Raw genomic sequence first — 144,179 nt, forward strand, 5'->3', positions numbered from 1 at the left:
CCAGTGTGTCTCCAGCTGTTGCATAACTACAATCCCCAGCATCCCCAGCCAATGTAGTATGCCTCCGGCTGTTGCATAACTACAAGACCCAGCATGCCCTTCCGCTGTCCGTACATGCTTGGGGTTGTAGCTTTTGCAACAGCTGAAGGCACACTGGTTGCAAAACACTGAGTTTGTTACCAAACTCAGTGTTTCACAACCTGTGTGTCTCCAGCTGTTGCAAAACTACAACTCCCAGCATGCACTGATAGACCGTACATGCTGGGAGTTGTAACTTTGCAACAGCTGGATGTTTCTCCCCCCCCCCCCCCCCCAATGTGAACGTACAGGGTACACTCACATGGGCGGAGGATTACAGTAAGTATCCGACTGCAAGTTTGAGCTGCGGCAAATTTTCTGCCGCTGCTCAAACTGCCAGCGAGAAACTACTGTGAACCCCCGCCCGTGCGACTGTACCCTAAAAACACTACACTACACTAACAAAAAATAAAATAAAAAGTAAAAAACACTACATATACACATACCCCCACACAGCCCCCCTCCCCTCCCCAATAAAATGAAAAACATCTGGTACGTCACTGTTTCCAAAACGGAGCCTCAAGCGGTTGCAAAACTACAACTCCCAGCATGCACTGATAGACCGTACATGCTGGGAGTTGTAGTTTTGCAACAGCTGGATGTCCCCCCCCAATGTGAACGTACAGGGTACACTCACATGGGCGGAGGATTACAGTAAGTATCCGGCTGCAAGTTTGAGCTGCGGCAAATTTTCTGCTGCAGCTCAAGCTGCCAGCGAGAAACTACTGTGAACCCCCCGCCCGTGCGACTGTACCCTAAAAACAGTACACTACACTAACACAAAATAAAATAAAAAGTAAAAAACACTACATATACACATACCCCTACACAGCCCCCCTCCCCAATAAAAATGACAAACGTCTGGTACGCCACTGTTTCCAGAATGGGGCCTCCAGCTGTTGCAAAACAACTACTCCCAGTATTGCCAGATAGCCACTGACTGTCTAGGCATGCTGGGAGTTTTACAACAGCTGGAGGCCCCCTGTTTGGGAATCACTGGCGTAGAATACCCCTATGTCCACCCCTATGCAAGTCCCTAATTTAGGCCTCAAATGCGCATGGCGCTCTCACTTTGGAGCCCTGTCGTATTTCAAGGCAACAGTTTAGGGCCACATATGGGGTATCGCCGTACTCGGGAGAAATTGGGCTTCAAATTTTGGGGGGTATTTTCTGCTATTACACTTTTTAAAAATGTAACATTTTTGGGAAAACAAGCATTTTAGGTAAAAAAAAATTTTTTTTTTTACATATACAAAAGTCATGAAACACCTGTGGGGTATTAAGGTTCACATTACCCCTTGTTACGTTCCCCGAGGGGTCTAGTTTCCAAAATGGTATGCCATGTGTTTTTTTTTTTTGCTGTTCTGGCACCATAGGGGCTTCCTAAATGCGGCATGCCCCCAGAGCAAAATTTGCTTTCAAAAAGCCAAATGTGACTCCTTCTCTTCTGAGACCTGTAGTGCGCCAGCAGAGCACTTTTCACCCCATATGGGGTGTTTTCTGAATCTGGAGAAATTGGGCTTCACATTTTGGAGGGTATTTTCTGCTATTACCCTTTTTAAAAATTTAAAAATTTAGGGAAACCAAGCATATTAGGTAAAAAAATATATATTTTTTTATACATATGCAAAAGTCGTGAAACACCTGTAGGATATCAAGGTTCACATTACCCCTTGTTACGTTCCCCGAGGGGTCTAGTTTCCAAAAGGGTATGCCATGTGTTTTTTTTTTGCTGTTCTGGCACCATAGGGGCTTCCTAAATGCGGCATGCCCCCAGACCAAAATTTGCTTTCAAAAAGCCAAATGTGACTCCTTCTCTTCTGAGACCTGTAGTGCGCCAGCAGAGCAATTTTCACCCCCATATGGGGTGTTTTCTGAATCGGGAGAAATTGGGTTTCAAATTTTGGGGGGTATTTTCTGCTATTACCCTTTTTAAAAATGTAAAATTTTTCGAAAACCAAGCATTTTAGGTAAAAAAAAAAATATTTTTTTTACATATGCAAAAGTCGTGAAACACCTGTAGGGTATTAAGGTTCACTTTACCGCTTGTTACGTTCCCTGAGGGGTCTAGTTTCCAAAATGGTATGCCATGTTTTTTTTTTGCTGTTCTGGCACCATAGGGGCTTCCTAAAGGTGACATGCCCCCCAAAAACCATTTGTCGCTCCTTCTCTTCTGAGCCCTCTACTGCGCCCACTGAACAATTAACATAGACATATGAGGTATGTGCTTACTCGAGAGAAATTGGGTTTCAAATACAAGTAAAAATTTTCTCCTTTTTACCCCTTGCAAAAATTCAAAAATTGGGTCTACAAGAACATGCGAGTGTAAAAAATGAAGATTTTGAATTTTCTCCTTCACTTTGCTGCTATTCCTGTGAAACACCTAAAGGGTTAATACACTTACTGAATGTCATTTTGAATACTTTGGGGGGTGTAGTTTTTATAATGGGGTCTTTTATGGGGTATTTCTAATATGAAGACTCTTCAAATCCACTTCAAACCTGAACTGGTCCATGAAAAATAGCAAGTTTGAAAATTTTGTGAAAAATTTCAAAATTGCTGCTGAACTTTGAAGCCCTCTGGTGTCTTCCAAAAGTAAAAACTCATAAATTTTATGATGCAAACATAAAGTAGACATATTGTAAATGTGAACCCAAAATTTTTCATCAAATTTGGGGATTTTTCACCAAGAAAGGATGCAAGTTACCATAAAATTTTACCACTAAGTTAAAGTACAATATGTCACGAAAAAACAATCTCGGAATCAGAATAATAACTAAAAGCATCCCAGAGTTATTAATGTTTAAAGTGACAGTGGTCAGAATTGTAAAAAATGCTCTGGTCCTTAAGGTGAAAAAGGGCTCGGTCCTTAAGGGGTTAAAAAAAGAGAGCTACGCTGGATACATACATTGAATTCTAAATGTAGAATTTGTAGTCACTACGAGTATCCTGTCTACATCAGGCTGAGCATTCTATTAATGTTAATACCTGTATCAATAACTGGTGATACACTATATATAAGCTTCTTTGCATGTAAATCGCATGCAGTATGGATTCCAGTGCCGCTCGGTTCCACCCCAAAGTGCAGCTAAGTACTGGCAATGGTACAGCTAGAGTATATGAGGTGCCAGAAACCAATATGGTGAATATGATTCTCTATTGCTTGCTCGCATGCGCATGACACTTTAGAGACCTGTTACTATGACGTTAGGGGATGCATGCTGGTGATAGGTCCTTTTCTCTGGTGAGTCATAGGCGCACATGCGCACTGACATCCAGAGCGGCGTGTAACACAGAGGACTAGAAGCGGCACCCTACGCCATTACAACACATTCTATCTTGCCTGGGAAATTACTGTAAGGTATGCTCCGCCTTCCTCCTTATTGTATATACAATTAACTATGTGACTTTCAGTGTAATGCACAGCAATATGTTACTATATTGAATTCACTAAGCACTTTATACACTGTCAATGTTCTGCCATACAGGTTATACACAGTTTACTTGATCATGCACTTTATTATGGAATATTTTTTTAAATAATTGTTTACACTCTACTTTCTTAATTGATTGATTATCAATTCATTTGTAATGTATAAATACTATGTCAGTGTCACCAATGTTAAGCTTGAGAAAGGCTGCAAGTGGGCAGCCGAAAAGTTGCTATGCCTTGGGCTAAATAAATCCACCATCTTTTCACTGCATTTGGAGTGCTGCAGAATTTTTTGCTTGGTATCTACAATTGACCCGTTACCTGGGACAACGACCTGCTGGCACCTGGCATCTTCTTTCTATTTTTGGGTTGAGCTGCTTCCATTTTCTTCTTAATAAAAAAAGAATATACCTGGGGAAGCTCAGCACAGTTTCCCTACTGAGTTGATCCAGAGGAAGGCAAAAAACCCTCATACTAGAGGTAAAAATTCCTTCCCGACTCCAAATATGGCAGTCAGAATAAATCTCTGGATCAACATTCTGTCCCTATAATTCTAGTATACATAACCAGCGATGTTATTATCCTCCAAAAATGCATCCAGCCCCATTTTGAACTCTTTTACAGAGTTCTCCATGACCACCTCCTCAGGCAGAGAATTTGACAGTGTTACTGCTCTTACAGTAAAGAACCCCCGTCTTTGCTGCTGTAGAAACCTTCTTTCCTCTAAAGGTAGAGGATGCCCCCTTGTTATAGATACAGTCCTGGGTATAAATAGATCATAGGAGAGATCTCTGTACGGTCCCCTGATATATTGATACATAGTTATTAGGTCTCCCCTTAGCCTTATTTTTTCTAAACTAAATAACCCTAATACTGATAATCTTTCTGGGTACTGTAGTCCTCCCATTCCCCGTATTACCCTGGTTGCCTGTCTTTGAACCCTCCCCAGCTTTACTATATCTTTCTTGTACACTGGTGCCCAGTACTGTACACAGTATTCTATGTGTGGTCTGACTAGTCATTTGTACAGTGGTAGAATTATTTCCTTGTCATGGGCATCTATGCCCCTATTGATGCACTCCATGATTTTATTTGCCTTGGCAGCAGCTGCCTGACACTGGTCACTACAGCTAAATTTACTGTTAACTAAGACACTTAAGTCCTTTTCCACGTCAGACATCCCAAGTGTTCTCCCATTTAATACATAATCCCAGCCCGGATTTTTCTTCCCCATGTGCATTACCTTACATTTATCAGTGTTGAACCTCATCTGCCACTTCCCAGCCCAAACCTCCAACCTATCCAGATCCATTTGTAACAGTTCACTGTCCTCTATTGTGTTCACCGCTTTACAGAGTTTAGTATCATCTGCAAAAATTGCTACTTTACTATTCAACCCCTCTTCAAGGTCATTAATGAATATATTAAACAGGACAGGACCCAAGACGGACCCTTGTGGTACCATACTAGTAACAGTCACCCAATCAGAATAAGTACCATTAATAACCACCCTCTGTTTCCTGTCATTGAGCCAGTTACTTTCTCACTTACACACATTCTCCCCCAGCCCAATCCTTCTCATTTTATGCATTAACCTTTTATGTGGCACCTTATAATCCAGCGATTGCCCCTGGTCCAGTCTGGAGCTCACCTCCTCATAAAAGCTGATCAGGTTAGATTGACAGGACCGATCCCTCATAAAACCATACTGATATGGAGTCATACATTTATTTTTATCAAGATACTCCAGAATTGCATCCCTTGGAAAACTGTCAAACTATTTACATACAACGGAGGTTAAATTAACAGGCCTATAATTCCCGGGGTCACCTTTTGACTCCATTTTAAATATTGGTGCCACATTTGCCATGCGCCTGTCCTGGGGAACAGTCACTGTCACTATAGAGTCCCTGAATATTAAATAGGGTCTGTCTATTAAATTACTTAATTCCTTTAGAACATGGGGGTGAATGCCATCTGGGCCTGGTGATTTGTCTATTTTGATTTTTTTTTAGGCGGCACCGTACTTCTTCCTGGGTTAGACAGGTGACCTGTACTGGGGAGTTTACCTTATCTCGCTGTATTTCACCTGGCATTTCATTTTCCTCGGTGAATACAGTGGAGAAGAATTTGTTTAATATATTTGCTTTTTCCTGATCCCCATTTATAATATCTTCCTCATAATTTTTTAAAGGGCCTACACTTTCATTTTTTTTACCTTTTTGCTATTTAAATAGTTAAAGAACATTTTGGGGTTCCATACGCTGCGCCAGGAGATTCAGAAAAGGTTATCAACTAAATATTTCCAACAGACACTTTCAGCTTGTTAACCAAAAACAAAAAAAAAATGCAAATTGACACCTACAATTATAAATGGCCATATTCAGCTACATGGTGTCTATAATGATCCTTCATTTATAGTGGAAAACTCATATCACAATATAACAACAAAAGAAAAAAGAGAGTTTACACAATGCCACTTAAATAAAATGTAACTTTTATTATAATCATGATAAAATGTGAACCAACTGTATACAAAGATTGAGGACCTCAGAGCTTAGGCCGAGCAACCATACAGGGAGCACAACACACCACAGATATTTGGGAGCACTACCAATCTCAGTAATGACTATTTATCATGTCTCTCCTATACATATAGGGTACCTTACCTATGCCTACTCAACATAAAGTGCAGACTGCTACCTAACATGAAGGTGTGTGGTATTCTATAATAAGAAGGTGCCTGACTGGACATAAGTCCTAGTCATAAAGTGCATGATACTGTGAACAATGTCGGTTAGAATTCGGTTAGAAGAAAACAGACATGGTGCACATCTACAATCTTGTATAATGATCTGATTGCTTCTCAGCATAATATCAAAAACTAACAGGTTGCTAGTATACATTTTTGATCAAAAAGTACAAGCCCACTTGCCATGTCAAGGCAACCTATTTAGAGTGGGTCCCTAACATAAAATGGCATAGCACCGGGTGGCGACCACCACCGCCGCGACACCAGTGCCCACGGGGGGAACGACCCACTGGCAGAGCAGCCCCAATGCCACTCAAACCAGTCCATGGGTCGGTGCGGTGTCCGTTGCTGCCGTGGCGCCGTGTCTGTGGGGAGGTGCTCCCCACAGACACCGCACAGCACCACACCAGTGTGAACAAGGTGCAATAGCTCACTTACCATGCTCTCCCAGTTAGACTGGGAGGCTGCTAGGAAAGAAATGGCCCATGTGTAGCTACCACTTATAACGCGAATATAGCACTATATATTCGTAATTTTTTTTCACAGTACACATCACAGTGATCATCCCTCTCTGCTTCCAGCTTGTGTGGTGTAAAGAAGGCTCTAATACTACTGTGTGAGACTGGTGTGCGAATTTTCGCATGTACGAACATTTGCATATGCCAATTTTTGCACATGCGAATTTTCGCTTATGCTAATTTTGTATATGCTAATTTTCGCATATGTTAATTTTCGCATACGCGAATGTTCGCATATGCGAAAATTAAACGAAAATATTACGAATATGCGAATATTCGCGAATATATGACGAATATTCGCCCATATATTCGCGAATATTCGCAAATTCGAATATGGCCTTTGCCGCTCAACACTATTCATAAGTTAAAATCTGAAGTACAGAGGATGTCAGGGGAGAACAAGTTATTAAATCAAAAAGTGACAGAATTCGAAGACCGCTCCAGACGGGGGAACCTTAGAATCTTGGGTTTCCCAGAGGGAGTGGAAAGTAAAGATGTGATAACTTTTATCCAAATATGGTTGATTGCGCAGTGTGGGGAGGAAAACCTCTCTAAACACTTTAGTGTGATACGTGCGCATAGAATTCCGTTCCAACCCCCGCCAGTAGGGGGTAGACCACGTACCATAATACTTAAACTCCTGAACTATAATGACCGTGACAACATCTTGAGAATAATGAGGAAAAAAAAGGAGATAGAGTACAATGGAAATAGAATTTTTTTTTTTTGTTTGAACATGTGCTGCACTCTTCCCCACCCCCTCAGCCCAACCCTATATTAGGCTGGGTTCACACTACGTTTTTGCCAATCTGTTTTCAATCCGTTTTTCTAAAGAAAACCGTATGGCAAAAAAACGGATGGAACAGTATGGAAAAAAGTAAACCGTATGCGTTTTTAAACAGTATACTGTTTTTAAAAGTGCGTACAGTTCCGTCAATTTTTATAGAAAAAAACCCCATACGTTTTTGAAAATTTTGTCCATTTTTAATGGGAGGGGTCTTGGGTGGGGACTTTAGGATTCAAATGCGCATGTGCAAAGTAAAAACGTATACGTTTTTCCCGTATGGAACCGTATACATAGGCGTTTCCCATTGACGTCCATGTTAAAAAAAACGTATGCGGTTGTAGTACGGTTTTTAAACCGGAGACAAAATAGTGGTTAACCACGGTTTTGACTCCGGTTTAAAAACCGTACTGCAACCGCATACATTTTTTTTTTTTATAACATGGACGTCAATGGGAAACGCACATATATACGGTTCCATACGGGAAAAACGTATACATTTTTACTTTGCACATGCGCATTTGAATCCTAAAGTCCCCACCCAAGACCCCTCCCATTAAAAATGGACAACATTTTGAAAAACGTATGGGTTTTTTTTCTATAAAAACTGACGGAACTGTACGCACTTTTAAAAACAGTATGCTGTTTAAAAACGCATACGGTTTACTTTTTTTTTTTTTTCCATACTGTTCCATCCGTTTTTTTGCCATACGGTTTTCTTTATAAAAACGGATTGAAAACAGTATGGCAAAAACGTAGTGTGAACCCAGCCTAAGTGGTAGTTAGCTACACATGGGCCATTTCTTTCCTAGCAGCCTCCCAGTCTAACTGGGAGAGCATGGTAAGTGAGCTATTGCACCTTGTTCACACTGGTGTGGTGCTGTGCGGCGTCCGTTGCTGCCGTGGCGCCGTGTCTGTGGGGAGGTGCGACCCATGGACTGGTTGGAGTGGCATTGTGGGTGCTCTATCAGTGGGTCGTTCCCCCCCGTAGGCATTGGTGTCGCGGCGGTGGTGATCGCCGCCCGGTGCTACGCCATTTTATGCTAGGGACGTTAGGGACCCACTCTAAATAGGTGGCCTTGACGTGGCGAGTGGGCTTGTACTTTTTGATCAAAAATGTATACTAACAACCTGTTAGTTTTTGATATTATGCTGAGAAGCAATCAGATCATTATACAAGATTGTAGATGTGCACCATGTCTGTTTTCCTCTAACCGAATTCACACTGTTTTCTTTCCCCTCCTTTTTTTTTTTTTGAACATGTGCTGCACTCTTCCCCACCCCCTCAGCCCAACCCTATATAAGTGGTAGTTAGCTACACATGGGCCATTTCCAGGGGCGGACGCAGACAGCAGAGGGCCCCTGTGCAAAGAATGTGCCTGGGCCCCCCCCCCCCAGCACTGTGCCCCCTCATGTACCTAGACCCCACCGGAGTGCCTCCACTTACCCCGCCCGTGTAGTGTCGCCGCTTGCTTTGTCCACCACAGGTGGATGGAACGGCTCCTGAGGTGGGCTCCGGGTGGCCCCTGTCCCTCTCAGTGTGCGGACCAGGCCCCATGAGTACTCCCCCGGGTCAGCCTGACCCGTATCTAGCTGGAAGGCAGAGGGCAGTGCTCCCCTTTACACTCGCACCCCTTGACTTAGCACGACACCCCTTGGCACCCCCTGGTTCCTTGGCTCCTTAGTAATAGAAGTGACTTACAGGCAAGGCCAGACTGGGACCAAAAATAGGCCCAGGCTTTTTAAAATAAACAGTCCATTTTTATGGTGGGGGTCTGACTCATGGGACCCCACCAATCACCTTGGTTCAAGTGGCTCCCGAGATGTTGGAAAGCTGCAGCTCCCATCATGTCTGAAGTGACTACAGCTGATGGGACAGTCAGGAGACTACACAATGATATCAGTGACTACAGCTCTGATGGGACAGTTAGGAAAATACACAATGATATCACTGACCTGAGTGACGTCTTCTCTGTTGTCTTTACTTTTCTTCTTCATCTGGTCCAGACACCAGGATTTCTTCCATCTTCTCTGCAGAGTCTGACACCTGGACATCATTGGTTCCTTAATTTGTCAGTAGATCCTCATCCTCTGTATGAAGACAATAATCATTATAACCTTGCAAAATACTGTACCCCCTGAATATAATACTGCCAACCACTGTACCCCCTGAATACTGCCAACCACTGTACCCCCTGAATACTGCCAACCACTGTACCCCTGAATATAATACTGCCAACCACTGTACCCCTGAATATAATACTGCCAACCACTGTACCCCTGAATATAATACTGCCAACCACTGTACCCCTGAATATAATACTGCCAACCACTGTACCCCTGAATATAATACTGCCAAATACTGTACCAACCACTGAATCATCCCATACACCCCACGCACTCCATTCTCAGTCTCCTCATCACCCCATATACCCCACGCACCCTATCCTCAGTCTCCTCATCACCCCATACACCCCACGCACCCCATCCTCAGTCTCCTCATCACCCCATGCACTCCATCCTCAGTCTCCTCATCACCCCATGCACTCCATCCTCAGTCTCCTCATCACCCCATGCACTCCATCCTCAGTCTCCTCATCACCCCATACACCCAATGCACTCCATCCTCAGTCTCCTCATCACCCCATACACCCCACGCACCCCATCCTCAGTCTCCTGATCACCCCATGCACTCCATCCTCAGTCTCCTCATCACCCCATGCACTCCATCCTCAGTCTCCTCATCACCCCATACACCCCATGCACTCCATCCTCAGTCTCCTCATCACCCCATACACCCCATGCACTCCATCCTCAGTCTCCTCATCACCCCATGCACTCCATCCTCAGTCTCCTCATCACCCCCATACACCCCATGCACTCCATCCTCAGTCTCCTCATCACCCCCATACACCCCACGCACTCCATCCTCAGTCTCCTCATCACCCCATATACCTTAAGCACCTCATCATTATTACATAGCTCACCCCCCCCCCCGGTCCTTCTCATCAGGGCTGCCGTCAGAAATTTTGGGGCCCCTTACACAGGTCAAGGTCCCCTTCAACCCCTCCCCGCCCCCAGGTAATTTTTAGATCGCATATACTTACCAATGCTGTGCCATAGCACAGAATTGATCAGTGTTATTGGCACTACCTTACTACAGGCTGTTGAAGCTTTCTGCACTAATGGAGCACAGATCAGACGAGCCGGAGGCAGATAGGTACCCTCCGCTGAGTTGATCGGGACACCACAATTTTGCTGTGGTCCTGATCAGCTCCTCTGGGCTATCTGGCAACCTATTTTCATACTTTTAGATGCTGCAATGAACTTTGATTGTGGCATCTAATGTGGTTAATGCTGGACATCACCCTGATTCGTGAACTCTGGCATTAGCCACCTGTCCCAGCTCTAACCAACCGGTTATGAAGCATAGAACTGGAGGGGGGCAGGACGTACATTTACACCCTGCAACCTTAAGGAAATACATATATACAGCCTCATATGCGTACACAGCCTCCATCGCAAGAATCCTTGTCAGTTATTTTATGTATTTGCATGTATTCAGAATTAGTAGTGTTAGTTTTGTAGTCACACTCATTATTAGTATATTATTGAGAGTTTTAGCACACTCCAAAACATCAATGTCAGCCACTATACACAAACACTGCCACTATATAGACACACACTGCCATCATACACACATATACAGCCACTATACACAAACACTGCCACTATATAGACACACACTGCCATCATACACACATATACAGCCACTATACACAAACACTATATAGACACACTGCCATCATACACACATATATAGCCACTATATACACATACACTGCCACTATATAGACACACACTGCCATCATACACACATATACAGCCACTATACACAAACACTATATAGACACACACTGCCATCATACACACATATACAGCCACTATACACAAACACTATATAGACACACTGCCATCATACACACATATATAGCCACTATATACACATACACTGCCACTATATAGACACACACTGCCATCATACACACATATACAGCCACTATATACACAAACACTGCCACTATATAGACACACACTGCCATCATACACACATATACAGCCACTATACACAAACACTATATAGACACACACTGCCATCATACACACATATATAGCCACTATATACACATACACTGCCACTATATAGACACACACTGCCATCATACACACATATACAGCCACTATATACACATACACTGCCACTATATAGACACACACTGCCATCATACACACATATACAGCCACTATACACAAACACTGCCACTATATAGACACACACTGCCATCATACACACATATACAGCCACTATACACAAACACTATATAGACACACACTGCCATCATACACACATATATAGCCACTATATACACATACACTGCCACTATATAGACACACACTGCCATCATACACACATGGTCATAAATAAATACACTGCCTCTATATACACACACTGCCCCTGTATACACACATGGCCATCATACACATACACAGCATCTATATACACATACACAGCTTCTATATAAACATACACAGCTTCTATATACACATACACAGCTGCTATATACACATACACAGCTGCTATATACACACACTGCCCCTGTATACACACATGGCCATCATACACATACACAGCTTCTATATACACATACACAGCTGCTTTATACACACACAGCCATCACACACACACACACACACACACACATCATACACTGCCCCCATACAAGTAAGTACCTGTGTGCAGTGTAGTCTGCTGCTCCGCTCCTCTATTGCAGGCAGTGGGCAGGAAGAGGAGGGACACGTGAGCTGACGTCACTGGCCAGCTGCTACTATCAGGCCCTGCTGGTACCTGAGAGCCGCGCACAGGCATGTCTCATACCAGCTGCAGCCCCTGACATTATAAAGTGACAGAGTGCTGCCCTCCAGACCGCGCTCCCTCTTGCTCCAGCCCCCGCTGGCCAGTCTGGGCAACAGACAGAGCAGGGCTGGAACATAAGAAAAAAGAATGTCATGTAGTCAGTCAGTGTACAGTAAGGCCGTCACTCACTGACTCGCAAGAAAGAGTGTTGGGGCCAGTCGGGCCTCCCTGATGGTCCGGGCCCCTTACTGGGGTACCAGTTGTACCCCCCTGATGACGGCCCTGCCTGTCCGTCTCGCCCGGCCGGTTTAAAGGTAAATTACTGCTGTCAGCGGCAGGTCCGGGACCTGTTGCTGCAGGGGCCCAGACTGTGAGGCCCAGGCTATGACCTGGGCTAATAGGGGGGCCCCCTAACACGCTGGGCCCCTGTGCAGCCGAACCGGCTGAACAAGTGATATGTCCGCCCCTGGCCATTTCTTTCCTAGCAGCCTCCCAGTCTAAATGGGAGAGCATGGTAAGTGAGCTATTGCACCTTGTTCACACTGGTGTGGTGCTGTGCGGCATCCGTTGCTGCCGTGGCGCCGTGTCTGTGGGGAGGTGCGACCCATGGACTGGTTTGAGTGGCATTGGGGCTGCTCTGCCAGTGGGTCGTTCCCCCCGTGGGCACTGGTGTCACGGCGGTGGTGGTCGCCGCCCGGTGCTACGCCATTTTATGCTAGGGACGTTAGGGACCCACTCTAAATAGGTGGCCTTGACGTGGGGAGTGGGCTTGTACTTTTTGATCAAAAATGTATGCTAACAACCTGTTAGTTTTTGATATTATGCTGAGAAGCAATCAGATCATTATACAAGATTGTAGATGTGCACCATGTCTGTTTTTCTACCCGAATTCACGGAAATAGAATTATGCTTTTCCCAGATTATGCAATTGAAACACAGAAGAAGAGATATACTTTCAGGGAAGTTAAAAAGAGACTTGCACATAATGGAATCAAGTTTGCTTTAATGTTCCCAGCCAGGCTGAAGGTTTTTTTACAACGATGAGACGTTCTTTGTCTCTAGCGCAGTAGAAGCGGTGGACTGGATGGACACACGGGGATTGAAAAATAGTGGTTAAGGTCCGGGGGGGATTGCGAGGGGGGGGGGACAATCACGTAAGGCTAGAGATTTGCCCGAGATGGCAGGTCACCGGGTTAGGGGGGGGGTCGGGGGAAGGATGGGGGGGGGGAGGTTTGGGGAACCCTGGGGAAGTTGTTTTTTTTCACCTTTTTATTTTTTTTTCTAAAAAAAAAAGGGATTTTTTTTTCTCAAATTTTTTTATTTTTTATTTTTTTCTCCTTTTCTCTTCCTTCTCACTACGGTGTCTATTGTGTTCAACTGGACTGTAAGAGAATGACCGCGGATGACTGTTAAGGCTGTAGTATGGAATGTACGAGGACTTGGGGATAAAATTAAAAGATCAGCGGTAATGGGAGTTATTATGAAGCACGCACCAGATATAGGTATATCGGGTTAGTTGAGACACATTTAACGAGAGAAACAGTAATGGTTTTGAATCGTAATGTTTGGGGACATTATTACCATTCTCTTCATACAGCATATTCACGGGGGGCTTTTGGTGTTAATCCGTAGAAACTTAAATTGGGAATTAATTAGAAAAAGGGTAGATGATGAGGGGAGGTTTGTTTTTTTATATGGGAGGTTAGAAAATTTAAGATGTGTATTAGCATTTGTATATATACCCCCGCCTTTCTCATCCGCGGTCCTTCTTAAATTATTTGATTTTTGTGTGAGTTGCGGAGAATGCCCTGTGTTTGCCATGGGGGATATGAACTGCGTCCTAGATGAGAGGTTAGATAGATGGAGGGCAAGCGGGAGTAAAGGAGAGGTGGGCTGCACCCCCCTGGCGAAAGTATGTTTCTTTCTGGGACTCAGCGATATTTGGAGGATTTACAACCCTCGAAAGAAAGAATATTCATGTTGGAACAAGACATGTCAGACTATGTCCAGAATAGATATATGTCTGGGAAATGACTCTAGTTTAAATAAGGTGATGAAAATACATTATTGGGTTAGATGTCTGTCGGACCACGCGACTCTAGAAGTACTGTTAAAAACAGAGGAAGAGGTAAGAGATGGGTTCAAGAAAATTAACCCTCACTGGTTAAATTTGATAGAGAATGCCACAACAGAAAAAACTTGAGGGAGTTTTTTGCAAACAACTGGGGCACAGCAAGTGACCTGGTTGTCTGGGAGACCTGTAAAGCTTACCTAAGAGGGGAAATAATAAGAGCAATAAAGTGGAAAAAAAAGAGTTTAAATCAAAAGAGGAGGGCTTAATAAGTAATCTTAGGGATACAGAGAAGGAATATACACAAAATTCATCAGAAGAGAGTAAGGAAAAATTAAATAAGCTACAAAATGAATTTAATGAATATATGTTGGAAAAGAGTAAAAATAAATAGATTTTTCAAGGCCAGCAAACATTTGTACAGACAGGGAAGCCTAACAAGTATTTAATGGCAATTGTCTCAAATCAACACACTAAGCAAATAATTTCTGGGATAAGGAATAAAGAAGGAGATTGGTGTATAGAAAAAAAGGAAATAATAAGGGAATTTAGAGAATATTATGAGTTATTATATAGATCTGAATATAATAAGGAAAGAAAGGAAACGCAAAATTATTTGGACCAAATGGAACTCCCTAGACTCCCCGAAATGGAAAAACAAACCTTAGATGCTCCATTAACTAGAATAGAACTGAATAAAGCTCTAGATCAGATTAGGGGTAATACAACACCTGAAAGCGATGGACTACCCTTTGAGGTATATAGAAGGTTTGGTGGAATTTTGATCCCGGCATTACATAGAGTGATTGAGACCAGCATGGTGACCGGGAAATTATCGGACACAATCCGGGAAGCGGTTATAATATTGATCCTGAAAGAGGAAAAAGATAAAGAGGATATGGGGTCGTATAGACCCATATCGTTAATAAATACGGATATCAAGATTTTCGCCAAAGCATTAGCCATTAGATTACAGAGTAATATCACAGAGTTAATTCAGGAAGATCAGTGCAGGTTTATCCCGGGAAGAATGGCCCGACACAATATATATAGAGTCCTTGCGAATATAGATATTGGAAAATTACAGGGCAGGGAATCCCACTCCAACCTGTCTTTAGATGCCAATAAGGCTTTTGACAGGGTGGAGTGAGAGTTCTTGTGGGCAGTATTAGAAAAATGCGGCTTTGGGAAAAAATATATAGACATGATCCGACTGTTATACTCCGAACCTAAGGCAAGAGTGTCGATCAATGGGAAATTGTCAGAGCAATTTTCGCTCTCAAGAGGCACCAGACAGGGATGCCCTCTCTCTCCCTTGCTGTTTGCTATGAGCATGGAACCTTTGGCTGTTAAGATCAGAGAGGAGAAGGAGATTGGCGGGTTTGGTGCAAGGGGGAGAGAGGACAAAATATCCTTAAACAGTCGGATCTGACCGGAGTGATGGAGATTATCAAGGAATATGGGAGTTTCTCAGGGTTGGAAATAAACTGGTCCAAATCAGTACTCCTTCCATTGGGGGAGAATAATATATTCATAGAAAACAAAATAAAAATATTAAAAGACGAGCACTTTAAATACTTAGGTATACAAATCCCAGGTAAATTAGAAGATCATTATAAATTAAACCTTGAACCCTTAATAAAGAACATGGAAAAGAAAATTAAAATATGGAGCGACTTCAAAATTTCTAAAGCAGGCGGAATGATATTAATTAAAACTATTATGTTGCCGAAAATATTATACGTATTTAGTGCTTCACCCATTTGGTTTGATGAAATTTTTTTTTAAAAGAATGCTGTCAATCTTCAATGCTTTGATATGGGGCCGAAGAAGGGTAAGGATTAAGATAGAATATTTATGTCTACCCAGAAGAGAAGGGGGAATGGCGTTTCCGGATGTGTAAAAGTATTTTTAGCCGCCCAATTATACTTTATTTGGGACTGGAGGAGATCTCGTATGATTGAGTATTTGATGGAATGATGTAGAGGATCATATGATGATATTTACCAGTTACTGGAGTCAGGGCAATTAGAAGTGAAAGGATGGAAAAACTGTATAACAATAGCTGCCTTGAAAAGAACGTGGAAAATGGTAAAAAGGGAGGTGGGAATAACTGGGATATTGGATATAGCCCTCATTTGCAATAATAAAAACACAGTAGAGGAAATAAATAGATTAGAATTTCGAACACTAGTACAATGGGGGGTGAATACAATAGGGGATATATATATATAAGGAAGGGAAGATTAAAACATGGGAAGAGTTAAAAAAGGGTAGAGAAGTTGGGGTTGGGACATGGTTTGAATATATGAGATTAAGAGGTATAGTAAAAGACACGGTAGATAAGGGGAAGAAAGTAGAAATAGTAAAAGGTAGTTTTTTTTATAAGATGGTGAATACAGAGATGGGGAAAAAAAAGAGTTGTCAAAGATATATAGAGCACTTAATACATTTTCTATATTAAAGAGAAATCATCACAGTAGAAAAATATGGCAAAAAGTATTGGGTGAGATAGAAGCACAGTGGGGAAAAATACACGAAATAATTTATTTTATTCCATGAAATGCGAATCATAGGCTGATACCCTTTAATATAGTTTATAGGCTGTACTATACACCTCTCTTTTTGTATAAAATAGGTAAAAAGAACTCGAGTGCCTGCTCAAAATGTGGGCAGGAAGAGGCAGGATTGTTGCATATGCTTTGGACATGTCCAGAAATAAAGAAATTTTGGGGAGAAGTTATACAATTAGTTGAGAAAATAAATGCGATCCTGGGAGGTGATATTGGGACAGAAATAAAAAGGGATTGGGGAAAAAAATTCAAAGGTCACTTTTTTATGCCAGATTAATTATAGTAAAACAGTGGATATCTGTAACAGGCCCGAGTGTGCATCAATGGAGGGAGGGGCTGAGGAGGGAATATAGAATTGAGATATAGAGAACTAAAAAGCTGAGCCGTGGGGTCCGATAAGACATTTTTGACCTTTTCCTTCTTCCTTTTTTATTTTTTTATTTTTATTTTATTTTTTCTCTTTTCTTCTTCTTCCTCTAGGGGGGATAGGGGGTGGGGGGATGGGTGGGAGGAGGGTAGAAAAAAAAAAGAAAAAAATTTGTATAACATATTGTATTATTCTTTTTTTTGTAATATGTGGTGGTAATAAAAAAAAAAAAAAAAAGAACATTTTGGGGTTAGTTTTACTCTCTTTTAGTCTATTTTTGTCGCTTTTATCAGTTTTTTTTTTAACATATTTTACATTTTTCTCTATAGCTTTTTAATGCTTCTTCACTGCCGTCCTGTTTTAGTAGTTTAAATGCTTTATTTTTGTCATTTATTGCCCCTTTTAATGTTCTTACTCATCCATATTGTTTTCTTTTATTTCTGACCCTTTTATTCCCATAAGGTATTTACATCTTACAGTGAGAATTTAAGATATTTTTAAAAGTCTCCCATTTAGTGTCAGTGTTCTTGTTTTTGAGGACATTATCCCATTTTATATTGTTAAGGGCTTCTCTGAGTTGACTGAACTTTGCCTTCCTAAAGTTCATTGTTTTTGTGGCCCCTCGAGAGATTCCCTTATTGAAAAACAAGTTATAGGGGGGTATTTATCAATTTTGCCTGTTGACAGTTTCTTTTTACCCTTTTTTTTTCACTTTGGTTTTCGTGGACATGCACCAAATTTATCATTTGGTGCAAGTTGTTAGTAATTTTGGCTCAAATGTTGAAATCAGCTGTTCACAGCACCTTTTACACAGAACTTACCACCACAGAGGACGCGTATTTTACCCTGTAGAGCAGCCATTTCGGAGTCACTCCTGCAGTATATCAGCAAGCGACATGAGTTATTTTCTTTTGTGGGGTTTATAGCCACCATGTGAAATGGATTTTATTTTCAACTTGAGTAGTTTTTTTTTTTTTTGTTTTGGTTACTTTAGTGCAGTGGTCTTCAACCTGCGAACCTCCAGATGTTGCAAAACTGCAATTCCCAGCATGCCCGGACAGCTGTTGGCTGTCCGGGCATGCTGGGAGTTGTAGTTTTGCAACATCTGGAGGTCCGCAGGTTGGAGACCACTCCTTTAGTGCTTACCTTTCCTGAACCTGTGTGGCCATGTCCAATGCTGGCTCAACGGAGGGTGAAGGTTCCTCAGGATAGTATTGAGCAGCCCTTTTTAATGTATTTTGACGCCTTTACATTTTCTTACATTGCTAAGTGTGTATTTCAAGTGCAAAATTTCTTGGCGGTGATTTGCGCCAAAAAAAACGGGATTTGCGCCAAAATTGTGCCAAAGATCGATTGGCGCAAATGATGAATTACTGATTAAAGTTGAAATCACACACAGGACCGTGTGATTTTGAGAAAGTTGTAAAAATGACAGTGGAGAAGATGCGCCAAACTTTGGCGCAAAAAGACACTGCGCCAAAGGATTGTGCCAAAGTTACGTTAAAAAAGACACATAAATCCTTTGATAAATACCCCCCATAATGTATCATATTATGATCACTATTTCCTAGGTGTCCTTCTACTTGCACATTCGTTTATCTATCAGGTCTGTTGGTTAATAATAAGTCTAGTAGGGCACCCCCTCTGGTCGGGCCCTGCACCATTTGGGACAGATAATTGTCTTTAGCTATAGTCAGAAACCTGTTTCCTTTATGAGATTCACAGGACTCAGTCTCACAGTTTATATCAGGATAGTTAAAGTCCCCCATTATTATCACCTCGTTCTGATTTGCTGCCTTGTTTATTTGCCTCAGTAATTGATCTTCTGCCTCTTCCATTATGTTTGTGGCTTAGAGCAAACCCCTAGCAGATTTTTTTTAATTTTGATCTCCATATATTTCTACCCATAATAACTCCACATTATCGTTTCCCTCCCCTATATCCTCCCACAGTGCGGCCTTCAGACTGGACTTTACATAAAGACAGACTCCTACCCCCTTTCCGTTTTATCCGATCCTTCCTGAATAGACTATAAGCCTGTATGTTGACCGCCCAGTCATAGCTATCGTCTAAGTTTCTGTTATACCCATGTCTATCTATGTCATAACCCTCCTCAGACATTTTCAGATCCAGTTTGTCAGTTTTATTGGTCAGACTTCTGGCATTAGTCAACATGCAATTAAATGGTGTATATTTTTTTCCTATGACGCCTATCCCTATTAACTATCCTAACCCCTCCTTCCGCTCCACCCCAGATACATTAATAAGTCCTCCCTCTTTATCTACACTATCTTCCCCCTCTATGTTGTAGGTTCCCTCCCCCCCAGTCCCTAGTTTAAACACTCCTTCACCCTTCTAGCCATGTTCTCCCCAAGCACAGCTGCACCCTTCCCATTGAGGTGCAGCCTGTCCCTACGGTACAGCTGGCATCCGACAGCGAAGTCGTCCCAGTTCTCCATGAACCCAAACCCCTCCTTCCTACACCAGCTTCAGAGCCACTTGTTTACCCCACTGATCTCCCGCTGCCTCTCTGGTGTGGCTCGTGGTACAGGTAATATTTCTGAAAATATTACCTTGGAGGTCCTTGCCTTAACCCCTTAAGGACCAGGGTTTTTTCAGTTTTTGCACTTTAGTTTTTTCCTCCTTAACTTAAAAAAATCATAACTCTCAATTTGGCACCTAAAAATCCATATGATGGCTTATTGTTTGCGCCACCAATTCTGCTTTGTAATGAGATCAGTCATTTTACCCAAAAATCTACGCGGAAACGGAAAAAAAAATAATTGTGAGACAAAATTAAAAAAGAAACACCATTTTGTAACTGGGGGCTTCTGTTTCTACGCAGTACATTTTCCGGTAAAAATGATACATTCCCTTTATTCTGTAGGTCCATACGATTAAAATGATACCCTACTTTTATAGGTTTCATTTTTTCGAACTTCTGAAAAAATTCATAACTACATGCAGGAAAAGTTATACGTTAAAAATTGTCATCTTCTGACCCCTATAAAAAAAAAATTTCTGCATATGGGTAAGTATGAGGGCTCATTTTATGCCCCGTGATCTGAAATTTTTAGCAGTGCCATTTTTGTATTGATTGGACTTGTTGATCGCTTTTTATTCATTTTTCATGATATAAAAAGTGACCAAAAATACACAATTTTAGACTTTGGAATTTTTTTGCGCGTACGCCATTGACCACGCGGTTTAATTAAACATTTATTTTTATATTTCAGACATTTCCACCTGTGGCGATACCATATATGTTTATTTTTCTTTTTATTTACACAGTTTTTTTTATGGGAAAAGGGGGGTGATTCAAACTTTAATAGGGGAGGTGTTAAATGATCTTTATTCACTTTTTCTTTCCACTTTTTTTTTTGCAATGTTATAGCTCCCATAGGGACCTATAACACTGCACACACTGATCTTTTACATTGATCACTGGTTTCTCATAGGAAACCAGTGATCAATGATTCTGCCGCTTGACTGCTCATGCCTGGATCTCAGGCACTGAGCTGTCATTCGGCGATCGGACACCAGATGGCAAGGTGTCCTACAGCTGTTCGGGACTTTGTTCAACTTTGAACGCCGCGTCTAAAGGGTTAATAGCACGTGCTGCGTGCTATTAGCCACAAGTCCCGGCCATTGTTAGAGGCCGGGCCTGACCCGCTATGATGCGGGGCCACGTCGTGGCCCCGCGTTATAGAAAGGGAAAGGACTCAGGACATACCAGTATGTCCTTGGTCCTTAAAGGGTTAAGCTTGCGGCCTAAGTCCCTGAAATCATTTTTAAGGACACTCCACCTATCTCTTACTTTGTTATTGGTGCCAATATGTACCATGACGGCTGGGTCCTCTCCATCCCCACTCAGCAACCTGTCAACCCGATCTGCGATGTGCTGAACTCGAGCTCCAGGAAGACAACACACTGTTCAGCGATCCCGGTCTTTGTGACAGATCTCCCTGTCTGTCCCCCAGATAATTAAGTCCCCCATTACCATTACCTGTCTGGCCTGCCCTGCACTCCTCCCTCCCTTCTTACTGGAGCAGACACCCCCCTGGCGGTTAGAGGTAGAGTCCTGCTACAGTACTGTCAGCCAATGAATGCAGGAGCCAGTCCCAATCCCACCCCCACACCCGGAAACAGACATGGACCTTGATCTTTAAGATCTCCCCTGTTCAGAGCCAAAAGCACATTTTAGTCCATTAGCTCCATTTTACTACCAACTTCCTGAGGAAACTAAAGTCTAGTGAGCCTAGATACTGGTAATGTCAGGCATACCTCCTTCATAGAAGCTACATTGTCAATAGTGCTGTCTGCATTATAGAAATGTCCCACTCTGAGGATATTGTTGCTTTTTTATTATTAAAGGGCTAATTTAAAATTAGAAAAATAAAGCTGGTTTCTTCAAAAAACACTAACACAAGAGAGAGAACCAGGCACAGTCTGAACCCTCGCTGATTGGAATTAAACCGGAGCAGCCACATACAACCTTCAGTGGTGCTACGCAATGTGCAACAGACTGGATATCAAAAACACAATAGAAACCAAGATTGGTGCTCTCACCATCCAGGTATGTAAAGGTGAAACTTAATTCTGATTGATAGCCATATACAGCTTCACAGGGTGCAGAGATAATGTGCCGGCAGGAGACAGCTACTGTTTCACACACAGCGGTGCATCATCAGGCCCCTTTTCTTCAGAAAACAACACAGCGCTTGTCCTCAGGTTGTTTGTGGTAGTGCAGCTCAGTTCTATTAAAGTGAATTGAGCTACGTTGTAATACCACACACAACCTAAGGACATGTATTGTTGTTGTTTTTGGAAGGAATTCACTCTGTTTATCTATTGCTGGACAACCCCTTTAAGAGGTTTAACAAAAAGAGAACTAAACAAAGGCCTTGCTTTAATTTCATTAGTCTCTTTAGTAGCCTCCGGTCAGTGCCATTCCTGGATATACTTACACACACACGTGCCAAATTACCAAAGGTTTATTTCTGTGAAAGCATATCTGCATAGGGAGTATTATTTCAAAGGACAGTGACTAGATTCTTCTTCTCCTGAAACAGGTTTTACTACCAAAGCTGTACTCTTTTAAGCTGCATTCGAGTATAAATGTTCTATTGGATTACATGAGTCAAAGTGTTACCGTCATAGAAATCTACTTTTGGCATGTTGCTCAGACATGTAAAAAATATTCGAATGCCCCCGGCTTATATCTCACTATTGCAGTGGGTCTCAGGAGTAAGCAACATGTCAAAAGTTCCTTTTAATGACAGTAACACTTTAAGCAAAGTTTAAGTTGTTTAATCGAACCCCGGCTACAAAGATTTCTTTCCTGGGCTTTTTTTGGGGTTCACAGAGCAACAATTTGTTGATACTACTCAGCTATGTGACAAATCAGGGGCTGATAAGAACTAGTATCCTAATCACTACCCTCTACAATTTCCGTAGCCACCACATACCCTTATGTGAATATACACTTAGACAAGTAACACACAAAGCAGATACCAAGCAGATTTTCTGCAACAGAAAATGAGCCGAACGCAGAAGTAGATTCAGCAGGAAGGGGAAATACTTCATACTTTCAGCTAGATCCAGTTCTGCCTTTGGTTTATTTACACTTAAGGTACATTCACAGGTAACATGTTTGTTGAAGATTTGATGCTGTGTTCAATTATTTAGTTACATTGAGTTTACAAAGCATCAAATCTGTAACAAACACAACACTTGTGTAAGAACCCTTGAAGAGATTTCTCGAGAACACTTTAATCCATTTTTTCTTTTTGACAACACCTCGCCATTTCAAATGTGACTGAAGCTGTCAGCTAGATCTAGTGCAACATTAAATCGTATTCAGATTCCTCGATTAAAAATGAATCCAAAATAGACCTGTTAGGATGCCCTTATGTTCTGGGAGCAGGTGGAAACATTGTGTGGAAATTAAATCCATTTCTAAATAACTGATGCCACCTTTATACAGATTTATTCTATCTATCGCTCTGCTATACTGAATAAGCTAGGGCATGTAGTGTAAAATAGATAAAAGCAGTATGGTTTCTCTTTTAGTGTGATAACTATAAGCAGGGAAGACTGGGTAAATTGCAGCAATGAACACGAAAGAACAAAGTCATCCTACTGAACACAATACACAAGAACTAAAGCTGTGCTGAAAAAAATGTTAAAAAATTAATAAAATAAAAACAACAAAAACAAAAACTAGCCCTGTGTGGATACAGGAATGTAATAAGAATGCTTGCAACAGATGAATGGTGTCAATGTGGTAGGGTAGGTGATGAAGTCTCTGGTCTGTCTATGGCAGACCTGGTGGACTTTGCTAACCCGTTCAGGAAGCAGGGCATATGGGTACACTTGCATCCTTGTAGTTAAGGACACATGGCATACCTGTATGCCCTGGTCCTGTTCCCGCTGTTTGAAGCATGCTCACAAGTTGAATGTCCTTCATACCCGGTGGGTCCTGACTGCAATCAGCAGATGGCATATATGTAAAAAAAATATTAAAGTCCAAAATTGTGCATTTTTGGTCACTTCATATATCACAATTTTTTTTATAAAAAGTGATCCAAAAGTCCCATCAGAACAACAATGGTACAAATAAGAACTGCAGACCATAGTGCAAAAAAATATGCTCTCATAAAGCCCTGTGTGCGGAAATTTAAAAAGTTGTAGGGTCAGAAGATGACAATTTTAAACATACTAATTTAGTTGCATGTAGTTATAATTTTTTTAAGTAGTAAAATAAAATAAAAACCTACATTTAATGGTATCCTTGTAATCGTATGGATCTACAGAATAAAGCTAAGGTGGAATCCGAAAACTGCACTGTGTAGAAACGGAAGCCCTCAAAAGTTACAAATTGGCTTTCTTTTTATTTATTTCACCCCACAAATAAGTTTTTTTTTTGGTTTGCCTCAGATGATATTATAAAATAAGTGATGTCATTATAAAGTACAATTGGAGATGCAAAACACAAGCCTTTATGTGAGTCTGCAGGTGCAAAATTTAAAGTGTTAAGATTTTTAGAGGGGGAGAAGGAAAAAAGGAGAGTGCAAAAACAAAAATTGGCTGGGTCCTTAAGGGTTTAACGCCACAATTGCCATGGTAAGCCAGTAATTGCATCACTATTGACTGCATCATCTAAGGGGTTAACTGGCTGGGATCAGAGGCTTCCCAAGTACACTGACAGACTGGATGACTGTTTGCATTGTGGATACATTGAGCAGTATTTCCACAAGTCCCAGCACAAATGTTATTGCGGCTGACTGCAGTGATGGGATAAAGGCAAGGTAAGTACACAACTTTATTATTTATAATCAGGGTGCATTCACACATGCATAATCCACTGTGAACATTTTGCTGTCATCAGTGAGTCCTTGTTGCGGTATGGGATGTATGTATTTAAACAAAGAGATTGCTCAGCACCTAAGGCTAGGATTCCACTTTTTTTTTTTACTGGCAGTTTTTGGATATCTGCCACTGCAGTTTTTCAGCCAAAGTCAGAAGTGTATTCAAAAGGAATAGGACATATAAAGAAAGGACTTACACTTCTCCTCCCTTATGGATCCACTTCTTACTTTGGCTCAAAAACTGCCAGAAAAAAAAAACAAGTGGAATCCTAGCCTTATGCTTCAAGGTATTTAGTTCACATGATGAGGCTGTAAGTGGAAGACATGTTTGAAAGAATTGATCCAATGATGTCTGTGTTTTTATTATCAATAGACACATTGGGGGAGGTTTATCTGATTGGTTGCTATGAGGAACTGCACCACTATTCCTCTACACAGGTTTTAATCAAAGGTTAATTTCTTCAACTTTGTTGAGTCTAAGTGTATGTTCACAATAGGGAATTTCCGTGCGTGGAATTTCATTGTGTGAACCTTGATATGAATGGAATGAGTGTAAATGGACTTTCCGCGGACACATTTACACTACAGAATTTCAGTGGATTAGATTTCCGCCACTGAAATTGACCTGCTGAAAGAATGAACATGTTAATTCTTACTGCAGAATAAACCGCAGACTGCTTTGCCGTTAATGACAACACACTTCTTTATGGATGCTAGCCCCTGGTGAGAGCACCCTTAATGTACTAACCAATTTTTGGTGTTTTTCCTTTCTTCTCCTTTCAGATACCTGTATGCAGAGGATTATGTCTGATTCATTGGACTACGTGGATGACCAGGATTTTCTTTTAAAAGAAGATGGTTAACGAGGGCTTATGGGAGAATATGTTACCATTAGCACTAAAAACAGCTTGTGCCAACTTTCAATTATTAACCCTGTACCCACCACCATAGTGGAATGTCAGTATCAAGAGGCCTGGAACATTAAAAAGGGGGCTCCTAGGCCTAGGCAGTAGCAGGCTTACATTATGTAGGCTGAGGAGGGCCAATAACAATGGTCTTTGCCCACTCTGGTAATATCAGGCAGTCGCTGCTTGTTTGGTATCTGTCTGAAAATGAAAATATGGGGAACCCCACACTTTTTTTTAAAATAAATAAATAACAAATTGTGAGGTTTCAAAAAGTTCAATATAATCAAAATAGAGAACCAATAAAAATTACAGATCATGGTGCAAAAAAATGTGCCAACCTTCTTCCTGTGGTCTATGCCTCTTCAGCCTTGAGTTGTCTAGGAATGATGGGAGTTTTAGTTTAGCCAAAGCTTAAGGAATGCTGTTGCTAAACAACTACCATCATTCCCAGACTGCCTTAGGCTGCCTGGGAATGATTAGGGTTGTAGTTTAGCAACAGCTGAAGGCTCACTGTTGCTAAACTACAACCCCAAACATTCCCAACACCCCACGGCTGTCTGGGAATGATTTGGGTTGCAGTTATGTGACAACGGAGGCTTGCCGTTTGCTAAACTACAACCCCCATCATTCCCAGATACCTCTAGGCTGTCTGGGAATGATCGGAGTAGTAGTTTAGAAAAGCTAGAGGCTCCCTGTTGCTAAACTAAAACCCCCATGTTTCCCAGAAAGTCTGTGAATTATGGGAGTTGTAGTTTCCAAACAACTGGAGGCTCGCTGTTGCTAAATTACAACCCTCATTGTTCCCAGACAGCCTTGGGCTGTGGGTTGTAGTTAAGCAGAAGCTGGTGGCTCCCTGTATGGGAAGACACTATCAGAAAGGATCTGTTCACATTATACATTTTAACGTACCTTTTTAAAACAAAAAGGCATGCTAAAAATGTACATACTTACCAACCAGACCCATACTTATCAACCTTATTCCTGGTTCCTGGTATTCTTCTGTAACTTCACCTCTAGTGACATCATCATAAGAGGCAGGGCTACAGAAGAAGATGGGATCTTCCTTCCTTCCTTGCTGGGCTAAGCTGTTCCCGTACCTGTCACCTGCAATCACAGCTCAGGCCCAATGTTGCCAGGTTTGCGCAAGCCGTGCCTGGCAATGTTTGAAAGTTCAGATCAAATCTGGGTTCAGGGGGCTCGGCTCCCTCAAACCTAGTATTGACCTACCTTCAAAATAAAGTCAGAATGTAATTTTTCTGTAGATTTTATGGTAAAATGAGTGATGTCATTACAAAGGAAAAATGGTCCAGCATTAAACAAGCCCTCATATGGCCATGCAAAAATTGAAAATGCAAAAAAACAAAAAAAAACAAATTTTTTTTTAAATAAAAGCACTTGAAGATACAGTGATATATATATATATATATATATATATATATACAGCAACAGGAGAATACAGCAGCACACTGCTAGCACAAAGATATAGATGAAACATGAGTATATAGATAAAACATGAGTATATAGATAGAACATGAAAAGCTATAGCTTTTCATGTTCTATCTATATACTCATGTTTTATCTATATACTCATGTTTCATCTATAACTTTGTGCTAGCAGTGTGCTGCTGTATTCTCCTGTTGCTGTATATTTAGCCCAGCAGCTTGCACCTGCAAGCCAGGTTTTTACAATAGTTTGGATCAATAGTGCTGGCCAATTTATCCTTTGGTTGTATTACACATACGGGGGAGTGGCTACCTCCATGTTGGCTCCTGCACCCCACCCACCTCTATTAGGTGTATATAAGGTGCCTTGGATGTTTCAGACCTTGCAATGCCTGTTGTACTGTTCACACAGAGGCATATACACAGTGTAGGGTCCGTCCCAGAATGAGGTCACCTTACCGTGGTGGGACGGTCCACGCTATTTGGCGCCAAATTTGCAAGCTAAGTACCTCATATTTTCATAGTTTCATATCTTCATTTATTGCATTACAGCTGTATAGCTTTTCATGTTCTATCTATATACTCATGTTTTATCTATATACTCATGTTTCATCTATATCTTTGTGCTAGCAGTGTGATGCTGTATTCTCCTGTTGCTGTATATTTAGCCCAGCAGCCTGCACCTGCAAGCCAGGTTTTTACAATAGTTTGGATCAATAGTGCTGGCCAATTTATCCTTTGGTTATATATATATATATATATATATATATATATATATATATATATATATTTATAGATCACCATGTCCTCAAGTGCTTAAATCATATACTTAATTTTTAGGGTGCTCTTACATAGTGCAGTTTTGAATCCAAAGCCAGGTGTGAATCACGATGAATTAGAGCTAATAAAGAACAGATGCTTCTTCTTTACATTATCATAATTCATTATGATCCACACATGTTTTTGACTAGCAGCAAAACTGCTCTGTGCAAGACCACTGGTGTGGATCATAATAAATAAGGTAATAATCAGAACAGATGACACTTCTTCTCTCTTTTGAATCCACTGGAATGGATTAAAGAAAGAAAAAAAGAGTATATATATATATATATATATATATATATATATATATATATAATCTGCCCAGTAAAACTTCAACAAAACTATCTGAAAACTGCACTGTGTAAGAGGTCCCTTAGAGTACTTCTACTGTGAATCTTTACTACATTGTATTCAGAATGAGAATTACCACCAAGGGATCAATAAGAGGTCATACATATTTTATGCGCCTGGATCATTCCTAGTAGCAATTAATATATAAAGGATAAGGAATAGAATGGGATTGGATTGTACAATTAGTTAAGGAATCGATCAATTCAAATTCATTACAAATGTTACTTTGCTTTGTCATAGGCACGATGCAAGGGCACCCTTTCCAAAATCATTAAAATGTGCAGTGCATTAGTGGCTCGCAATACCGTATTCCTCTCTGCCTTCTCCATGTCTGCCTTATTTATAAAGCTTTCAGTGCTCAGCTTGTTGCATGCTCTGAGCAGCGTCTGCTGAATTGCCATGCCTGCCACTGGCTGAACTATAACATTACTGGGACTGTTTGAACCAAGAAGAAGGCAGATTTTACTGTGGGACTGAAGGGACAAGATGATATTTGTTTCATCCTGATGGAAAAACATTGCATTGAAATGTACTTCCTAGATGACTACTGAATTACTGGAGTATATTAATAACCAGATCTACAATGAAGCTCAAGTTGAGTGTCTTGTCTTTCTTTGTTGCCTTTGTGGGTATTCTAAGCTTTATTTTTTTGGTGGTTGCTATTGGAACAGATTTTTGGTATATTATTGATGCTTCTAAATTGGAGATAAAGAACAACATATCAGAGACCATGAGTTCACACTCAGGACTGTGGCGGATGTGTAAATGTAAGTACCATCAATAATGTGTGAATATCTCTTTTACAAGATGTCACCCACTTCTATTGTTATTGTTTAATTTCTCTTCTTTCTTTTCCAGTTAAGGACAAATGCTCCCCTTTGATAAATCCTTTTTGGCATGGTAACTTAAACTTTACAGATCCACAAAAACAACTTTTAAGTGAGTTGATTTTTATTTTTTTTATATTTGTTATCTTTATGTATTTATAGAAAAAAGTGATTTTATTATTATTTTTTATTATTATTATTGTACTGAAGAAAGCACATTACCTCCTCAAATGGAATTGTAATAGCCAGCTTCTGCGGGAGTATTGTGCCATAATCATGGCCAATAAATTATGTGTAATAGCTATACTGAGAAGATACCATTTGCATTAATAAGATCAATTTATATTCAAAGTCTCTTATTTACATAGAGACTATGAGTGCTTATTTAAAGTTACAGTTCATTACTAGACATATTATTTTTAGCACTATGAATGTTTTGGAATTTTCATAGCAGTAATGATATTACATACATGTATAATGTTACATATAGTATTATAAAATCATTTCTTACAAATAATTTTTACAAATGTATTTATATTTTTGAATACAAAAAAAACTTAATTCAGTTTATTAACAGGTGGCTTTGCCAATTAATTAAAATAATTAGAGTTTTCATATAAATGTGTGTGAGGCCAAATTGTGTTATAGACATCTGAAAGAGGAAAGAGTTTATGTTCTTTGCTAGTGTTGTATCCCCACCTGCAGGTAGATGGTAGTTTTGCAAGGAAATATTTTCATTTAGCTTACATTATGATTAAAGCAAAAGTTCACTAAGGCTCAAAGAAAAACAGATTTGTAAATTACTTCTATTAATTTTTTTAAAATCCTTTCTGTACTTATTAGCAACTGTATACTAAAGAGGAAATTCTTTTCTTTTTGGATTTATTTTATGTCTGACCACAGTGCTTTCTGATGACACCTCTGTCCATGTCAGAAAGTGTCAAGAGCAGGAGAAAATCCCCTTAGCAAACCTATGCTGCTCTGGACAGTTCCTGACACGGACAGAGGTGTCAACAGAGAGCACTGTGGAAAAAAGAAATTCAAAAAAGAACAGAATTTTCTCTGTAGCATACAGCTGCTAAAAAGTACTGGAAGGGTAAAGATTTTTTAATAGAAGTAATTTACAAATCTTAAAGTTAGGTGCAGCTCACAACAGAAGGACCGAGGTATTTGTAAGCTATAGCCGGACCCCACCGGCAACCAAAATGACAATAAATTGCAAAAAAAAAAGCTTATACCTCTAGGGCCTCACCAAATGGTGCATAATGATGAGGGTGGAAATGAATTGAAATGTAACAGCGTTGATCCTAAAATAATTTTTAATTGATTATGAATATTAAAATGAATAACAGATTAACACATTAGACTGGCACTATCTAGTGATAATCCCACTGGGCCCTAGTGGGATATCAAATAAAAATTATTATGTAAAAAAGTAAAAAATGAATAGAATGATAATGTCCTGTATACTAGTGTTCCGTTATGTATGGAGAAAGGTCCATTGATTAACGAGCAAAAATAGAGTATAATAAAATCAATGAAAGTTCAGTTTATGCTTGTAACATAGAATCAATGTCCAGATGTATGATACAATTGTAGTTAGAGTATCTCTCACCACTGCTTCTGGCGGCTTGATGGATCTTTGACGTGGATCGCAGCCTTACACTCCTCTCATGCCCCGATGGTGGGAGAACGCTAGATTCGTCCGTTTCCCTAGCAGCCCCAATGGCAGGGGGGCGCAGTAGGAAGTTCCGTACCGCTGGCTCCCACGCCAGGGGAGCGTGAAGCAATGTTCACACCGGCTTCCCGGCTCACTGAAGATGGAACTGTTCTGACACTCCGGCAAGAGTGTCAGTCTGCACGGGAGCGGTGGTGGATCTGGAGGCAGAGATGCGTTCGGGAGCGGTAGATGGTCCCAGAATGGCGTCCCACGTGGAGGCTTATGCTGCGGGAGGTGTAGGCTGCGGAAGATGATTCAAGGTATGGCGGCGGCCAGGCAGGGCGGAATGTGGCTTAAATTAACTCTTCTGTTGCCAGGACCTATAAGTTAGCAAACGGACACTAGATACAAACTGTGTGAACAGTGGCAGACTCCTAAACGTGTTTCGGGGCACTGGGAACAGCAGTCCTCCGACCCCTTCCTCAGTAGAAATGTGTATATAATAAAATTTGGTAGTGACGCTGTTTTTATAATGAATTTACACCTGTTGGTGATAACTAACAGTTAAGAAACCACGGTCTGTGGATTGTGGTGGATTGTCTCATAGATCCACCAAAACAATGGAGCGGAGCAAACCGGATAGAACGTTGTTCACACCCGGCTTTGTCGGACGATTAGATCATTCATGCCACTTGTGGTTCAACAATATGGTAAAATCAATAAATATAATTGCTGCAAATGTTAAATAAATAAATAAGTACACCACAAGTAGCACAACAATTGTACTAAATGGACATATATAAAAGACATATGATCAGTATCACATGATTAAATGTAATGATTTTACATACATACTTACAGAAAGATATGAAAAGATAGTGATTGTAATGAAAAAGTGTATATATAAATAAGGAAAATGTTGGATACAAATGAATTATCAATACATATGAAAAAAACAAAATAAATATAGTAAATATTGACCGTAATAATGGAAATAAAAATGGAAATAAAATAGAATAAAACAAAAAAATTTAAATAAAAAAATATATAAAATGGAATAAAAAATACAAATAAAAATGGAAATAATAATGGTAATGGGAATAAAAATCTAAAAGGTTAATGTAAATAAAAAATGAAAATAAAAATGGAAATAATAATAATGAAAATTAAAATAAAAAAGGTTAATGTGAATAAACTAAGAAATGAAAATATATAAAAAATTATACAATATATACAATAACAAAATTTAATTAGGAACACGGAATATCTGGCACAATTGGATGAAGTTCCCATCAAACCACGGGCCGCCGACAAGAGTAAAAACATGGCGGCGGGCGGTGGTCGGAGGGGAACTACATCATAGAAAACCGCTCAAAACTGGAGTTCAAACCTTTTGGTTCCATTGATCCAAATTCGTACATCATTTTACTCTCGGAACAAAAAACCCACATCGGAACTCTCAGAAAACATTCATACAAACACACACAATCATCAAAAGAATTACAATAACCCAACCACCACTCTCACTTTGCACAAACAGAAACCCAGATACACTTCGCGTATATTACCCCGTACAGGGTCAAAAACCCATTCACCCTCCAAAAATTTGTACAATAAAATGACCTACAATACAAGAACCTACATTAACACCAGTAGAGGTACTTTAGACCACCGTGCCAGGACCTCCGATTCCAGAACCACCGGCACAGTTATTACTACTCCCAATAACATTGGCAACAATAATAACAACACCATTATCACCAATACCAATAGCCAACATCACATCGAAAAAAATCCAATATGTATGACCCTTAAAGGTAAGTCATACATTAATCCAAGTACGTCAAATTCGGACCCACACATTACCGAACTCACTCCATCAGAAGATCTCTTCCTACCGGAGGATAACCTTCCAGCTACACCAATCCAGACAAAGGTCCAGATCCTTGAGATCAGAAGCAACATTGATCGACTTCAGGAAGAACTAGGCCGAGGTCACCCTAGTGAATGCACGGTCACTACAGCTTTACAACTCTCACCATCTCCAACCAGAGAGAAAGCATTAGAAGACGATCTGTCGATCCTCACTACGCACGAGTTAACCCCCTCAAGATCAGATCCTGACATCAGTCTAGCAAACACACCAACTATTCTCACCTTAGTGGAAAACATCACCATTGTAGACAATTCCAGCCTTGGAATGGTAGCATCGGTTCCATTCCTAAAACCATGCGAGGCTTCAACATCACAAGGGTTTTTTTTAGGGACAACTATAAAACCCAAAACCAAACAAAAAACCATGGAACAGTTCTTCACACCGAAGAAACAAACAAAAAGAAAAAACACAGACGAGGAAAACGAGGAGGAAACAACAAAAGAAAGAAAAGAGAGAAAACTACAGTAACCCCTATTAAATCTGATGACTTCACCAACACAGGCATGAAGATCTTTAATCTATCCAATCATACACTGACGACATATGAGACTAGTCTCTTAAACAAGGGATTGTCCTTCTGTCCAGTCCATAAACCAGATGATTTCACCCTGTTTCTGGACCTCCATCACTTCACCCGCAAATTGACTCTACATAGACACTTTCAAATACAAGATCGTCTAAAAGAAACAATGGATAACACCTCCATACTTACTCCAGATACACATAAAAATCCCCCACCTGGCGTACATCCCGCCATAAAAAATAAATCTAAATTCTACCCAGTCTATAATCAGGGTCATCTGATCAAGACATTCCATGATTTAGTAGCCAATGACCTGAAAACTTTACCTATTAATCCACCGGACACCAAAGAAGGATTGCTTTCAAAAAAAGAAAGACAAGCCCTGAATACGCTGAAAAATAATCCTGAGATAGTAATAAGATCCGCAGACAAAGGTGGTAGCATTGTCGTGCAAAATTACGAAGACTACCACCAAGAAGCCATGAATATTCTGGGAGACCCCAATTATTATAGTAAAACCCAAGAAAACCCTCACCCAGCATTACAAAAGAAAATCATCAACATTGTAGAGGAGGCCTACAAGGAAGGGATCATCACAAAAGAAGAAAAAAAGTTTCTAATCATCACCAATCCTTCACAACCATATTATTATCACCTTCCAAAAATACATAAAAATTCCACTCATCCACCTGGACGTCCCATAATTTCAGGCATTAACAGCTCCACATCCAACATCTCACAGTTTTTGGACCTCATTTTACAAAAATATGTACAGTCACTACCCAGTTATCTCAAGAATTCTGATGATCTCATCCTAACACTACAAGATACTGAATGGAACAATGAATGTATGTTCATCACTATGGATGTTGCTGCTCTATACAGCAACATTCAACATCATATTGGTTTATCTTGCATCAATGATATATTCCAAGAAGATGCTTCAATACCAGAACCCCAAAAAAGGTTTCTGATAAACTGCTTGGAAATGATTCTAACAAATAATTTCTTTCACTATGACGGTGCCACCTATCACCAAATACGCGGTACTGCGATGGGGACCAGGGTGGCACCATCTTATGCCAATCTTGTGATGGGTAAATTCGAAGACCTCTTCATCACCTCACAAAAATTGTTCAAGGACTATGTCATCATATATAAGAGGTATATTGATGACCTTTTCTTAGTCTGGAAAGGACCGCAAGAATATATTCCTGAATTCTTGGAAAACATCAATAGCAATCCTTGGGGACTCACTCTCACTGCACAATCATCATCAGAAAAAATCGAATATCTGGATCTCATAATTTCACATGACCAATCCAGTATCCATACCGCTACATATTTTAAAAGAGTAGACGCCAATAGCTACCTCTCCTTCAATAGCGCTCATTTCAAAAAATGGAAGACAAATATTCCATTCAGCCAGTTCAAAAGGATCCGGAAAAATTGTACTCAAACACGTACATTCCACCAACAAGCATCACTTCTAAAAAAACGATTCCAAGCAAAAGGATATCCTAACAAATTGATCAAGGAGGCATTCAATAAGGCAAACCAACTATCCCAAGAGGAATGTCTAATTGCAAAAAATAAATCATCAGATACTGAAAAAGAACCAATTAGATTAAATTTTATCACCACATATAATCATGCACATGGTCATATCAAATCCATACTCAAGAGGCACTGGCATATCCTACAAACCGATCAGATTCTGAAAGAAACTATACCAATAGCACCGAATGTCACTTTTAGGAGAGCACCAACCTTGAAATCCATCTTAGCCCCAAGTAAATTAAGACAGCAAAACAAACGGAACAATAAGAACAAAGACCCAAGAAATGAATATGGGGTATATAGGTGTCACAAAAAACGGTGCCTGTGCTGCAACACCCTCAAAGCAGACATAAAAACACATACGAGCTTCACCTCCGGTGAAATATTCACCATAAAACACCGTTTGAATTGTTGTTCCAACTATGTAATCTATGTAATCGAATGCTGCTGTGGACAACAATATGTGGGCCGCACGACACAAGAATTACACCTTAGGTTAAATAACCATAGAACAAACATCAAGAAAGGATATACCCTACATAGTGTCTCCCGTCACTGTCGGGAAAAACACCCTCTGATCAAAAATCCGATCTGTATATATCCAATAGATCACATTGAAGATACTGTCCACAATAGATTCGAAGAACTATCCAAACGAGAGATGTTCTGGATATTCCGCCTTGGCACCTTAGTCCCAAGAGGTCTGAATGAAGCAGTGGAACTTATACGTTAACAACTTTAGGCTTATTCCACCCAATACATCCAACATCTACAGGGCCCACCACCATTATTTCCATAAATATATTTACATCAAATCACCACCCAAATGACGCATTTCAATTTGTGTCCTCTACATCATTACTTTTTTATACATACACCTCAATATTTTTATTATTGTTTTTATCAAGTATTATATGTCCAATTTTAGAGTGTACCTCTATAGGTCACTTCCACATGTGTATGCTTTTTATATATATATAATTGTTATACATGGTTTTATATATGTTTTTTTCCCCACCTATTTGTTTGTATCCATGTATTATTGATTATTCTGCCAACTGTGATATTATATGTTCACCACCCATGAGAAAGACAGTGGAATACTGTGATCTCAATATACTATACACATAATTATGAGATCTCACCACAGTGTGACAATCACTACCAATCATTTTTGCACCTACCCTACATCCATACACTCTCCACCAAAGGCATTTTTCCGCCTTGTACCTCCGTACCCATCTATAGACAGCCAAAAGCGCACGAACCAACAAATATCAACCACCAATTAATAAATTAATAGGCTGATACCAGCATTTTTCTGTATATCCAATATACATTTGTCAATAACCAAAAAACTTATCATGACATCACAACAAGCGACAATAAGTATACATATAAATATAAACAAAAACCCTTTTCATTAACACGATTATATCAGAATAGCAAGCTTAACCAGAAAGATTATTATCATAATGTACATATCGTCTCATACGATAGACACAATTTCATAGTATGCAGCAGCATAACTTATAGTGTAAAAGAAATAAAATAATCTTTTTTACACACTAATACACTAGTAATCACCTGGTATCTTCATCAATTACAATTGATATACGAGATGCATTACACAGAAACATAATATATGGAATATTCAACTCACAATATTATATTGTATTATATTCCAATATATTAGCAAAATATTTCCTAGTATTCCCGCAGTCTACTGACATTTTTTCCTCAAGCGAACCAAATCGCAGTTTCCCACTTACCAACACATTGAGAACATCCTCTAAGCCGAACATGATACACCCAGCAGCTCTCTCTACATCCAACCACAAAGTTACACTAGGTACATTGTATACAAACAGCACATTTTATGAATGAACACTCCCGTTCTCAGCCGGCACGTCACATCCGGCACCCAGGTGACGCACCACACCTGTCACAAACTCCCGCACTTTTTGAAGTACACACTGTATATAAAGACTGTCTGTACCCCTGTTATCTATGACCTGATGAAGCAAGGGACCCCTTGCGAAACGCGTCGTCTGAATAAAGCTTTTAAAACTTTCAAATCGTTCCCGTATCTTCCTCCTTCCTCAACCCCCACCTGGGTTGGGAGCTGAACCATCTACGGATCCGGAGGCGCCCCAGAGAAGCATCGCCGTTTTTTCACCAGGACTGGTTAAGCACCTTGCCGAGGTCACCCAGTATCCACACCACTATCCGCCAGACCGACACCACGGAGTATCGGGATAGATGCTTGGCAGCCCAGAGGAGAACGTCTAGAGTGCATGCACTCAGAAAGCCCACATCAGTGTTGTGCCTGAGCTTGCACAACACTAGAAGGTGAGTGTGGTAACACACACTTTAATTTGGCTCCACTATTCCTGTATACGCTAATTTTCAACCTTCGCGATTACCACCATTTACGGCACTTAGATAGCGCCCCCTTTGTTTCCTTTCTTTTTTCCTTTTCTGCACATACTCTCGGACCTAGACATTTTAATCATATAACTACCCCCCATCCAATCTGGTTTGATTATTTGGAGTCCTATGAATTTTAAATTTGATGGATCTCTGTTGTGGGTTATTGAAAAATGTGTTGATAATGGATGTTTTAAATCTCCTTTTTTTATATTATTAATGTGTTCAGCTATTCTTAATTTCAATGTTCTTTTTGTCCTCCCCAAATATTGTTTTTTACAGTCACATTCAAATTTTTCATTTTCACAAGTGGTAATAGGAGAAAAAGCCTCCCAAAATTTGTAACACCATTTCTTCTTAGTATGTAAATACCCCATATGTCGATGTAAAGGGTTCTGCAGGAGAACTACAATGCTCAGAAGAGAAGGAGTGCCATTGAGCTTTTGGGGAAAAAATTTTTGGGAATGGAAGTCGGGGGCCATGTGCGTTTACAAAGCCTGCATGGTGCCAGAACAGTGGACCCCCCACATGTGACCCCATTTTGGAAACTACACCCCTCACAGAATTTAATATGGGGTGCAGTGAGCATTTACACTAACTGGCGTTCGACAGATCTTTGGAACAATGGGCTGTGCAAACGAAAAATTTTATTTTTCATTTTCACGGACCACTGTTCCAAAAATCTGTCAGATACCTGTGGGGTGTAAATGCTCACTGCACCCCTTATTAGATTACGTGAGGGGTGTAGTTTCCAAAATGGGGTCACATGTGGGGGGGGGGTCCACTGTTCAGGCACCATGGGGGCTTTGTAAACACACATGGCCTTCAATTCCATGCTCATCCTCTCTCCAAAAGCCCAGTGGAGCTTCTTCTCTTCTTAGCATTATAGTTCACCCGCAGAGCACTTTATATCCACATATGGGGTATTTCCATACTCAGGAGAAATGGTGCTACAGATTTTGGGGGGGCTTTTTTCTTATTTTCCCTTGTGAAACCAGCACTGTAGTGAAAATTAATTTTTCTGTGACAAAAAGGCAGAAAGACCTGGCACAGCAAACTAATGGCTCTCCGTACTGTGACAAGGTGATGGGACCTATCCGTTCCCGACTGGTGGAGTGTGGTGCTAAACGTGTATGGAAAATAAGCACATTCGTATGTAGCAACAAGAGAAGTACCACGTAGCGACTCACCACTTCTGTAGAAACTTGTTTAATTGAGCTGGTAATCGTACAGCTGGCACATAACAACGGGAACGGGTGTGCAGGGAGGGCTAGACGTGGCGGGGGGAGCTCGAGACGATGGATCCTATTTCGCGTCCAGTGACACTTCTTCCGGTCCTAGTGAGCACAGGTGAGTCCGTAACTTATGCATCCCGCCCCTCTCTGGGGTGGAGCTAATAGGTACGAACAGACAATGTGAACATAGACATATACATCAGTGTAACACCAATTACAATGTGATCACCCAGTTGAAAAATATATCATTCAGACCTGTCACAGGTAAGGGGACAGATCATGTCGATCACTCAGACCCAATGCGCCTAATGCATTGAGTCGGCTTATCCAATCGATTTCTTTCCTCATAAGGATATTGTTGCGATCTATCCCCTGTCCCTGTATTAATACCCTTTCGATACCTGCAAACTTTATTGTATTAAGATCATTTTTATTGACGTCTCTCATATGTAAGATGAATTTGGGGGCACCTTTTCCAGTTTTTAGACTATATAAATGTTCTCTGATTCGTTGATTTAGTTGTCTTTTAGTTTTTCCTATGTAGTAGAAACCGCAAGTACACATGAGGCAGTAAACCACATGTGTACTGCGGCATGAAATAAACTGTTGTACGGTAATTTTAACTCCCCCTAGTGAAAATTCCCGTTGTCCTAGATTGTATTTGCAAAAACTACAATTTTTACATAAAAAATTACCAATAGGAGACTTTTTGTCTAACCATGTTGTGGCGTCTTGTTTATTTTGTCTAGCGGCTAATTTTTTGATGTATCCTCCTATTGTTGTATTACGTTTGTAGGTTACAATGGGGCGATTTTTTGCTATTTTTTCTAGGTCGGGATCAGCTTCGAGTATATACCAATTTTTTTTAATGGCTTGACTAATAAGACTATTCATGGGTGAGTTATGAAATGCAAAGACAAACCGCTGCATCTTATTTTCTTGCTTCTTTTTCCTCTTAATTTCTTGTCTATTTTTACTCTCCACCTTTTCATAGGCTCTCTCTATAATTTGTGCCGGATAGTTACGTTCTGTTAACCTTTGTTTTAACTCTTCTGCCTGTAACTGATATCCTGTTTCTTCTGAATTAATTCTCTTAAGTCGCATAAACTAACTGTATGGGATGCTGTTATGGACGTGTTTGGGATGGGAACTATTGTAGTGTAGTAGTGAGTTCTGCATAATGTCCTTCCGATACCCTGTAGTTTTTATTCGGTTGTCCTCTATCCAAATTTTAACATCCAGAAAATCTAATGATTCACCTCCGAACTGGTACGTAAAATACATATTTTGTTGGTTCTGTTCGTTCATATATTTGACGAATTCTTGGAAGGTTGTTTCATCTCCATCCCATACTATATTCTGGAGATATATGGATTGGACGTGAAAAATACCATTTGGTACCATTAGAGAACCAAATGGTATTTTCCACGTCCAATCCATATATCTCCAGAGTTAAAAAATATCTTCCCTATGTGGATGATATCTTCATAGTATGGGATGGAGATGAAACAACCTTCCAAGAATTCATCAAATATATGAACGAACAGAACCAACAAAATATGTATTTTACGTACCAGTTCAGAGGTGAATCATTAGATTTTCTGGATGTTAAAATTTGGATAGAGGACAACCGAATAAAAACTACAGGGTATCGGAAGGACATTATGCAGAACTCACTACTACACTACAATAGTTCCCATCCCAAACACATCCATAACAGCATCCCAAACAGTCAGTTTATGCGACTTAAGAGAATTAATTCAGAAGAAACAGGACATCAGTTACAGGCAGAAGAGTTAAAACAAAGGTTAACAGAACGTATCTATCCGGCACAAATTATAGAGAGAGCCTATGAAAAGGTGGAGAGTAAAAATAGACAAGAAATTAAGAGGAAAAAGAAGCAAGAAAATAAGATGCAGCGGTTTGTCTTTGCATTTCATAACTCACCCATGAATAGTCTTATTAGTCAAGCCATTAAAAAAAATTGGTATATACTCGAAGATGATCCCGACCTAGAAAAAATAGCAAAAAATCGCCCCATTGTAACCTACAAACGTAATACAACAATAGGAGGATACATCAAAAAATTAGCCGCTAGACAAAATAAACAAGACGCCACAACATGGTTACACAAAACGGCTCCTAATGGTAATTTTTCATGTAAAAATTGTAGTTTTTGCAAAAACAATCTAGGACAACGGGAATTTTCACTAGGGGGAGTTAAAATTACCGTACAACAGTTTATTTCATGCCGCAGTACACATGTGATTTACTGCCTCATGTGTACTTGCGGTTTCTACTACATAGGAAAAACTAAAAGACAACTAAATCAACGAATCAGAGAACATCTATATAGTCTGAAAACTGGAAAAGGTGCCCCCAAATTCATCTTACATATGAGAGACATCCATAAAAATGATCTTAATACAATAAAGTTTGCAGGTATCGAAAGGGTATTAATACAGGGACAGGGGATAGATCGCAACAATATCCTTATGAGGAAAGAAATCGATTGGATAAGCCGACTCAATGCATTAGGCGCATTGGGTCTGAATGATCGATATGATCTGTCCCCTTACCTGTGACAGGTCTGAATGATATATTTTTTAACTGGGTGATCACATTGTAATTGGTATTACACTGATGTATATGTCTATGTTCACATTGTCTGTTCGTACCTATTAACTCCACCCCAGAGAGGGGCGGGATGCATAAGTTACGGACTCACCTGGGCTCACTAGGACCGGAAGAAGCGTCACTGGATGCGAAATAGGATCCATAGTCTCGAGCTCCCCCCCCGCCACGTCTAGCCCTCCCTGCACACCCGTTCCCATTGTTATGTGCCAGCTGTACGATTACCAGCACAATTAAACAAGTTTCTACAGAAGTGGTGAGTCGCTACGTGGTACTTCTCTTGTTGCTACATACGAAAATTAATTTGTCATTTTCACATCCAACTTTAACGAAAATTTGTCAAACACCTGTGGAGTGTTATGGCTCACTATACCCACTGTTATATTCCGTGAGGGGTGCAGTTTCCAAAATGGGGTCACATGTGTGTATTTACTTTTTTGCATTTATGTCAGAATCGCTGTAAAATCAGCCACCTCTGTGCAAATCACCAATTTAGGACTCAAATGTATATAGTGCGCTCTTACTACTGAGCCCTGTTGTGCAACCGCAGAGCATTTTATGTCCACACATGAGGTATTTCTGTACTCAGGAGAAATTGCGTTACAAATTTTGGTGGTCTTTTTTCCCTTTTTTCTTTTTGAAAAGTATTGGGCAACACCAGCATGTTAGCGTAAAAAATTTAAAAAAATTTACAATAACATGTTGGTGTAGACCCCAACTTAGGGGTAAAAGGAGAAAAAGACCTCCAAAATTTGTTAGGCAATTTCTCCTGATTACGGAGATACCCCATATGTGACCTAAACTGCTGCCTTGAAATATGACAGGGATCCGAAGTGAGAAAGCACTATGCGCATATGAGGCCTTAATTAGGGATTTGCATAGGGACGGACCCGGATGCAAGCATTACACTTGCCTCCGATACCAAAAATACCCTATGACAGTGTTTCCCAGTACGTGTAACTGTGTAAGGGTGTGCTTGCCGCATGTCAAACTTGAAGCAGGAAACTCACTGTAAACCTGTACATTCACATGGGGGGGGGGGGGGCAAACCTCCAGCTGTTGCAAAACTACAACTCTCAGCATGCCCTTTGGCTGTCCATGCATGCTGGGAGTTGTAGTTATGCAACAGCTGAAGGCACACTGGTTAAAAAACAGTGAGAGTTTGTAACTTAACTCAGTGTTTCCCAACCAGTGTGCCTCCAGCTGTTGCAAAACTACAACTCCCAGCATGTACGGTCTGTCAGAGCATGCTGGAAGTTGTAGTTTTGCAACAGCTGGAGACACACTGGTTGCGAAACACTGAGTTAGGCAACACACTCTCAGTGTTTCACAACCAGTGTGCCTTCAGCTGTCTCAAAACTACAACTCTCAGCATGCACTGACGGCGAAGGGCATGCTGGCAGTTGTAGTTATGCAACAGCTTTAGGCACACTAAGCAACAGCAGGAGGTGAACAGGTCTCAGCTCCTGCTGTATCCTGCTGCCTCCGCTGCTCCTGCCATCGTCGCTCCATCGTCGGCCTGAAGGGACCCCGCCGACCTCTGCTGAGGTAAACAAGGCCCCAATCGCCGCCCCAATCAATGGTGATCACTGCCCAGCAGGACAGTGATTGGTCGATCGCTCTGACCGACTGATCATGTGATCGTGTGGTGGCACCCGTGCCACCTCACTCCTGCTAGTAAAGGGTGATAGATGCCATCTTGGATAGCACCTATCACCCTTTTTTTCCGGGTCACCGGAGACCCGATTGATCTGGAATTGCCGCTAATCACTGGTCTGAATTGACCTCAGGACTCCCCCAGGGCTTTGCACGAGATGCCAGCTGAACGATTTCAGCAGGCATCCTGGTCCGGACCCCGCTCGATTAGCGGCAGGGACCGGAAAGCCGCAGGACGTATTGCATCCCCAAGAGGTTATATATGTAATACTGATGCACGAGCAATAGCTGTTACCCAGCCTATGGCTGACTAGCTGCCCCCCTGGAAGATTGTCCGTGTACCGATGAAATAAAATATCCGTGACACTGGTTCCCTTCATTTCTACCTGTTCGTTATATTTATATATATACATATATATATATATATATATATATATGTAATACTACTAACAATAATAATAATTATTATTATTATTAGAGATGAGCGAATTTTTGAAAAAATTGATTCGGCCGATTCGCCAAATTGTCCAACAAAATGTGTTTAGGTCTGAATTTATTTGTGGTGAATTCCTATTAAAAATGTCTATTTCTGGCCTACTGAGAGCCTCAATATGGGTGTAGAACACTTTGCCTAGCTGTAACACACATAGGGTGTGTGCTAGGATTGTGAAATAATACTGTTATTCAGTATGACATGCAGATCAGAGGCGTCGCTATTAGAATCACTGTTGCAGAGTGGCGCAATGACAGAGCCTGAAGGTGGCATCAGTATGAATAGACCATAAAGTGGCTGAATGACACAGCGTGGGGGTGGCAGCAGCATGAGTAGTCCATATAGTGGCAAAATGACACAGCCTGGAGTTGGTGGCAGCATGAGGAAAACATATAGTTGCTGAATGACACAGCCTGGAGTTGGCAGCAGCATATAGAGGCTGAAGGACACAACCTGGAGTTTGCGGCAGTGTGAGGAGATCATTTAGTGGCTGAATGACACAGTCTGGAGATGGCGGAAGCATGAGAAGACCATATAGTGGCTGAATGACACAGCCTGGAGTTGGCGACATCATAAGGAGACTATATAGGGGCTGAATGACACAGCGTGGAGGTAGCAGCAGAAAGAGGAGGCCATACAGTGCCTGAAAGACACAGCATGGAGGTGGCAGCAGCATGAGTAGTCCATATAGTGGCTGAATGACACAGCCTGGAGTTGTCAGCAGCATATAGGGACTGAATGACACAGCCTGGAGTTGGCCACATCATAAGGAGACTATATAGGGCCTGAATGACACAGTATGGAGGTGGGGCAGCTTGAGGAGACCATATAGTGGCTGAATGACACAGCGTGGAGGTGGCTGAAGCATGAAGAGACCATATAGTGGCTGAATGATACAGCCTGGAGTTGGTGGCAGCTTAGTGGCTGAATGACATGGCCTGGTGTTGGCGGCAGCATGAGGAGACCATATAGGGGCTTAATGACACAACCTGGAGTTGGCGGCAGCATAAGGAGACCATATAGTGACTGAATGACACAGCCTGGAGGTGGCAGCAGCAAGAGGAGAACATATAGTGGCAGTATGTGACAGCTTGGAGCTGGCATCAGCATGAGGAGAACATATGGTGTCAGAATAAGAGAGCCTGGAGCTGGCATCAGCATGAGGAGAACATATGGTGGCAGAATGAGACAGTCTGGAGGTGGCATCAGCACGAGGAGAACATATGGTGGCAGAATGAGACAGACTGGAGGTGGCAGCAGCATAAGGAGTCCTGAAAGTGACTCGGTGAAAGAGTGGTGAGGTGGGTAGCAATACCAGTACCAGGTGATGAAGGTGGGTGAACAAAGAAGAACTTGTTATCAGATATGTGGTATCAGGTGGGTGGCAGGATCAGAATAGTAGATGAGGCAGTTACGCAGAAGAAAACAGTCTCTTTTGTAAAAGTTTTAGTAAGCACAAGTAAGTGTTGAGGATATGCATTACGAAAAACTTAACTTTTAATAATATTCTAGGATAAAATATATGTACACAATTCTTTTTAAATCAAGCAAAAGGAAAGGTGTGCAAAAAACACCATGTGCTACCTACCCCACCAAGTATTGATGTAATGCAAAGACTTCTAAAAGGTGGAAGGAAACAACGTATGATCCATTGTAATCCCCTGTAATGCCCTACTCTCGCATTATTAATTCCCTTCTTTGCAAATGTATCTTGCCCTAAAAAGGGCGGCCCCACACAGAAATCTCTCCCTATGAAATAGGGATTGGTTCCTATGTGGGGCCACGCTTTTTAAGACGAGTAACACTTTCCTCGAAAAGGTGGAAGGGAACAACGTATTGTCCATTGTAGCAGGTGGGGGTAAAAACTTCCCCTGTAAGGCCCTACTATCGCCCTATTAATTCCCTTCTTGGCAAGTCTTACTCACCCTAAAAAGGGCGGCCCAGACAGGAAACTCTCTCTATTTCCACCTAAAAACGAAATGGCATTGTTTGTAGGTGAAAATAGGGAGAGGTTCCTGTCTGGGGCTGCCCTTTTTAGGGCGAGTTACACTCGCCAAGAAGGGAATTCATACAAGAGTAGGGCCTTACAGGGGAAGATTTTAACCCCACCGATTACGATGGACCATACGTTGTCCCCTTCCACCTTTTAGAGGTCTTTGAATCACCTCAATACTTGGTGGTGTAGGTGGCACGTGGTGTTTTTGGCACACCTTTCCTTTTGTTTGATTTAAAAAAAATGTGGGTACATACATTTTATCCTAAGAACATCACTAAAAGTTAGCTTTTACGTAATGCATATCCTCAATACTTACTTGCGGTCTGATGCGGAGGTATGTTTGTAACTGGGGAGCAACGCCTTAAATATGTTTAGCACTATCCTTAATTGTGAAGTGTTGGTGTGCCACCATGGTCAGTCTACTGTGATGCATCAGACATTGGTGAATGGAAATCCTGTCTTTCGACATTTTTCATTCTCCTTGGGGTTACTATGGCCCCGCCGCACTAAACACCCACCCTGATGGCACACTACTGGCAAATCAAGTTTGGCTGATCAGAAGTCCTGCCGATCTTCAAGATGTGTTGGCATGGTCATGTCAAGGTATGCCACCCCCTGCTGGTTCAGGTCCTGCTCCAGATCGACCTGCTGCTTATGAGTTGCTTCACTATGTGGGTGAAGAAAGCTACTCATCAATGACTGTAGACTCAGGCTGCTGCTGATGGAGCTGGTACTGCTCCTTCCACCCCACCCCTTCCTAGCAGCCATGGCAGTGGAAGGTGAGGGCAGAGGGCCCCCCGAGTTAGACCTGCGAGAGTATGGACGATCGCGCCAATAGGCATTGGCTAACTGACTATGTAGGATGTCTCTGTAGTAGGTCAGTTTGTTCTCCCTCTCAGTGGGTGTAAAAAAGGCCCTCATTTTGTGCCAGTAGCGAGGGTCCAATAAGGTGGAGATCCAGAAGTCATCCCGCTGCCGAATGGTGACAATTCGGCGGTCACTACGCAAGCAAATGAGCATGCATCGTACCATTTGTGTAAGTGACTAGGAGGACTCCCTGCCTCCATCTCCACTGCATACTGCCATGGTGTGTCTGGGTCCTCTGTCTCGACTTTCTCATAACCCTCTAGCTCCTCTGGCTGCTTCTGATCCTCCTCTCCTGTCAGATGACTAGATAAACCACTCATTGCGCGATACCTAAACTGTGCTCCACTGTGCCCCTCCCCCTCATCCTCCTACTCCAGTTCAGACCCCATAGAACTCATGTGGCAGTGAGATGTAGGCGTCACGTCTCCAGTGCCCTGACCAGCCATCGTTACCAACACGTGTTGTAGTAGAGGAAGCAGTGGAATGACATTGTTCATTCCATAATCTTGGTGACTGACTAAAAGGTGGCTTCCTCAAAAGGCCTGAGCAAACGGCAGGTGTCACATATGAGCTGCCACTGGTTGACATTGAAGTTACACAGGGGAGTACCACTATCCGCTTGGATTATCAAGAAATCGGTGAAGACTTTTCTCTGTTCGTATAGTCGGTCCAACATATGGAGGGTGGAATTCCAATGCATGGAAACGTCGCAAATCAGAATATGTTGGGGGATACCGTTCTGACGCTGCAGTTCAAAGAGGGTGTGTTTTGCAGTGTACGAGTAGCTGAAGTGCATGCAAAGTTTCCTTTCCATTGTTAGGAGGCCTTGCAGATGGGGGGAAAATTCAGGGATCACTCGACAACCAGATTGAACACGTGTGCCATGCAGGGCGGATGGCTCAGGTTTCCTTGTCGCAGCTCAGACAAGATGTTCTTCCCATTGTCAGTCACCATGGTTCCCATTTCCAGTTTTAGTGGAGTAAGCCATGATTTGATTTCTTTTAGCAGTTGCTCCCCTGTGTGTCTCCGTTTGCAAAGGCAAACTATGTGAAGAACAGCGTGACTTCGCCGTGCCTTGCACACATGGTATGCTTTAGAGGCACTGAGACTTGTCCCTACAGTGGAGGCTGAGGACACGGTGGAGGATGAGGAGGTAGCGTTTCACACTGTCACAGGACCAACGGCCTGAGAGCATGAAAACGGAAGTGGCGGGACCTGTCCAAGTTGCTGTTGTGCCTGTGCAGGAACCACATTCACCCAGGGGGCCGTAAAGCACATGTAATGTCCCTGACTGTAGTTACAGCTCCACACGTCGGCACTGCCGTGCACTTTGGTACGCACCGACAAGCTCAAGGACTGGCCCACCTTCTCTTCCAAAAAATTGTGCAGGGCTGGTACTGCCTTCTTTGCAAAGAAATGAGGGCTTGGGACTCTCCACCTTGGCTCGGCACAAGCCATCAGTTCTCTGAAAGGTGTAGAGTCTACCTCTTGAAAAGGGAGGGGCTGCAGCACCAGAATCTTGGACAGGAGCACATTCAGCTTCTGCACTGTTGGATGAGTGGGCACATGTTGTTGTCTCTTGGACATGGCTTTGCACAAATTTTTTTTGGTTTTGGCAGTGCATACAAAACAGCAATTTAAGATTAAAAACTTGCATTTTTTTCCTTGCATTTTTAGAAGCACTCCTAAGAGTTGCAGAACATACCCACGTAATATCTGTTTTTGACTAAATTTACATAAAGGGTTAGGGCCCTTCCCAGGGGGTGATTGTATCTGTGAAATATAGTAACATTAATGGAAATTAATATTTATCTAATTGCTTGTTGGTGCCATATTTCCATGTGTAAACAAACATTGGCTTGAGTAGCAATGCTAGAACAAAAATGTGCTGAGCTGCAGCATGCATGCCTTCTCCCTTCCCAACCCCTTCCTTCTTTGCTTCCAGCATTAAGCCCCGAATATCAATTATGCAGAGATGACAAGACATGCTCCAACAGCTTAGTCCAGTCTCTGCAACTCTTTATCATGGAAGGAAAACATAATTTTATAGTTTTGCAAACAACTCAGATCAGCTATCTGTCTATATCTGAAGCTCTGAGCATGACATAGAGCTGTCAGATTCCCATTAACCTTATTATGTCCAAATGTCAAACATGTACAGAGCTTTGACCAAAATCAACTACTGCTAGTGACTAGTATCATAACAGCCAGTGCAATATTTTTAATTTATTTGGGACATTAAATGGGACCATTTCGAAATATAACTTGCCCCTTAATAAACAAGCTATTATATTGTGATTGGTAGTAAAAAGAAAAGAGGTGGGGGTTGGGGGAAAAAAGGAGAACACCCTGTTATCAAAATCCTCTGTGTCAGAAAGGAGTTACATTTTATTTTGAATACATAGGACTTGTTTGATACATTTTTATTCCACTTTTTTTTAGTGAGGTGACCAAAAACTTCAATACTTGTATTTCTTTGTCTTTAGAACATTAACCATGTAGTATACATATTATTTTAGTGTTTTTTTTTATTTTTAGAATTTTCAAAAACTGTATGTAAGTTATATAAGTTTGTAAGAGGCAATTCTTACTATTATATTGCAGGGAGTGATTTTACGATGTACGCATCACCACTCACAGTACTGTATAGGAGCAGAGAACAGCTGTTCTCCCTGCTCCCATACTCCAGAGCGGTACAGTGGAGCACTTCCACTGCAGGCCGTGGGCAATGACGTCATCTCCTCACGCGCGGCTTGCTGAAGAAGTCCTATACCAGAGTCCGGACCTTAGGGAGGAAGAGGAGCGGAAGGAAAGTAAGTTACACTTTTATTGTTTTTTGGTGATGGTGGTGGTGGTTGGGTAGTGGCATGGCTTAGAGATCATAGAAAAAATAACAAATTATATTGTTAAAATTTCAGGGGGGGGGGGGTGCCATTAAAATGTATCCTTTATTGGTATGCATTAAAATACACCAAAATTTTTTGTGCATAAATTATACCGCCACCTCAAATAATCAAAGGGTGTGTAGGATACCACCAAACAATTACCACAGTTTTGTGGATTTACCAAATACTTAGTATTATTTACTCTTATGCCTGGGTCAAACCCAACGCGTTTCTGCACCAATATAAGGGCGTCCTCAGGAGTATTACCCAGAGAATATCAGATAGTTGTATTATAATAAATTGCAAAACAAAATGGGTGGTGGCATGGCTTACTAATGGGAGGAAGGGGGCTACAATACCTATGTAACTACTGGGGGTCTGCAATACCTATGTAACTAATGGGGGGCCTTCAATACCTACCTAACTAACGGGGAGGGGGGCTGCAATACCTACCTACCGACCTAATGGGGGCTGCAATATCTACCTACCTAATGGGAGGCTGCAATACCTACCTAACTAATGGGGGCTACAATACCTACCTAACTAATGGGGGGCTGCAATACTTACCTTACTAATGGGGGGCTGCAATACCTACCTTACTAATGGGGGGCTGCAATACCTACCTAACTACTGAGGGGCTAGAATAACTATCTAAGTACTGCAAGCTTCCCTATCTACCAGGGGATTACCTGCCCATCTGCCTGAAGTATTTCCTACCTACCTACTGTGGTCGTCCACCAAATTGGGGGAAGGGCTCTAAAATATCCTTTGCCTGTGTCGATGAAAATCCCTGCATGGGCCCTGTATTTACATACATAAGTATTTATCCCCTTAAGGACTCAGGGTTTTTCCGTTTTTGCACTTTCGTTTTTTCCTCCTTACCTTTTAAAAATCATAACCCTTTCAATTTTCCACCTAAAAATCCATATTATGGCTTATTTTTTGCATCGCCAATTCTACTTTGCAGTGACATTAGTCATTTTACCCAAAAATGCACGGCAAAACGGAAAAAAAAATCATTGTGCGACAAAATCGAAAAAAAAGCGCCATTTTGTAACTTTTGGGGGCTTCCGTTTCTACGCAGTGCATATTTCGATACAAATTACACCTTATCATTATTCTGTAAGTCCATATGGTTAAAATGATACCCTACTTATATAGGTTTGATTTTGTCGCACTTCTGGAAAAAATCATAACTACATGCAGGAAAATTTATATGTTTAAAAATGTCATCTTCTGACTCCTATAACTTTTTATTTTTCCACGTACAGGGCAGTATGAGGACTAATTTTTTGCGCCGTGATCTGAAGTTTTTATCGGTATGATGTTTGTTTTGATCAGACTTTTTGATCACTTTTTATTCATTTTTTTAATGGTATAAAAAGTGACCAAAATACGCTTTTTTGGACTTTGGAAATTTTTTGCGCGTACGCCATTGACCGTGCAGTTTAATTAATGATATATTTTTATATTTCGGACATTTACGCACGCAGCGATACCACATATGTTTATTTATTTATTTTTTTACACAGTTTTATTTTTTTATGGGAAAAGGGGGGTGATTCAAACTTTTATTAGGGAAGGGGTTAAATGACCTTTATTAACACTTTTTTTTTACTTTTTTTTTGCAGTGTTATAGGTCCCATAGGGACCTATAACACTGCACACACTGATCTCCTATGCTGATCACTGATGTGTATTAACACGCCTGTGATCAGCATTATCGGCGCTTGACTGCTCCTGCCTGGATCTCAGGCACAGAGCAGTCATTCGTCGATCGGACACCGAGGAGGCAGGTAAGGGCCCTCCCGTTGTCCGATCAGCTGTTCGGGACGCCGCGATTTCACTTCAGTTTTACTTTAGAAGCGGCGGTCAGCTTTGACCGCCGCTTCTAAAGGGTTAATACCGCACATCGCCGCGATTGGCGATGTGTGGTATTAGCCGCGGGTCCCGGCCGTTGATGAGCACCGGGACCGACGCGATATGATGCAGAATCTCGTCGCGATCCCGCGTCATATCGCGGGAGCCGGCGCAGGACGTAAATATACGTCCTGCGTCGTTAAGGGGTTATAAATATATATATGTGTATATATATATGTATATATATATATATATATGTATATATATACACACGTACAGTGCCTTGCAAAAGTATTCACCCACCATGACTTTTTTTGGGGGTTTTGGTATATTACAGCCTTAAATTTAATGTTTTGTTAATCTGAATTTCATGTGATGGATCCGATCATAATAGTCTAAGTTAATGAAGTGAAATGAGAAAAATATATAAATATAACTATTGTTTAGAAATAGAAAACAGAAAATTGACATGTACGTATGTATTAACCCCTTTGTTAGGAAGCCCATAAAAAGCTCTGGTGCAACCAATTACCTTCAAATAATTAGTGAAATGATGTCCACCTGTGTGCAATCTAAGTGTAACATGATCTGTCATTACATATACACACCTTTTTTGAAAGGCCCCAGAGGTTGCAACACCTAAGCAAGAGGCATCAGTAACCAAACACTGCCATGAAGACCAAGGAACTCTCCAAACAAGTAAGGGACAATTTTGTTGAGAAGTACAAGTCAGTGTTAGGTTATAAAAAAAATATCCAAATCTTTGATGATCCCCAAGAGCACCATCAAATCTATCATAGCCAAATAGAAAGGACATAGCACAACAGCAAACCTGTCAAGAGATGGCCGCCCACCAAAACTCATGGACTGGGCAAGGAAGGCATTAATCAGAGAGGCAGCACAGAGACCTAAGGTAACCCTGTAGGTGCTGCAGAGTTCCACAGCAGAGACTGCAGTATCTGTACATAGGATGACAATAAGCCATACGCCCAATAGAGTTGGGCTTTATGGTAGAGTGGCCAGAAGAAAGCCATTACTTTCAGCTAAAAACAAAAAGGCACATTGTGAGTTAGCGAAAAAGCATGTGGGAGACTCCCAAAATGTATGGAGGAAGGTGCTCTGGTCTGGTCAGCCATCAAAGAAAACATTATGTCTGGAGCAAACCACACACATCACATTACCCAAAGAACACCATCCAATGAAACATGGTGGTGGCGGTATCATGCTGTGGGGATGTTTTTCAGCAGCCGTGACTGGGAAACTGGTCAGAGTTGAGGGAAAGATGGATGGTGCTAAATACAGGGATATTCTTGAGCAAAACCAGCACCACTCTGTGCCTGATTTGATGCTAGGATGGAGGTTCATCTTTCAGCAGGGCAATGACCCCAAACACACTGCTAAAGCAACACTTGAGTGGTTTAACCCCTTAAGGACCGTTTTACCGTTTTTACATTTAAATTTTTTCCTCATCACCTTCTAAAAATCATAACGCTTTCAATTTTGCACCTAAAATTCCATATTATGGCTTACCAATTCTACTTTGCAGTGACATTAGTAATTTTACCAAAATATCCACGGCAAAGCGAATTTTTTTTTATTGTGCAACAAAATTGAAGAAAAAATGCCAACTTTTGGGGCTTCTATTTCTACGCAGTGCATTTTTCGGTAAAAATTACATCTTATCTTTATTCTGTAAGTCCATATGGTTAAAATGATACCCTACTTATATAGGTTTAGATTTTGTATTACTTCTAAAAAAAAAAAATCATAACTACATGCAGAAAAATTTATAGTTTAAAATTCTCATTTTCTGACCCCTATAACTTTTTTATTTTTCCACGTACGGGCCGGTATATTTGCGCCATCATCTGAAGTTTTTATCGGTACCATTTTTATATTGATCAGACTTTTTGATCACTTTTTATTCCTTTTTTCATGATATAAAAAGTGACCAAAAATACGCTATTTTGAACTCTGGAATTTTTTTGCACGTATACAATTGACCATGCAGTTTAATTATCGATATATTTTTATAGTTCGGACACACGCAGCGATACCACATATGTTTCATTTTATTTACACAGTTTTTTTTAAATGGGAAAAGGGGGGTGATTTTTACTTTTCTTAGGGAAGGTGTTAAATGATCTTTATTAACTTATTTTTTTACACTTTTTATTAGCAGTGTTATAGCCCCCCCCTGGTGGCTATTTCACTGCACATACCGATCTCATACACAGATCATTGCTGTGTAAAGATCAGTGTAATTGGCGGTCGATTGCTCAAGCCTGGATTTCAGGATTGGAGCAATCAATCGCCAATCAGACTTGATGGAGGCAGGTGAGGGGACCTCCGATCGCGTTCTAGCTGATCGGGACATCGCAATTTCACCACAAGGGTCCTGATCAGCCAGACTGAGCTGCCGGGAAGCTTTTACTTGAATTTTAGATGTGGTGATAAACTTTGAATGCCGCATCTAAAGGGTTAATAGCGCACGGCACAACGATCGGTGCCACACGCTATTAGCCTAGGGTGCCGGCTGTCATTAGTCGCTGGGACCGACCCAGAATGATGCAGGGTCACAGCGTGACCACGGGTTTTATACCAGGAGCAGGCACAGGGCATACAGGTACGCCCTGCGTCCTTAACCCCTTAACGACGCAGGACGTATATTTACGTCCTGCGCCGGCTCCCGCGATATGAAGCGGGATCGCGCCGCGATCCCGCATCATATCGCGTCGGTCCCGGCGGTAATCAACGGCCGGGACCCGCGGCTAATACCACACATCGCCGATCGCGGCGATGTGCGGTATTAACCCTTTAGAAGCGGCGGTCAAAGCTGACCGCCGCTTCTAAAGTGAAAGTGAAAGTGACCCGGCTGCTCAGTCGGGCTGTTCGGGACCGCCGCGGTGAAATCGCGGCGTCCCGAACAGCTGATCGGACACCGGGAGGGCTCTTACCTGCCTCCCCGGTGTCCGATCGACGAATGACTGCTCCGTGCCTGAGATCCAGGCAGGAGCAGTCAAGCGCCGATAATGCTGATCACAGGCGTGTTAATGCACGCCAGTGATCAGCATTAGAGATCAGTGTGTGCAGTGTTATAGGTCCCTATGGGACCTATAACACTGCAAAAAAAATGTAAAAAAAAAGTGTTAATACAGGTCATTTAACCCCTTCCCTAATAAAAGTTTGAATCACCCCCCTTTTCCCATAAAAAAAATAAAACAGTGTAAAAAAAATAAAAAATAAACATATGTGGTATCGCCGCGTGCGTAAATGTCCGAACTATAAAAATATATCATTAATTAAGCCGTACGGTCAATGGCGTACGCGCAAAAAAATTCCAAAGTCCAAAAAAGCGTATTTTGGTCACTTTTTATATCATTAAAAAATGAATAAAAAGTGATCAAAAAGTCCGATCAAAACAAAAATCATACCGATAAAAACTTCAGATCACGGCGCAAAAAATGAGTCCTCATACCACCCCATACGTGGAAAAATAAAAAAGTTATAGGGGTCAGAAGATGACATTTTTAAACGTATAAATTTTCCTGCATGTAGTTATGATTTTTTCCAGAAGTGCGACAAAATCAAACCTATATAAGTAGGGTATCATTTTAACCATATGGACCTACAGAATAATGATAAGGTGTAATTTTTACCGAAATATGCACTGCGTAGAAACGAAAGCCCCCAAAACTTACAAAATGGCGTTTTTTTTTCGATTTTGTCGCACAATGATTTTTTTTTCCGTTTCACCGTGTATTTTTGGGTAAAATGACTAATGTCACTGCAAAGTAGAATTGGCGACGCAAAAAATAAGCCATAATATGGATTTTTAGGTGGAAAATTGAAAGGGTTATGATTTTTAAAAGGTAAGGAGGAAAAAACGAAAGTGCAAAAACGGAAAAACCCTGAGTCCTTAAGGGGTTAAGAGGTTTAGGGGAAACATGTAAATGTGTTGGAATGGCCTCGTCAAAGCCCGGATCTCCTGTGGAAAACTTTTTTTTTTTTTTTTAAATCAACTGGTGCCAGAAAGTTAAACAGATTTGCAAATCACTTCTATTAAAAAATCTAAATCCTTCCAGTACTTTTTAGGGGCTGTATACTAAAGAGAAATCCAAAAAAGAAATACATTTCCTCTGATGTCATGACCACAGTGCTCTCTGCTGACCTCTGCTGACCTCTGCTGTCCATTTTAGGATCTGTGCAGAGCAGAAGAAAATCCCCATAGCAAACATATGCTGCTCTGGACAGATCCTAAAATGGACAGCAGAGGTCAGCAGAGAGCACTGTGATCATGACATCAGAGGAAATGTATTTCTTTTTTGGATTTCTCTTTAGTATACAACCCCTAAAAAATACTGGAAGGATTAATATTTTTTAATAGAAGTGATTTACAAATCTGGTTTCAGAAGGGTGGAGCCAGCACTGATAAAAAGTATCCTTTAATATAATCCAGGTTAAAATCCTATGATAGGCAAACAATGAAACACAAGGACAATAGTGCAAGACTGCATAGCTGACACATTTCAGGCCACAAGGACTTTAGTCATGCCATGTGGCCTGAAACGCTGGCCGTGCACCTGTGGGATCAGGTGAGCTGAAACAAACCCTTCCTCTACTTTGATTTACAAATCTGTTTAACTTTCTGGCACCAGTTGATTTAAAAAAAAAAAGTTCTCCACGGGAGTACCCCTTTAAAGATTGCTGTTCACAAGCGCAGACCATTCAACTTGAAGGAGCAGGAGCAGTTTTGCAAGGAGAAATGGGCAAAAATCCCAGTGGTAAGATGTGGCAAGCTCATAGAGGGAGATTTATTAAAACCTGTGCAGAGGAAAGGGTGCCCAGTTCCCCATAGCAACCGATCAGATCCCTTCTTATATTTTTGACAAGGCCTCTGCAAAATGAAAGAAGCGATCTGATTGGTTGCTATGGACAACTAGGTAACTTTTCCTGTCAACAGGTTTTGATAAATCTCCCCAATAGAGACTTATCCAAAGCGACTTGGAGCTGTGATTGCCGCAAAAGGTGGCTCTAAAAAGTATTGACTTTAGGGGGGTGAATAGTTATGCACATTCACTTTTTCTGTTATTTTGTCCTATTTGTTGTTTCCTTCAAAATAATAAAAAACAAATAAAAAATAAAAAACATCTTCAAAGTTGTGGGTATGTTCTGTAAATTAAATTATCTAAATCCTCAAACAATCCATGTTAATTCCAGGTTGTGAGGCACCAAAATAAAAAAAAGTCAAGGGGGTGAATACTTTTGCAAGGCACTGTATGTACAGCACTAAGTGTGCATGAGCATTATATATACTATCAAGAGAGCAATAGAGTAGGTATGTATTCCAAAATTATTCCATATATAGGAAAATGATTAAATTATGACTTTTGGAATACGGTAAAGTAAAAACAAAGCAATGTCATGAATGCTTAATCTTACATAGAAAAGCAGAAGCATATAACCATATTTGTATGACTAAGGGCGTTCTGTTACACGCCTGAAACGCGTAACCCTGTATTTACCGTTCCTGTTTTTATCCATTTAATAAATCTGGGATCCGCTATACCTCGCTGGCATTTCTTCCTTGTTTCTGCATTCGGTGCTGCCATACACCTGCCGTGCGTTGGTTTTGGGAGGATGGTCCGGTGGTAGCTGATCAGCTCGCACTTTACCCATATTTTTATTTGGTCTCCTTTGGGTCATGCTTTTTCTAGAAGCTGGAGCTGCTCTAATAACTGATAACATCATTCATGATCTGTTTTACACATGAATTGCCTTTAAATGGTTTGCTCTGGATTCATTCATCTGTCATGTTTTATTATTGTAATTTTTCCTTTTTTGTTGTTTTTATTTATCATATTCATCTTTACAGAGGGATATTGTTCTACTGTAGCTGTATTTTTTAAAATGATTAGCAGTATTAATAAATAACAAATTTTTTCTTTCTCTCTTGAGTGTAAAGTAAAGAAAAATGTTATTACACAAGTAAGCAGTAAATGAACATTTGTTTTATTGTGCACTGTCATTTAAAACAAGTTGTGAAACAATTAGAGACAGTGAAATAAATGCACTAATTTACTTTAAAATTTAGAATTTATATGACATAAAGCGCGTGGCCCCGAGTTGTCTCCCTTCCTCCTAAATTGTCGATCACTTTTCGTCGCTAAGCTTACCATGTCTCTGGTCATGGTTTTTCTTAGATAAAATGCAGGAAGTGCGGACGGGACAAAGTGAGCTGTGTATACGCTACCCATTGTCGGAGAGCGTTGAGTGAGATCCAGTTGCCCAGCACAGCTCATTGTCAGACAGTGACATATCATACTAGCACTTTGCCTGCAAGAGTAAGCACAGTACGGCTATGTTCACACGGCAGACTTTCCGTGCGGAATTGCGCACAAAGATTTCGCAGCAGCAGAATGCCAATTTTTTCAATAGGATTCTGCTGCGCTGTTCACTTTCAAATTCTGGTGTCCGCAGAAAGAATAGACATGTCCATTCTTTCTGAGGACTCTGCATGGAAATGCGTTACTGTCTATGAGATGGCACATTTCCTAGTGGTCCTCTGCTGTTAGGGGAATGTCCACATGGAGATTTTCAGTGCAGACATTCCCCCGTGTGAACATAGCCTAAGGGGAAAAGCCCCCACATGTTATAAGGGGACAAGCATCATGCTTACATAGGAAACTGAGAACACTTTGTTCCGTTGGAAGGTTCGAACAGAGAGGTAAAAATGAGTTTTCTTAAGGGAGCACACAGCTACAATAGGTTAAAACCGCGGACATCAATAGTAAATTAATAAAACGGCTTTAGTGACATATAGACGAGGCGTTTTGAGAGCGCAGCTCTCTTTATCAAGTCATGTAACAGTATACAGGTATCCATGCTTTATAAATGCTTGATATAATAAAAAGAAAAACCGGGAGTTGCCTGATGTAGTGATGCAATATCCTATTCACATTGATTGAGGAGCAGGTGATCAGATAGAGTTCTGTAAAACGTAACCTTTAATATATCACAATAAAAGATTAAAGAAAAGGTGATGTATTAAAGGAGTACTCCGGTGCACACTTTTTTCATGTTATCCCGTCCGGGCTGCAAAATAAAAGAAAACACACTTTATCTTACCTGCCAACGAGCCCCCGGAGCTCCGGTACAGGTGTTCGGTCCCCGGGCTGTATTCTTCTTACTTCCGGTTAGCCCGGCACATCACACGGAGCTTCAGCCTATCACTGGCCGAGGCGGGACATCGCTGCGGCAGGTGATAGGCTGAAGCTCCGTGTGACGTGCCGGGCTAACCGGAAGTAAGAAGAATACAGCCCGGGGACCGAACACCTGTACCGGAGCTCCGGGGGCTCTCGAGATAACATGAAAAAAGTGTGCACCGGAGTACTCCTTTAAGGTGAATTGTATAAGAAAGCTCTATTTCATGGTGCCATTTATTCTGGCACTGTTCAATTCTGATACTATTTACACTAATAGTTTCATATTTTTATTTAGCATATGACTGACATGTTTTTTATTTTTCAATATGAGCATCATATGGCACGAAACAGCTCTATGATTTTCCTTGCAGGTCCAATTACTGAATGGGTCCTCCTTCTTTCTTTTTACTGCTGGATAGCCAGGACCTGGCATTGTATTATGGGACCACCATTGATAGCTTTGCAATTGCTGTGTTTTTTTCCCTTACTGGGTCCACATGCATCATAAAGCTTTAAACTGAGCAATATGTATATTATGTTGCAGTCTATCTAGGGACGATTTTTCCTCACAGGTCCCTTTGAGTACTGACCAATTGTGTACTGTTTTACAAGCTTATTATTTTTTGGTCTGTATTGTTTAATATTGCAAACCTCCCTGATGACACCACCCCTTACTGGGTGGTAGAAATGCGTCAGCGGTTTATTCTGTGAATCTGGATGTGCAAGCTACATGGATATACGTTGGAGCTGATACATAACACCACGCTTACGGTTACAGATAGAGTTCTGGGTACATTTCTTAAAATTATATATATGAGAATTGTCACTGGAAATAACAATTGGGCAACATATCAAAACCTGGAGCATAGATATAATTTATATTTGACATAAAATACTTACATTTTTAAAAAATACTAAGAGAAATATCTATAAGTATAAGTTCCAGCACTAAATGGATAACAAGAAGTGCTGGTGGTGCAGTAAGTAAAGTGCTTAAATGTATGCCACTACCTACCTGAAGGTTGGGAGTTTCAGCTGGACCAGTGCTTTACCAACTTTTCAGTTTTTAATATGGTGGAATAAAGAGACCCTTTAAAAAAAAAAAAAAAAAAAGAAAAAGATATGGTTTAAATTTGTGTATTCCATTGTTTGATTAAAATTGGCTTAAACCAACTCATTTAACCAACATTTAACCATTTAACTAATTTAACCATTCCAATTTAACCAACTCATGTGTTGGTTGATGCATTTATGGAATAATTGATACAATTTGAACCAATTATGTTTTGTAAAGCACATTTGTCCATCTAACTAAGGGTAATCTGGAAATTGGAATCAATAGAAAGGTTGTGGTAAGGTGGAATTAATTGATTTGGTTTTCTTTTTTTTCTCTTTAATTTTACTTAATATGCCAGGGGTATTGTGTATCCCTTACTGGGGGTTGATAGGGATAACAGGTCTCAGTGGGATGCAAGTGTTGGTTGGTTATGTGTGTATGTGAGATATAGATAAGAGAAAGGGGAGGGGCCTAAATAGGGCAGGATTATTAGGAAGGGGGAGGGGGAGGGGGAACGGGAGATTAGTGAGGGGACTTGGAGGGAACATGATTGGAACAGGTGGACCTGTTGAGGAGGTTCATTCAGGGGATATTGGATTATGGAATATTACCATAGATTGGTAGATTGAAGGGCCACTCTGCTCCCCAGTGTCCGGAACACCGAGCCACCGAATGCCGCATGCGGGCCCCCATGCCCACACCCTCCCCCCTGTGATGCCCCGGCCGAATGAAAGTCCACGGGAAGAGGGAAGGGGGCTGTCACGCCCCCTCCCATAGACCCGCACCGAGGAGGCAGGATGCAACGCCACATGACGAGGCATGATGCCACGAGGGGGTGGGTGCGAACACAGAAGCCCGCACACAGTGCCCAGGAACTCAATGCCCCAGATGCCGGGGAGGGGAGCAACCCCCCAAGGATTTTGGATATATATTGTTGAATCATCTAATAACTCAAAGCATTTCGTTGAGACCTCTTAGTTGTAGCGAGCCTAGTTTATATATCCAATGCATCTTTTTTTTTATTTAGAGTTTGTATCCTGTTTGGCGGGTCTTCTGGAATTTGCTCTATAGGGTAGTTGTGAATGGGCATGGGCAAATTAGGGTGTTCAGCTTGACAATGTTTGGAGAGGCTATGCAGTTGGAACCCTTTGCAAATGTTAGCTCTATGTTGATTTAGCCTCAAATGGAGGGGCTGGGTGGTTTGACCCAAGTATTGTTTGTGGCATACACATTCTATAACATAGACTACAAAGCTTGAGTTACAGTTGAGATGTGACTTGATGGCGAACGTCTCTCCCGTTTGATTACTTTTGAATGTGTTTTTTTTTGTTATCAATACACGCATAGCATAAACATCTGGATTTGCCACATTTGTAGCCCTTCGGAAGTAGGTGCCCTTCGGAAGATAACTCCTGGATTATTTTTCAAATGTTGTTGTAGAATTGGGTCTTCTTGAAGGATGTGCCAATGTTTTCTGAGAATTTCTTTTATGCTGTTGTGGGCTGTATTTTAGGTAGTAATTAAGTTTGGGGTGGATGTGTATTCTGTTATTTCTCCTTAGGTTTCCGAGTCTGTAGATGTGGATGGGAGGCAATCCTCTTGGGTGATGTCTTTGGTCTTATTATATGCCTCCTTTAGTAGGCACGCTGGGTACCCTTTGTCAATAAACCTTTTCTGTAGAGATTTTGCCTACTGTTTAAAGATATGATCCCGAGTGAAGTTTTTCCGGACCTGTTTATACTGACCAAAAGGTACATTGGTCCGCCACTTCTTTAAGTGGCCACTAGAAAAAGACAAGTAGCTATTCGAATCAACACTTTTAAAATAGGTAGATGTAATAATTTCATCTTGCTCATGAGTAATTTCAAGATCCAGGCAATTCGATCCGATCTTTAGACCAATTGGCTGTAAGGGATAGTCCCCAATTGTTGTCGTTGATGTTCTGACAAATTCCTCAATCAGTGCTGTAGGTCCGTCCCATAGAATAAAGAGGTAATCTATCTACTTCTTATAAATTTTCACATGTGTGGAAAATAAATTTTTGGACCGGATACATTTGTCCTCAAATTCTCCCATTACTATATTTGCATACGATGGGGCCACTCAAGTGAATGGCAACTGGGCTAGCAGGTGCACACGGCTGCAGAGAAGCCACATGAAAAAAAAAATCAGAAACCTGTAAACATGATATTCATGACCTCGGGATAAAGCCAGCAGCATTTTCTTAGTTCATGATGACAGGTATACTTTTTTTTTTCTTGAACAGTTGACAATTCATAATATTCAGCTTACCAGTCCCCTGCCACTTCTGTGCTGACACTTCCCTGTTCCCTTGTCTGTGTCTGTTCACCCAGCTTCAGCAATATCGTGGTGGCAACCAATCATTGGAACCACCGGTGACCTGACTGGTGTTGACAGCCAATGATTTGTTGCTTCAACCACATGTGGATACAACACATCATTGGTAAAGCCTAGTAAGTAAAGTCTGGCAGGGGCCAGCAAAGCCTTGGCATGGGAGGAGCAAAGGAATTGGAAAGGTTGGTATTTTATCATTTTATAACATTCTGGGGAAAAGTCATATTACCAACATGTTGCATGGAACTTTTTTTTTAACGCCACCAGCATCTGCTTTAGATGGATTTAGAAGTTGAGATCCTCCACCATGTAAAAAAGTAAAATTGGTGAGGTAGAAACATGATTTGCCAAACACAACAAGGGGAACAGCATACAAATCTCAAGTAGCAGGACATTCTCAGCCCTGTCCTGCTGTGTCACGTGTGCCCACTATTTGTTTCAGTACTGCAATAAAACAATTTCATTTGCTATTTCTTTATTGAAGTCCCTAATGAAACATTAAAAAACACAAACAATTGCTACAAATAGGACATTTTGTAACAGTAATTTGCAATTTAAAAATGACAATGTGATTTGGATTTATTACATTTACTACACTGTAACATTAGAACCACTCCCCCCACCCCCCCATTAATGTACCCTATGGCTCCTATACCCAGCCTCATTGGCTAATAACAAACACTGAGCCCTACTGGAAAAAAACAGAGAACAAGAACTCATTCATCAAAACGCATGCCACATTCCACATATGTAGTAAACACAAACACTATAACAATTCAGACTCTTTATTACAGTGTTTGGAAGGCTAAAACTAAACAGCAGATGCCGTATCATTGATGTTTTATCTGGCTTTGGAAGTATTAAAGCTATTTGTTTAAAGATTAAGCTTATGGTGTTTCTATAGTAATACAATATTATGCTTCTGTTAAATTCACCCAGTGAAGGGACAGGCTTAAAGAGAAGGTGTTATCAGAAAATGACCTTTGTTTGAATCAAGTTTGGACGATAAACATATTTTGTAAGAATTTTTTGTAATATATTTTCTACTGTTTTATTACATGAAAAATAATCCTGAAATCTTGCAGTATTCATTATGGCCACCAAGCCAAAAACTAAACTGTGACTTCCTGTTCTGTCTGTAGTGATAAGTAGAGATGAGCGAACTTTTGAAAAATTTGATTTGGCCGATTTTCTTTTAAAAACGTCTATTTCTGGAATACTGAGAGCCTCAATAGGGGTGTAAAACACTTTGCCTTGTCCTAACATCCATAGGGAGTGTGCTGTGTTAGTGAAATAATAGTGTTATTCGGTATCACATGCAGATTGTCAAAATTGAAGACTATAAAGAGATTTGTTAATGTAATTTTAATTTAATTTAATTTGAATTTATTTAAATTTTTTAAATACTGGTTCTGGTGAGCATCAAGCTGGCGGTCCTCCACCAGGCGAGATACCACCTGTTCCGGCCCCTGCCTCTCAGCACCCCCCTGACTATGAAAGTGTGAATGTTTAATTTAATCCGTTATGGTTCATTGTTATCGCTCCCAGATGTTTAATTGGATTCTTGTGTTAATTCCACAGGTGATATGATGTTGAAGATCACAGGGCCTCAGTCTTGAAAAGATTACATTGATTTCTTTAAATTTAAATTTAAGATTTATATTTGATCCCAAGTTTCAAGTCCCAGTGTTTACTTTGAACTAATACTGTATGACCACAAAACCCAATATAACAAGGAGTCACATGGAGGCACAATGCCTAGAGGTGGCAGCACCATGAGGAGCCCATTATCTGTCAGAATGAAACAGCCTGGAATTGGCGGCAGAACAAGGAGACCATATAGTGGCAGAACGACCCAGTCTGGAGGTGGCAACAGCCGGACAAGACCATAGGGCCTCACAATAGAGAAGATTAAAGATATTTTTGAAAACTTAAATTAAAGATTTATGGAAGCTAGAGCAACCATAAAATATTTTTAGGTAATGTCACAGGCCCAGCAGCATCAGTAAACCATAGTTTGGCTGAATAGCACAGCTTGGAGCTGTCGGCAGCATGAGTAGACAATAGGGCTTCACAATCCCTAAGATTAAAAGATGAATTTTAAAATTGAAATTGAAGATTTTTCGTAGCTAGTGCTACCATAACGTATAGGTAATGTAACAGGCCCTGCAGCATCAGTAAACCATATAGTGGCTATATGGCACAGACTGGAGCTGGCAGAAGCATGAGTAGACAATAGGATTTCACAATCCCTTAGATTAACAGATGAATGTTAAAATTTAAATTGAATATTTTTCATAGCTAGTGCTACCATAACATATATTTTAGGTAATGTACCAGGCCCTACAGCATCAGTAAACCATAAAGTGGCTGAATGGCACAGCCTGGAGTGGGCAGCAGCATGAGTAGACAATAGGGCTTCACAATCCCTAAGATTAAAAGATGAATTTCTAAATAAAAATTGATGATTTATGGTAGCTAGTGCTACCATAATTTTTTTTAGTTAATAGCCCAGACATGAAGGTGGCTGAAGCAGGAGGAGACCATATAGTGGCTGTATGGCACAACCTGGAGTTGGCTGAAGCATGAGGAGACCATATAGTGGCTGAATGTCACAACCTGGAGGTGGATGAAGCATGAGGAGACCATATAGTGGCTGAATGTCATAGCCTGGAATTGGCTGAAGCATGAGGAGACCACATAATGGCTGAATGGCACAACCTGGAGGTAGCTGAAGCACGAGGAGACAATATAGTGGCTGAATTGCACAGCCTGGAGTTGGCTGAAGCATGAGAAGAGACCATAAAGTGGCTGAATGCCACAGCCTGGAGGTAGCTGAAGCACGAGGAGACCATATAGTGGCTTAATGGGACAGCCTGGAATTGGCTGAAGCATGAGAAGAGACCATAAAGTGGCTGAATGCCACAGCCTGGAGGTAGCTGAAGCATGAGGAGACAATAGTGGCTGAATGGCACAGCCTGAAGGTGGCTGAAGCATGAGAAGATCATGTATTGGCTGAATGGCACAGCCTGGTATTGAATGAAGCATGAATAGACCATATAGTGGCTGAAAGCCAAAGCCAGGAGGTGGCTGAAGCATCAGGAGACCATATAGTGGATGAATGGCACAGCCTGGAATTGGCTGAAGCATGAGGAGACCACATAGTGGCTGAATGCCACACCCTGGAGGTGGCTGAAGCATGAGGAGACCATATAGTGGCAGAAAAGCACAACCTGGAATTAACTGAAGCATGAGGAGACCATATAGTGGCTGAAAGGCACAGCCTGGAATTAGCTAAAGCATGAGGAGACCATATAGTGGCTGAATGCCACAGCCTGGGGGTGGCTGAATGCCACAGCCTGGGGGTGGCTGAATTATAAGGAGACCAAATAGTAGCTGAATGCCAAAGCCTGGAGGTGGCTGAAGCATAAGGAGACCATATAGTGTCTGAATGACACAGCCTGGAATTGGATGAAGCATGAGGAGACCATATACTGGCTGAATGGCACAGCCTGGAGTTGGCTGAAGCATGAGGAGACAATATAGTGGCTGAATGGCACAGCATCGAATTGGATGAAGCATGAGAAGACCATATGGTGGCTGAATTCCACAGCCTGGAGGTGGCTGAAGCATGAGGAGTCCATATAGTGTCTGAATGCCACAGCCTGGAGGTGACTGAAGCTTGAGGAGACCATATAGTGGCTGAATGGCACAGCCTGGAGTTGGCTGAAGCATGAGGAGACTATAGTGGCATAATGGCACAGCCTGGCATTGACTGAAGCATAAGGAGGCCATATAGTGTCTGAATGGCACAGCCTTGAATTGGCTGAAGCATGAGACCATATACTGGCTGAATGGCACAGCCTGGGATTGACTGAAGCATAAGGAGGCCATATAGTGTCTGGATGGCACAGCCTGGAATTGGCTGAAGCATGAGGAGACATATAGTGGCTGAATGCCATAGCCTGGAATTGGCTGAAGCATGAGGAGACCACATAGTGGCTGAATGCCATACCCTGGAGGTGGCTGAAGGTTGAGGAGACCATATAGTGGCTGAATGCCACAGCCTGGAGGTGGCTGAATCATGAGGAGGCCAAATAGTGGCTGATTGCCATAGCCTGGAGGTGACTGAAGCTTGAGGAGACCATATAGTGGCTGACTGGCACAGCATGGAGTTGGCTGAAGCATGAGGAGGCCATATAGTGGCTGAATGGCACAGCCTGGCATTTACTGAAGCATGAGGAGGCAATATAGTGTCTGGATGAAACAGCCTGGAATTGGCTGAAGCATGAGGAGACCACATAGTGGCTGAATGCCATACCCTGGAGGTGGCTGAAGGTTGAGGAGACCATATAGTGGCTGAATGCCACAGCCTGGAGGTGGCTGAATCATGAGGAGACCAAATAGTGGCTGAATGCCAAAGCCTGGAGGTGGCTGAGGCATGAGGAGATCATAAAGTGTCTGAATGGCACAGCCTGGAATTGGCTGAAGCATGAGGAGACCATATAGTGGCTGAATGGCACAGCCTGGAGGTGGCTAAAGCATGAGGAGGCCATACAATGCCTTAATGCCATAGCCTGGAATTGGCTGAAGCATGAGGAGACCATATAGAGGCTGAATGGCACAGCCCGGTATTGGCTGAAGCATGAGGAGACCATATAGTGTTTTAATAGCACAGCCTGGAATTGGCTGAAGCATGAGGAGACATATAGTGGCTGAATGCCATAGCCTGGAATTGGCTGAAGCACGAGGAGACCACATAGTGGCTGAATGCCATACCCTGGAGGTGGCTGAAGGTTGAGGAGACCATATAGTGGCTGAACGGCACAGCCTGGCATTGGCTGAAGCATGTAGAGATCATATAGTGGCTGAATGCCACAGCCTGGAGATGGCTGAAGTATGAGGAGACCACATAGTGGCTGAATGGCACAGCCTGGAGTTGGCTGAAGCATGAGGAGGCCATATAATGCCTTAATGCCACAGCCTGGAATTGGCTGAAGCATTAGGAGACCATATAATGGCTGAATGCCACAGGCTGGAGGTGGCTAAAGCATGATGAGACCATATAGTGGCTGAATGGCACAGCCCGGAATTGACTGAAGCATGAGGAGACCATATATAGTGGCTGATTGGCACAGCCTGGAATTGGCTGATGCATGAGGAGACCATATGGTGGCTGAATGGCACAGCCTGGAGGTGGCTGAAGCATGAGGAGACCATATAGTGGCTGAACGGCACAGCCTGGAATTGAATGAAGCACGAGGAGGTCATATAGTGTCTGAATGGCACAGCCTTGAATTGTCTGAAGCATGAGACCATATACTGGCTGAATGACACAGTCTGGAGTTGACTGAAGCATGAGGAGGCCATATAGTGTCTGAATGGCACAGCCGGGAATTGGCTGAAGCACGAGGAGACATATAGTGGCTGAATGCCATAGCCTGGAATTGGCTGAAGCATGAGGAGACCATATAGTGGCTGAATGGCACAGCCTGGTATTGGCTGAAGCATGAGGAGACCATATAGTGTTTTAATAGCACAGCCTGGAATTGGCTGAAGCATGAGGAGACATATAGTGGCTGAATGCCATAGCCTGGAATTGGCCGAAGCATGAGGAGACCACATAGTGGCTGAATGCCATACCCTGGAGGTGTCTGAAGGTTGAGGAGACCATATAGTGGCTGAACGGCACAGCCTGGAATTGGCTGAAGCATGAAGAGACCATATAGTGGCTGAATGCCGCAGCCTGGAGGTGACTGACGCATGAGGAAACCATATAGTGGCTGAATGCCACAGCCTGGAGATGGCTGAAGCATGAGGAGACCATATAGTGGCTGAATGCCATACCCTGGAGGTGTCTGAAGGTTGAGGAGACCATATAGTGGCTGAACGGCACAGCCTGGAATTGGCTGAAGCATGAAGAGACCATATAGTGGCTGAATGCCGCAGCCTGGAGGTGACTGACGCATGAGGAAACCATATAGTGGCTGAATGCCACAGCCTGGAGATGGCTGAAGCATGAGGAGACCATATAGTGACTGAATGGCACAGCCTGGAGTTGGCTGAAGCATGAGGAGGCCATATAATGCCTTAATGCCACAGCCTGGAATTGGCTGAAGCATTAGGAGACCATATAGTGGCTGAATGCCACAGCCTGGAGGTGGCTGAAGCATGATGAGACCATATAGTGGCTGAATGGCACAGCCTGGAATTGGCTGATGCATGAGGAGACCATATGGTGGCTGAATGCCACAGCCTGGAGGTGGCTGAAGCATGAGGAGACCATATTGTGGCTGAATGGCACAGCCTGGAGGTGGCTGAAGCATGAGGAGACCATATAGTGGCTGAACGTCACAGCCTGGAATTGAATGAAGCACGAGGAGGTCATATAGTGTCTGAATGGCACAGCCTTGAATTGTCTGAAGCATGAGACCATATACTGGCTGAATGACACAGTCTGGAGTTGGCTGAAGCATGAGGAGGCCATATAGTGTCTGAATGGCACAGCCTGGAATTGGCTGAAGCACGAGGAGACATATAGTGGCTGAATGCCATAGCCTGGAATTGGCTGAAGCATGAGGAGACCACATAGTGGCTGAATGGCACAGCCTGGTATTGGCTGAAGCATGAGGAGACCATATAGTGTTTTAATAGCACAGCCTGGAATTGGCTGAAGCATGAGGAGACATATAGTGGCTGAATGCCATAGCCTGGAATTGGCCGAAGCATGAGGAGACCACATAGTGGCTGAATGCCATACCCTGGAGGTGTCTGAAGGTTGAGGAGACCATATAGTTGCTGAACGGCACAGCTTGGAATTGGCTGAAGCATGAAGAGACCATATAGGGGCTGAATGCCACAGCCTGGAGGTGACTGACGCATGAGGAAACCATATAGTGGCTTAATGCCACAGCCTGGAGATGGCTGAAGCATGAGGAGACCATATAGTGACTGAATGGCACAGCCTGGAGTTGGCTGAAGCATGAGGAGGCCATATAATGCCTTAATGCCACAGCCTGGAATTGGCTGAAGCATTAGGAGACCATATAGTGGCTGAATGCCACAGCCTGGAGGTGGCTGAAGCATGATGAGACCATATAGTGGCTGAATGGCACAGCCTGGAATTGGCTGATGCATGAGGAGACCATATGGTGGCTGAATGCCACAGCCTGGAGGTGACTGAAGCATGAGGAGACCATATAGTGGCTGAATGGCACAGCCTGGAATTCACTGAAGCACGAGGAGGCCATATAGTGGCTGAACGGTACAGCTTGGAATTGGCTGAAGCATGAAGAGACCATATAGTGGCTGAATGCCACAGCCTGGAGGTCACTGATGCATGAGGAAACCATATAGTGGCTAAATGCCACAGCCTGGAGATGGCTGAAGCGTGAGGAGACCATATAGTGGCTGAATGGCACAGCCTGGAGTTTGCTGAAGCATGAGGAGATCATATATTGGCTGAATGCCATAGCATGGAGGTGCAATCAGCAGCATCAGGAGTCCTGAAAGTGACCCAGTCACAGAGGGAGGCAATACAAATACCTGGTGACGAAGGTGAGTGAAAAAAGGTCTGATACAGAGAAATGTTTGTAACTGGGGATCAGTGCCTTAGACACTATCTCTTTGACACTATTCATATTTGTGAAGTGTTGGAGTGGCACCATGGTCAATCTACTCTGATGCATCATGCATTGGTGGGTGGAAATCCTGGGTGATCCATGCCTTATTCATCTTCACAAAGGTCAGTCTCTCCACATCTTTTTGTGGACAGACGAGTTTTTCTTGGAGTGACTATGGCCCCCGCCTCACTAAACACCTGCTCTGATGGCACACTGCAGGCCAGGCAGGACAGCTTTTCCAGGGCAAACTCTGCTAGTTGAGGCCACAATTCAAGTTTGGCTTCCCAGAACTCCAGCGGATTTTCAAGGTGTGTTGGCATTGTCATGTCAAGGTATCCCACCACCTGCTGGTTCTGGTCCTGCTCCAGGTCTACCTGCTGCTGATGAGTTGCTTCACTATGTGGGTGAAGAAATGTTCTCATCAGCGACTGTAAACTCAGGCTGTTGCTGATGGAGCTGGTACTGCTCCTGCCACCCCACCACTCCCTAGCAGCCATGGCAGTGGAAGGTGAGCTCAGAGGGCCCCCCAGTCAGACCTGTGACAGGATGGACGATGGCGCCAGAAGTCATCGGCCAACTGACTTCGCAGGATGTCTCTGTAGTAGGTCAGTTTGTCTTCCCTCTCAGTGGGTGTAAAAAAGGCCCCCATTTTGTGCCGGTAGCGAGGGTCCAATCAGGTGAAGAGCCAGAAGTCTTCCCGCTGCTGAATGGCGACAATTTGATGGTCACTACGCAAGCAAGTGAGCATGCATCATGCCATTTATGCAAGTGACTAGGAGGCACTCCCTCCCTCCATCTCCACTCAATACTGCCACGGTGTGTCTGGGTCCTCTGTCTCTCCTTCCTCATAACCCTCTAACTCCTCTGGCTGCTCCTGCTCCTCCTCTCCTGTCAGATGACTAGAAAACCGCCCATTTGGCGAAACCTAAACTGTGCTCCACTGTGCCCCTCCACTCCCCCTCCAGTTCAGCCCCCATAGGGTGCCACGAGATGTAGACGCCACATCTCCAATGCCCTGACCAGCCATAATTTCCAACACTTGTTCTAGGAAATGAAGCAGTGGAATGAAGTTGTTCATCCCATAATCCTGACGACCTACTGATAATGTGGCTTTCTCAAAAGGCTCGAGTAAATGGCAGGTGTCACATATGAGATGCCACTGGTTCACATTGAAGTTACACAGGGGAGCACCCCTATCCGCTTGGATCATTAAGTAATCGGTGATGGCTTTTTTCTGTCCTTATAGTCAGTCCAACATATGAATGGTGGAATTCCAATGTCTGGCAACGTCACAAATCAGACTATGTTGGGGGATGCCGTTCTCATGCCGCAGCACAAGGAGGGTGTGCTTTGCGGTGTACGAGTGGCTGAAGTGCATGCAACGTTTCCTTCCCATTGTTAGGATGTCTTGCAACTGGGGGGAACACTTCAGGAACTGCTTGACAACCAGAGTGAACACCAGGGCGCATGGCTCAGCCTTCTCTGTTGCAGCGCAGGCAAGATGTTGGACACGGTGGAGGATGAGGAGGCAGAGTTGCACACTGTTACAGGACCAATGGCCTGAGAGCGTGGAGGAGGAAGCAGCATGACCTGTCCAAGTTGGTGTTGTGGCTGTGCAGGAACCACATTCACCCAGTGAGCCGTAAAGGACATTTATTGTCCCTGACCATAGTTACAGCTCCAGACATCGGCGCTGCCGTTCACTTTGGTACACATCCATAGGCTCAAGGACTGGCCCACCTTCTCTTCCACAAAATTGTGCAGGGCTGGAACTGCCTTCTTTGCAAATAAATGACGGATTTGCACTTTCCACCTCGGCTCGGCACAATCCATCAGTTCTCTGGAAAGTGCAGAGTCCCTGGCCGCTTTAAGGTGGCGCAACATATTTTCAAGCAGGGCCGTGGTGCCAACATTGGGACCCTGGCCATGCTTCACCTTCTGCCAGAATATCTTGCATGTGGCTAAGTTAACCTCCTCCGGAAGCTTGATGAAAAACTGCCACACCGCCGAGTAGCTGATTTTCCCACCAACATTCAGCACTAATTGACTGCTACTGGCTCCGTCTCCAGGTACCCCTGTTCCACTACCTCCTGGGAAGGTAGGCTGCCGCGAAGCAGGTGGTCTGCCCTGGGCATATTTGGCTCCAGAATTTCCACTTCTGCCACCATGCTGACTGCCATCCATGCTACCACCTTGCTGGCTCAGCGGCTGCCTCACGGGCAACCTGCAATGCTCTTCTCCTGATGATGATAAAGCCCCTTCTGCACCCGGGTCCCAATTGCGATCGGCTTCATCTTCATCAACAAGTGTCTGCACGTCATTGATGTCCTCCTCAGGTTCCTTAATAGTGTCTGCTTCAGGACCTGAATGCTGGCAACACCGCCTCCCACATCACTCTCCTCATCACTACTTGCCCGCCTAGCAAGTAGTGTCTCCTTCACTTCTTGGCTGGGCAGCAGCTGCTGACTGTACTGTATTAGATCGTCCTCACTGAATAGTGGAGCTGAAGCCACAGCATAAGATACTTCTTTTGGGGAGGGAACAGCATAGGACAGAGGCAAGGAGAGGATAGGGACTGCTCCCGGGCCATGCCAACTGTGGGTTGTGTCTGAGGAACCCACCGACTGTTGACTGGGGGTATCAGATGTCCCTTGTGATGAAATGGATGACCGTTTTAACCAATCAATGACGGCAGATGGGTTGCTGGTCGAGACACGACCGCTCGCTGATATCGGGAGCTCAGGCCTCTCGCTTTGACTCCTGCTGCCACTCGCCCCTAGTCTGCTTCGAACACTGCCTGCGCCTGATTAATTTTTCCTCTGCCACTCCACTCTGAGCAGGTCCTGGAACTTCTCTGCCTGACATACTTAGTTCGTATATGAGGAAAGTACAATACGCTTCACTACTCTTAAAACAGTATTTGTCTTAAACACCAGCCGGGGATTACTTTTGCCTGGACTTTCACAGTATGAAGGCCCTTGACAGATTAACAAGTACAACATTTTTACACTACTTAGATATACATATGTGGTATGCACTGATGAGGGCAGAAAAATGCGCTACATTACGCTTTTTAAAAAAAAAAGGATTGGAGTAAAACACCAGCCGGTGATTACTTTTATCTGGACTTTCATAGTATGTAGGCCCTTGACAGATTAACAGGTACAAAATAGTACACTACTTAGATGTACGTATGTGGTATGCTTTTATGAGGGCAGAAAAATGCGCTACAGTACGCTTAAAAAAAACACCAGCAGTACACAGTCCCTTGATAAAGCTGGGTCTTTCCAGCGAAACGTCGGGGGGATGCTAGGGAGCAACAAATTTTAATAAGCAATAATAGGAATTGGTAGATAAAATAGAGGAGGTTATATGTTATGTGGACGGTTAAAATTGGAGTCTCAGGACCCAGAATAATGGAATAAAAGAGTCCCTAACATAGAAGCCTGAGTTGAAATAGAATTAGTGGAACCATTATTGGACCAATCCAATTCCTATATATTGTGTTTTTAAACACCATCTTTTGTATTATTTTTACACTATAATTTGATTTGAACAAATAATAAATAAAAGTGAAGTTTTAAAAGGGTGACCCTAGTTGGGGGTCTTAGTCCCGGATGGGTTTTCGACCCTGAAGGGAATTGGAATTTATAAATTAAATACCCTTGGTACCCTATGGGGGACTTTTGTGTATATGTGAAATGTATGAGGCAACACACAGCTATCTGCCCCTCTCTGTAATACAATGCTGTAGAAAGTGACTGGGATGGTAATGCATGCAGTAAAAGTCTTTTCTGTGCAAAAACGCACTGCTCTCTGTCCAACAGAATGCTGATGTGACTAGGAGGTGAAATGCTACTGGAAAAAGCTTTTCTGTGTGACACACACACACAGGACGTCTGTCCTATCTCTCTGCAGTGAAAGGATGAAGTGACGATCCCGAATATAGCTGCATGTGATTCAGGGTCATCCCGCCTACCCGCCTTCCCGCCTTGCCTTCCTGCCTTCCCAGAATTCTTTGCCCCATGTCCTCACATGTGGATCCACCATTTTAGATGCCCTGGAGCCTGGACCACACTAAATGGAGTTTAATGAAGCAATTCATGTTGGGATGTCATCTGTACAGCATTACAGTGAAAGGTGACACCATTAGATAGAAAAGACAAACAGTGATATGTCATTTTTCTTCCTTCATTAAAATTTGAAAAATAATGGAAGTCCCATTGGACCCCATTCAAAGTGAATGGGACCTGTTGAGTTCCGTTGATGTCAGTTATGACACCCTAAGTCCAGCACCATTATTCAGCTTTTTCAGCTGTTGAAACGGAGCTCCACAACGCTGATGTGAATCCAACCTAAACTAAATTAAAGGGGTACTCCGGTGAAAAACTTTTTTTTTTTTATATCAACTGGTGCCAGAAGGTTAAACAGATTTGTAAATTACTTCTATTTAAAAATCTTAACCCTTCCACTACTTATCAGCTGCTGTATATTACAGAGGAATATACATGTCCATATCAGGAACTGTCCAGAGCAGGAGCAAATCCCCATAGCAAACCTATCCTGCTCTGGATATTTCCTGACATGGACAGAGGTGTCAGCAGAGAGCACTGTGGTCAGACAGAAAAGAAATTTAAAAAGAAAAGAACTTCCTTTGGAGCATACAGCAGCTGATAAGTACTGAAAGGATTAAGATTTTTAAATAGAAGTAATTTATAAATCTGTTTAACAATCTGGCACCAGTTCATTTAACATTCACCAGTTCATTTAACATAACAAAAAATAGTTTTTCACCGGAGTACCCCTTTAATTTAGTTTAGGCTGGATTCACATCAGCATTGTGGAACTCTGTTACAACAGCTGAAAAAGCTGAATAATGGTGCTGGGACTGATGGTGTCATAACTGACATCAACAGAACTTAACAGGTCCTATTCATTTTGAATGGGGTCTAATGGGACTTCCATTATTTCTCAAATTTTAACGGAGAAAGAAAAATGAAATGCATGTTTTTTTTTTAATCCTCTAAAGTCACCTCATTTTACCAGAGCCAGCGAATGGAGCTCTATAACTAAACTCCAAACGCTAATGTTAACATAGCCTTAGTAGTAGGACTTAGTAATAGGAAAAGAAGAATGAAGGTTCTGTGGTTGTATTGGCTCTTTAAGTATCATGTATTGTCAAGGTCTGCTTCTCATCTAAGCCAATTACATTTTTTCAACATAGCTTTAGTTGGAGCCCATGCCATGTTTTATTATGGGCCACACTGAACAATAGCTATAGCTCTATTTTTTTTTAGGTTTTTCAAATCTGCAAGTTCTGTGCTTTGGTCAGACTCTCTGCGATTAGACATTTATTCACAAATTGTATGTGTGTGTGTGGGGGGGATTATGGGAAGGGTTCTGCTGGGGAGGGATTTTATGAATATCTCACATATCCATAAAATGACCTTTTTTATGTGAAGGGAAACACAGAGAATAGAGGATGAGCACAGGTGTTAGTCTGGAATGTTAGAAGTTTGGGAGATAAATTCAAAAGGTTTTCATTACATTACAAATGTTAAAAAGACACCAGGTATGAATTTTAGCTAAAATCTGTAGGGATATAGGTTCGATTGATAATTGGAGATCTCGCAAAGAAGATAAAATCAGATACTTGGCAAGGTGCATTGTAGACCACTCCCCTTTATATATGTCTATAGCATCAAGTTAAAGTAAGATTAGCAACTATATCAGGATAAACCCTCACTGGATCAATAAAAAGGCAGAAATAGTTTTACATGTAGAATCATTTTTTGAGGCCATTTGGAGCTACGGTCAGACATGGGATTCTGCCAAAGCTTTTTCAAGGGAAATGAGGTTGGCTATATTTAAAAAAAAATAAAATAAAATTTAAACAAATGAAAAAAAAAAAGGGAATTCTGACAAAATGAAAATTACCTAGCAAGTGCTATCTATAATGAAGTCTGAAAATAAATACAAAACAGATCCATCAAGTGAGAATAAAGAAAAGTGATGAAGGCATCTTAAGAGGCATTGAGTTTGAAAAAAATGCAGCATAAGATTATTTTAAGAATAACACAGCACATGTATAGGATGGACTGTAATTTAAAATCTATAGAAAATATATAGAGGTTGTTCTTCTATGGTGTTTGAACACTCTGTGCATTCTTTAATGATGGAAGCCAGCATCAAAGTGATCTTCAAGGTAGAGAAATATCAGCTTTTGGTGGAATCGTATAGGCCTGTATCATTACTTTTTACTGGCTAAGATGTTGCCCAATAAATTAATAGAGATAATTCCATCACAGATAAACAAAGACCAGAATGATTTTCTACTAAATAGGATGCCAAAACATAATCTTCAAAGGTTAACTAACATCCAGATCGGGCTTAGTGATGGCTCTTGCTCCATCCTCTCTTTAGATGCAGCAAAAGCATTTGATATGGTGGAATGGGAGTTCTTGCACAAAGTAATGAGAACATAAGGTTTTAGGAAAATTAATTTTCCCAGGATGCTGATAGAAAGCATACAGTTGAATACTTTGACACTAACATGTGTCATCTCTCCCCTCTGCTGAATGCATTAGTAATAGAGCCATTGACCAACCATTGATCCTAGTGAGAGAAATTTCACTGGGGATTTGAAGCAGGAGAACGGACCAGATATTGCTTCATGTCGATGATGTGTTGTTATTTAAGGCCAATCTATCTGTGTCGCTGGCCAAAGTGATGGAGATAATTTGTAAATTTGGGTTGTTTTTGGGATTGGTGATAAATTGGACAAAATTGGTTTTGTTACCCCTGGGTAAAAGAGACAATATTCACCCGCTAAGTCTAAGGATAATTGAATTAGGGAGGAAGTTTTAAGTATTTAGGGATAAACGTGTCTAGTAGTTTATCAAAATTTCCCAAGTTAAATTCAAACCCTGTTATAAATGAAATTGCAAGGAAAGCAAGGATCAGGAATGATCTATTCATAACTCATCAAAAGTGGATACAATTGTGTTAAGTCAGAGTTCTTCCTAAACTTTTGTATTTGTGTATTTGTATTTGCATCCCTATTATGGTTTGAGGGGGGCCTTTTCAAGAAAATGATATTGACACTGAATTTAAAAAAAAAGTAAAATGAAAGTGCATTATTTATGTTTACCTAGGGCAAGTGGGGGCCAGATGTTAGAAAGTATTGTTTAGCTTCTCAGTTAGGCTGGGTCCACACTACGTTTTGTCCCATACGGGAGCGCATACGGCAGGGGCGAGCTAAAAGCTCGCGCTCCCGTATGTGACCGTATGCGCTCCCATATGCCATTCACTTCAATGAGCCGACCGGAGTGAAACGTTCGGTCCGGTCGGCTCATTTTTGCGCCGTATGCGCTTTTACAACCGGACCTAAAACTGTGGTCAACCACGGTTTTAGGTCCGGTTGTAAAAGCGCATACGGCGCAAAAATGAGCCGACCGGACCGAACGTTTCACTCCGGTCGGCTCATTGAAGTGAATGGCATACGGGAGCGCATACGGTCACATACGGGAGCGCGAGCTTTTAGCTCGCCCCTGCCGTATGCGCTCCCGTATGGGACAAAACGTAGTGTGGACCCAGCCTTATACTACTTGGCAAATTGGTGTAAATTTAAATGCTCTCTATATTTATTTGAGAACTGTGAGGGAGGTTATAATAATCTTTTACCTGTTGGAATCTAACCAGTTGGGCAGAAATATAAACTTGAGAGGGATGTTAAAGAAACAGCTAAAAATCTTTAGTATTTTGAATATTACACCGTTATGTTATAATAGGAATTTGAATGAGATTAATAAATTTGGCTGCCTAAAGGAATTAGAATTTAATATGTTCAGGATGTGGTTGGGGAAGATTAAATAGAATAAGATTGAACTCAAAAATAAATTTAATTTGAAGGAGTAACTTTGATCTGAATATATGAGATTAAGATAAGCAGTTAACAAAACTGTTAATAAAAATATATTCAATCTTTTCAAAGGAGATGAGATATTTACAAATTAGTTGACAATAATATTGAAAAGAAAGTGCTATGCTTTATATATATACCAGGTACCAGGTGCTGCCTTGTTTTCCCTACCTTATTCTTGTGGGGGAGGAAAAGCAACAAAGGATGAAGCTTTTGTCCTCATATCATATCCCTAAATCCTGAGCCCATATCCCCTCCTCATATCCCGACCCAAATCCCCTATCATATTCCAGCCTCATATCCTGTCCTCATATTTTGTTCTCATATCTCAACCCATGTCTCGTCCCCATATCCCGTCCCTATTTCCTGTCCTCATATCCCGTCCCTAGATCCCAACCTCATATCCCGTTCTCATATCCCATTCTCATATTCTGTCCCTATATCCCAACCTTATATCCCGACCTCATATTCGGTTCCCATATCCTGTCCCCATATCTTGTCCCCATAACTCGTCACCATATTCCGACCTCATATCCCATCCTCATATCCCGTCCTCATATCCTGTCCTCATATGCCCTCCTCATATCTCGTCCTCATATCTCATCCTCATATCCCGTCCTCAAATCCTGACCTTATATCCCGACCTCATATCCCCTCCTCATATCTCGTCCTCATATCCCGTCCCCATAGCTAATCCTCATTTCTAATCCTCATATCCCATCCTCAGGTGGGGCTGCGTTGTGGTAAAGATACTGTAAGATGAAAATAAAAGTGGTATGGCTTAAAAGGTGGGTGTGTCTTTGTGATTGGAAGTTATGCAGTAACATATATTTCCCATAGAGTTGTATGGGACTTTAAATAAAAACAGAAGTGCAAAATAGATCAGCTTACCAACTCTTCATTAGCTGCATGCATCAGACTAATAAGTCCTGGAGCATGGATGAAGGGAACCGCTACTCCCCGATGGCAATAGAGACATAAAGGAGGAAAAATCCAGCTCCCGGTGAAAAGAATCCATAAAACTTAACATTTACTTTATACTCTATTTATATTCTGGGTATATATACCTTTATCATTGTGATACGGTCTTAAGAGATATTTTATGCTGCACTTTGTCATATACATATAGCCTGGTAATGTGGCGTACATAGCTCTAGCAACATTTGTACGTTTGGGTCATATCTGGCCTAGGAACGGGTTAATTTACCCTTGCAAGGTACAATCATTTCTCAACAGTTCGGCCTTCACCTGGCAGGTTCCTGGTCCGCTACGTCAAATCCCGTTTCATTGGGGCAGAGAGTTTGACTCGCGGTGGGCTCGGGCTCTGCTCCAGTGGATATTTAAACCCCCGTGTGACATGGTGTCATTGCCATGACTAAGAGCGACTGCTCGAAACTCATTGGCATTTCACTCCCTATTTTAGAGTGACATGTCCCTTGCCACCTCGGTTGCACCCTTTTTTTTTTATTTTAATGTGCACTATTAAATGTTACGTTTTATGGATTTTTTTTCACCGGGAGCTGGATTTTTCCTCTTCCTTTATATGTCTATTTTAAATAAAACCCTGACTCTCGCAAATGGGGGTGGGTAAGGGTTAAATTACCTATCCTATGTTTGTTGTTGACATATAAGTAACATGTGTACCAAGTTTCATGTTAATATCTTTAGCGGTTTGGAAGTAATGCTGGAAGACACACACACACACATTGAGTTTTACATATATAGATTCTAGGGTCCTCAGTACCAAGAACACAGAAATTAGGTTTAAAGTGTACTAGAAATCCTTTCAGGGGGAGGGGGCATTTTCCTCCTTGTGGTGGTGGGAGGTGATTGGTGTGTCTGCTCTTACAGCCTTGTCCATGAGTTATCTCTTGTCCATGACTCATGGACAAGCTCATGCTGCTGCAGGACTGGCTAGTGTCCCAGTAGGTATAAGGACCCCTAGTGGTGGAATTTTCAGGAGCTGTGTTCTTTATTAGATATTCAAAAAACAGTGTAAACAACCATATTACAAAAGTTCTTTAATGTTCATCAGTAACAAATTATAATTTTTTTTTTTTTGATCTGACAGTGGTAATTTAAGAGCTGTGTTTTTAGAGGGAGAAGGCAGGTGAGATAAAACACAATGGGAGATGACTCTCAGCAAAATACTTTTAGAGGAATTATGTGTATGTATGTATATATATATATATATATATATATATATATATATGCACATATATGTGTGTGAAATTGATCAGAACCGAAAATATGGACCTAATGATAAAATATTCTGAAAAGGATGACATTGACATTAAAGTTAACTTGTCAGCATGAAGACAGGTATGTAAATGAGTACATGGCATGGCTTAATAGGGCTAGTCCTCATGATACTAGGCATAGCTTTTTAATACACACACATATATATATATATATATATATATATATATATATATATATATATGTTTGTTTGTCCAACCTATATCCTCTTTATCTATTGGCTTTCAAACAAGATAGGTGGGTGCATACAGGCCAGTTAGCGGTAATAAAGAGGACATGGGCTGGATTTATCAGGGTCATTGCCATGTTATGAAATGCCCCCTGGACATTTATACCTCATTTGCATATTGCCTATAAGGGTTATAGCTCATGGATGGAGATGACTAATAAAATATATGCATGGAATCATGGCAACTGGCCCTATCTAGCCATGAGCTTATTTACACCCCTTGAGGTCCACTTTAAGCTTCTTTGTTGTCCACATGAACATTTTATAGATACAAAAAGAAAATAATGGAATAGAAAGAATAGTACTAAAAGAAGTTTGTTGCTTTTCATGAGTCATATGGGTAGAATCTAAATAAGTAAGTAATATAATTACCCACATAATACACTACATGATGTTAAAACACTAATTCATAATGTAATGCATATATTAAGCATTTCCATTTTGTTATTGCTAATGTAATTATTCGGGCCCAGCTTTATGTAAATGAAAAGCTAATTTAATGCTGTAATTATGTGTTTCATGTTAACATCTTGAACTAGAAATCATTATTTGCCAGTAATAAACAATATTTATTGCAGGTATGCATGGGACACTTGTCATATTATTACCCCTTAGCCTGATCCTGATGATATTTGGAGGAATGACTGGGTTTGTTAGTATACTTGCAAGAGCATACTTACTTCTACTCCTCACAGGGATGCTGTTTCTTTTTGGAGGTAAAGTATAAATTCAATCTCAAATTAATATATAACAACCGTTATTCACTGCACACATGCATTTCATGCCATACCTTTATTCTGGTCTCATTTGTTTATATAGGGGTATCATAAATATTGCAAGACCAGGGCCAGATTAAGGCTGCCTGGAAGACAGAGCACTTCATTATGATGCCCCCCCCCCCTCGACAGTTCCCCCACATTAGGTGCAATATAGTTCCCCTGCATTAGGTTGGCAGTATAGTTCTCCGCTTTAGGTTGGCAGTATAGTTCCCCGCATTAGGTTGGCAGTATAGTTCCCCGCATTAGGTTGGCAGTATAGTTCCCCGCGTTAGGTTGGCAGTATAGTTCCTCCGCATTAGGTTGGCAGTATAGTTCCCCTGCATTAGGTTGGCAGTATTGTTCTCCGGCATTAGGTTGGCAGTATAGTTCCCCCCGCATTAGGTTGTAATTCCCCCACATTAGGTTGGCAGTATAAGTCCCGGCACATTAGGTTGGCAGTACAATGACCCCCCGACCTACGATGACCCCAACATGCGATAATTTCAACATGCGATGGCCTCTCAGAGGCCATCGCATGTTGAAGGCAGCATCAACATACAATGCTTTTGTATTTCGGGCCATTGCATAATCGGCTATCTGGCAGTGCAGACTGCTTCAGCTGCCGCCGGATAGCCGTTTACGGTGCCCCCTGTGCTCCGGTGAAGGTCTCCTACCTGTCCTCGGGGCTCCGGACCGTCCTCTTCGGGATTCCCTGCTTCGCCGGCGCTCTACATTGTCGTCATCACGTGCGACGTGAGAGCAACGATCCCGGGGAAGCAGAGACGTCCGGAGCATCGGGGACACCACGGGGACGCGGTGGCAACGATGGAGGGCGACATCCAGGGCAGTGGTGACGAGCGGTGATGGGTCCGGAGTGGTGGGGACAGGTGAGTACAACTTCCTATACTTTACATTGCACGGATCCCTCAACATACTATGGTTTCAACAAACGATGGTTCATTTGGAACGGATTACCATAGGATGTTGAGGGACCACTGTGTAAGTCCCCACACATTAGGTTGGCAGTATAAGTCCCCGCACATTAGGTTGGCAGTACAGTTCCCCCACATTATGTTGGCAGTACAGTTCCCCCACATTAGGTGCAGCATAGTTTCCCCACATTAGGTGCAGAATAGTTCCCCCACATTAGGTACAGTATAGTTCCCCCACATTAGGTGCAGTATAGTTACCCACATTAGGTGCAGTACAATTCCCCCACATTAGGTGCAGTATAGTTACCCCACAAACATACCGCCATCAGCCATATACAGTGTATGTCTGGAGGCTGTATGCCTGTTTACTGCCCCACTTTAATGTTCCGACCACCACTCCACCGGTCCGGAGACCCCGGGGACCGGGCTCACGATCTACTGCTTTGGCCTATGGGCCATAGCAGTAGATCTCGGGACCGGAGGAGCGGAAGTCGGAACACTGAAGATAACGTGCCACTGGTCACTTACCATGCGCGTGCGTCTTCCTCGATGCTCCGCTCTGCTCTTCTATGGGCGCATGCATGGGACGTCAGTGACGTCCCTGCGTGCGCTACCTCCTGGCAGCCCCTGCATTTTTAAAGTTAACACGGGGGCCGCCGCAGAGAAGTAACCGCCGGGACATCCTTGTGTCCTGAAATGATTTTTATAGACACAGGCATGTCCCGAATGCGACGGGGGCCCCCTGCGGGCATGGGGCCCGAAGCAGGCACTACATGAGTGCCAATGATGATCAGGCCCTGTGCAAGACCCTCTTAGGCCCTTTTCAGCAAACCTCTATGCTAAATGTATACAATAGACCCATGCTTAATGCTTTTGCACAGACCTATCAAGTGACCTATCAATATAATAAAATTAAATGAAAAACGAAAACCAAAACATAATCAATAGTTTGCTGTTAATATGGTTCTAACATTTGAAGCTGAAAATAAAAAAAAACAAAGAAAAAAAAAACTTTACTGAATAAAAAATAAATAATAACCTGCCAGAATTACTATTTCATGTTTTATAAAGCATCATATGCTCCTTTTAAAGTAACACTGAGTTAAATGAAAAAAGTAAAATGGGAAAGAAAGGATGGAATAATCTTTATGGATTTCTAAGAAAAATTCTAAATCTTCATTTTTTACATCTGTATGTTCTTGTAGACCCAGTTCTCTTGAGTAAGGACATATCTCATATGTGTATGTGAAGGGTCACATGTGGGTATTTATTCTTTTGAGTTTATGTCAGAACCACTGTAAAATCAGCCACACCTATGCAAAGCACCAATTTAGGCCTCAAATGTAGATGTGCACTCTCACTCCTGAGCCTTGTTGTGTGTCCGCAGAGCACTTTGCGCCCACATATGGGGTATTTCCGTACTCAGGAGAAATTTGCGTTACAAATTTTGGGGGTCTTTTTTTTCCTTTTACCTCTTGTGAAAATAAAAAGTATGGTGCAACATCAGCATGTTAGTGTAAAATGTATTTTTTTACACTAATAGGCTGGTGTAGACCCCAACTTTTCCTTTTCATAAGGGGTAAAAGGAGAAAACGCCCCCGAAAATTTGTAACGCAATTGCTCCCAGAAATACTCCATATGTGGCCCTAAACTGTTTCCTTGAAATACATCAGGGCTCCGAAGTGAGGGAGCGCCATGCGCATTTGGGACTAAGTTTGGGATTGCATAGGGGTGGGCATAGGGGTATTCTACACAAGTGATTCCCAAACAGGGTGACTCCAGCTTTTGCTAAACTCCCAGCGTGCCTGGACAGTTAGTGGCTGTCCGGAAATGCTGGGAGTTGTTGTTTTGCAACAGCTGGAGGCTCCGTTTTGGAAACACTGCCGTACGATATGTTTTTTAATTAGGGGGGACAGTGTAAGGGGGTGTATATGTAGTGTTTTACCCTTTAACAGACCGTGCATGCTGGGAGTTGTAGTTTTGCAACAGCTGCATGCACTCTGGTTGGAAAACCTTCAGTAAGGTTCTGTAACCTGACTCAGTATTTCCCAACCAGCTGTTGCAAAACTACACTTCCCAGCTTGTACTGATCGGCGAAGGGCATGCTGGGAGATGTAGTTATACAACAGCTGGAGGTATGCAACTACAACTCCCAGCATGGCGTGACAGACGTTTGCTGTTCGTGCATGCTGGTAGTTGTAGTTTTGCAATATTTAGAGGGCCACAGTGATCTTCAAACGGTAGCCCTCCAGATGTTGCTAGGCAACAACTCACTGGCTTCCGTAGTCAGCAGGATCGCCGCACCAGGGAGAGGATCGTCGCCCGCCACCACCGATCGCCGCTGGTAAGGGACCTCCACCACCACTGCCGGTTACACCACAGTTCCCCCGTTCTGCCCTGACTACAGTGGGGGGCAGAACGGGGGAACCGAACTTTAACCCCCCACCCCCGATCTGCTATTGGTCGGTCGCTTCTGACCTACCAATAGCAGGGATGGGAGGGTTGGCACCCCTTCCACCTCACTCCTATCCCTTCAGGGGGATCAGGGTTTTTGGACACACCCGATCCCCCTTATTTTCCGGGTCACCCGTATGACACGGTGATCTCAGGACCCCCCTCGGCGATGTCTCGGGATGCCTGCTGAATGATTTCAGTTGGCATCACGGTCAGGTCCCCAACCGGCTAACGGCGGGGAACGGAATTCCCACAGGCGTATCTGTACGTCCTTAAGGAGTCAGGATGCAGGGCATATGCATATTCCATGCGTCCTGAAGAGGTTAATCTATAATGGGTGCAGAGGAAGTATGTACACCCAATCTCCGGAGCCTAGAAGTCACCGTTATGATAAGTGGCAGATGGTAGGTGGGAGTCCTGTTACCGATTTTTTATATGGGGTGGTCTACAAATGTAATATTATTCTTTTGATTTAAAACATAGTCACTCATATAAGAAGGAGTGGGGAACAGGGACAGTGATTATTGGGGACCTCAGTTGTTATGAATTATTTGGTGACTTTATTAACTTAGTAAGATCTCAGTATATTTTAGGATTGTCACGATGCCGGCTGGCAGGAGGTGGATCCTCTGTGCCAGAGAGGGATTGGCGTGGACCGTGCTAGTGGACCGGTTCTAAGTCACTACTGGTTTTCACCAGAGCCCGCCGCAAAGCGGGATGGTCTTGCTGCGGCGGTAGTGACCAGGTCGTATCCACTAGCAACGGCTCAACCTCTCTGGCTGCTGAAGATAGGCGCGGTACAAGGGAGTAGACAGAAGCAAGGTCGGACATAGCAGAAGGTCGGGGCAGGCAGCAAGGATCGTAGTCAGGGGCAACGGCAGGAGGTCTGGAACACAGGCTAGGAACACACAAGGAAACGCTTTCACTGGCACAATGGCAACAAGATCCGGCGAGGGAGTGCAGGGGAAGTGAGGTATAAATAGGGAGTGCACAGGTGAACACACTAATTAGAACCACTGCGCCAATCAGCGGCGCAGTGGCCCTTTAAATCGCAGAGACCCGGCGCGCGCGCGCCCTAGGGAGCGGGGCCGCGCGCGCCGGGACAGGACCGACGGAGAGCGAGTCAGGTACGGGAGCCGGGGTGCGCATCGCGAGCGGGCGCCACCCGCATCGCGAATCGCATCCCGGCTGGAGGCGGTATCGCAGCGCACCGGGTCAGAGGATCTGACCGGAGCGCTGCAGTAGCGAGAGTGTAGCGAGCGCTCCGGGGAGGAGCGGGGACCCGGAGCGCTCGGCGTAACAGTACCCCCCCCTTGGGTCTCCCCCTCTTCTTAGAGCCTGAGAACCTGAGGAGCAGACTTTTGTCTAGGATATTGTCCTCAGGTTCCCAGGATCTCTCTTCAGGACCACAACCCTCCCAATCGACTAAAAAAAAAGTTTTCCCTCTGACCTTCTTGGAGGCCAGTATCTCCTTTACGGAGAAGATGTCCGAGGAGCCGGAAACAGGAGTGGGAGAAACAAGTTTGGGAGAGAAACGGTTGATGATGAGTGGTTTAAGAAGAGAAACGTGAAAGGCATTAGGAATACGAAGAGAAGGAGGAAGAAGAAGTTTGTAAGAGACAGGATTAATCTGGCACAAAATTTTGAAAGGACCAAGATAGCGTGGTCCCAATTTGTAGCTAGGGACACGGAAGCGGACATATTTAGCGGAGAGCCATACCTTGTCTCCAGGAGAAAAAATGGGGGGAGCTCTTCTTTTTTTATTAGCAAACTTCTTCATGCGTGATGAAGCCTGTAAGAGAGAATTTTGGGTCTCTTTCCATATGGTGGAAAGATCACGAGATATTTCATCCACAGCGGGCAAACCAGAGGGCAAGGGAGTAGGGAGGGGGGGAAGAGGGTGACGGCCGTACACCACGAAAAATGGGGATTTGGAGGAAGATTCAGAGATTCTGAAGTTATACGAGAATTCGGCCCATGGTAGAAGATCTGCCCAGTCATCCTGGCGGGAGGAAACAAAATGCCGTAAATAATCACCCAAGACCTGGTTAATTCTTTCTACTTGCCCATTGGATTGAGGATGATATGCAGAAGAAAAGTTTAATTTAATCTTGAGTTGTTTACAGAGAGCCCTCCAGAATTTTGACACGAATTGGACGCCTCTATCCGAGACGATCTGCGTGGGCAACCCGTGAAGACGAAAAATGTGTACAAAAAATAGTTTTGCCAACTGAGGCGCTGAAGGAAGACCAGGAAGAGGGATGAAATGTGCCATTTTGGAGAATCGATCAACGACCACCCAAACAACAGTGTTGCCACGGGATGGGGGTAAGTCTGTAATAAAGTCCATACCAATCAGAGACCAAGGCTGTTCGGGGACAGGCAGAGGATGAAGAAGACCAGCGGGCTTCTGGCGAGGAGTCTTATCCCGGGCACAGACAGTGCAGGCTCGCACAAAATCCACGACATCCGTCTCCAGAGTCGGCCACCAATAGAAACGAGAGATGAGTTGCACGGATTTCTTGATGCCCGCATGACCTGCGAGATGGGAGGAGTGACCCCATTTGAGGATTCCGAGGCGTTGGCGTGGAGAGACGAAGGTCTTCCCTGGAGGAGTTTGCCTGATGGAGGCTGGAGAAGTGGAGATCAGGCAGTCAGGAGGAATGATGTGTTGCGGAGAGAGCTCTACTTCCGAGGCATCCGAGGAACGAGAGAGAGCATCGGCCCTAATGTTCTTATCGGCAGGCCGAAAGTGAATTTCAAAATTAAATCGGGCAAAGAACAGAGACCACCTGGCCTGGCGAGGATTCAGCCGTTGGGCAGACTGGAGATAGGAGAGGTTCTTGTGATCGGTGTAAATAATAACTGGAAATCTTGATCCCTCCAGCAGATGCCTCCATTCCTCAAGTGCTAATTTAATGGCTAGAAGCTCTCGATCCCCGATGGAGTAGTTCCTCTCCGCCGGAGAGAAGGTCCTAGAAAAAAAACCCACAAGTAACAGCATGCCCGGAAGAATTTTTTTGTAGAAGGACCGCTCCAGCTCCTACTGAGGAGGCATCAACCTCCAATAGGAAGGGTTTAGATGGGTCAGGTCTGGAGAGCACGGGAGCCGAAGAAAAGGCAGACTTGAGCTGTTTAAAGGCGTCTTCCGCTTGAGGAGGCCATGACTTAGGATTGGCATTCTTTTTGGTTAAAGCCACGATAGGAGCCACAATGGTAGAAAAATGTGGAATAAATTGTCTGTAATAATTGGCGAACCCCAAAAAACGTTGGATAGCACGGAGTCCGGAGGGGCGTGGCCAATCTAAGACGGCAGAGAGTTTGTCTGGATCCATTTGTAGTCCCTGGCCAGAGACCAAGTATCCTAGGAAGAGAAGAGATTGGCATTCAAACAGACCTTTCTCCATCTTGGCATAAAGTTGATTGTCACGAAGTCTCTGAAGAACCATACGGACATGCTGGCGGTGTTCTTCTAGATTGGCAGAAAAAATCAGGATATCGTCCAGATATACAACAACACAGGAGTATAAGAGGTCACGAAAAATTTCATTAACAAAGTCTTGGAAGACGGCAGGGGCGTTGCACAGGCCAAAGGGCATGACCAGATACTCAAAGTGTCCATCTCTAGTGTTAAATGCCGTTTTCCATTCATCCCCCTCTCTGATGCGGATGAGATTATAAGCACCTCTTAAGTCCAGTTTGGTAAAGATGTGGGCACCTTGGAGGCGATCAAAGAGTTCAGAGATGAGAGGTAGGGGGTAGCGGTTCTTTACCGTGATTTTATTAAGACCGCGGTAGTCAATGCAAGGACGTAGGGAGCCATCTTTTTTGGACACAAAGAAAAATCCGGCTCCGGCAGGAGAGGAGGATTTGCGGATAAAGCCCTTTTTTAAATTTTCCTGGATGTACTCAGACATAGCAAGAGTCTCTGGGGCAGAGAGAGGATAAATTCTGCCCCGGGGTGGAGTAGTGCCCGGGAGGAGGTCAATAGGACAGTCATAAGGCCTGTGAGGAGGTAGAGTCTCAGCTTGTTTTTTGCAAAAAACATCCGCAAAGTCCATATAGGCCTTAGGGAGACCGGTTACAGGGGGAACCACAGAGTCACGGCAAGGGGTACTGGGAGCCGGTTTTAGGCAGTCCTTGAAACAAGAGGGGCCCCAACTCTTTATCTCTCCAGTGGACCAATCCAGGGTTGGGGAATGGTGTTGAAGCCAGGGTAGTCCAAGGAGAATTTCGGAAGTGCAATTGGGGAGGACCAAAAACTCAATTTTCTCGTGATGAGGTCCGATGCACATTAGGAGGGGCTCCGTGCGGAGACGTATGGTACAGTCCAATCTTTCATTGTTAACACAATTGATGTAGAGGGGTCTGGCGAGACTGGTCACCGGGATGTTGAACCTGTTGATGAGAGAGGCCAGAATAAAATTTCCTGCAGATCCGGAATCCAAGAAGGCCATAGTAGAGAAGGAGAAGGTAGAGGTAGATATCCGCACAGGCACAGTAAGACGTGGAGAAGCAGAGTTGACATCAAGGACTGTCTCACCTTTGTGCGGAGTCAGCGTACGTCTTTCCAGGCGGGGAGGACGGATAGGACAATCCTTCAGGAAGTGTTCGGTACCGGCACAGTACAGGCAGAGATTCTCCATGCGGCGTCGTGTCCTCTCTTGAGGTGTCAGGCGAGACCGGTCGACCTGCATAGCCTCCACGGCGGGAGGCACAGGAACGGATTGCAGGGGACCAGAGGAGAGAGGAGCCGGGGAGAGAAACGCCTCGTGCGAACAAAGTCCATATCCTGGCGGAGCTCCTGACGCCTTTCGGAAAAACGCATGTCAATGCGAGTGGCTAGATGAATGAGTTCATGTAGGTTAGCAGGGATTTCTCGTGCGGCCAGAACATCTTTAATGTTGCTGGATAGGCCTTTTTTAAAGGTCGCGCAGAGGGCCTCATTATTCCAGGATAGTTCTGAAGCAAGAGTACGGAATTGTACGGCGTACTCGCCAACGGAAGAATTACCCTGGACCAGGTTCAACAGGGCAGTCTCAGCAGAAGAGGCTCGGGCAGGTTCCTCAAAGACACTTCGAATTTCTGAGAAGAAGGAGTGTACAGAGGCAGTGACGGGGTCATTGCAGTCCCAGAGCGGTGTGGCCCATGACAGAGCTTTTCCAGACAGAAGGCTGACTACGAAAGCCACCTTAGACCTTTCAGTAGGAAACTGGTCCGACATCATCTCCAAGTGCAGGGAACATTGGGAAAGAAAGCCACGGCAAAATTTAGAGTCCCCATCAAATTTATCCGGCAAGGATAGTCGTAGGCCTGGAGCGGCCACTCGCTGCGGAGGAGGTGCAGGAGCTGGCGGAGGAGATGATTGCTGAAGCTGTGGTAGTAGCTGCTGTAGCATCACGGTCAGTTGAGACAGCTGGTGGCCTTGTTGCGCTATCTGTTGTGACTGCTGGGCGACCACCGTGGTGAGGTCGGCGACAACTGGCAGAGGAACTTCAGCGGGATCCATGGCCGGATCTACTGTCACGATGCCGGCTGGCAGGAGGTGGATCCTCTGTGCCAGAGAGGGATTGGCGTGGACCGTGCTAGTGGACCGGTTCTAAGTCACTACTGGTTTTCACCAGAGCCCGCCGCAAAGCGGGATGGTCTTGCTGCGGCGGTAGTGACCAGGTCGTATCCACTAGCAACGGCTCAACCTCTCTGGCTGCTGAAGATAGGCGCGGTACAAGGGAGTAGACAGAAGCAAGGTCGGACGTAGCAGAAGGTCGGGGCAGGCAGCAAGGATCGTAGTCAGGGGCAACGGCAGGAGGTCTGGAACACAGGCTAGGAACACACAAGGAAACGCTTTCACTGGCACAATGGCAACAAGATCCGGCGAGGGAGTGCAGGGGAAGTGAGGTATAAATAGGGAGTGCACAGGTGAACACACTAATTAGAACCACTGCGCCAATCAGCGGCGCAGTGGGCCTTTAAATCGCAGAGACCCGGCGCGCGCGCGCCCTAGGGAGCGGGGCCACGAGCGCCGGGACAGGACCGACGGAGAGCGAGTCAGGTACGGGAGCCGGGGTGCGCATCGCGAGCGGGCGCCACCCGCATCGCGAATCGCATCCCGGCTGGAGGCGGTATCGCAGCGCACCGGGTCAGAGGATCTGACCGGAGCGCTGCAGTAGCGAGAGTGTAGCGAGCGCTCCGGGGAGGAGCGGGGACCCGGAGCGCTCGGCGTAACAAGGATGTGAGTAAAACAGTAGGATATGAAGATTAAAGCCCCAGGTAGTGGAGAGGTACAACTGGGGAGTATATATTGACAAGAATAATTTAACTCGTTCATCAGTAAAATCAGTGAGGTGGTGGTGTTGGGGCATTTTTATTATGGGGATTATGTCTACTAAAGCACAACTCTAATCACATTGGTGAATGATGCAATACTCACTTGAGAAATCTCTATGCATTTCGAACCCTCCGGTTCACTGTGATTTTCTATTGTTTGTGAGGGGATGAAAGAAGGTGAGGTAAAAAGAAGTGCTGGGCTGATGAATACAAAAGACTCATAACCGTGTCTTTGCTACATCCTTTCTTCTCAGCTAATATCTAAATGGCACAATGTTATTTTATGGAATTTAGTATAATTGCTAGAACTATCAAGATAATGTGCTACCTTTAAATAGGGCACCATGTTTTAATAACAGGCTAAATTATTTATCATATTCTAATCTTGGTGTGTGTCTTTTCATACATTTCCACATATTTGAAAGAATGCAGCTCGTTTTCTATCCCTACAATAGATAGATGGACATTCATAGCATTAGCACATCTCAAGAAAGAAAGCTCCAAGAATTACATGTAATTCAATGCACTCAGAGTGCAAAATAACCCATGTATTTTATTGTATGGATGCATCATACCTATGCTTTTAGAAATGTCTGAACACAGAGGGCAGATATAAATCCCTTGATATCCTCTGAGGGTCTTCTGATATAAAGCACATCCATAATCCAAGTGGCGTAGAGTATTTTTAACCTTGAAGTGAATCCATTATGTGAGAAACATCTGTCTTCAACATGAGAATTTACAGTAACAAAAATGCCTTTGAGTGTAATAATTCACTTTGACCTTATCCTGTTAGGGTCCAGACCAATATATAGTTAGAACATATCCTTCACTTTAGTTAGCTTTAGGCTAAAATACTAGCTGATTCATAGAATGTGTTCTGATTTTACATTGCATACTATTAAGTACAGTATATTAGTTTAATACATTAATAAATATGTAGGTGCTGTTATTTGACTTATTTAAAGTTTTTGTAATGCAGTATGATGTTACTGTATATAGAAGCCACTTTACTTACTCCTATGTGAAACAGAACTGTAAGGCTAGGACTCCACTGAGATTTTTGCCCTGCGATTTTTGTGGCATAAAAACGCCAGAAAAACTGCCACAGTTTTCCCTGCGTTTTTGCGTTTTTTCTGGCGTTTTTTCTTGCGTTTTTACCTTTGTGTGGAATTTGCAGTTTTTGGCCCCTTGCAGTTTTGGCGTTTTTTTTTACAAGATAGTTGGGTACCAAAAAATAAAATAAAGGATGCAGTAGGGATGTCAAAATGTATTGAACTAAATGTTTATTTTTTTTAAATAAAATTTTTATACATTTCTTTATAAAGTGTGTGTGGTGTGTTGAACTTTTTTTTCTCTTTTTTTCAAAATTTTTTATGTAGTACTACTACACCCAGCATGGAACACACTGTTCCATGCTGGGAGTAGTAGTACCTGTACTATAGACATATCGCCCCGGGTGTCAGTCTGACACCCGATGCGATTATGCGATCGTCCATTATATAGCAGAGATGGAGCGGCTCTATACAGCGCTCACACCTCTGCTCTATACTCTGAGTGATGTTATATTCACATTATTCATTCATATTTTCCACCCAGAGCTGTTATTGGCCGTATGGTTGCAGCCAATCACATCTCTGAGGGAAACATCAATGAGTGAGTGGCCGGCCCGGAGCATAGTGCAGAGCAGGGATGTGAGCGATGTATACAGCCGCTCTGCATCTCTGCTATAGACAGGACGATCACAGTCGGTGTCAGTAGTGATACCCGCTGTGATCTGTCACTTACTGCAGGTACTCCTACTCCCAACATGGAGCACACTCTGCTCCATACTGGGAGCTGTAGTACCTGCATTAATAGACAGATCGCAGCGAGTGTAACTTCTGACACCCGCTGCGATCTGTCTATTAATGCAGGTATTACAGCTCCCAGCATGGAGCAGAGTGTGCTCCATGTTGGGAGTAGTAGTACTTGTAGTTGAGGAAAGATCACTGCGGGTCTCACTCCTGACACCCGCTGTGATCCTCTGGTATAATGTATAGATGCAGCGGCCGGCGCTTTCCTATGGTCCCCTGCATTCCGTATATATACACATTCCGATTTCTCACAGAGAACTGTGATTGGCTGGAACCATCTGGCCAATCACAGCTCTCTGCGGGAAATATGAATATGTGTATATATACAGCAGTGCAGGAGACCATAGAAGAGCGATCGCCACATCTATACATTATACAATTGCAATGGGTGATCTGTCAATTAGTACAGGTCCTACTACTCCCATAATGGAACAGTGTGTTCCATGCTGGGAGTAGTAGTACTACCTAAAAAATGTAAAAAATAAAAAGTGAAAAAAACACACACACTACATTTTTATTATTGTCGGCTACATTTTTAGTGCTTAACCCGCTCACATAAATTGATCCCTGTTTAAAAATTAATAAACATTTCATAATAAAAAAGATAAATTTCAATAGATACAATTTTTTCCATCACTACTGTATCTTTTTTATTAATTTTTTTATGGTACCCTACAAATTTTTAATTAAAAAGGTGTCTCCATAATTTTTTGGGATCGCTAACAAAGAATAAAAACCGTCTGCAAAAACCCCAAATTTAAAACCAACATGGCGATTTTCTTGACGTTTTTGCTCTCCCATAGACTTCTATGGGAGGAAAACACCACGATTTCAGGGCAAAAAACGCCAAACTAGGTTTTGTCGGGCGATTTGAAAATCCAGCCTCTGAGCCCAAAATTGATGAAAAACGCAAAAAGGAGTAAAAAAACTCCAAACTGAAAAACGCCAAGTGAATCTCGCATTTTACAGTTTACTATTGACTTGCAGATAACATCTGGCCGCGGCGTTTTTCCACTGAAAAACCGCCGTGCGGGAAAATTGGCGTTTTTGCAAAAAAAAAAAACCTCTGTGGAATTCCAGCCTAAGGGTGAAGTCACTTGTGTGGCTCCACCTCAGCCCTTCTCTAAACCTCATCTATCATCCAAACTTAGTCATTAGTAGAATCCTGGTGCAATACTAATCTATATTATGGGAAAGGAATTGGCAAGGGGGATAGACCCCTTGTGCTACCAAACAAATTTAGCTTTGGCCCAAATGTAGGAGCGGTATGTGAGTAATTTTTAGGTTATTTTCCCAAGAGCTAACTGGCATTGTTAGCGACTGGCTCAGGGGACCAGAAGATAGTGACACAAGGCTCCAAGAGTTCAGTCAAAGCCAGGTCTGGGTCCAGACGTGGTTATGGGTGGGCAGCAAGTCAGGAACAGGCAGAAGGGTTGTAGCAGGAAGCACAGATTTAGGGTCACACAGAGGAGAGTCAATACAGTCAGAAGAGTGAGCCACAGATTAACTAGAATACTGTTCAGACCCAGGTAAGTGGGTAAAGCAGCCTTAAATATGTAGCTCTGGGAAGAAAAAGGTGGAAACAGATTATGGGTGACAGTTTAAGTGACAGGGAGAGTTTAATTGCACACCCTAGGGGCCAGACCAGAAACTTCAGGAGAAGAAGCATGGTGGCGGCCCCTATTTTAGAGAATGAGAGGTCTGTTTGCTCCTCCCTGTGCAGGATATTAACTGCTGAATTACACATATCCATTAATTGCATATAAGAAAAGCCTCCTGGTAATAACCACTAGTGATGAGCGGCATAGGCCATATTCGAATTCGTGATATTTTGTGAAAATATGGACGAATATTTGTCATATATTCGCGAAATTCGCATACGCGCATATTCACGAATATTGAGCCCTCCCTTCATTAATGGTATAGGGAGCTATGACTAGTGCATTAACTCTGTGATTTTTTTGCACATAGAAACCAAGAAGCTTGTTGTGGTCTATGGGGATCTCATGACATGTAAAACAGTAAGATAAGCAGAACCATCTCGGCAGCACAGTGGAATGGGAGACCACCACTGGTTTGAGTCCCGGGGTGGGACACAGTGTTGTGCTTAACCTTTACTTTCCTGGAAAAGTTTCTGAGTTGCCCATAGCAACCAATCAGATTGCTTCCTTAATTTTTCAGAGGCCTTTTCAAAAATGAAAGAAGAGATCTGATTGGTTGCTATGTGCAACTCAGAAACTTTTCCTCTGGACAGGTTTTGATAAATCTCCCTCTATGGGGGAGATTCATCAAAACCAGTGTAGAGGATGAGTTGTGCAGTTGCCCATAGCAACCAATCAGATTGCTTCTTTCATTTTTGAAAAGTCCTCTGAAAAATGAAGGAAGCAATCTGATTGGTTGCTATAGGCAACTCAGCAGCTTTTCCAGGAAAGTAAAGTTTAACCACAACACTGTAATGCTCTGTCCCACCCCAGGACTCAAACCAGTAGTGATCTCCCATTCCACTGTGCTGCCAAGACAGTCCTGCTTAAATTACTGTTTTATATGCTGGGAGATCCCCATAGACCACAATAAGCCTATTGTTTTCAAAGGGCAAAAAATCACAGAGTTAATGCACTAGTCAATGTTCCCTATACCATTAAAGAAGGGAGGGCTCAATATTCACGAATATGCGCATATGCAATTAAATTTTCGCCTATGCACAAAAAAAACTAATATTCGTAATTACAAATATATAGTGCTATATTTGCAAGATTCGCGAATATGCAATATTCGCAATTAAAATTTGAATTGCGAATATTTGCGAGCAACACTAATAACCACAAGGTAAGATTTTGCAAGTAGTAAGTTTCCCATAGTAAGTAATAGTAAAGATTTCATAGCTTTACTAGTAATACGTTTCAGCATCCATGCTGTTGATTCTGCAGTTGGTTGCACATTTTTTGTCTGCACCTAAATGTCGATCTTGACTGTATTGTCAATATTTCCATTGAACTGTGTGCATTTTTCAAGCAGACACAGAAACAGCAAATTAAACTAATGTACAAATTCCATATAAATAAACCTTAATAAACCCTACATGCTAAATAGCAACAATTGGCAAGTATTAAAAAACAAACAAAAAATACAGTTTAACAGCAGCATTTTAGAAGCAGTTACTCACATGTGGTCAACACAACTGCAATGCAACTTGATCATGTGGCTTCACACAAAGGTAGCTTTAAAGGGGGAACTCGGTGGAAAACAAATTTTTTTAAATCAACTGGTACCAGAAAGTTAAACAAATTCAGGAGCCATATTAGGCTGAGTTCACATATGTTCGGCATACGGCATAGGTGAACTCAGCCCTAATCTAGACACAACTGATTCCACAACTGATGACAAGTTTTCATCAGTTGTCTTGCATGTGGCATCCATTATTTCTGCACAGCGGACAGGGGAACGGAGCAAGCTGCGTTCCCCTTTCCAGTGTCCTCTGTCGTGTCCAACCATCCGGCATTAAAATTGAGATGTTTGATGATTGTGATCTGTCCCATTCAAATTAATGGGATCCGAGGGAAACTATGCAGGATTCCTAATATATGTGAACCCAGCCTTATAGGTCTATGCTTAATGTACATTAGATTTTACAGATGCTCATGAAAAAATATGGTATGCTGCAATGCAAAATATGTTACAAAAGAATCTTCTAAATAATTAAAGATGGTGGTGTCTTAATGCTACCAAAGAGTCCTTAAAGTCTGTAAATTGAATGTACAGGTACCGTGTGTACCTCTAATATATCAGCTTTTCACTTATGCTATATACATTTATCACTGCCCAGTTAAATGATCGTATTGATTGTTTTTTTTTTTTTCTTTTGGTCAATTACTTGCAAAATAATGTGTTTTTTTCACTTTCCCACAGCACTGGTTACTCTTACTGGAATCAGCATCTACATTGCATATTCTGCTGCAGCTTTCAACTATGCACTGTTCTCCTTAGGCAGTGCAATTCTATCTGAAATTGATATACGATTTGGATGGTCCTTGGCTCTTGCTTGGATTTCCTTCATTACTGAAGTGCTCACTGGGATGGCCTTTCTTTTGGCTGCCAGAGTTACTGGTCTAAAACGAACTCGAGATCAGGTTATCTAGTGATTATCTCGAACCATAACAACAGCGGCCAAATCTTACCATTGTTATGACATGCTCTTGGTTGTGAGGAGCTAAGTGGACTTTTGAGATGTACTGGACATCATCGTTTTTTTTGTTTTTTTTTACCAAGAACACTACATTTTATTTGCCTCATAGTGAGAGATGATTCATTTTTGGAAATTATTCACTTCCTATGTTAACCAGTTACTGCCATACCTTCAGAGAACTCCAGTAGTTAAAATGCGATATCCGAAGATTAAAATGATCCCCTATCAACAGAATTAGGAAAACTAGCTGATCAGTGGTGGTCTGATGACAAGGACCCCCATTGATCATTAGAAGTGAGGGTATTTGTCCCCAGAAGGAATGGAGCACCAGTGCACACTGTCTATGGGACTTACAAACTTTGCTAAACGCTGGCTCAGCTATGTTCTGTAGTCCCATAAAAAGTGATTAGAGCATTGGACAAATATGTGTGCTGCCACTCCATTCATTGAGGAACAATTGATCTTCACACTTGTGATCGGTAAGGATTCCAGTGGTTGATGCCCTACTGATCATCCAGCTGTCCCCTATCACGTAGCTAGGGGATATAATTTTACACTTTGTATTCTAGCATCTCTGACAGCACATATGAATGGGTATGCCTTTTGATCATTAGTGTTGCTGCATCTGAAATGTGTCAATAGTGTAAGCACTGACTTTTCTACTCTATTTATGTAAAGTAATTAAATACACAATGGGTAGTTATATGAAGAAAATAATTGTACAGGTTTCCTGTGATAATTTAACATAATGAAACAAGCTTGATACTAATCTAAACCTGAGTAGAGAGTGCAAACAACCCTTGCTTTAACTTACTCTACTGAACCTAAGGACAGGAAGACTGGGTGTAGCACAGCAGAGGATCGATCTATAAGTCTTTGATTCAAAGACTTGAAGTTTGAAATGTTCAAGACTCTTTGCCTGATAATTCCAAGCAAGTGTTCTGTCTTCAAGGAGGACAACATTGGTTTCTAGGCAAATCATTTATATGAGCTATCAATAAAGTAATATGGCAACTGGCTTCTCCCAATACACAATAAATACACAGAATCGCCTTGGATTCTAATATTCTACCACCAATTTTAAGAAGGACATGAATAGACCTGGATAAATGTTAGTTCTGAAATAATTATTTTCATTGTGGTTTCAAGTTTATCTACTGTATGTAAATCATTTGAAATGTTTTACTTGATTTAGATGTTTTTATTGGTAGGCACTCGTAGTAGGAGTGGCTGTTTTTATTATGTTTCCAAATGTGCCCTCTGTATGGCAACAGTACATTTAATGGGACTATACTTCTAATTATCCATAAAAGGAGAACTAATGGGCAGCACTCACCACTCTTGATACAGGCACAAAGTGTTTCTTTATTTAAGGTGCAGTCATCAATATATCCTTGACATGGTGTTCTTGCCAGAACAGAATGAAGAAAGAACACTCAGAGTATTGGACTACTCACTCTGAGTCCAGTAGAGGAGTCATTTAACATACTTACCAATTCTAATTCTATTAATCTGAAGAGTCCCACTTCTGCCATGGATTGTTCTCAACAGAAGAAGCCCCTTTAGAAGGAGGATGCACAGAGAAGAGAGAAGTAAAATTAGTGTAATACAAAAAGAAACCTAATGCACAGAAATGAACACCTAAATCAGCCCCAAACAGTGCATAATGAGGACAATACTAGTATTACTATGACTGCCTTTTACTTTAACTCTGCCAATTTAAAAGCTCTCCTCAAAGTTAATAAAAAAAAAAGTTTTTTTTTACACATACTTGAAGGTGAAATCCCTGTTACTATAGACCCCTTGAGTTTTGTGTCTTTAAAGGGGCATTTCAGGATTTTTGGTTCTTTGAATGTAAGACAGGGGCAGCAAAGTTAGTCTAGTTACTGATATACTTCACTTACCTGTGTTTGGTATAGAATTTCTTTGTCTTTCTTTTCCCCGGAAGTTCCTTTGCTACAGCTTACAAAAGAAGTGTTGTCTCGACCTTTCTCAGCTTTCTGTACAGGCTGATTTGTCTGTTGTGTATGAAGCCAGCCTCCTATTGACATTATTGGCAAGCATGTGAGTGCATTTGTCAGTATGCAAATTCACAGATTGTGTGTCAGGTTATACTGTGCTGCAATGGGTGGGGCGACCATTGTGTGGGAGGGAAATATTTGGACAGTGACCAATCCCACCTTGATATGATAGCTCCCTTTGGGGAAGAAAATCAAGGTCTTATGCACCTTCAGCAGGAAGTACCATCACGGGGGTGGGGAGGACACAAAATAATCAGTCTCTCTCTGCCATTTTTTTTTAATTTGAATACAGTCCTTTAGCTGATGTAATTAAAAGAAAAGCTATTAATAAAAATGGTTTTCTGATAAAAAATTACCCTGACCTTCCTAGCCAGTTAGGGGCTAGGTCATTGGTTGCTTTAAGGAGATGTAGAAAGAGAGATATTATTGTTCAAAGCAAATTTACCCTGAAAAAAGAAGGGACAGACTGGTTAACAAAAATGGTCTATTTGGGAACCACAAATGTTGGACTTGTACTTGATATCTATTTTTGTTACAAAGCAAGAGTGTTGTGTCAGTGGGAGTAACTATCCCAGTACACAGGTATGGGAATCTGATATCATATCTCTTGGACTCCCATCACTAGCTCAAACAAATCGGTACGTAAAACACAGCAACTCTTATTTCTTCTACAGATAGACAGTTTCAATCTAAAGAATTGTATGAACTAGAATGGCAACTTATATTACACAGTTCTTGGTTGGAAATTGCTCTGTGTCATAGAAAAGGTATTTTCCCTTCATTTTAGGCATTGATAGCAGTCCCAGAGGTTAAAAGTTCCCACTTTCTGAGTTTGTCCTTGCCGATCACCCAACATATATTAGTGGCAGATCCTATTAGTATGACTGTGACAGAAATGTCGTGAAAACTGCTTAACTTAAAGGGGTTATACAGGAAAAACTTTTTTTTATATATCAACTGGCTCCAGAAAAGTTAAACAGGTTTGTAAATTACTTCTATTAAGTTGAGTTGTTTTTTTCTGTCTAAGTGCTCTCTGATGACACCTATCTCAGGAACTGTCCAGAGTAGAAGCAAATCCCCATAGCAAATCTCTTGTTCCTGAGACAAGCAGAGATGTGGGCAGAGAGCACTGTTGCTAGAGAGAAAAGAACAACTAAACTTCAGCAGCTGACAATTATTGGAAGGAATAAGAATATTTAATAGAAGTAATTTATAAATCTGTTCAACTTTCTGGAGCCAGTTGATCTAAAAAAAAAAAAGTTTTTTTTCCTGGAATACCCCTTGCATATTTAGTTACATGTAATACAATATTAGGAATGTGTTGTTAAAGGGGTTAGGGTGCATTCACACCATGTTTTGAAGATACGGGAACATGATCCGTTCCTGTATCCCAGCCGGACCGGCCTGTATCTCATTCATTTCAATGAGCCGACCGGAGTCACAAACAGTGACATTTTTGCCCTGTATCCAGTTTTCTTACCAGACCTAAAACCGTGTATACCTTGTATCTTACCAGGGCCAGATTAAGGCTGCCTGGAAGAAGGAGCACTTCAGTATGATGGGGCCCCCAAACTATCCCCCCAAGATAGTGCCCCCTCCCCTCCCACTGAGACTTGTACCCCTCCCAATGAGACTGTTGCCGGCTAGCAGGGGTGGACTCATAACTCATGGGGCCCCCCATCCACCCACAACCATATAGATGCCTTGCCCACATATAATAAATACATTTTTCAATTAATAAAGAAAATATAACAAATAACAAAATTTTGCAAAGTTTTTGGGGGTGTGAGTTAGTTTCTACGCAATATATTTTATGGTTAAAATTACACATTATCTTCATTCTGTAGGTCCATATGATTCCAACGATTCCCAATTAATATAGGTTTTGTTATATTTTACTACTTTTTGTGAGAAAATTAACTTGCATAACATTTTTCCATTCTATAACACTTTTATTTTTCCATATACAAGGCTAGATGAGGGACCATTTTTTGTGCCATGATCTGTAGTTTTTATGTACACAGTGACCCCGCCAGCAGAGTAGTGAGTACAGCTCTGGAGTGCTGACCAATTAGTTGCGGGTGTGGTCGTGCTTCAGCTGTGCTGTGTGTCTGCTGTGTCTCCTGAGCTCCAGGGATTTCCATCTGTTCCACCTGGGGCCTGCTTCCTCCTCCCCAGGGAGGGAGTGGGTTTCCAGGCATGAGTGAGGGAGGCGAGGCCCAGGCTTCTGCTCCTCGGAATAGGCCGCAGGGGAGCAGTAGAAGCCAGCAAGCGGCCGGAACATCGGAGGATTTGGGGGTGAGGCGTTCCACCAGGAGTCGCAGCAATGCTGCTCCAACTCCCCCCACAGAGGTGAGAAGCTCCAAGGCTGGATCCACCTCAGGAAAGCTGGGTGCTACCAGCGGAAAGCTGGGTTCATCAGGAAGAAGGCAGAGTGCTCACGGAGGTGAAGCCGACCTCAGTGAGGAAGGCTGGGGAGTGCTGAGGACCCGGGAGTCTATTTCCACCTATACCTCCCGGGTAAAAAGTCACCTCCGTGAGTATGAAGACGCCTGTAAGGCCATCAGGAGGCTCCGAGAGGAACTGCGCTGTGACCATGCCAGGGCTAAGGTAACTCCAAAAAAGAAAAAGACGGAGATCCAGGGGCAGATAAAGAGACTTATGGCTGAAATACAAGCTTTGGAGGAGAGGAGAGCAGAATTACTGGCGAAGAGTGGGCCATTTAAAGAAAAATTGGAAAATGGAGAAAGATTCAAGGTAATGGAGGAAAAGGAAAATAAAAGGTTGATGGGGCTGCAACCTGAGAGCCAGGTGGATGATGCGGAGGAGATGGAGGAAGAACAACAGCCAGATCCACCTGGTGGCCTGCGGCAACAGCAGCAGGCCCCGTACAGTGGGCCCCCTGCACAGCAACCAGCAGTATCACCTGCCGACTCAGGGGAGGACAGTGACAGCAGCTACCAGGGAGGGGCGCTAATGGCCCAGATCCGCATGCTGGAATCCCCAGTGTGTCCTCAGAACCTGGTGTTTGGAGATGAGCTCCCAAATGAGGCACCTGGGGGTAAGAAGAAGAAGACCAAGCCAAAGCAGCAAGAAGTGGTGAGTTACATCTACACCCCCCTCCCTGTAAACCCTGAGTCGGCCGCAGGGTCAGCTCATTGTGCAAGCCCCGTTACCCAGCCCAGCCCGTGTTCTGTGGTGGACTCGGTGCAAAGGTGCGGGGAGAGTACAGATACTAAAAGGGCGCAGAGCTCCATGCCTGTTTGCAGTAGCAGGGATGGAGCAGAGAAGGCATCGGCCGCAAGGCCGTACAATGAGGGCGGCCCAGCAGTGGGCAGAGAGGCAGACTCCGGTGCTGTAGTTCGGTCCCCTGTGGGAGAGGGGGGTGACTCAGTGCCGGAGGTAGTCGTGGTGGCTAAGGGAAAAATAGATTCTCCCAAAAGTAGAAAAAAACTTTTGTTTTGCATTGGCGCCGCTGATCCAGATCAGCGGCACCCAGGAGCTGGACATTCTAGTACGGATGAGGCGGAGGGTACCGGTAAAAACAGGGCTGGGGCCGCTAATAAACAGGCTAGGCAGGCTTCCCGGTCCTTGTATAAGGGACCGGTGACCTGTCCTGTGGTGATGGCTCCAGCCCTGGTACCCAGTGATGCTGACAGTACAAAATCTGCACCAGAACGCACCGGTCCAGCCAGTATGAATGTGGAGCTTAATGTTGGAGTGACTGAGGGTGTGAATGAGGGGAATAATTCATATGTTACTAAAAATCTTTCTTTGAATGGTGGTTTGGGCTGTAGCACGGGTGGAGGTATGGGGGGCACATCAGCTAAAATAGGGGTCAATGGTTTGGGTATGGATTATGTGGAGGAGGGTGGTGAAGGGGCACAGATTAGTGGTGGGAATGTAGGGCCTGGTCCAGTTGCACCCCCAGCGGTGGCAGCACCCGTCCGCAGCTACGCGAATGTCACCGCTGGGGGAAGGGGGGCAGCTTCCTCGTCCTCTGGCTCTGGGGAGAGCAGTTTGCAGCAGCGTCTCCTGGGGGCCTTAAGGAGAGGGGAGAGATCAATCAATGTAGAGGGTAGGGAGGTTGATCTATCCTTTTGGATAGAAAGACATGGTCTTTCAGCCTTCCGAGAGGAAAGATGGGGGGGATACTGTGTGGTCTCTTCCAACAGCCGGGCCAGGTGGTCTCCGAAGGAATGTGGTCCGGCTGAGGTGGAGAGGCAGTGATACATGTCCTCCAAGAGCTAAAGTTGTTGAGCTTCTGCTGAAGTTGGGCTTTAAGGCAGCTGACATCTATGCCTTAATACATCCTTATGGTACCCCTGAGTTCGATATCAGCTTTGTTCGGCCAGAGGGGCTTGAGCTCTTCTGGTCGAATTATGAGTTGGTAAAGAATGAGCCCGGCTGGCGAGACTTTGCCATTCAGGCAGTGTCTCGCCAAAATAATGTCAAGAAGGTGACCGTTTTAACCCGTAACGAATCGCTTTCTTGTATTGACATAATGACGTGGCTAGGTCGGTATGGTGAGGTGGTGGAGGTCCCAAAAAAGAACAGGGATGAATATGGCATCTGGTCAGGGGCCTGGATGTTTATGGTCAAGCTTAGGCGTTCAGGAAACACCGTTACCCATATACCATCTGCGACCTTCCTCGGAAGGGATCGTATCCAGATCTTCTACCAGGGTCAGCCGAAGCTCTGTCACATCTGTCACATGACCCCACACATTTTAGTGCCAATTGCACTGTGCAGAAGTGCACTCTGTGTGGGGAAATAGGCCATCTCGCTACATCTTGTGCAGAGATTAGGTGTCACCTGTGTGGTGACTTAGGTCACCCATTCAGTCGCTGCCCTCGTTCCTTTGTCAACGCGGTTGTTGCCCCGGTGGGAGTAAGCCGTGAGGTGGATTCTGCTGGGGGGATGGCTGTCGGGGATGAAGGGGTGCAGCGGCCAGGGAAGAAAAGTAAGCAGAAGACGCCTGCCCAACTGAGGCGTCTCGAGAAGCGTCAAAGGGACAGGGAGATTCAGGACTCACAGGAGCATCAACCAACTGGGGTGACTCCTGATCCTGTCCCTGCGGCCAGTCTTACTGCTGAGGCCCTGGGGGATAGTGAACTGGATGAGGAGATTGGGAAGATCCACAAAGAGGGGGATGCCATCTCCTCACTGTCCTCCCATGGTGGGAGCGCGGATGAGGACAGTGGGGGATGGGCAGAAACAAAGCGGGGTACTCGGAAGAATAAGAAAAGGAGAGATGTAAGATCTTCTCCCACCCGCCAGATGCCAAAGGAAGGTACAACTGACCCCCCTCTGATTGGTCTCTCCAACCGGTTCCGAGCCCTCCGCGACATTTCCTCTTCGGAGGAGGGGGGGGCTGGGGGTGAGGTTCCGGATGTTGCGGTGGGGCTCACAGGAGACGCTGAGTCCTCTCTCCCTGGGGAATCTATGTCTTCAGGGGGGGAGACTGGCCCAGAGTCAGGGGACGAGGAAAATGTATATAAAGGGAAAATGGACACATCTATTTCACTTAAAAGGGGTAAACCATCATCTGATGAGGAGGGTGGTGGGGTGGATGGGAAGGATGGTGGGAAAAAGAAAGCTGTCTAACTCAGTCACCCTTGATGGCGGCACCCTCTCCGTTGACTCTGGCATCTATTAATGTTGCCAGCATAAAGTCAGATACGGCTCGATTTGCGGCCTATGATTTTTTTGCCCATATTAATACTGATATTTTATTTTTGCAAGAGACCAGGCTTACAGATATGTCATCTATCTACAGGGCTAAAAGAGAGTGGAGGAATGGGCCCTCCTACTGGTCTCTTGGGGCCGAGCCGTATAGCGGAGTGGCAGTCCTTTTTACCGCAGCGGTAGAATGCCGACGGGTTATCGAGTTAGAAATGGGGAGGTGCCTGATCTTTGATGTCCTCATGAAGGGACAAGAACTTCGCCTTATTAACATCTACGGCCCACAGTCTAAGTGGGACCGGAAGTGTCTCTTTATGAGGATCAAGCCCTATCTTTTTACAAGTCGGCAGGTGGTCTTTGGAGGGGATTTTAATGCTGTCACGAGGCCCCAAGACAGGGGAGGTGCCAGAGACAAGCTGACTTATGATAGCGTCGCCCTTAATAGCATAGCGAGTGAGGCTCGCCTGGTGGATGTCCACATCCGGCACACCCCAGGCCACACGGGATTCACCTATCATAGGGGTAGTTGTAGGTCTAGGATAGATAGGTTTTTTTTTTAAAGGAGGAGGCCGTCTCTTCAGCAGTGTCTGTTGTTGAGGTGGAGTTCTCCGATCACTGTTTAATTTTGTTTTCTCTGAATGTCACAGAGACCCCCCGGATGGGCAGAGGCTATTGGAAGCTGAATTCGTCTCTCTTGGAAGAAGCGGAGATAAGACAGTCCTTTGAGGATTTTCTTCAGAGCCAGGTACCATTGCTGGGCCTTTGTAGCAGTAAGTCAGAGTGGTGGGAGATCTTCAAGGAAAGGGTTGCGAGATTCTTCTGCCAGCTCTCGGGCCTCAGAAGCCTAAACAGGTACCGTTTGTACCAGGGCCTGAGGAAGAAACTTGAGAACCTTGTCTCGACTGGAGGTAGTCGTGACGATATCTCCAGAGTGAAATCCTTGTTGATGAAGTGCCAGTATGACAGACACGCATCTTTGGTTTTTGAGAGGGATTACGGGAAGTACCGCTCGCCTGACCCTTACAGAAACTGCAAGATGTCAGTGAATAGTAAAATAGTCTCAGTACTGATTGATAGTACGGGATCCTTGAAAAGGTCCAGATCAGGGATCCTGGAGGTCGTCAGATCCTTCTACTCGCACCTCTTGGGAAGGAAGGATCTGGATCGAGATAAGGTATCAGCTTTCTTGGCTGAAACCGTCCCTGAACCAGGAGTAGACTCCTCTCTTGACGTTTTGACAGAGATGATCCGGGAAGAGGAAGTCAGGATGGCTATTGATGGGCTTGCCCTCAAGAAGTCACCCGGTCCGGATGGCTTAACATCTGAGTTCTATAAGACCTTTAAGGACACTTTGGTTCCCCTCTTGACTGGGGTTTTTAATGAGTGTCTATCCTCGGGCACTCTGCCAAAGTCAATGAGGGGGTCAGCGCTGATCGTCCTGTCAAAGGGTAAAGTCCCGTCCCACATTGAGAATTGGCGTCCCATAGCACTTCTCAATGTGGACCGAAAGATTCTGGCAAAAGTGCTGTTTAACCGGCTGGTGGAGTTTGCACCCCGGCTCCTTTCGGGGGCTCAGCATTGCTCTGTTCCGGGCCGCAGTACATTTAGTGCTGTGCTCAGTGTCCGAGAGGCTGTGGAGCAGGGTAGGGCTGGCCACTGGAAGGGGTACTTGCTGTCCTTGGATCAGGCAAAAGCATTTGATCGGGTTAACCATGAATACCTCTGGTCTGTTCTTCTGAGATATGGCCTGCCGGGGGGGTTTGTTGATTGGCTTAAGACCTTGTACGCAGGGGCAGAGAGTTTCCTGCTTGTGAATGGTTGGATTGGCCGCTCTTTTGAGGTTGGGTCTGGCGTCCGTCAGGGTTGTCCTTTGAGCCCGTTGCTGTACGTGTTTGCAATTGATCCTTTCCTTAGGAGGATTGATTGTGGACCGTTGGCGGGGGTGAGAATGGACCTGGCGGTGCCGGATTTGGCTCTGAGGGCGGTAGCGTATGCTGATGATGCCACCGTGTTTGTCTCCTCACAAGAGGAAGGCCAATGGGTGATGTCAGAGGTGGACCGCTACTCGGAGGCATCCGGGTCCAAGATCAACCGGGATAAGTGCGAGAGTCTCTGGCTGGGAGGGGGAGATCCTGGTTTTGACCGGACGCCCTTCCAGAGCCCCAGGAATCTGCAAAAGTTCTCGGCATCGAATTTGGCCAAGGGGATTACCCCAAACAAAACTGGGACAGCAGGCTTAAGATCGCCGCTCAGAAGGTGGATCAGTGGAAGGGTTGGTCTTTGACCCTCCGGGAAAGGGTTAACCTGATCAAAACATTCCTGCTCCCTTTACTGATATACCTGGGCAGTGTATGCATGTTGCCAGAACCTCTTTGGACCCGGGTCTACAGTGTGTTCTTCCAGATGTTATGGGGGAACAGACTGAACCTAGTGAAGAGGGAGGTTACTTACCGTACGAGGAGGGTTGTGTATGGTCAACCCTGTGGTGTTCCTAGTGAATACCTTTCTTAAGACCAATATAGCAAACCTCTGGTCAGAGAGGGCTCCTCCGTGGGTATCCTCCTGTAGGGGATGGTTTTGGCCTTTCTTCCAGGAATGGGAGACAGGAGGGCAAGTGAAGGATCTTCGCACACCACACGGGCATCTCCCAGCTTACGCTACCCGGTTCTGAAGGTTATTCGTCGGTGGGGTCTGGGGATGGGGGAGATTAGGACTCTGTCGAGGAAATTCCTTGACAAGAGGGTCCTGTCTTCTCATTTCCAGGGGCCATTGGCGCTCAAGGACTGCCCAAGTCGGGATCTGGAGGTGGGTTTAGAGCTTTTGAATTCTATCAGGATCCCCTTGAAGTTTTGGGACTTGACTTGGCGCTGCTTTCACGGGAAACTGTGTGTGAGGGACAATCTGAAGTGCAGGAGCTCTGATGACCGGGGATGTCCCCGCGAAGAGTGTGGAGGCATGCTGGAAAGCATGGAGCATTTTCTGCTTCATTGTCCCTTTAACACAGAGGTTTACACCAGGGTGGGCGCTTCCATTGGTTGGCCTCGGCTGGCCAGTCTCTCCTATGCGGAATGGGCCTATGGGGCATTCAGAAACCTTGGAGGCTGGGACCGGTGCACCTTATTCCTAGTCAGCTCAGTGGTTAGGTACTACACGTGGAACGCACGGTGTTTAGTGTCGACGCAGCGTAAAATCCTCCCTGTGGATGTGGTGGTTAGGAACATTCTCGGTGACCTGGTGAAGGTGCGTTCTCTGGAGTACGAGAGGCTGGGTGCTGGCAGGGCCTCTCGTCTATGGAGGGGCTCTGCCTTTAAAGTGCCTTAGCCTGTTGTCTCCCCCTGGTGGTGGGCTGATGCTGGCACATTAGTCTTTTTGTTTTGAGCAGTTGGTTTATGGTAATATAGGGCTTGCAGGCGCTGAACTTGAGCTTTAGGGGTTTGTTGTTTGGCTTATAGTGTCATATGTATTTGTTATTGTATTTATTGTTGTAGTCTATTTGTATACTTATGTATTGTATATATTGCTAGTCTGTGTATATTTTATGTAATGTCTATATTGTATATATTGTGTGATGCCACCTGGGGTTTGGGTTTAGTTTAGGTTGGGTGGTGGGTTAAAAAGGGGGGAGGGGGTTTGTATGGGACTTTTATATATACAGAAAATCCTGGACTGGTTCATGGACGTCTGGTAACATGTACTGGGGGCATGGGATGCGGGACCAGCTCAGGGCCAAAAAAAAAAAAAAATATATAAAAAAAAAAAAAAAGTGGTGTTATTTTGTTTGTGTTGGTTTTTATTATTTTGTATATATTATTATTGTTGTTGTTGTTATTCTTTTTGGTATATTACTGGTATTGGGTTTTTGGTATTGCAACTGGGCCAGGAAATTCACATTTAGTATTAGTGTATATTAGTGTATATAGTTTATTATAATGGTATGGGTATTATAGGAATATGTATTTTGTAAATATTGTATATATTTGTTTGTGTGCAGGAATGAGTGTGGGGTGGACCGGTGTTGTATTTTATGCTATGGTGTTTGGTTTTATGATTCGCTATATTGATATGTTCTGTCGGATATGGTATGTTTATGTTTTGTAATTTTTTATTGTTATGTTTGAAATTTTAATAAAAAATAAAAGATAAAAGATCTACAGGATATAACTCAGGATAACTCAGTACATTTCAAATCAAAGTTCAGTGTTTTATTCACACTTGGCAGACAGAAAACAGTCTTTAAATGCAGAACCAAGTAAAACGTAACAGAGTCCACACCTGAATCCATGCCATGCGGCATCAAGCAAGCCTTTTCCAGGAAAATCAACAAAGGAAGCTTTTGACTTCATATCCCGTCCTATTATATTGTTGTCATATCCCAACCCCATATCCCATCTTCCTATCTCGACCTCCTATCCCGTCCTCCTAACCTGTCTTCCTATCCCGACCTCCTATCCCGTCCTCCTATCTCGTCCTCCTATCCCGACCTCCTATCCCATCCTTCTGTACTGTCCTCATATCCCATCCTCATATCCCGTCCTCCTATCCTGTCCTCCTATCTCGACCTCCTATCCCGACCTCCTATCCCGACCTCCTATCCCATCCTCATATCCCGTCCTCCTATCTCAACCTCCTATCTCGACCTCCTATCTTGACCTCCTATCCCGACCTCCAATCCCGACCTCCTATCCCAACCTCTTATCCCGTCCTCCTATCTCAACCTCCTATCCCGTCCTCTTATCCCGTCCTCCCCTCCCGTCCTCCTATCTCGACCTCTTATCCCGTCCTCCTATCTCAACCTCCTATCCCGTCCTCTTATCCCGTCCTCCCATCCCGTCCTCCTATCTCGACCTCCTATCCCGACCTCCTATCCCAACCTCCTATCCCGTCCTCCTATCCCAACCTCCTGTCATGTCCTCTTATCCCATCCTCCTATCTCAACCTCCTATCTCGACCTCCTATCCCAACCTCCTATCCCGACCTCCTATCCCGTCCTTCTATCCTGTCCTCATATCCCGTCCCCCTATCCCGTCCTCCTATCCCGTCCTCCTATCCAGTCCTCCTATCTCGACTTCCTATCCCAACCTCCTATCCTGTCCTCCTATCCGTCCTCATATCCCCTCCTCCTATCTTGACCCCCTATCTCGACCTCCTATCCTGACCTCCTATCCCGGCCTCCTATCCCGTCCACCTATCTCGACCTCATATCCTGTCCTTCTCCCGTCCTCCTATCTTTCCTCCTATCTTTCCCATCCTCATGTCTCAACCTCCTATCTCGACCTCCTATCTCGACCTCCTATCTCGACCTCATATCCTGTCCTTCTATCCCGTCCTCCTATCCCGTCCTCATATCTCGACCTCGTATCTCGACCTCCTATCCTGATCTCTTATCTTGACCCCCTTTTCCAACCTCCTATCCTGTCCTCCTATCCGGTCCTACTATCTCGACCTTCTATCTTGACCTCATACCCCGTTGTCATATCTCATCCTCCCAGTGTACAGATCCCTTCTTCAAGCAAGCCTTTTTTAGGAAAATCACAAAGGAAGCTTTTGACTTCATTTCCCGTCCTCATATATTGTTGTCATATACCAACCCAATATCCCGTCCTTATATCCCGACCTCAAATCCCGACCTCCTGTCCCGTCGTCCTATCCTGTCCTCCTATCCCGATCTCCTATCCCGTCCTCCTATCCCATCCTCATATCCCGTCCCCATATCCTGTGGTCATATCCCGTCCTCCTATCCTGTCCTCCTATCTCGACCTCCTATCCATACCTCCTATTCCGACCTCCTATCTAGTCCTCCTATCACGACCTCCCATCCCGACCTCCTATCCCGTCCTTCTGTACCGTCCTCATATCCCATCCTCATATCCCGTCATCCTATCCTGTCCTCCTATCTTGACCTTCTATTCTGACCTCCTATCCTGACCTCCTTTCCCATCCTCATATCCTGTCCTCCTATCTCGACCTCCTATGTCGACCTCCTATCTCAACCTCCTATCCCAACCTCCTATCCCGACTTCCTATCCCGTCCTCCTATCTCGACCTCCTATCCCAACCTCTTATCCCGACCTCCTATCCCGACCTCCTATCCCGTCCTCATATCCCGTCCTCCTATCCCGACCTCCTATCCTGAACTCCTATCCTGTCCTCCTATTGCGACCTCCTATCCTGTCCTCTTATCCCGTCCTCCTATCTCAACCTCCTATCTCGACCTCCTATCCTGACCTCCTATCTCTACCTCATATCCCGTCTTCCTATCCAGTCCTCCTATCCAGTCCTCCTATCCCGTTCTTCTATCCCATCCTCCTATCCCGTCCTCCAATCCCGTCCTCCTTTCCCGTCCTCATATGTCGACCTCCTATGTCGACCTCCTATCCCGACCTCCTATCCCAACCTATTTCGACCTCCTATCCTGACCTCCTATCTCGACCTCCTAACCCAACCTCCCATCCCGTCCTCCTATCTCGACATTCTATCTCGACCTCATATCCCGTCCTCATATCTCATCCTCCAAGTGTACAGATCCCTTCTTGTCCTCAGTGTACAGAGCCTTTCTTGTCCTCAGTGTACGGATCCCTTCTTGTCCTCAGTGCACAGAGCCCTGCTTGTCCTCATTGCACAGAGCCCTGCTTGTCCTCACTGCACACAGTCCTGCTTGTCCTTAGTGTACAGAGCCCTGCTTGTCCTCACTGCACACAGACCTGCTTGTCCTCACTGCACACAGTCCTGCTTGTCCTCAGTGTAAAGAACCCTGCATGGAACATGGAGATCTGCTTGTCATGTCCTTACTTCCTGTATTTTGTCCCTGCACAGGGACACAGGCAATAGCTGTAGAGACAAGGCATGAATGACAAACTATTCTGAAACTTTTCCCAGAAAGATATATAACAAAAACGTGAAGCAAAGATAGATTAATTCACATAATTCCAAGTTATATTACTATGTCATCCAGCAACAAAAATGAATAAAAAATGGGGGGACTAATTGTCCAGGATGTGCAAATGGATAAAACGTAGCTTTTAATATTCTCATTTAAAATGAAAACAATGTGAATTATTAATGGTCAAAATGTAACATACTTGGTGCCTGTAGGTTCTGCAGGGCCCAGCCAACCCAAAGGCACCACCCACCTGGGGTACAATACAGAGATACACCACAACAGGCGGGAATAAATGAATCAAAAATGCCAATGCGTTTCTGCCAGGTTGTATCAACTGGCGTCCTCAGGGCATATAAAGACTTAGCAATAGTTCTGACCGCTAAATGTTAAAAGGTTAATGGGGCTAAATATAAGCCAGTAACAATATATGTCAAGTCAAGTCATACATAGATTGTACAATGTGGCAAAATTCAATAGACCTATGTTGGGACCATAGAACCTGTAGGGAAGAAGCTCTTTCCCTATATAACAATGCCTGTGGAAGAAAGAACACAGCTCCTGTGAAAGAAGAACTGTCCCTATATGCAGTCTATGGTCCAGTCTGGTCTTCCCCCTGTAAAAAGAGAAATCACAATTTTACTGGCAAAACCTGAAAAGGAATTTGAACTAGAACTGTGTATTAACAGATCTAGCAATACTCAGGATTAAGAGTTTACCGGCGTGCGTGGGATGCTCTGCCCGCTTTCAGCGGGACGCCTTTGTTAGCATCTCTCACCTAATGCGGTGAGGCAGCGTCTGATGTCACGTACGCCCGCGATGTCCTTATACAGCGCGAGGTGCCGTGCCCCTCATGGCGCGTATTGAGAGGTGCGGCATGGCTCCACCCCTACGCGCTGTCACAACAAACAACACGTGGGTGGTACGGACGTAAGTAAAGAAGATTACAGCTGTATAGCAGGTTAATTCAGCTCTCATATTATCCAAATAGTCACTGAAGGTAGATGCAAAAGAGTATGTATAGTGTAGATCGCCTATTTGGAAATCACACAGGACTGAAACGTACTACAATAATAGTCACAGTTGTGAACAAGTAATAAGGCTGAATGGTGTATTTCAGCCAGAAATATAGAGGTATGCTCTCCATATGGATTGTCATTGAAATATATGCAATGGTGATGCAATAGAGTATATAACAGGACATAGATCACATGGGGACCAGGACTCCTCGTGCCAGTTTTTAACAGGGACCATGACAGATAGCAATTAATCAATAAAATTATTTATAAATTTAATAAATTTTAGAGGGGGCGACAAGGCGCATATAAGGAGGTCCCTAGGTAGATGGTGGGGGGATTATATCGGGGCCCTAGGGGCCTATTACACCCTAAACTTGTCAACCCTATCAAGGGCGGTCCCGCTCAGGAACCTCCTGTTATAATCTATTGAGTCCTAACTAAGGGGGTGGCTAACTCCTATTCAGCCAAACTATGGCTACTGTGAAAGGACAGACCAAAGCAATCACCGGCTGGTGTTTTACAAAAATACAGAGTTTTTAGGCATATTGTAGCGCATTTTTCTGCCTTCATCAGTGCATACCCCATACGTACATCTAAGTAGTGTACTATTTTGTACCTGTTAATCTGTCAAAGGCCTACATACTGTGAAAGGACAGCCAAAAGTAATCACCGGCTGGTGTTTAAAAAAATATTACAGAGTTTTTAGGGGCATTTTATCACATTTTTCTGCCCTCATAAGTGCATACCACATACATACATCTAAGTAGTGTATTATTTTGTACCTGTTAATCTGTCAAGGGCCTACATACTGTGAAAGGCCAGACAAAAGTAATCTCCTGCTGGTGTTTTACAAAAATACAGAGTTTTTAGGCGTATTGTAGCGCGTTTTTCTGCCCTCATCAGTGCATACCGCATATGTACATCTAAGTAGTGTACTATTTTTTTACCTGTTAATCTGTCAAGGGCCTACATACTGTGAAAGTCCAGGCAAAAGTACTCACCGGCTAGTGTGCTCAGATACTTTTTTAAGTGTACTATAGAGCATTTTTCTGCCCTCATCAGTGCATACCTCATACCTTCATCTAAGTAGTGTACTATTTTGTTCCTGGTAATCTGTCAAGGGCGTACATATTGCGAATGGCCAGCCAAGAGTGCACACCTTCTGCTGGTCTAGACAAATACTGGATTAATGCGTAGTGAAGCGTATTGTACTCCCCTCATATATGCACCGAGTATGTCAGGGAGAGAAGTGCCAGGACGTGCACAGATGAGTGTCAGAGGCCTAAATCTTTCAGGCAGAGCTCACAGTAGACTAGGGACAAGTGGCAACAGTAGTTGCAGCGAGAGGCCTGAGCTCCCATTATCAGCTAGCGGTCGTGTCTCGACCAGGAACCCATCTGCCGTCGTCGATTGGTTAACACGGTCAACCACTTCATCGCAAGTGACATCGCTTCTCGGCCCTTTGGCTAAGATCAACTGTAGTATCTGTTCTTATCAGTTTTATGCCGGTGGAGAGTCACACCGGTGTGGGGCTGGTTGGGATGGGTGCTGTATGGAGGGGGCAGGTGTACCGGGGCATTCCGGGGCTGGTGCCACAACACCACCTCAACGGCTGCTCTGATGTGACCTGTTTCCTACGGGTCTCGCCATGAGGTTGGGGGGTGTAGAGCTGAGGTACTTTTGTGCCTCGGGGAGTGGTGACCCTGAGGTGCCAAAACTCACTGGGTGTGATAGCTCACTGAGTGAAGGCACTGCACCATACACTCTTCACCTTTTGGCACGCACCCTTGGTATCCCGGCCTCCTGGCTAGGAACAGGGACATTTTTATAGATCTGGCCGGATGACTGGGCAGTATATCTGCACTCATTCACTTATTTATTATTTTTGTATGTCACTGTGCCACTTTACGTTTTTTTCTCTGTACACAGGATTTGTCAGTATGCGGTAGCCATTCTGAGTGTCCCTCCTAGCGGTCTAGGGGAGGTGTGTGTGGCCATCAGGTTCCTCACCTCCCTGCAACCCCTGGGCATCTTGGCTTCGGTCGAGATGCCATCAGTATACAGCTCCATGGCTAATACCCTGGTTAATGCCTAGGTTGAAGCCAAGTGGCATTTGTGGCCCCCTAGTAGCTTCAGTGAAAAGGGGCATCAAACCTAGATCCTTGCAGTGGCTTTTGGCCTGGAGGTGAAGGGTAGGTTTGTTGGGGGCCTCTCTCCTGTTGAAGAAGAGCTTAGCGATAGACCGCATCCTTTGTGCTCGTTTTTTTTTGTGTGACACATTTGCACTTTGGGTGATAGAGAGCACTTGCCTCGGCTCTTAAAAAGAAAAAAAGGTGACATCTGACACCCCCAGTCAACAGTCGGTGGGTTCCTAAGACACAACCCTCATTTGGCATGGCCCAGGAGCTGTCCCTGTCCTCCCATTGCCTCTGTCCTAACCTGTTCCCTCTCCTACAGAATCATCTTATGCTGTTGGTTCAGTTCCACTATTCAGTGAGATCGATCTAATAGAGGACAGTCAGCAGCTACTGCCCAGCCAAGAAGTGGAGGAGACATCCGACGCCTCCTCTGCTAGGCGTGCAAGTAGTGATGAGGAGAGTGACGTGGGAGGTGGTGTTGCCAGGGTTCAGGGTCCAGAAGCAGACACTGTTGAGAAACCTGAGTAGGACATCAGTAACGTGCAGACACTTGTTGATAATGATGAAGCCGATCGCAATTGGGAGCCGGGTGCAGAAGGGGCTTCATCATCATCAGGAGAAGAGAGTTGCAGGTTGCCCGTGAGGCAGCAGCTGAGCCAGCAAGGCGGTAGCATGGTTGTCAGTCAGCATGGTGGTAGAAGTGGAAATTCTGGAGCCAAACGTGCCGGGGGGAGACCACCTGCTTCGCGGCAGCCTACCTTCCAGGGAGGTAGTGGAACAGGGGTTCCTGGAGACGGAGGCAGTAGCAGTTAATTAGTGCGGACTGTTGGGTCGAAAATCAGCTACTTGTCTGTGTGGCAGTTTTTTATCAAGCATCCAGTGGAGGTACACATAGCCACATGTAAGATATGACGGCAGAAGGTGAAGCGTGGCCAGGGTCCCAATGTTGGCACCACGGCCCTGCATCAACATATGCTTCGCCACCATAAAGCGGCCTGGGAGAACCGTGGCTATGATGTAGTGGCCCAGCCTGCTGCATCACCCAGTGGCACGCCGCTCCCTCTTTCAGCCAGCCAAGACTCCACCACCTCAGCCGAAGGGAGCTGTGTGTCATACCCTCTTTCTGTCGCCCCAGATGCTCCTGCTCCTCCCACTTTTAGTCAGCCATTCCGCCAGCAAGCCATCCACGAAGCCATGTCCAAGAGACAACAGTATGCACCCACTCATCCAATGGCGCAGAAGCTGAATGTTCTTCTGTCTATGTTGCTGGTGCTGCAGTCCTTCCCTTTTCAAGTGGTGAACTCTGCACCTTTCAGAGAACTGATGGCTTGTGCAAAGCTAAGGTGGAGAGTGCCAAGCCGTCATTTCTTTGCGAAGAAGGCAGTACCAGCCCTGCACAATTTTGTGGAAAAGAAGGTGGTCCAGTCCTTGAGCCTGTCGGGGTGTACCAAAGAGCATGGCAGTAGCCGTAACTACGGTCAGGGACAATACATGTCCTTTACGGCTCACTGGGTGAATGTGGTTCCTGCACAGCCACAACCCCAACTTGGACAGGTCACGCCGCTTCATCCTCCATGCTCTCAGCCCGTTGGTCCTGTGACAGTGTGCGACTCCGCCTCCTCATCCTCCACCGTGTCCTCAGCCTCCACTGCCCAGACAAGTCTCAGTCGCCCTTCAGCATACCATGTGTGCAGGGCACGGCGGTGTCACACTGTTCTTCACATGGTTTGCCTTGGCGAAAAGAGTCATACAGGGGAGTAACGGCTAAAAGTCATTTGTAAAGAAATCGGAGCATTGCTTACTCCACGAAAACTGGAAATGGGAACCATGGTGACTGACAACGGGAAGAACATCTTGCATGCGCTACAACTGGGAAGGCTGAACCATGCGCCCTGCATGACGCACGTGTTCAATCTGGTTGTCAAGCAGTTCCTGAAGTGTTCCCCCCCATTTGCAAGACATCCTAACAATGGGAAGGAAACTTTGCATGCACTTCAGCCACTCGTACACTGCAAAGCACACTCTCCTTGAGCTGCAGCGTCAGAACGGTATCCCACAACATAGTCTGATTTGTGACGTTGCCACACGTTGGAATTCCACCCTCCATATGTTGGACCGACTGTACGAACAGAGAAAAGCCATCACCGATTTCTTAATGATCCAAGCGGAAAGGGGTACTCCCCTGTATAACTTCAATGTGAACCAGTGGCAGCTCATATGTGACACCTGCCATTTCCTCAGGCCCTTTGAGGAAGCCACATTATTAGTAAGTCGCCAGGATTACGGAATGAACTACGTCATTCCACTGCTTCATTTCCTACAACAAGTGTTGGAAACGATGGCTGGTCACGGCAATGGAGACGTTGCACCTACATCTCACGGCCACATGAGCCCTGTGGGGGCTAAGCGCTGCGGAATCTGTAGGCGCTATATAAATAAAATATATATAAATAAAATAAATAAATAAGGAGGAGGAGGATGAGGGGCACAGTGGAGCACAGTTTAGGTTTCATGAGATGGGCAGTGTTTCTAGTCATCTGACAGGAGAGGAGGAGCATGATCAACTAGAGGAGTTAGAGAATTATTAGGAAGGTGAGACAGAGGACCCAGACACACCATGGCAGTATGGAGTGAAGATGGAGGCAAGGAGTCCCTTCGAGTCACTTGCACAAATGGCACGATGCATGCTCAGTTGCTTGGGTAGTGACCGCCGAATTGTCACCATTCGGCAGCGGGATGACTTCTGGCTCTCTACTTTATTGGACCCTTGCTTCTTGCACAAAATGGGGGCCTTTTTTACACCCACTAAGAGGGAGGACAAACTGACCTACTACAGAGAGATCCTACGTAGTTATTTGGCCGATACCTATTGGAGCCATCATCCATCCTCTCGCAGGTCTGACTCGGGGGGCCCTCTGCGCTCACCTTCCACTGCCATGGCTGCTGGGGAGGGGTGGGATAGCAGGAGCAGTACCAGCTCCATCATCAGCAGCCTGAGTCTACAGTCGCTGATGAGTAGCTTTCTTCACCTGACTAGTGAGGCAACTCATCAGCAGCAGGTAGACATGGAGCAGGGCCTGAACCAGCAGGGGGTGGCATAACTTGACTTGACCATGTCAACACACCTTGAAGATCTGCTGGGCAGCCAAACTTGATTTGTGGCCTCAACTAGCAGAGTTTTTCCCTGGAAAAGCTGTCCTCCCAGCCAGTAGTGTGCTATCAGAGGGGGTGTTTAGTGCGGTGGAAGCCATAGTCACCCCAAGGAGAACTCGTCTGTCCACGAAAAATGTGGAGAGACTGACCTTTGAGAAGATGAATAAGGCATGGATCAGGCAGGATTTCCACCCACCAATGCCTGATGCATCAGAGTAAATTGACCATGGTACCACATCAACACTTCACAAATATGGATAGTGCCAAACAGATTCAAGGCTTCTTCCCAGTTACAAACATTTCTCCGCATCAGACCTTTTTTCACCCACCTTCGTCACTGGGTACTGGTATTGCCACCCACTGCTCCACTCTGTCACCAAGTCACTTTCAGGACTCCTGATGCTGCTGCTGCCCCCTCCAGGTTGTCTCATTCCGCCACCATATGTTCTTCTCATGCTGCCGCCGTCTCCACGCTGTGTCATTCAGTCATTATATGTTCTTCTCTTGCTGCTGCTGCCAACTCCAGGCTGTGCTATTCAGCCACTATATGGTTTCCTCATGCTTGTGCCACCTCCAGGCTGTGTCATTCAGCCACTATATGGTCTCCTCTTTCTGTCGCAAACTCCAGGCTGTGTCATTCATCCCCTATATGTTCTCCTCATGCTCCCGCCAACTCCAGGCTGTGCCATTCAGCCACTATATGTTCTCCTCATGCTGCCGCCAACTCCAGGCTGTGCCATTTAGCTACTATATGGTTTCCTCATGCTGCCACCACCTCCACTCTGTGTCATTCAGCCACTATATGTTATCCTCATGCTGCCGCCACCTCAAGGCTGTAACATTCAGCCACTATATGGTCTCCTTATGCTGCTGGGTGCAAAGTGGACAGAAAAAAGGAGGGAATTGGGTGGAGCGCTTATGCTAGTAAAGCAGCAGCCATGGTTGCACAGATCAAGTGGGTGCATCCTGGTGATGTTTGCTGTGCAAAAGTGGCATCAGCAAACATCACCAGGACGCACTCAGTTGATCTTTGTGGACCTGAGAAAGGCGCATGTTTGCGCCCAAAACGCGTTGTCCAATATTTTCTATTCTAATAAATTCTTGTCCTGTGCAATCGTGGCTGTTGAGTCCCATCCTTTTTTAGCAAAAGCGCTTCACCCAATTCCTTCCTTTTTTCTGTCCACTTTGCATCCACATTTCCGTACCCTTGGAGATACGGAAAGGGGAAAGTGAGCCGCACGCTGCACGCATCCCACTCACCCAATACCCCTCACAGGGTCTTGTTTGCTTTGCTGGAACACTCCAGTGGACCACGGCGACACCCAAGATGAGGTGGTAGGTTGGGTCCATCTCTTCCTTATACTACCACCACAAAGAGCGCATCTCTTTTTTCCTTTCTGCCTTCGCACTTATGCTGCTGGGACATTACCTAAAAATGTTTATGGTAGCACTATCTACCATAAATCTTCAATATAAATTAGAAAATTCCTATTTTAATCTTAGGGATTGTGAAGCCATATTGTCATCTCATGCTGCCGCCAGCTCCAGGCTGTGTCATTCAGCCACTATATGGTCTAATCATTCTGCTGGGACATTACCTAAAAAAAATTATGGTATTACTAGCTACCATAAATCTTCAATTTATATTTTGAAATTAATCTTTTAAGCTTAGGGATTGTGAGGCCCTATGGTCTCCTCATGCTGCTTGGAGATTACCTAAAAAAAATTATGATAGCACTAGCTACCATAAATCTTCAATTTAAATTTGAAAATTCATCTTTTAACCTTAGAGATTGTGAGGCCCTATGATCTCCTCATGCTGCCGCCAACTCCAGGCTGTGTCATTCAGCCACTATATAGTCTCATCTTGCTGCCGCCAATTCCAGGCTGTGCCATTCTGCCAAATTATGGTCTCCTCATGCTGCTGCCACCTCTAGGCTCTGCCATTGTGCTGCCATGAGACTCTTGTTAGATTGGGTTTTGTGGTCATACAGTATTAGTTCTAAGTAAACGCCGGGACATTAAACTTAAACATTAAACTCTAATATAAATCTTAAATAAAAAATAATAATTTGATGTAATCTTTTCAAGACTGAGGCCCTATGGTCATCAACATCATATTACCTGTGGAATTATCACAAGAATCCAATGAAACAGGTTGGAGCGATAACAATGAAACATAACTGATTAAATCAAACATTCACACTATCACAGTCAGGGGGCACTGAGCGCCAGGGGCTGGAACAGGTGGTATCTCGCCTCGCCGTGGACCGACAGCTCAATGCTCACCAGAATGGGTAATCAAAAAATTGAAATAGATTCAAATAAAATTAAAATAATTGACTTTAGTGTGGGTGAACAGCCTGTCAGTTTCCTTTTAAGCTTTCCTATTGCTTTTTTGAGCTATTGAAAAGAAACAGCAGATGATGCTATACTAACATAATTATTTGAACATGTAGTAAAAAAAGAATGAATACTTGAATATGAATACAATTCATACTGTGTGATAAATAAGGCACAGGTCCACAAAAACTAAGAAAATTTATGTTGCAACCCCATTTTTCAAGTTTTAAGCAGGTACGATTTGCAATGTAAAATTGTGACTTTTTGAAAAAGTTATTGGCTAGTTGAGAAAAAAAGCATGCAAAAGAAGCATTGCACAAAATAAATAAACAAAAAACCTTGCAACATAGGCCAAAAGAAACTAAAAGAAGAAATTAAACTTTTCAGTCTATGCCTTTAGAAAGTCGGAGAAAGGAGAAGACACATCTTTAACCCCTTCCCTCTTTGGCGGTTTTTCATTTTTGCACTTTAGTTTTTTCCTCCTTACCTTCTAAAAATCATAACACTTTAAATTTTTCACCTAAAAATCCATGAGGGCTTGTACTTTGCACCAACAATTTAACTTTCAAGTACCATTAATAATTTCACCACAAGATCTACTGAAAATCCAGAAAAAAAAATTTTGCTGGGCAAAAAAAAAAAAAAGCCATTTTGTAATTTTTAGCGGATTCCATTTCTACGCAGTGCAGTTTTTGGTAAAAATTGCACCTAATATTTATTCTGTAGGTCCATACAGTCACAAGGATACCAAATGTATATAGGTTTGATTTTAATTTACTACAAAAAAAAAATTATAACTACATGCACCAAAATTTACATGTTGAAAAATGTCCACTTCTGACCCATATAACTTTTTATTTTAATTTTTCTGTATACGGGGTGGCATGAGGGTTCACATTGTGCCCCATGATCTGAAGTTATTATTGGTACCATTTTTGTTTTGATTGGACTTTTTGATCCATTTTTATAAAAAAATTTATGGTATAAAAAGTGACCAAAAATACGCCATTTTGGACTTTGGAATTTTTTCTGTGTATGCCATTGACCGTGCATTTTAATTAACAATATTTTTATAGTTCGAACATTTATACATGCGGCGATACCACATATGTTTATTTTTATTTACACAGTTTTTTTTTAATGGGAAAAGGGAGGTGATTCAAACTTTTATTAGGGGAGGGGTTAAATGACTTTTATTTTTACACTTTTTTTTGCAGTGTTATAGCTCCCATAGGGGGCTATTGCACACACACACTGATCTTTTACACTGATCACTGTTATGCAATAGTATAACACTGATCAGTGTTATCGCCGCTTGACTGCTCATGCCTGGATCTCAGGCACAGAGCAGTCATTTGGCGATCAGACGCACAGGAGGCAGGTAGGGATCCTCCTTGCGTCCTGCAAGCTGTTCAAGACAGCGCAGCGGCAGTCCCGAACAGCAACACTGAGCTAACTGGCATTATTAAGTTACGTTTTAGACTCAGCGATCAAGTTTGATTGCCACGTCTAAAGGGTTAATGCTGGGCATCAGCCCAATTGGTGATGTCCTGCATTAGCCATGGGTCCTGGACCCACCAGGTATAATGTGCGCTCACCTGCTGAGCGCGAGTCATATCTCGGGAGCCGAAAAGTGACGTTAATGCACGTCCATTTGCAGCAAGGGTTTAAACTTCTGATTGATCAGAGTTTTATACCACTTTTTAAGGTACAAACTTTCATAGTTCATTGGTTGTGCCAAAATATTAATACATGTTTCAGCTGTCGGGACCCGTGTCTAATGCCAGGTATCACCGATCACGATGTTGCCCGGAATTAACCCCTTAGTTAAACTTTGATTGCGGCATCTAAAAGAAAAAAAAACTCCCGGCAGCTGATTGGGACCATCACGATAAAACCAATCAGCTGAGAGGATGGCGGTAGGGCCCTTACCTGCCTCCTCGCTGTCCGATCGGTTCTCCAAGGCTCCAGTCAGCCTCTGCAGGCTGGGGCAATGGAACTGATCAGTGCTATGCTATGGCATAGCATTGAACAGTGTTTGCAATCCAAGGAATGTATATGATAGTCCCCTATGTGGATGTGGATCTTAATAAATGTGAATTAAGCTTTTCCCATTAATAAAAAAATAAAATAAAAATGTAAACAAAAATAAGCATCAACATATGTGGTATCGCCGTGTGCATAGATGTCCGAACTATAAAAATATAACATTAATTAAATCACATGGACAATGGCATACACGTAAAAAAAAATACCAAATACCAGAATTGTGTATTTTTGTCACTTTGTATACACTAAAAAAGTGTATGAAACACGATCAAAAATTCCCATTTAAAAATGTCCCAAAATAAAAATGGTACTAATAAAAACTACAGATCACGTTGCAAAAAATGAGCCCTCATGTAGCCCCGTATGCGGAAAAGTTATAGGGGTCAGAAGAGGACGATTTTAAACGAACTCATTTTATTACAAAAAGTTTTAAAAGAAGTAAAACAAAATCAAACCTATAAAAGTCGGGTATCGTTGTAACTGTATGGACCTACAAAATGAACATAATGTGTAATTTTTACCGAAAAGTGCACATCATAGAAGCGGAAGTCCCCAAAAGTTACAAATTATTATTATTATTTTTTTTTTCCATTTGGTCCCACAAAAATTTTTTTTTGGGGTTCACCATAGATTTTGTGGTGAAATGACTGAGTTCCTTGCAAAGTAAAATTGGTGGTACAAAAAAGCCCTTAGGTCTGTAGGTGGAAAACGAAAAGAGTTACAGTATGATTTTAATTTTTAGAAGTTGAGGAGGAAAAAACATAAGTGCAAAAAATAAAAAAAAAGCCCTGAAGGGGTTAATGACAGTAACACTTTAGCAAAAAGTATTCCATTGTTTATTTTTCACACATTTTACATTGTTACCAAAATAACTAAGTTGTACTGTATGGTGTTTTGCAAGCATCAGAATCTTAGTTTTGTGTCAATTACTACAATTTCTTCAGTACTTTGCTGCCATCTTGTGGTTATATAGGATAAAGCACAACACCTTTCTAATTAAACAGCTGCAGATATTTTTTTTTTACTCTTTACTTGAATATCTAAAGACATTTTTGAAGTAGAAAAAAAATATAAGAACAAGTATTACTTACAGCTATGTGATGTGTAAATATTCTGTAAAGTATAGTGTAAAATTGTGAGACTAACTGACAAACTTTGGTAAATTTATTTGGCTTACATGTTTTGGAGCATTTACTGTGTTAATGTTATACTGCAGCATACAAAAATAGAGCACGGCAGCGCATAGCAACGACGCAGGGGACGCACACCGGAGGCCTGAAGCAGCGAGGACCCAACCCTGACAACAGGTAATTATGCAACCGGGGATGGGGGAGGCAATGGGGCAGCGGCGCTGTCAATGGGTGCCGCTGCCCCTTCTCTCCCCCTGTCTGTCAGCGCCGCTGCCTCATTGCCGGCGCCGCTTCTCTCCCCCTGGCTATCGGCGCCGGCAATGGGGCACCGATAGTCAGCCGGCACCGATAGTCAGGGGGAGAGAACGGGCAGAGGCGCCGATAGCCAGGGGGAGAGAAGGGCCGGCAGCAGGGCTCTAGACCCCAGGACAGGCAGGGGCAGAGAAGCCGGCAGCGCTGGTGGTCTCTGCACCTGCAAAGCCGCTGCAGTTCATTGATTTAAAGCGCCCGCTTTAAATAATTGAACTGCAGCGGCTTATCGGCGTATAACACGCAGGTAGACTTTAGGCTAAAAAATTTTGCCTAAAAAGTGTGTGTTATACGCCGATAAATACGGTAATATCATCATGGATTCACCCAAACTCCACACCTCCCCATTCTTGCAGGTGTATGCTAATGACTAGCTGTAGCTTCCCCTGGGAATGGTCCATTATGGACCAGAAATGCTTTGCACAGTGTACTGTATGTATTTGTTGTAATAAAAATAAAAAAAGTCCTATTTTGTGAATGAGATCCGATTAAATTTTTTTTTTATATTACCCATCCCCCAATGGTGGTCTCATATTGGATGTGACCCTCGGATTAAATAATTTCACCTCGCTTTGGCCTTTGTTCTACAAACTTCAAAGTGAGCAAATACTGTATTTTGATCATATTGATGGGCAGATTGATTGTACAGACAGTGAACAGATAACAGAGTCATAGGTGTCAAAGCTTATTGCTACGTTAGTGGAGGGAAGGCTAGCTTAGGCTGGGTTCACACTACGTTTTCTCCCATACGGGAGCGCATACGGCAGGGGGGAGCTAAAACCTCGCGCTCCCGTATGCCTTCGTATGCGCTCCCATATGTCATTCATTTCAATGAGCCGGCCGGAGTGAAACGTTCGGTCCGGTCGGCTCATTTTTGCACCGTATGCGCTTTTACAACCGGACCTAAAACCGTGGTTGACCACAGTTTTAGGTCCGGTTGTAAAAGCGCATACGGCGCAAAAATGAGCCGACCGGACCGAACGTTTCACTCCGGCCGGCTCATTGAAATGAATGACATACGGGAGCGCATACGAAGGCATACGGGAGCGCAAGGTTTTAGCTCCCCCCTGCCGTATGTGCTCCCGTATGGGAGAAAACGTAGTGTGAACCCACCCTTATCTGATCTAATCCCTGCAGAAAGACTGTAGTTAAAAATTGCTGTATAAGTTAATTTTGGCTAGGTTCTGTGTTACGGGTGTGTAGCCAGAGACTACAATGTTCCTTAATACCCTTTTCTTCCACTGATAGGCCAGCATTCATAACTGAAGGTGTAAGTGAAGCATTTTTCTACACCTTTTTGTGTGTGCTGGTGATGTGTAGGAGCACCAAATTTATTAAATGGTCACAGAGCATTTCATACATTTTGTGCAGGTCACATTTTCTGAAATTTTTCTCTTTACATACACCAAAAAGCTAAGCTTAGTCTGGGCTGGTGTAGTTTTAGAGACTTTTCATTGGCTTTGCACCTTTTTTGCGCCTTTTCACAAAAAGGCGCAGTTGATAAAACCCTTCCATATCATGTGTATTGCCAAAATCAGTGGATTGCAACTCAAAATCAGCAGAAATGTGTAAACAAAAAGGCGCAAATAAACCTTGTTTGCACCTTTTTTTACGCCTTTTCTAGACACAAAAAACTGTCTTAAGACAATGATAAATGTCGCCCAGAGTGCCTACAATTGCTATGTGTGCACCAAAACTTGACCATGGAGAAGTGGAAGCAGGTGGCCTTGTCTATGTGTGTTGCTTACCTGGAAAAAATGACACCACTGCTCTGTCTGCCAAACATATATCAGGTTAACAAAGTGAGGAACTTTACATATGACACTAGTTTCAAGGTTTGAACTAAATAGAGTACTGTATATTAATATTACATAATGTTTTCCTGTGGAAATTTTTTTTTTCATATTAACTGGCTCCAGAAAGTTAAACAGATTTGTAAATTACTTCTATTAAAAAATCTAAATCCTTCCAGTCCTTTCATCTGCTGTATACTACAGAGGAAGATGAGTTGTTCTTTCTGTCGGTCAGTGCATCCCCCTGCTGACACCTCTGTCCATGTCAAGTAGGAGGAGTAAAAATGGGGGGTATGTTGAGAGCGCTACTGTCAGATGGCGATGGTTGAAGTCAAGAAACGGTATGAGCCAGCACTTATGCAGGACTAACTTTTATTGAAAAAAGAAGTCAAGAAAGTAAAAACAGGACAATGCGTTTCGGCGCTCATTGGCGCCTTCCTCAGGTCGACAGTCATAAATTTGTGTAGTCCTAGCCGGAGTTCCTGCGGGAAGACGGAATAATAAGGGGTGAGAGCAGCAGACTGTCGCCATTCCTTCTCACCACCATTGTGTACTATTGACTCAAGGTCAGTTAGCCACCATAGGTGTCGGTGGCGGGTATTTTCATTTTTCACTTTTCCATAAAATACCACACAGGGAGCTCCCCATTGTTTTTTCTCCTCCTTTCCACCCTCTGTCCATGTCAGGAACTGTCCAGAGTAGGAGCAAATCCCCATAGCAAACCTCTCCTGCCCCAGACAGTTCCTGACATGGACAGATGTGTCAGCAGAGAGCACTGTTGTCAGACAGAAAAGAACAACTCAACTTCCTCTGTAGTAAACAGCAGCTGATAAGTACTTAATTTAAAAATCTGTTTAACTTTCTGGCACCAGTGGATTTAAGTAAATCCACATGGATCAGAACAGTTGAAATTTTTACCTGATGCTCATTATGTTGTGGACTTGTGATTGATTTCCCCATGTTCTGTGTATAGGGCTGAGATCCATGGCAAATCTGCAACAAAATCAGCTTGTGAAATTATCTTAAAGGGTCCTAGTGCCTAGGGCAATGAGAGTTGTAAATATGGCCCTGGTTTCTGTTACTGGAGGTTAAAGTAAACCATTTGGAAAATGGGAACAACCTGAAATGTGAATCTGTGACCACATGGTGGTCTAAGAGTGGATAACATCTACATTTGTTTCCAAGGGTGGTTGAGAGCAATTCTATAGTAAGTAGGGACTTTGCAGTCATGGGCAACATAGAGTAGTTATTACAACTGCACATGAAACTCCTTGGCAGGGCAGGATGAGAATAGGGGTAGCCTTCCTAAAGACTCTGAATGACATTAAAGAATGTGAGAAAGCTGACTTTGGGGAGTGCAGACATATGTATCACCTATTTATCCGTAACAGCTATGCCTTTATAATGCCTGGTCTCAAGGGGTATATGACAGATACAAGGAATTCCAAATTCAAATCTGTCACAAAACCGGAATTGTCGAACAGTGGGTTGTCTTCCTGGTGCTCGAGTTCAGCACATTGTGTATTTAGTTGACAGATTACTGGCAGGGGCTGAAAAAGATCCAACATTCATGGTGTACATTAGAATGAATGAAAAATAAAAAGGTAGGTGGATTGTCCTTAAAAATAGTTTCAGGTACTTAGGCCGCAAGCTTAAAGCGTACCTGTTAGATCCCAGAAAAAAATGAATATGTTACTCGGTACCTAATCCTGGACATGTACATGTTTTTATGTCCTTATCCCCTATATTTATTATAAAAATCCTTTTTTTCATTAGCTCACAGTGTTAGAAATCCTCTCAGGGGAAGGGGGCACGTCCCACCTAGTGGTGGTGGGAGGTGATTGGTGTGTCTGCTCATGCAGCCTTGTCCATGAGTCCTCTCTTGTCCATGACTCATGGACAAGCCTGATGCTGCTGCAGGACTGGTAAGTGTCCCAGTAGGTATGGGGACCCCTAGTGGTAGGATTTTTAGAAGAAGTTTTCTTTATTAAATATAAAAAAATAAAATAAACAACCATATTACAAAATGTGTTTAATTTTCATAAGTAACAACACATCAAAAGTTTTGGGATTTGACAGTGCCCATTGAAAACAAAGACCTCCAAGGTAATATTTACCAAATATCTTCAGGTACCACGTGGAAGAATGGAATGCTAAACAAGTGGCTCATGAACTGGTGAGGGAAGAAGTGGTTGAATATATATGAATAACAAAGTACATGGGGCAATAAATGGCAAAAAATACATTTAAACTAATAAAACAGTAAGGCAGTGAAGGAGCATTAAAAGCTACAGAGAAAAATAAAATAAAATTAGTAAAAAAAACAGATAAAAGCAGCAAAAGTGGAAACAGAAAGACTCATTGCCAAAAAGAGTAATACTAACTCCGATATGGTCTTTAACTATATAAAAATATTACATTTCTTTGGTAAAGCATTTGTGAATGTGAAAGTTACCTCTTCCTTTATGGTCAATTTTAAATTTTTAGCAGATGATACCCAGATAAAAAATCTTAGACTATTTGCTAAATTAAGGCTGATAACATTCTAAATTAGAACATGCAAATTACTTTTAATACCGTATATACTCGAGTATAAGCCGACCCGAGTATAAGCCGAGACCCCTAATTTCAACCCAAAATCCCAGGAAAAGTTAGTGACTCGAGTATAAGCCTAGGGTGGGAAATACATCATCCCCCCCTGTCATCATCCAGACCCGTCATTAACATCCTCATCATCATCACCGCCTGTCATCATCCAGACCCTCATCATCATCACCTGTCATCATCCCCTTGTCATCATCCCACACATCCCCCTTCATCATCCCCTTGTCATCATCCCCACCCCCCTTCATCATCCCCTTGTCATCATCCCACACACCCCCCTTCATCATCCCCACCCCCCTTCATCATCCCCTTCATCATCCTCTTGTCATCATCCCACCCCCCTTCATCATCCTCTTCTCATCATCCGCCCTCAGTGGTCTTCAACCTGCGGACCTCCAGAGGTTTCAAAACTACAACTCCCAGCAAGCCCGGGCAGCCATCGGCTGTCCGGGCTTGCTGGGACTTGTAGTTTTGAAACCTCCGGAGGTCCGCAGGTTGAAGACCACTGCGGCCTTCGACATCATCCAGCCCCCTCTTACCCCCCTTTAGTTCTGTACAGTACTCACCTCCGCTCGGCACTGGTCCGGTGCTGCAGGGCTGTTTGGAGAGGAGGTGGTCCGGTGGGATAGTGGTTTCGGGCTGCTATCTTCACCGGGGGCGCCTCTTCTCCGCGCTTCCGGCCCGGAATAGAGGCGTTGCCTTGACAATGACGCAGAAGTACGTTGGAAATGAACGTACCTCTGCGCCGTTGTCAAGGCAACGTGACTATTCTGGGGCCGGGCCCGAAGCGATTAGAAGAGGCCTCCCCGGTGAAGATAGCAGCCCGGAACCACTATCCCACCGGACCACCTCCTCTCCGGACAGCCCTGCAGCACCGGACCAGCACCGAGCGGAGGTGAGTACTGTACAGAACTAAAAGGGGGTGAGAGGGGGCTGGATGATGTCGAAGGCCGCAGTGGTCTTCAACCTGCGGACCTCCGGAGGTTTCAAAACTACAACTCCCAGCAAGCCCGGACAGCCGATGGCTGCCCGGGCTTGCTGGGAGTTGTAGTTTTGAAACCTCTGGAGGTCCGCAGGTTGAAGACCACTGCGGGTGGAGAGTTCACTCGAGTATAAGCCGAAGGGGGTGTTTTCAGCACGAAAAATCGTGCTGAAAAACTCGGCTTATACTCGAGTATATACGGTATATTCCATGTAGTTTTTTTTAATTATTGATTTAAAATTTGAAACAATTACCACAAAGCTGTCATTTGCATTCTCAACAACTTAATTTAAGGTACCAATATCACAAGAATAAAGTAAGTGCACCTTTTTAATGAAATTACAAGTTTAATTGCCCCTTGATTATTTTCTGTACTTCAAAAAACTTTATTTTAAACAAACCAGAGACATTTATAAACCATTTAACCAAATACCTAGCCCAATTATTTAGACTGACACACAAACAAACTTTTAAAACTTAAAAAAAATTAAATAAAGTCTGCCTTTCCTTGCAGCCTTAGCATGGAGATTTTCTTCTAAGTGTTGGCTTTCTGCAAAACTTTAAAGAGATTGTTTAATAACTTCCTTTTGGCACAGTACCGCAAACTGTCTGAGAGGCCCACAATGGACATTGTTGGAGATAAACTTCTGGCCTATGGAAGTGTATCTTCGCAAATGCCTCTTGTTGGTCTTATTTTTGAATCTACTACACTGCACTTGTGAGCATGTTCAGAGGCCAGGATGGCAAACATAGAAAAATAAAATAAAATTAGTAAAAAAACAAATAAAAGCAGCAAAATTGGAAACAGAAAGACTCATTGCCAAAAAGAGTAATACTAACTCCGATATGGTCTTTAACTATATAAAAATATTACATTTCTTTGGTAAAGCATTTGTGAATGTGAAAGTTACCTCTTCCTTTATGGTCAATTTTACATTTTTAGCAGATGATACCCAGATAAAAAATCTTAGACTATTTGCTAAATTAAAGCTGATAACATTCTAAATTAGAACATGCAAATTACTTTTCATATATTCCATGTAGTTTTTTTTTTATTATTGATTTAAAATTTGAAACAATTACCACAAAGCTGTCATTTGCATTCCTAACAACTTAATTTAAGATACCAACATCACAAGAATAAAGTAAGTGCACCTTTTTAATGAAATTACAAGTTTAATTGTCCCTTGATTATTTTCTGTACTTCAAAAAACGTTATTTTAAACAAACCAGAGACATTTATAAACCATTTAACCAAATACCTAGCCCAATCATTTAGACTGACACACAAACAAACTTTTAAAACTTAAAAAAAAAAAAAAAAACTGCCTTCCCTTGCAGCCTTAGCATGGAGATTTTCTTCTAAGTGTTGGCTTTCTGCAAAGCTTTAAAGAGATTGTTTAATAACTTCCTTTTGGCACAGTACTGCCAACTGTCTGAGAGGCCTATGGAAGTGTATCCTTGCAAATAACTCTTGTTGGTCTTATTTTTCGAATCTACTACACTGCACTTGTGAGCATGTTCAGAGGCCAGGATGGCAAACGTGTCTGCAAACTAGAAATACCTTTTTCTGCTTAATATCTTACTGTGCTTTTTTTATACATTTTTATTGTATTGTTTTTTTTTTTTTTTTTGGAGGGGGGGGGGGGGTTATTGTGTCAATTGCCTTGCTCTAGTTCAGGAATCATTTTACAAGACATTTTAGTCTGCATTCACATCACGATCGGACCTAAAGGTGCCCAGATACGATATTGTAAGCTCAAATCACCTGAAATCTTATCTGTGCATGGTTAGTCACAAAAAGATACGGAACAATTTACTATTATGTGACTTGGGACCCGATCTTAGTAAGCTATTGACTACGATCTGGTCATTTTTGCAGAGAAGACGATTTTTGACATGGACTGAAAATCGTTGCAGAACACAATTTTCAAATTGGATCCCCAGAGAAACTGACCAGATCACAGTCACTAGCTGACTACTATCGTGTCTGCAGCCCCATAATGGTTAATGGCTCTGTATCTGTCCATACCTAACCATGCACAGATATGATTTCAGGTGATCTGAGCTTACAAAATCGTATCTGTGTTTCGGAAGGTCCCATCATGATATGAATGCAGCATTACAACTCAGTTGTGGATTCAAAAAATAGCCTTTCAAACAATAGACTAGCTCATAAACCACACTTTTTAGTTTGTAACATGTTTTCCGAGGCATGCCTTATTTGTTTATCTCAAGTAAGGGCAAAATTTCTGAATCTAGTCTGAGTTTTAGGAAATTTTGCCATTTTGTAACAAACTAAAAAAAAAAACTTTATCAGGTCTTAAAATATAAATAAGGCAACTTGGTCAACATGATCATCCCTAAACCAATTATGCATTGATATGACTGAGCCAAACAAACTATTCAAAACATTGTGCAAAGTAACAGATGTCTCATAAATTAAACAGTAGGTCTAGTGTTTTAAGGCTCATTGGCTTTAGTTGCTGAAGCATGTGGACCTCAAGATTTTTTTTCTGGGTTTGTAATTTTTCATAGCCAGAGCTTTACATGGCCCTATCTGCGTTCTCCAAAAACAACTGAGTTTGGCCTTCCACGGTTTCTGCCTCTTGGATTTCTTCAAGGTTTAGTGTGAAATACTGTGTTACTTCTTGTACTTCTTCCTGTAAGACAAGTATCAACATTAAAAAATGTGTGGAAGGATTTTGCTTTTTCAAACTATTGGCAAAGAATCAGTTTGTATTTTTTTACTTTGACTAAAATACTTGGAATATTCTATTAATAGGGAATATGTTTCTTGTGTGTTTAAATTGCCTTTCAGCAAAGTATTGCAATGTGTATTTCATTTGAGGAAGTAGATTTCTCTATCGCTCTGTCAGATTTTGTTAACAGGCATTTTTAACTTAGATCCTGTTCTGTCAATATGCCTGAATTTTTTTATGGAAAAGATAACTCCTTAAAGCCAATTTCCTTTTCTTAAAAAAAAAAATAAAATAAAAAAAATACAACAACCTTGCCAAATTATTTGTAGATGAAAGATGCCCTGTGCTTTTTATTGTTTGACCCAAAATCTGTGTCCAATCTGTTCAAAGTAAGTTTCCATAACTACCAAAATGAAGGACATGTTTTACTTACCTATAGGGTCAAGCTTTCCATAAGCTGTGTGGCTCCGTCCTCATTGGCTTGTTGGTTTGCCTGTTGCAATTCTGTAACGCCAAAAACTTTTTTGGTTAGGTTTAGTCCAATTTGGTGTTGAGTTATGAAAACCTGCCCCGAGGAAAAGTAGCTGATTTGACCCAATCAATAAATTTGATTGCTTCTTTACATTTTTCAACTTCTAATGAAAAATGAAAGAAGCAATCGGATTGATTGCTATGGTGAACTCCGCAACTTGTTCTCTGTGTCGGTTGTGAAAAATCTTAAACATTATTAGGTATGGATGTTTGCTTTTAAACATCCTCTAGGCAACCCTAGCTTAGTTTTTCACCGACTTCAGAAAGCTGACTAGGTTCCCTTATGGCCACTTATTTACAGGACTGAGTTAAGCATACAGCATAACATAAAGGTGGTCATTTTTCAAAACTTGACCATAGGAAATCTTCCTGTTTTGACAATATCAAAAAAATCTAATAGTTTAACCTCTTAAGGACCCAGGGCGTATGGATACGCCCTCACACCCTGGGCCTTAAGGACCCAGGGCGTATCCATACGCCCTGGCGTTTTCTGGTCCCTGCCGCGTGCCGGGCAGAGATTGGAAGCGGATGCCTGCTGAAATGCTTCAGCAGGCATCCAGGGCAAACGCCAAGGGGGGCCATGTAGGGGGCTGCAAATCGCAAGGGAAATCGCCCTTGCGATCTGCGGCGATACCGGGCTGATCGGGTCTCTGGGACCCGACCGCCTGGTAATTTTGCATGATCCCGGTTGTCACAGACAGCCAAGACCATGCTAAAGTATAGGAGTGAGGTGGCAAGCCTGCCACCTCCTCCTATCCCCTGCGATCCGTCGATTAGCTAACCGACCAATCGCAGGGGGCGCGGTTACTTCCTCCCGCCCTGCCCCGCCCCTGGAAGTCCAGAGAGGACGGAAGGAAGACTGGAGGACGCGGCGGGGGACAGGGGAGTGCAGGGGCCCGGCCCCGGTACTTACCTCTTCCCTGAAGACCCGGATCCCGGCGATGAAGAATTTTCAGCCCATGCCAGGGCCACCTTCAGCTGAACAACCTTCCTGATCCCCTTCGTGAGAGCAAGGTTGTTCAGCTGAAGGTGGCCCTGGCATGGGCTGAAAATTCCTGCAGCGTGAAGGGTGTCTAGCGTGTCCGCAACAGGTGCACCTGGGTGAATTGTTTTGATTTCTTTGCATTTTTTCCTGCACATAATGTTTTTGGAACTTTGTACATATGCAAGAAATTTCTACTAAAGCTACTAGGGATCAATGAAAATGGTTGTGTGGCATTTCATTTATTCTACATGCTATGGGGAACTCTTTAACTTTTCATATTGACAGGTTTTGAAAACTCTTTTTTTTTATAATAACAAACATTTTTATTAGCTTTAGCTAGTGACTTACCTTCTTTTATTTTGTCACGCATTGCTTTGAGAGTCTTTTGTTGACAGACCCTTAAGTCTGAATATCTTTTTTGTACTTGTCTTAACCCCTTAAGGACTCCGCATTTTTCCGTTTTTGCATTTTCGTTTTTCCTCCTTACATTTAAAAAATCATAACTCTTTCAATTTTGCACCTAAAAATCCACATGCTGGCTTATTTTTTGCGCCACCAATTCTACTTTGTAATTACATCAGTCATTTTACCCAAAAATCTATGACGAAACGGAAAAAAAAAATCATTGTGAGACAAAATTGAAAAAAAACCACGCCATTTTGTAACTTTTGGGGGCTTCCGTTTCTACACAGTACATTTTTCTGTAAAATGACACCTTATCTTTATTCTGTAGGTCCATACAATTTAAATGATACCCTACTTATATAGGTTTGATTTTGTCGTACTTCTGGAAAAAATCATAACTACGTGCAGGAAAATTTATACGTTTAAAATTGTCCTCTTCTGACCCCTATAACTTTTTTACTTTTCTGCGTATGGGTCGGTATGAGGGCATTGATAGAACTTATTGATCGCTTTTTATTCATTTTTTCTTGATATAAAAAGTGACCAAAAATGCACTATTTTGGACTTTGGACTTATTTTTTTGCGCGCACGCCATTGACCATGCGGTTTAATTAACGATATATTTTTATAATTCGGACATTTCCACACGTGGCGATACCACATATGTTTATTTTTAGTTACACTGGTTTTTTTTTTTATGGGAAAGGGGAGGTGATTCAAACTTTTAATAGGGAAGGGGTCAAATGATCTTTATTCACTTTTTTTTCACTTTTTTTTGCAGTGTTATAGCTCCCATAGGGACCTATAACACTGCACACACTGATCTTTCACATTGATCACTGGTTTCTCATAGGAAACCAGTGATCGATGATTCTGCCGCTTGACTGCTCATGCCTGGATCCCAGCCACTGAGCAGTCATTCGGCGATCGGACAGCGAGGAGGCAGGTAGGGACCCTCCGGCTGTCCTGTAAGCTGTTCGGGATGCTGCTATTTCACCGCGACTATCCCGAACAGCTCCCTGAGCTAACCGGCATGCTTCCCCTTTCACTTTAGATGCGGTGTTAAATTTTGAGCGGCGCGTCTAAAGGGTTAATAGCACGCGGCAGCGCGATCAATGCCGTGCGCTATTAGCCACGGGTCCTGGCTGTTATTAGAGGCCGGGCCCGAGCCGCTATGGCCGTGGCCTGACATTATAGATCGGGAGCGGACTCATGACGTACCGGTACGTCATGAGTCCTTAAGGGGGTTAAAGGGGTACTCCCGTGGAAAACTTTTATTTTTTTTAAATCAACTGGTGCCAGAAAGTTAGAACAGATTTGTAAATTACTTCTATTAAATAATCTTAATCCTTCCAGTACTTTTTAGGGGCTGCATACTACAGAGGAAATGCTTTTCTTTTTGGATTTCTCTTCTATCAAGACCACAGTGCTCTCTGCTGACCTCTGCTGTCCATTTTAGGAACTGATAGAAGCAGCATATGTTAGCTATGGGGATTTTCTCCTGCTCTGGACAGTTGCTAAAATGGACAGCAGAGGTCAGCAGAGAGCACTGTGGTTGTGACAGAAGATCAGCTCCGTGCAGTGATGACTAGGGGTGTTGCAGGAGAGATTGCTGGGGTCACCAGCAGCGGAACCCCTGCTATCAGACATCTTATCCCCTATCCCTTGGGGATAAGGGATAAGGGAACTCCACTGCTCAAAATTTTCAAACAAAACCACTGGTGCAACAAAGTTAAACTGATTTGTGAATTAATTTTATTTAAAAAAAAAAAAAAAAAACAACCTTCTTTCCATTCATTATCAGCTACTGTAAAATGAACAGGATTGCAGGGTTACAGGCATCTTGATTATTTTTAATGTACACCTCAAATTTAGGGGGAGATTCTTCAAAACATGTCCTGTGGAAAAGTTACACAGTTGCCCATAGCAAAAAAACACTCTTTTATTTCATTGTTAAAAAAGGCCTCTGCAAAATGTAAGAAGCTAACTGATTTGTTGCTATGGTCAAATCATCAACTTTTCCTTGCCACAGGTTTTGATCAATGTCCCCCTAAAACTTTAACTTGTTTAAAGAATCATCACTCATCTCGAGAAACTGTGCATTTTAATATTTAAAGCATGTCCCTTAATAAAATCTTTGACTAGAGTGATTTCCATAACTGTATGTTGAAACATGTTCTTAAAAACTTTGCAAATATTCTTTATTTGTTCCCAGACTGTTTTTACTATTATAAAACTTGGTCAGATGTTAAAGGACTGGACATACTGTGGCTTTTATTTTTTATTTTTTGGGTTATCAATTAGAGGTATTTTTTTCTAAACATTTGAGTAATGTCAAGGTCTTTCTACCTAAGAAAAAAAAACAATAATTCTGAGGAGTTTAAGCATAAACCAACTTACTTTAAGGACAAGCAACAGAGAAGGACCTGCTACTCCTGTGTGAAGCTGCTGAAACCTTATAACTGTTTAGGCCCTACTGTCTTCAATCAACCTTGCTCTATGGTGGTCCACAGCTAGGGTGATATGTTCCCTCTACACTATTCAGGAGCATACCTTGTTCCCCTTTCTTTATCTTGGCCTTTCAGCTCATTCAGCTGCCTAGGATATGAAGAGCATTCACCTGGTGCTTAAATCCTGTCACGCTTGTCTGGCACCCTGTTAGAAGTTTCTCTGTGGTGTTGCTTTACTTGTTTCATGCGGATTGGTTCTGACAGCTAGTGGGTGGAGCCCTTGCTTTGGCGCATTTTACAAGGAATGGCGTGCAACATTTGTATAAATTATATTAAGCTAACTTGCGCCAAAGTTCTAAAAGGCGCATGTGAAACGAGGCTCCGGGGGAGTAAAAAAATTTTTTTTAAATACCTCAGGGAGTGAGAGACTTGATTAAGTACCCACCTAGATGGAGCCAATTTTTTATTTAGGAATAATTTGTGAGTAGAATTTGAAAACATGGCTGAAACTTTCATGAACAATGTAAAGATTTAAAACTAAGTAAAACCACATTGTGCCCAAACATTTTTATGTTTTATGTTTGTTTATTTTGTGTCCAAAAAGGTGCTTGCTAAAATAAAATAAAAAATCACAAAACCAACCCAAAAACCATCTAAATAAAATTAATAAATGAATCTTACAGTCCCCTTACCCATATAACAAATGAATTTTACACCAGGCTATTATGATCATTTTTTTAGCCCATAAAATGAAAGTAAACCTCCAACCCAATGTTAAAAAAAATTGACATTTTGACAGGGTAATATTATCTTAGCATAAAAAAATAAGGAAGAGAAGTCCTCGAGCTCATGTACCCAAATTAAAACATCACTAAAAGTGATCCCAATCTTTTAACGTTAATGACATGTTAACAATGATTAACATTTTAAAAATGCTTTTTACAGGTTTTGGTCATATAAATGGAGGGTGTAGTGCCACTTTATCTATGCAAATAATAATCTACAAGACAACGTTAGAAGCAGGGACAACCAATGCCCTACGCGCCGACCATGTATTTTTAAGCCACGCTTGGGCCTAAATAACTACTAGGCAGAAGAGGCCAAACATAATTTTTGACTTTCCAAAGAGGCTGTCATAGAATTATATAATGAAATTGGTTCATTGCTGGAAAGTCACACATACTGTAGCTCTGTTATTCCAACAATAACCAAATTGATGGGGGCATTACACTTGTTTGCAATGGGAGCCTTTCAATATGTGATTGGGGCAGAAATTGGAATGAGTCAACCGACTTTCACAAATTGTTGCTGCAATTTTGACCTTAGCACCCAAATATATTAGATTTCCACAGACACAGCAAGAAATAAGAGCAATCCAACAAAAATTCTACTTAATTGCTGGATTCCAAAAAATAAATGGACTAATCGACGGGACACATATTGCTTTCCTACCATCAAAAGCAATGGAGAGCCACTATCGCAACTGCAAACACTACCACTCCATTAATATATAATTCATCTGTGGACCGAAAATGCAAATCTTAGATGTCGCGCATTTCCCTGGATCCAGCCATGACTCTTATATTCTGGCAAATAGTGAAATCAGGATGAGCTTTGAAAATTGAGCTTTTGGCGGCTCCATACTTTTGGGTAAGAACACCTTTGCTTGATTATTATTTTTCTAGGCCATATGTGAAGCGTTAATATAATTTGTCATGAAGAAAAGTTTCCGATTTTCCCTTTGCAAACCAACAAATCGTTTTGATTATGCTACAGTAGTCCTCCGCAACCAGAAAAAAAAACAATAATTGTTTGTTTGGGGGTAAATCAGCCTCACATCCTCAGGACAGTCTGGCAGCAATCTAACCCATTGTCAGATTTTTTTGCAGAGTGCAAAATTGTCAGTATTGAACAACTCTCAAAGCTTGATTCTACAATTGCAGGTGATAATGGATATCTCTTAGCAAGCTGGTTGATGACCCCTTACCTGAATCCATCATGCGATGCTGAAGAACAATACAGTCACGCTCAACGTAGAACACGCTTGATAATTGAAAGACTTTTAGGCACTCTCAAGAGATGCTTCAAATCTCTGGACATAATGGGAGGGTCTATGCTGTATAAACCAGAGTTAGTTGCAGAAATTGTAATTTGTTGTTGTATTTTACATAATTTGGCAATTGCACACAACATACAAATCAACATAGCAGAGGATGATACCGAAGAGGAACCTTCAGAAGGAGAACATGGAGATGAAGGAAGCAGTGAAGGGCATCGTAGACGTCAAGAACTAACAGCTAGGTTTTTTAGTCATTAATTGTTAAATTTATGGAGCTAATGTAACATTTACTGATAGATTGATACTATAGATTTTATAGTTGGTGAATTAGCCAGTATGGCCTGTCTACCTTTGGCAGAGGTTGAAGGTTCCTCAGAACCTAAATCTATGTTGAACAGAGACCTAAGGTGAGTTTCCGTTGCTAGAGCTTAAAGGGGTACTCCCGTGGAAAACTTTTTTTTAAATCAACTGGTGCCAGAAACTTAAACAGATTTGTAAATTACTTCTATTGAAAAATCTTAATCCTTCCAGTACTTATTAGCTGCTGAATACTACAGAGGAAATGGTTTTCTTTTGGAACACAGAGCTCTCTGCTGACATCATGACCACAGTGCTCTCTGCTGACATCTCTGTCCATTTTAAGAACTGTCCAGAGTAGGAAAAAATCCCCATAGCAAACATATGCTGCTCTGGACAGTTCCTAAAATGGACAGAGATGTCAGCAGAGAGCATTGTGGTCATGATGTCAGCAGAGAGCTCTGTGTTCCAAAAAGAAAATAATTTCCTCTGTAGTATACAGACCCTAAAAAGTACTGAAAAGATTTTTTAATAGAAGTAATTTAAATGCAGCAAAGGCTGATCGCTTAATCAGCCTGGTTCATCTGCATCTCTGACAGGTGAGAAAGACGACCTCATGCCTGCATCATCACCTGATTGACCGACCGTCATTTGCAATGACAGTCATCTGGGATGTTGTAAGCAAGTCATATCTTTCTACTAAAATAGTTAATAATTGGATTAAGGTGCTGTTTAATTGGTTGGAGGCCTCTAATTTTTGGAGAAAACTTTCTGCAAGAGTTTGGTTTATGGCTGGCACACTCACATTCAGTTTGTCCAACTTTTCACCTAGGTGATGCATAATAGCTTCTGCTTACTGACTAAACTCATGTAGAAATGCATTTTGTGCATTAGGTGTAAGGCCAAGATCGGGAAAAGATCAGTTTGTTTCATTTTGGACCGTTGGTGGTGGAGAAGGAGGTTGCTCAGGTGATGGAAGTTCCCCTGATACGTCAGGCATGTTTTCCTCTTCTTCAGGGGGAGCCTCCTCCAAAGTATTTTCTAGGGAGAAAGAAAGATAACTGATTAAAATATGATTTAATTTGTCACACACAAATCATCATTTTAAACAACCCATAATCTGTACAGTATTTTGTCAAAAATATATGCAACTGCTTGACGTGCAAAAGTATCCATGCGTCCAAATTCAACTATTTGGATGCTCTGGTAAGTGGTGGACACCTTTTCTTCTACCGATGATAAAGAGATTGGAAAACCTGGTCCTCCACCTGCCTGCTGGCTTGATTTGGCCATACGGAACATCTTGGCTTTCATGGCACTCCGGAGATCCGTCAACTTTTTTTTAAACTCCATTACAGTGCGATGTTTCACTCTGAGAGAATTTACAGCAACCATGATGTCTTGCCAGGTTTTATTTTTTGTACTTAGCGGGATAGATTTTTTTTATGTATGCCCAGCAGAACATCAAACCTTGGGACAACTGAAAGAACAACAATATTGTTATCAAAAAAAAAAAAACAACAACAACAAAAAAAAATACATCGGCTATGGGCAAGACTGATGGAAACTGGTCAATAAGTTATGTTTTTGTTTATAAAAAATTACCACTGTGCAGATTTACCCGCAAACATCACTCAAATATTTAATAGAATTAAATTAATTTAATGTGCAGAGTCATTATGAAAGTGACAACAGCACGGCATTGGATATATCACTACCCTGCATTCAACACAGTTCAATCTAAAAAAAAATGAAGGTGGAGAGTATGAAAAACATGTACATGAAAATTTGATTAGTTGCCCATTGCAAATAATAATAGGACTCAGCGTTTTCCATTTTTGCACTTTCGTTTTTTCTTCCTTACTTTTAAAAAAACATAACCCTTTCAATTTTGCACCTAAAAATCCATATGAGGGCTTATTTTTTGCGCCACCAATTCTACTTTGCAATGACATCAGTCATTTTACCCAAAAATCTATGGCAAAATGGGAAAAAAATCATTGTGTGACAAAATTGAAGAAAAAACACAATTTTGTAAATTTTGGGGGCTTCCGTTTCTACACAGTACATTTTTCGGTAAAAATGACACCTTATCTTTATTCTGTAGGTCCGTACAATTAAAATGATACCCTACTTATATAGGTTTGATTTTGTCGTACTTTGGGGAAAAAATCATAACTACATGCACGAAAATTAATACATTTAAAATTGTCCTATTCTGACCCCTATAACTTTTTTATTTTTCTGGATACAGGGCTATATGAGGGCTCATATTTTTCGTCGTGATCTGATTTTTTAATCAGTATCATTTTTGTTTTGATCTGACTTTTTGATCGCATTTTTTCATGGTTTAAAGGAGTATTCCAGGAAAAAACATTTTTATATATATCAACTGGCTCCAGAAAGTTAAACAGATTTGTAAATTACTTCTATTAAAAAATATTAATTCTTTCAGTACTTATGAGCTTCTGAAGTTAAGGTTGTTCTTTTCTGTCTAAATCCTCTCTGATGACACCTGTCTCGGGATACACCCAGTTTAGAAGAAGTTTGCTATGGGGATTTGCTTCTAAACTGGGTGTTTACCGAGACATATGTCATCAAAGAGCACTTGGACGGAAAAGATAACCTTAACTTCAGAAGCTCATAAGTACTGAAAGGATTAAGATTTTTTAATAGAAGTAATTTACAAATCTGGTTAACTTTCTCAAGCCAGTTGATATATAAAAAAAAGTTTTTTCCTGGAATACCCCTTTAAAAAGTGACAAAAAATACCCTATTTTGGACTTCAGAATTTTTTTGCGTGTACGCCATTGACCATGCGGTTTCATTTACGATGTATTTTTATAGTTCGGACATTTACGCACGTGGTGATACAACATATGTTTATTTTTATAATGTTTTTATATGGAATTTTGGAAAAGGGGGGTATTTAAAACTTTTATTAAACTTTTTTTTTACACTTTATTAGTCCCTTTAAGGGACTTTTAGGAGGAATCATTAGATTCCTCATACAGATCAATGTGTTTCCATAGAACCACATTGATCTTTGTGATCTGCACTCGATTGATAAAGCCTGGTCCCGCCAGGCTTTATCAATGCGAGAGTCGGCAACTGCATGGAAGGAGATGTAAGCCCTCTGGCTACCTCAACACTGGATTGCCCCCTGCGCGATCGTGCTGTGGGGGGGCAATCCACCCCACTGGACCACCAGGGTGCGTTTACAGGGCTCTTTAGATGCCGCTGTCAACTTTGACAGCGGTGATCTAAAGGGTTAATAGCCGGCTGCAGCGATCGACGCATGTTGGCTATTAACGCCGGCCCTCAGCTACAAGAATCAGCTGAGGGACCGCCGGTATGATGCGGGCTCCAGTCGGGAATCCGCCTCATACCCGGTTAACGGCCATTGGACGAGTATACACGTCCATGATCGTTAACCAGTTAAGGGGATAAAATGATAATATACACTCACTGACCAAACAATAAAAAAATATTAGCCGACACCTAAAATTTAAGCCATAAGGTACAGTGCCGACTTAAGAAAAGCCCTAAAAACCTACCTCCTCCACAAGTACATAAATTTCTTGGTCGATAAAGTTTTTCTTCTTTGTGAAATAACGGGGTTTGCGTGGGGTGCCAGTAGTTTCCTAAGAGGTAGAAGGTTGTGAGGTGGTATCCATGTCTGAAAAGGCTTCCTCAGACATTTCTTGCGCTCAGCCTACCTGAGTTTATGAGGTAAAGAACTGGGATTAGAAATTAACTAGTAAGATATTAACAAAAGACCAAACATCCAGGCAAGTCAAACATAAAAGAGGTGTGTGGAGGCTTCCAAAAACAAATGCTGGCTGACCAAACAGGCTCCGTCTAGCTGAAAAAGAAAAAGCGGGAAAAATAGGGTAAACAGGCATCAAGCGGTGTATAGTGGAAGATGCGACAAACTTATCAAATGACGTGCGACATTTGAAAACTTTGGCGCACACACAAGAAAACAACAGCGGAAAAAAAGGGGTAAAAAAAGTGTCAAACAGCACACATTGATAAATTCCCCCCATAGTCCTTATTAATCCTATTCTCAGTTAAGCAAGAAAAAAATCAGAGCATGCATGGACATTATGGACAATTATATCGTGACTCTTATGTTCTCAGTTTTCCAAAGCAAGTTACCAGCCTGGAAAAGGACGTTTATTTGAAAAAAAAAAAAAAAAGCCCTAGGACTGCATCCTGCCCCAAGGCCGCTTCAAACCTCAATCCTGACAGAACCTTTCATTACGTAGGGGGAGGGGGAGACTTTCATTATGTAGGGGGGTTTGTAATGTCCCAGTACAGAACATGGTCCTGCATTACACTTAGGCCCTGTCACGTTGAGTCCCTAAGTGACCTGAAGGCCCTCCTGTAGTGTCTCCCCTGCTGTTACTTTAATGTTATTTATGGTACTATATGTATAGTCAGTATACTGATGTATAAACAGTATAAAGGACCTTTGGAGGACTAATGTAATTGTCTAAAGGACCTGTGAGATGTTGGGTTATGTTTACGTTATTCAGAAAGCACCAGCTTAACACATGACATACAGCTTGACCTATGGGCTTCTAGTACAGCCCTCCTTTTATAAGGCAGGGAGGTTCTGCAATCTGCCTCTTTTGGCTCTTATGATTTTGCTGAGGAACAGTGGAGACCAGATGTCTCAGTGCTAGTGTCCAGCCACCTGGAAGGTGTCAAATCTACAGTCACTTCCAGTTAGTCAAGTCTATGTCTGCTGTCACTGCCTAGAGTCCAGTTAAGCCTAAAGTCAATTATCTAAAGTCTATTACAAGTATGATTGGCTCCAGCAAGCTGCAAGGTGCTTCTTTGTTCCTGGCCACCTCTCTGGGATTCTGGCTGAGCTGTAGAGACCATAACAACTGTCTGACCTCAGTAAAGCCTCCGTTAAACCATAATCTGGAAGTGGACTCTCATTTCACTGCCTAGCCATTGGAATAGCGGAGATATCGTTAGGGTGGTTCCCTATACCCAAAAACCACTCTGGCATCACGAACATTAGGGGTTAATAACACCTTGCCCCTGGGGTTAATACCACCTTGCCCCATGCACCTACACCGCAAACCCCGTGGTCCCACCATTCACCGTGGCTCACCACATTACCCTCTGTGTAAATTCATCACTCCCCTCTTTATGAAGTGGCACAGGGGGATAAAGGGGGAATGAAATTACCCGGGGGTGGGGGTGGGGGTGGTTGGGTATTCGGGGGAGAAATGGCACAGGGGGTGGTAAAGAGGGGGTGATGAATTTGCACAAAGGGTAATAAAGGGGTAATGAAATAGCACATGGGGGAGGGGATCAAGAGGAAATTATGTGGCACAAGGAGTAATAAACGAGGTGGGGGGGGGGGGGAATATTTGGCAAGCATAAAGTCAATTATCTGAAGTCTATTACAAGTATAATTGGTCCCAGCAAGCTGTGAGGTCCTTCTGTGTTCCTGGCCACCTCTCTGGGATTCTGGCCAGGCTGTAGAGACTATAACAACTGTCTGACCTCAGTAAAGCCTCCGTTAAACCATAATCTGGTCGTGGACTCTCATTTCACTGCCTATCCATTGGGATAGCGGAGATATCATTTGGGTGGTTCCTGACACCCAAAAACCACTCTGGTATCACAAACATTAATAACACCTTGCTCCTGGGGTAAATACCATCTTGCCCCATCTGCCTACACTGCTACACCCAGTGGTCCCGCCATTCACTGTTGCTCACCACATTATCCTCTGTGTAAATTCATCACTCCCCTCTTTATGAAGTGGCACAGGGGGATAAAGGGAGAATGAAATGGGACGGGGGGGATGGCACTGAAGAGGGGGTAACAAATTTACACAGAGGATAATAAAGGGGTAATGAAACAGCACAGGGGGGGATCAAGAGGAAATGATGTGGCACAGGGGGTAATAAAGTGAGGAAGGATTTGGCATGGGGGGATCAGGGAAGGAGGGGGTGATTGATGTGGCTGGCAAGCGTACAGAAGCAGGAGACCACTGTTTAAACAGCATTCTGCTTCTTTGCTGGGCCTTCTGCAGGGGGTGCAGTGGAGGCCAGGGCCTCTTACAGAGGTATTGGCTGTACCCTCCTGACGGCAGGCCTATGCGCAAGGTAGGGGCGGCAAATAAGCCTGTTTGTTCCATATTAGGAGTGTTGAGTCCCCTATTGGGTGTATTTTGTCCCCTATTAGGATTATTTTATCCCCTATAAGGTGTGTCCGCATCCACTATTGGGAGTGTCCCCTATTCGGAGGGTGAAAATACATTAAGTCTTATTGGACTCTGCCGGGGAATTAAAAACTGTCCGCTATTGGGAGGTGTCCCCTATTGGGAGGTGTCCGCTAAGGGAGCACCCTTTATTTTATTGAGCTGCTCAGAACATGTTTGGAAATACCCCTGCTTAGGCCATATTTGGTTCCTTGGCCGCGTGGTAGGACCCAGAAGGAGAGGAGCGCCATTTGGCTTTCAGGGCATCATTTTAAACCGAATGGATTATAGGCTGCACTTCGTTTTCGCT

At 42.9% G+C, this 144,179-nt stretch overlaps 1 protein-coding gene, 1 long non-coding RNA gene and 1 pseudogene across 3 annotated transcripts; 2 read left to right on the forward strand and 1 right to left on the reverse strand.

Moving 5' to 3' along the window:
* The first annotated feature begins 28,740 nt into the window (after positions 1-28,740).
* On the forward strand, positions 28,741-98,135 carry TMEM114 (transmembrane protein 114). Of its 2 annotated transcripts, XM_056535812.1 has the most exons (4): positions 28,741-29,152; positions 29,244-29,324; positions 80,174-80,311; positions 95,829-98,135. In XM_056535812.1, exons 1-4 carry the CDS (start codon positions 28,969-28,971, stop codon positions 96,056-96,058), a joined length of 633 nt encoding a protein of 210 aa, XP_056391787.1. In that variant the 5' UTR covers positions 28,741-28,968; the 3' UTR covers positions 96,059-98,135. The 2 variants fall into 2 exon arrangements, with proteins under 2 accessions (XP_056391787.1, XP_056391788.1); XM_056535813.1 differs by lacking the exon at positions 80,174-80,311.
* Positions 98,136-113,153: 15,018 nt separating this feature from the next.
* LOC130290100 (U2 spliceosomal RNA) lies at positions 113,154-113,313 on the forward strand (annotated as a pseudogene).
* A 16,961-nt stretch (positions 113,314-130,274) lies between these two features.
* Positions 130,275-141,663, reverse strand: LOC130284434 (uncharacterized). Its single transcript, XR_008847038.1, has 5 exons — positions 141,195-141,663; positions 138,443-138,678; positions 137,269-137,397; positions 131,344-131,414; positions 130,275-130,871 (listed from the first exon to the last, which is right to left on the reverse strand). It is a non-coding gene; the product is annotated as an uncharacterized LOC130284434 (long non-coding RNA).
* Between the last annotated feature and the right edge of the window lie 2,516 nt (positions 141,664-144,179).

The sequence above is a fragment of the Hyla sarda genome, chromosome 8, assembly GCF_029499605.1.
Source record: "Hyla sarda isolate aHylSar1 chromosome 8, aHylSar1.hap1, whole genome shotgun sequence".
Lineage (NCBI taxonomy): Eukaryota > Metazoa > Chordata > Amphibia > Anura > Hylidae > Hyla > Hyla sarda.

Excerpts from the sequence above, each read along its gene's own strand:
- TMEM114 (XM_056535812.1), top strand. The coding sequence starts at position 28,969 with ATGAAGCTCAAGTTGAGTGTCTTGTCTTTCTTTGTTGCCTTTGTGGGT. Across the intron at positions 29,153-29,243 it reads ACTGTGGCGGATGTGTAAAT|TTAAGGACAAATGCTCCCCT; the intron begins GTAAGTACCATC and ends TTTCTTTTCCAG. Across the intron at positions 29,325-80,173 it reads TCCACAAAAACAACTTTTAA|GTATGCATGGGACACTTGTC; the intron begins GTGAGTTGATTT and ends TATTTATTGCAG.